Genomic DNA, 144,179 nt, shown 5'->3' on the forward strand with positions numbered 1-144,179 from the left:
GACTGAAGCTTTTGGTAAGTTCAAGGCATTCAGGGCCTTAGATGAAAAAGAGAGTGGTAAGAAGATAAAGTGTGAGATCCGATCAAGGTGATGAATTTACTTCTGAGGAATTCACTAGGCATTGTGAAGAAAATGGTATCAAACAACAGCTTTCTGCACCTAGGACACCACAACAGAATGGTATCGTAGAGAGAAACAACCGGTCAGTTGTTGAAGATGCTAGGACGATGTTGATACAAGGAGGTGTAGCGAAAAATTTCTAGAGAGAAGTTGTCAGTACAGCTGTCCACACTATGAACCAGATTTGGTAAAGAGAGGTAAGGAAAAGACTCCTTATGAATATTGGTATGGTAGATCACTTAATGTTAGTTATTTCAAAATATTTGGAAGAAAATGTTTTATGAAGAGAGGTGATTATATTAGCAAATTTGAGGCTAAAAGTGATGAAGGTATATTTCTTGGCTATTCCACCAAGAGTAAGGCCTACAAGTGTTTTAACAACCAGACACAAAGAATTATTGAGAGTGTTGATGTTCGAGTGGATGAAAATCCTAAAGTCTCAGAGGAAACCAGTTCAGAGAAAAATGATGAAGATCCTTGCATTTTGTTTTTGGAACCAAAAACTGTAAAATTTGAAACCGGCAAAGCAAATATTGATGTACCAGTTCACCTAGAACAGATAAATTCAGAAGAAGATGATGATAATGAAGAAGTTGAACCTGAAGATAATGATCATGTTATTCCAAGATATGTGAGACTGAATCACAATATTGAACAGATTATTGGGGATAAGGATGCTGGAGTACTAACCAGAAGAAGAATCAGAGAGAATTCTTGCATGATCTCCACTATTGAACCAAGAACTACTAAGGAAGCATTTGGTGATGATCATTGGGTTAAAGCTATGGAGGAGGAATTAGATCAAATTGAGAAGAAAACACATGGACCCTAGTACCCCAACCAGCAAATAAAAATGTGATAGGTACTAAGTGGGTATTCAGGAACAAGTTGACTGAAGATGGTGTTGTAGTTCGCAACAAAACTAGGTTGGTTTGCAAAGGTTATGCACAAGAGGAAGGAGAAGACTATGGTGATACTTTTGCACCAGTGGAAAGACTGGAAGGTGTCAGAACTTTACTTGCATTTGCAGCACACAAGAACTTCAAGGTATACCAGATGTATGTTAAGTGTGCATTTTTGAATGGGATACTAGAAGAAGAAGTATGCATTGAGCAGCCAAATGGTTATGTTGTGACTGATAAGAAAGACATGGTATGCAGATTGCATAAAGCTTTATATGGATTAAAGAAAGCACTAAGAGCATGGTATGAAAGGCTACATACACATCTTATGAAGATAGGCTTTCTGAGAACCAGTGATGATAGTAACTTTTATCTCAAATCTGACAGAGATAAAATACTAGTTAGCAAAGTATTTGTTGATGATATCATATTTGGAGGTAATGATGACATGAGAAACAGTTTTGCAGATGAAATTAAAACTGAGTTTGAAATGTCTTTAGTGGGAGAAATAAAAAATTTCATAGGCTTTCAAATACAGCAAATGAAGAATGGTATTTTTGTCACACAATCTAAGTATGTGAAAGAGGTCTTGAAGACATTTGGCATGAGTGACTATAAACCAATTGGGACACCTATGGTTATAGGTCGTAAGTTGTCTAAGGAAGATGAGTCCAAATCTATTGATGAGAAGGAATACAGGTCAATGATTGGGAAATTTCACTATGTTGTTCACAGCAGACCGGACATAGCTCATGCAGTTGGCATAGTTGGTAGATTCTAGAAGAATTCTAAGGAAACACATCTGATACCAACCAAAAGAATTTTTAGATATTTGAAAGGTACTGTTTATTATGGGTTATGGTATCCATATGGAGGAAATTTTGACTTGAAGGTGTACACAGATGCAAATTGGGCAAGAAATGTTGATGACTGGAAAAGCACAACTGGTGGAGCATTTTTTCTTGGAGGAAGACTTGTTTCATGGAGTAGTAAAAAGCAGAGTTGTACTTCATGATCTACTACTGAAGCTATGTTGCAGCTTACATGAATTGTACATGGGCTATATGGATAAAGCACATTTTGGAAGGTTTTAAGATGAAGATTTTAGAACTATAAATATTTTATGTGATAATACAAGTGCCATAAATATTTCCAAGAACCCTATTTTGCACACACAAACCAGGCATATTGAATTGAAGTATCATTTCTTGAGGGAAAAAATACAGAGTAAAGATGTGATCTTGGAGCATGTTTCTACCAAGGAACGGCTTGCAAATATTTTTACTAAACCTCTGCCTAAGACTACTTTTGAGTATCTTAGAAGTCAGTTAGGGGTTTTCCCTCTTCATGAAGTCAGTTAAGTATGATGTATATTACATCAGTCCCAAAGCTACTTGTAGAATTTTATATAAGGATTGGTGTAGAAGTGGATTTATTCCACAGGGGGAGCATCAAGTTGCAGATTGTCGATGATGCACAGTGAAATTTGACATTACATGTTTTACTTTCAATTTGGCATTGTTGTCAAAGGGGGAGAAGAACTATGTGATTATGGGAAGGAGAACCAGAGAAAAGTTGAAGACATGGAGAGCATGGTGAATACTTGGTTATTCCTATTCACAATCATGTAGCAATCAATGATACTGATGTTTGTACTGCCATCAATGCCAAAGGGGGAGATTATTGGCATTTGCATGAAGATTGCATTAATGATATGTTATGTTGTCATTGATGTCAATTAACCGGTAATGATATTGTTGATATTGTTGTAATATTGTTACTGAAACCGGTAGGAAGAATTTGTGGAGTGAACCGGTAACTGGTGTAAACCTTATCTATTGATTTAATCAGTAAACCCTACCTGTTGTTTTGGATAAACCCTAACCGATTAAGTTTGGTGAATTGGTTATATTGATTTGTGATCTGACGATGAGCGGTAATGATTATGACATGTATGATTATTGTATGAAGACAATTCCAAGAGATTTTGGTGAGTTGTTGTAATAGTTTTTGTCTAGGGAATGAGCAAATGTATTGTATCTAATGCAAAGCACGTGATGAGTTACTAAGTTTGATGAATCGGTGCTCAAGGAGCAATCAAGGTTTTCTTGATTGATGTGCAGAGATTGCTATGTAATCCAACGGTCATACTTGAACCAATTTGTTTGTAATCTCTATGAGAATTAGATTTTTGTTGTGTTACCGACCTAATTGATTTGTTTATAAGGTTGATGAAGTTGTTTAGTTTAATGAGTTGGCAAAGAGTGAGCACAAATCAGTTGAGTGTGTGGTTGCCAAACTAGATGATGTATCTGCAATTTGAGTAAAGGAAGATAGGAGCATGAAATGGATCTGATCAAGCAAGTGTAGTGTTATTCAGACAAACCAGCAAACTCATGTTGTTTTCTAACAATTACAACAGAATTAAAATCCCCTAACCGGGTAAGCTCTAACAAGCTTGGTGTTATTCAAATCCTCTAACAAGGTGATCCATTAGATTGGATTCTCAAATCCTCTACTGAGGTTACTCCTTACAAGGTATTTCTTCTAACAAGGCATTTGTAGTCAATCCCTTAACCAAGTGATTCCTAACAAGATTAGTTCTTAACAGGACTTTTCGTAAAGCTTTAACAGGCTAGGCTCCTAAAAGGGCGAACTTCAAAAGAGTTTAGATATTTATCTTGTGAGTCTCATCTCACCATAGTTTTTACCTATTTTGGTTTCCACGTCAAAAAATATTTGTGTCAAGTGGTGAATGTTTTTCTGGTTTTGTTTACATGGTTGATTTACTTAACTACTTAACTATTTTGATAAGTCATGATAACCGGAAGCATTGAGAAATGAAGAAGTCGTTTATTGTTAATTTGTTGTAATAGTCAACCAGTTTATCTTATGAGTTTTTATATTGACAGAGGTATTATTCTAAGTTTACTTTGAGAGATTGATTTTTGAGATTGGTGAAGTTTGTATCAGTTTTTCTATCTATTGATTCACCCCCCCCCCCTCTTCTCAATAGTTGACCAGATACTTATTCTTTCATCATACCATCACTACCATGCAATCCCGAGCTAAGAAGAAAAGGATGAAAGAACAACAGAAGGAGGCAGAGACAATAAGAAATGCAGTAGAAATTTTGTCTAGTCTCCTACAGGAGACTGATATAGGTAATTTTGTCGCTCCTATTTACAAACTTGGACAACTTATTTTTGATGCCAGAGAGAAGATGAAGTCATTAGAGGATGCAACTTATGTGAGCGTTGAGAAGAACTACAAGAAAAAGAGGACAAAGAAATTAATGACTGAGATTGATAAAGGGAAAGTTGCTCTTACTATCAATAAGGACTATTTGATGGAAGCACTTGAAACTAGAGGTAAAATCCTCTCTACTGTTTCTAAATTTTCATTATTTTGTGTTGATATGAAGAAGGAGGAAGCAGAAAAAATAACTTGAAGTTCTTAGTGAGTCATTTAAGCCCCTTAATGACTCTGCAATCAGTTTTGGACGATCTGTAGTTGAACTTTAGCATAAGCTGAAAGTATATGAGCAGGAACAGGTGACGAGAGTCAGATCATTGCAGGAATTACAAACTCAATTGATTCCCAAGTTGGAGATCTTGCAGAGAGCTTACAAGGAAACCAAGGGAACCCTTGCTACACCTAAGATGAGCACCTTAGATGCAATGGAGGATCTCGTCGGACAGATACAAACTCATGTGGGGATCACCGGAACCATTTTGGAGACATGGCATAATAATCTTAAACAATTGAAGTCTCATTTTTGTGATGCTTTTTCTAGAATTGCATTGTAAAGACATTATAATTTATATATATGCTATGCAATTTTGATGCAAATTTTGATGTAACATGTATTTATTTTTCATGTATTTACTTCTTTATTTGGCATTGTTGTCAAAGGGGGAGTAAGAGTTGGAGAGTCGGTTAAAATTTTGTATGTAAGGTTAAAGGGGAGAAATAGTATGTAATAGTATGAGTATAGTACTTGTTTGTAATAGCATGCAATTGCTAAGGGAGAGTATATGTCATGAAGTCAATTTTTGTTTTGCACATTTAGTTAACAAAAAATTTCCCAAGTGTTGCCATCAATGCCAAAGGGGGAGAATGTTGGCATTTGACTGAACCAGTAAAGATTATTGTTGATATGCAACTGGTAAATGTGATGAAGAGATTGAGATTCATGTTTGATGACTAAGTTTTGTGTTGTCATTGATGACAACAATGTTTTTGTAGTCATCTAAGTCTTGGAAGCCAACCGGTAAGGTTTAACAAGTACAGAAGACATTTTTACAGAGAACTAGTAATTAGGACTTCAGCCGGTAAACAGTGAACAGAGTTGCTTTCAAGAAACCGGTACAGGTGATTCATGAAGAGTTGGATTTTGCGGTTTTAAAGTAGTGTTGGAGACAAGTATTTGAAGCTATGTTCACAACCGCATTGGCAGATTTAATCGGATTAGCGAGATTTGATGTACAGAGCAGACAAACTGGTAGAACACGTAACCGATAGTGATAAACTCACTTAAATCGATAAACCGACACAAGATTTATTTATTTTTATCTGTGGCTGACATAAGTAAAGCTTGGAATGTAAGTTTGTCTAGATTCATTGAACCTAGGAAACTGCTCCAAGGTTGTAGCCGATTACAAGTAAATGTTTATAAAAAGTGTGATGACGTATGAAGTCGGTGTGTGTAAGCATATGAGATCATTAGCGAATAATGCAAATGTGATTATGCAGTGATTAGGGAAGCTCTGTAATGAAGTGTTGTTGAATTTTTGAGTATCAGAAGTGGATCTTATCAGACACAGACGGTGTTACATGAAGATCTTTTCACTGTTGTTTACCTAACAGTTTGCAATAACAAAATCCCCTAACTGGGTAGGTCCTAATAGGCCTTAATCTGTAAATACCCTAACAGGATAGCTCTATATCAGAGTCTCAAATCCTCTTGCGAGGTTGATCCTAACAGGTCATTGCTCCTAACAAGTCTTATCATTGAAATCCCTTAACTAGGTGACTCTTAATCGGGTCTGCTCCTAACAGGGCATAGTTGTAAAACCTTAACCGGTCAAGATTTCTATTTTGTAGATAGTGAATCTTGTGGGTACCAACTCCCACCATGGTTTTTCCCTTTTGGGTTTTCCACGTATAAATCTCTTGTGTTGTGTGGAATTTTCTTTATTGGGTGATTGCATATGTGGTGATATTTCTTATATGTTTGATAAGTTATAAGTTGTTAAAGTTGGTGATCAGATTCATATTGTTTTTGCTTGCACTGATTGACCCCTCTCAATGCCTTATAAGTTCATCAAACATATGAACCCTCGTATAAGTGGGCGACTTCTGAAGCCTCTGATTTCCCATGAGGGTATATGTAGGCAAGGTCATCATAAATGAACCGTTGAGGCTTAGGTCTAGGTCTAGGGATGACTTGACATCAAGAGCTCACCACTTTCAAATGTAAGCATATGCATGGTGATATTGAGTAATCACCACAAGAGTAGTTGATTAATTTGGGAGTTGTTGCAAATTGAAATTAAAGATTAGAAAAGAAATAGTAGCAACCAAGGGACGGTTTTTACAAACCTTTATGAGGGTATATGTAGGCAAGGTCATCATAAATGAACCATCGAGGCTTAGGTCTACGGATGACATGACATCAGGAGCTCACCACTTTCATACATGGTGATATTGAGTAATCACCACAAGAATGGTTGATTAATTTGGGATCTGTTGCAAATTGAAATTAAATATTAAAAAAGAAATAGTAGCAACTAAGGGACAATTGTTACAAAGTTTTATTTTCATATTTTAAGTTGTAGTGTTAAATTGAGTGTAGGTGTAGTGGAGAATGAAAAGAACAGGAGAGATTTTTGGTGGAGGAGGTTAGCTAATGGTGGACTAATTTCCACAATAACAGGAAGTAAGTTGGAGAGTGATGAAATGAGGAGTTGCATTTGGAGGAGGATGAAGATTGTACAAGCGAAGTGTTATTAAAGGAGAAGAAAGAAGTATTCAAATGCACTTTTTGCAATGATGGATTTCATTGAAGGTTGTTTACAATTTGTAAGGATGGTTTTATCATCCAACTCCAATTTGTGAGCTCGAGCTCACATAAATTTTCTTATCCAATGTGTCTAATGAATGAACATCTAGGTCAACGGGAAATATTGCATCACCAAAAATATTTCTTAATGCTTTATTTTATTTTTTGTTTACTTTGTTTTGTCAATAATTGGTTAACAGTAGTTCCAATGCAATTTTTACAATTATGGATTTACTTGCAATTGAATAAAAGTCATTATTGCACTAACTACTTGGAGGTGAGCCTCTCATTTCAAGATAAGATATTTTAATATATTTTATAACATGTAATATTATTGCAAAAAAATTTTCAAATCGGCAATCAATTTGCAAGATAAGACCAAAGGGAGTTACTGACTAGTTTTAGTAGATGGAATCTATGACAACCTAGTTATGTAAAATTATCAAACAAAGAGAATATTTTTAATAAAACAAGATGGAATCTTGAATGCCTAAATGGAGGTTATTATACATATATTTTCAATATTTACAAAGTTATTAAATGGTGGGAGTTACAAAGTCCAAACAAGTTTCTACATCAAGAAGATCACTCGATTTGAAGACTTTAGCTCCAAATTGCAGTAATGTTGCACAATTAAGAAGTTGTTGGACCCCAGTCTACATGAGTATTGTATAGAAGTCCTTTCTACTGTAATAAGAGGTCTTGAGACCCTTGTTTGACTAATTTCAGATTTGACTCCTTTTATGAAAATATTTTGAAAGTGTTGTTTGCATTCAACTTGTGTAGTTTGTGTGAGTATGTTTTTGAGAGGGTGCACCCTTCATGGAAGTTTTTAATTTGTTGTTATGAGAATGTGCGTTGCGGGAGTAACCTACATAACTAATCCACTTTGAGGGGGATACCACCAATAATCTTCAATGAAAAAATAATATTCAACACGATAATGACTAGCCACTAGCTCATATATAATTATGCCTTGCCTATCACCCAGACCAACTTAGATAATTAACTATAACCCCTAAGATGGTCTTAATACCTATATATGGTTATAATAATACTTTTATAACTTATTTAAGAGTTAAGATAGTCACAACCCAACTACTCTTAACACAATACAAACTATAAGGTTTGGGTTGTAGCATTTCCCCCCTCTTTACAGAAGTGTTGTTCTTAATGCTAGTCAATTGTGGATGATTCTACATAAAATTGTCTTCCCATGTACTAACTTTTACTAGTAAATGCTTTCATTTAATGAGGTACTTCATGTTGTCCTAGTTATCAACTTCATCATGAGAGTTTTAAAAAGTTAACTCAAGCTCCAAGATGGGACTTCCCTTTGCATCTAGATTAGCTAGAATTGTCTATGTTAGAATTTTTTGTTGATCCACTCAACTCTTCCTTTTTTCAAGTATCTTTTCCTTGTTCTCCTTGGGACTAGAGGGTAACTCTTTTTGGCATTGAAATTTTTTTCCATCTTTGTATCTTTTTTGTGGACCTTTGATGAAGATTTAAAGGGTTGTAGATAGTACTCAAGTGTTGATTGAATGGCCTAACCAGAATCTCCTTTAAGAGGCAATTCTTTTCAAAATTGTTCAAATAGTGATAATGCATGGCAAGATGTTTTGCTTTCTTTTTTTTTCCTCTCCTTTTTTTTGTCTTATTCTTCTTCTCAACATTGTATTCATGTCTTCCACCAATGGATTATCTTTATCATGACTCCTTCCAAGTATAAATGTATTATTTTTGCCTCTTGTTGAAGACCCCGCCATGGTGCAACAAAATAGAATTCTACTAAATGTCACAAAAAATCAAATTAATCTAAAAAATTGGTACTCATTAGGGCCTATATCTCAATTCTTAGAAAAATCCTCTAATAAATTCCCTTATTTGCCACATGGGGAGAAAATCTAGTAGAAAACCTAATTTCACAATATATCATTTATTTCTACCCCAAATGACCTCAAATTTGGACTATAGTTAAACAAATATATTTTTGATAAACCCTCTAAAAATTAAAAGAAACGCATGGCACCATTGATTTGTGCTTATCTAATTCTATTTAATTGAATATTTCTAAGAAGATTACTGTGTATGATTTTTGGAATACAATACGATGGATTTGTCAAAAAGTGTCATGAATAAGTTGTTTCTATAAAAAATTGTATTCTCTTAAGATAATGGATGGAGAGTCAATTGTAGAATATTTAAATGCCTAAAAATTGGGAGAATCTTATCCTCACAACCAATAGTTGTTTTACAAATAGTCCAAAATTGGAGGCTCTTGTTGTCACCTTGCTTATAGAGAAAATAAAAAGAAAGACTTTGCAAGTGTATAAAAATCATTGAATATCCAAGGAAGATCTAAGAGAAAAGTAAGGACAAGAAGAAAAATGATGAGGTTAATTCTTAAGAAATATTAAGTCTAAGAGAGATCTAAGATACCTAGTAAGTATAGATTAAGGTGTTGAAGTTGTGGCAAATGTCGACATTTGAAAAAGGAATGTCAAAATAAGAAAAATAATACTTATGATTCCTCTAAAAAAAGTCCTCAAATGATGAAGCTAATAATGCTTTTATTATATTTGCATGACTTTTAATGACTTTTGATTCAAGTGCATCCTACCACATGACTCCTCACAAAAAGTGGATTTTAACATATACAACTTATGATGGTGGTGTTTTCCTTAAAGCCAACAACATAGAAGATTGTGGATCGAGAAGTAAAATTGGTTTTTAGTGATGGAAAGGTGAAAAGCCTCGAGGATGTATTGCATGTCATAAGTTTAGCTGAAAATTTAACTTATGTATCTAAATGAATAATCTTAAAATGCATGTTACTTTTGAGAAAAGTTATTGCATGTTGAGGAGAGGAAATTTGGTATTGGCTAGGGGCACTTGGTGTGGTACACTATTAACGCTAGAAACGTCTACTTTTTGTAACTCTATTAATGCAACTAATAACTCTATTAATGTAACTAATAACTCTATATCTTGTAAATGGTTGCACTACATGATAGGTCATATTGGTGGAAAGGATCTCAAAACCCTAAAAAGTAAGAATATGATTGATGGTTTGTCTAGTTACTATACCGACTTTTATTTATGTGAACACTATCTATGGCAAACAACATAATGTTTTGTTTTAATCTAATAGTACTAAAGCTAGACAAATTTTGGAGGTAATCAATACTATGTTTCTTTTATCAATGATTTATCTAGATATACATGGGTTTGCTTTCTAAAGGATAAGTCTATTATGTTTTCACATTAAAAAAGTTCAAAATGTTTTTTGAGAAACAAATAAATAAGAAAGTAGATGTTTTAAGAATGATAATAGTGGTGAGTTACTTGAGAAATTGTTATGTCTATTGCAAGCATGTTGGGGTTGGATAAAAAATAACTCCATATACTCCACAACAAAATGGTGTGGTAGAAACGACAAAAGTACTTTCATGGATATAACTAGAAGCATGTTTAAGTAGTACTAATTTTGACCAACATTTCTTGGATGCTTGTTTCTAGTTAATAGGTATCTCTCTTCTACTCTTGTAAATAAAACACCTTATGAGGCATGGACAGGTAAATGACCATCTATTTCTCATTTCAATTTTTTTGGCAATGAAGCATGTGTTCATGTTACTAAGAAAAAATATTCTAAGATTGATTTCAAGATTAGAAATTGTATTTTTATGTTGTATTCTAAGAATGTTATTTTTAGAGAGCTCAAGGAATGTAAAATTTAGCATGATAAATAGGAAGACACGTGCATAGAACAACAAGATGGATTGAATGGTTAAGAAGTCTCAAATTTATTTTGAATAAAAACAACTGGAACCTCTTATTACACCTCTCAAGAAGGTCTATGAGGCAACATAATCAAGTTAAAAGGTATAGCCCTTCTTATTACAAATGCATATATTCCTTTTCACATATTGACTGCCTACACCTTTGAAGGAAGTTTTATTTTCATATGAGCACAAGTCCTAGTTAGAGACCATAAAAGATGAAATAAATGCTTTAAATAAATGTGAAATGTGGGATCTAGTTGAGCTAAATAAAGGGAGGAAAGATGTTGGATGCAAATAGGTATATAAAAAGAAATTTGGAGTAGATAGTAAGTAGTTGTGGTACAAAGCTCAATTAGTGACAAAGTATTACTCCCAAGTTGGAGTGGATTTTGGTGAGATTTTTTCTCCTATGGCTAAACTAACCTTTATTAGATTTATTTTATTTCCTATTGTTGCTTTCAATTTAGAGGTAACATGAATAAATGTAAAACCAACTTTTCTACATGGAGATTTTGATTAAGAAATATTTGTGAATCAACCTAATCATTTTGTGGTGAAGAGATATGGACGTTTGGTTTGAAATTAGAAGTGATCTTTGTATGGTTTAAAGAAATCGTTGAGAATGTGGCATTAAAAATTAGATACTTTCACATTTAATCATGACTTTATTAGAAATGAAATAAATAACCGCACTTGTTTATATTAATCAATGATTGGTTCCTAATTGTTGTCGTATACATTGATGATATGTTATTTGTTAGGATTAAGGTGCCATCTACCTTATAAATCCTATGACATGGTTCAAACATCCTTGGAAAGTGTCCTAATGCATTCATTATGTATTGGAAAAATAATTTGTAATATTTAATTCTCATCATTGTTTGTAATACATTCATAAGGGGTGATGGGTTACACTAGGAGCAATAAAAATGGGTTGTGAACACAATTATTTAATATTATTTTTCCCACTCATGAATGTCCAGAATAAGATATTTAATGACTTAAGAAAGTGGAAAAAGAGTGGCCCATGGACTTCTCCAAGTGGAAGCATGGAATAGGCAAGAAGTGTCTCTTGGTTTACAGTCATTTATTACATTTAATAGAATGTTTATCTTGCAAGTACAAGTGTCCATGTTGGTGGGAAGGTATTGGAAGCTAAATCGATCTCTTCTCTGGAATTCCAAGGGTTGTGGTCATGAGGAGTGAAGAGTATTCTTTAGAAACCTTTATTGGTGGTTTTCGAGCTCTTGCCATTCTATAAATTCAACCTTTGGGTGTAGACTTTAAGCATAACATTTGAATGTAGATTTCTCTGCAGGATTGAAGGATAGATGGGAAGTATAAGAAGGTTGTTCACATGTGCATAGGTGTTGTTATGGTAAAGAAAAGAGGAGAATGGAAGTGATTTTATTGTAAGCACATTTATTGTTGTTAATGCAAGCACGTCCTCATTTCTTGATAATAAAAAAAATTCTGCAAGGGTTTCTCCACGTAAATCCTATGTTATGTGTGGATGTTATGTTGTTGGTTTATGCCTTATTGTTGCTATCTTATGTTGATGTTAACACTTATTTATTTTTCATATAAGATCACATAAGATAGGTAGATCAAGCATGGTTAACAGGCTGGTTTTTGGCATCATAAAGAAGATGGATCTAATAATGGGTTTTCCACAATCAAGGCAACTCAATTTCAGATTTGCATATGAGTTTCAAATTTTCATGTTGTAGCTATCCAAGCCTTATATCTCATCCTTTGATTAGTTTATTGGATAAAAATTGGTTTTCACAATCTTTGGTATTTAACCTGTTTGTTTCCCAACATTTGGTATCAGAGCTAAAGATTATGGGTTTTGGGTAGTCCTCTATTTTTGGTTTATTAGCATGGAAAATTTGTGGGAATAATTTAGAAGTAATTAAAGGTTGTTGAAAGGCTTATGGCGTTGCAATGAATGTTTTGTGAGAACTTTGTTCTTCAAATTTGTGTGATTGGAAACCATGGATATTGTCAATGTGATCTATGTTGGGAATTTGAAGCTCATGCTTATGGATCTTCATTGAGTTGGTTATGTTTTGGTAACCTAGAGCTCTTGTTTGATAATATTTATGTATCATCTTGTTTGGTATTTTTTTTCCTTTACCTTGTGGTCATGAGCAGTGAGGTGTTCATGTTGGATAGGTATTGACATCTTGGTCACATTGAGGTACACCAACTATTTGGACTACGGAACAAAGTGCTTATGTTAGGTTTATGGTTTTAGCCCATGGTTACATGAAAGAACTAGAAGATCAACCACTAACATCTTTGTGAGTTATGGAGTTAATATGTTTCATATGGTTTAAGCTTCAGGACAACTTTCCTTTCCTTTCTTGAGTTGCAGTGATCTCTTGTTTTCACTTGTTGGGTTTTGTAGATGTATACGATAAAATTTCAAATGATTAAACTATTGTAAAAGCAACAAAGATCCAACCACATCAAGAATCCACCATATACTAATGAAGAACCTAAAACATGCAAATCACAACAAAACGTGAAAGATTATACCATTCACATGCTTAATAGGGTTTGATCTCCATTGTTTCCTATCTCCATTGATCTTCTTTGATATGATTGCTCTCAAATTTTATGTGTGCACAAGAGCTCAACAAAGAATAGATTGTAGTTGTGAAGTTGCTTGTTCGCATGAAGATTGATTGTTTGTTGATTAGACGCATTAGTTAGATTGTTGGATTAGGGTTGATAAGGATGAAAAAATCCTCTTATATGGAAGACACCATAGGAAATGGAGGGATAAGATTAAGAGGTGAAAGGATAAATGGTTGGCTAAGATTAAAAGGTAGGTAGGGAGGGAAAAGGATAAAATATTAGAAAGGTGGTTAGGATAAAATCAAGAGATAAATGATAAGTGTCATGGAGGGAAAAAGCTATTGAATAAATTAAATAAAAATTCATCTAATTAATAGAGGAAGTGGGACAAATTAAACAAATAAAATATTTATTTAAATAAAGAAAGGCTAGAAAAGACTTAGTGAATTAATTAAATAAATAAATAATCTATTTAATTAATAGAAGGCTTAGGATAAAATAATTTAAAAAATAAAATATTTATTTAATTAGGCTAGGACAATTTTAGATGTCTATAGTAGATATGTTACATTTTCGTTGTTCAAATGACATGTATAATGTGAATGTCTAGATGTTTGAGTGGATTTCAGATTTACAGAGATGGTTTTGCAAGTTTTACATATTAACTAAAATGTGTAGTATGTAGATCTATGGTAAGACTCGATTTAGGGTGTTCTAGATGGAGACAGATAGAGGTTTGCATGTCTACCTAGAAGTTTCTTACTGGTCTATGGTTACTCCTATGTGGGTTTGTTTCACAAATTAGATCTAGTATTGATTCTAGTAATTGAGTCATGGAAATCTACACATTATGGTTGATTATCTCTATTATGCATAATACTAATGTGAGGTCGAATTTTTTAGTTTTTTTAGATCAAAGCACGGATTATGTATTTCTTTCTTGAGATGTTGCATATGTGTTGATCTTGTAAATTGTCTAATGACAATTCAGTTTGGTAGGCCTTGTTGTTGGTCAATATTATTGCATCAGTATGGTTATTGCAGTGAGAAAAGGGCTATTTGGAGTACCTAATATAGTTGTTCATTTGAATCTTAGCAGTAGATTATGGTGCACAAGAAGCTCTATTCACTTTTAATGGAGCTTTTCTAGTGATGTTATTCATGACGCCATGTATAACTCAGTATCACTTTCAATGGGGCTTTATGTAGTCAAATAATGTGTTCTATCTTCTTTGTTTCAATATTTTGGTTTTAAGTTGTTGTTGATGCAGTGTATTGCGAGCCATGGGTAATATTTGATTAGAAGATGGATGATCTTTTGCAATGGGTGTTGGTGTCATGTGGATCTCTTGGATTTTGCCTTCAGATTGTAGTGAGAGTTTGATGACATCTTTGGTTCTATTGACAAAGGATGTGTAGTTGTATCTTCTCGGTTTGACTCTTCCTTTTGGGAGCTCTTAGTTAAGTTCTTTGATCGTGTGGCATGATTATCATGATGCTTGGAGAGCTTGGTTACATAGTTTAGTGGGAGTTTTGACAGTGATCTGGATTCATCATTTGATAATGGATGGTTATGGTGACATCTTGGTGCCATGGATGACTCTTGAGTCTTTGGTGTGGTGGTGTTGTTTCTCTTTGGTTTTGAGTATTAATCGTTTGCTTGGAGCTTCACGAGTTTGCAAGATCACATTTGAAGTTAGCATGGATTGATTGGTATATTCTCATGGAGACTAAAGAGACTTGGGTGAGGCTATGAGATCTCATTTTTTGGGGATTGTGTGTTAATATGGTTACTCTTTGATGAGGATTTCAATAGAAATGCTAAGGAGCCTACACTTCGTTATGGATGTGAATCCATTATGGACCTGAAGAGAGTATTGTCATTTATTATAAACTTTATTGCTTGGTGTAGTGGGCACATGACAATCTTGTTTCCCACTCTTGGTCTACTCGGCAAGTGAATGATCTGGGAGGTATTTCTCACCTGGTTATCAAATGCATTCTTTATTTTGTATCTTATATTTCTAATGTGAATAAGTTTTGAATCTATAAATTTTAAGGACTTATTGAGAAGAAGATGCATGATTTTAGGGATTTTCATTGTTCTTGTTGATGATCTTAAGCTATAGATATAGTTTTGAGGACTTATTTGGAGAGGTTCAAGAAATGGTTTGTGGATTTGGGCATTATTCCCTCTGTTGTGGGAATGGATGGTTTGTTTGATCTACCTTCAAAATGAGAGGTTTGCATTTGTTGATGCCATGCTTCATTTGATTGGAATGTTCGATGTTGATATCCTTTCAATTTGAAATGGGGAAGGAGATCTTACATTACACAGCTTGGTACATGTTAGTGTGAGACAAGGATATGGTTTGATTTGTAGGTTCTCTCTTTGTTCTTTTTTTTCTTCTTGGATGTTTGTATGCACATGGTTGAATGTGAAGAACTTGGGAGAGCTATGGATACTGGTGGTGAGAGAGGTATTGCAACATTTTTGGTTGCAGGATTTGCAGATCAGTGTATGTTTCCTTGACACTATGTGATAGAAGTGTTAGCAACATCTTCTATGTGAAGTACTATAGATAGACTTCGAATGCTTTGATCTATTTTCAGATTTGGCACTACTCGTGCAGTGGGAGTTTCTGGATATTTGCCTAGTTATCCTTGGTAATATCTTGGTTTGTTGATTAGTGATGTGATGATGAGTTTGTGTGTTTCATTGGATTTGAATCTACGAGTTATGTAGGTTATAGATTGGTTACCCATTTTCTTGCAGTGGGATGGCTCGAATGTGGACTATCTATATCTACGAAATTGTTTTAGTGGTGATGCAGAGTTTGTTAGTTGGCCTTGTCTGTGATTATTTGTGCATTGGTATGTTGCTTTGGGATAGGAGGATGGATATACAATGACTTGATTGCAAATTTAGAGTTGATATATTGATGGCATTAAGTTGTATCTATGTTGGTATACCTTGTTTTAAGTTATGGTTAACTTGGGTGAATTGCAATTTGTTGTGGTTGTCATTCCAAGTGGTATGAGTAAGGTAGTCACACAAAGCCTTTGTCATCATTTAAATTTGATGCTTATGTTCATGTAGAGATTAGTGCAAGTTTTGGTGACAATTAACATAGTTCACCTTGGTATGTTCATTTTCTTCCATATGTGGCATGTTGGAGGATGTAAGGAGTTTTTCGCTTGATGGTGGTTGTCATGGTTGCTTTTGCAGGTGTCTTGTTGGAGCATGAGAGCGTGGTGAAGATTTAGATGGTACATGGATGGCTAAGGGATGGTTTTCCGTTGTTTGTGATTCTTATGGATGTATTTCCATCGTATAATGTCAAGTAGAGGACTGTTAGGATTAAGGTGTCATCTACATTGTAAATCCTATGGCATGGTTCCAACATCCTTGGAAAGTGTCCTAAGACATTCTATATGTATTGGGAAAATAATGTGCAATATTTAATTCTCACCATTGTTTGTAATACATTCATAAGGGGTGATAAGTTACACTAGCAGAGGTGAAAGTGGTTTGTGAATACAATTATTTAATATTGTTTTCTCCACTTATGGATGTCTACAATAATATATTTAATGACTTAAAAAGGTGGAAAAAGAGTGACCTATGGAATTCTCTAAGTGGGAGCATGGAAGAGGCAACAAGTGTCCCTTGATTTCCAGTCACTTATTACATTTAATGTAATGTTTATATTACAAGTATAGGTGTCCATGTTGGTGGGAAGGTATTGGAAGCTAAATCGATGTCTTCTCGAGTTCCATGAAGGCATTTCAAGGGTTGTAGTCATGAGGAATGAAGGGTATTATCTGGGAACCTTTATTGGTGGTTTTGGAGCTCTTGTCATTCTATACATTCAATGTTTGGGTGTAGACTTTAAGCAAAACAGTTGAATTTAATTTTTTCTGCAGGAATGAAGGTCGGATGGGATGCATAATGAAGTTGTTCACATGTGCACAGGTGCTACTATGATGTAGAAAATAGGAGAATGCAAGTGATTGTATTGAAAGCACATTTATTGTTGTTAATACAAGTTTGTCCTCTCTTAGTGGAGTTTTCTACTGCAAGGGTTGCTCCACATAAATCTTGTGTTGTGTGGATGTTATGTTGTTAATTTATGCCTTATTGTTGTTATCTTATTATAATCATTATTTATTGTTGTTATAAGTTCACATAAGTTAGGTAGATTAAGCATGGTTAACAAGCTAGTTTTTGGCATCATTAAGACGAAGGATCTAATCATGAGTTTTCCACAATTAAGGCAACTCAGTTTTCAAATTTGCATATGAGTTTCAAATTTTCATGTTGCAGCCATCCAAGCCTTGAATCTCATCCTTTGATTCATTTATTGGATAGAAATTTATTTTCACAATTTTTGGTATTGAACCTATTTATTTCCCAACATTATTTACATGAATCAGTGAATTTACAAGTTGATTATCTAGTATATTTGATATGAAAGATTTAATGGCTACAAAATATATCATGATTATGAACAATATAAGTATATTAACACTATTTTGCAACATTTTGTTATGCAGAATTGCAAACCGATTAGCAAAATCTTTATTATTTGTTAGATCGTGAGAAGATACATATCATGTATGCAATAGTCTATATAAGACCTAATATTACCCAAGTAGTAGGACTTCTAAGTAGGTTTATGTTGAACCCTAATAAAAAACATGGAACTTGTATTAAAAAGATTTTTAGATAATTACATGAAACACTAAGCTTTGCATTATCTATCATGGTACTGATTGCATAGGCAAGTTGGTTGATTTATAATGCTTTGTTGATTATGATTGGGTTGGTGATCTAGATTGCAAACTTCCATGAATGGCTATTTCTTTACTTTGTTTGAGAAGCAAATAGTTGGATGAACTAAGGACAACTTATAAATGCATTGCAACTATAGAAACACAATACATGGTTGTGACAAGGGTGTAAAGAAACAATTTGTTTAGAGAGATTGTGTTCAACTATTGACTTTCCATGTGAAAAAATAAGAATTAGATTTGAAAGTTACTCATTTGTTTGGCTAAGAGCCCAATTTATTATGCCCACACAAGGCATATTGATGTTCAGTATCACTTTGTTCAAAAAATAATTGAGGGTGGTAGAGTCGTGTAACAAAAATATGACACCTCAAAAAATGTTACATATTATCTGATTATGTCATGTGAAGAAGTTCAACTGGTGCAAAAAAGCCATGAGCCTTGTATCTTCAAGAAATCGTTTAATATTATCATCAAATTCTAATAGTGAAAGTTCCCTTTTCATCTTGCATGACATTCAAGTTGGGATTAAGTGTCTCAACCTTGCAGACATAATTTTTATGTCTATATATTTGGCATCTTTTGTTATTTCATCTTTATTACATTTTGCCTCCATTTCATAAAGTTTGAATCTCATTTGTAGATGACATGTATTTCAATTGTTCACTTTTTTTTCATAAGAGTGTGTTGGCATCCCACTTTTGTTTTGGGTTTGTTTGGCTATATGTTGGCATCATGAAAGGTGTCTAAGAGTATACCTTTGAATTGGAAAGCCATCAATTGCTAGGATTGAACCTTGACTCGTTAAAGCATATCCAATTTTCACAGAGTTTACATGTGACAAGTTCTTATGATGTGTATGATCATATAAGAAGAAAGTTACATTAAAATCTTGACCAGACTTATGATAGAGTTGACACTTGCCATGAAGCATCTAATGCATTGGAAAATGAGGGCAAATCGGACAACCAAGTTTAGGTAGTCAAACATGCTTAGTGATGAGACTATGACATGTAAGGAATATGTTAATAATAGCAAGATGCGTCTTAGACTAATGAGGGCATTAAGTTTTGAGTCCAACAAAATTATATACCATATGTACTCTGGTCTTGTAAATGGTCTACAAAAGCATCCATTGGTTTCTCTTTGTAATTACTTTATAAATTGAATTTTGGACTAAGAGGTTGGATAAGTTGTTTTTGTAGCTTGTGGTAGTAATGGAGGGCTGCCAAAATTTAGAGGGGTGAAGTGCATTGATGTAATTCTCTATTGAAAGATTAATCTATCTTGGATCTCTTTGGGTGAAGACTTTTTTCCATGAAAATTTCTCCACATATATCTCAAGTTTTCATCTCTTTTGTGGTTATTTCTATTTCCATTTGATTTATCACAATTAGAAAACTTGGATGCATTAAGTTCTTGAGATACTTTCATTATTTAGAAACCCAAGAGATAACACATCAGTTGAGAAACCTAGTGTATTATACACAGCAATTAAATGTGTAATCATTTTAACTAGGAGCTTATACAAATGACAAACCTTGTTCTTCTCTTTCGATTACATATTTCAAATCCAACTATCATATATATATAAACAAACTAAAAACTTACTATAAAATAATAAATCAATGTTAAATATGACTTAATTAATCCAAACTGGGTTGTAGCATAAGTAGTGTCCAACAATTGCATCGTCAAATTCCACTCCAGAAGGCCTAAAAGACGCAAAAGTTAAAAATATTGAATTAAGATCATCAAGGTGTACTAAAATCTAAAATAATACCCGTATGATCAAGCTGACGCTTCTAATTTAAGAGTGGTACTATAAAGCAAAACTTCTGTAAAGCACGCTTCTTGGTGTGATTGGCAAAGCAAAGAAAAATTTGAAAGACGAAAAGTTAAGAATGATATGCCTCTGGAACGTCATTCTATATTGGATGGAGAGAATTTATCACATCCATATTCACAAAGACCATTCATCCAATCTATAGTGTCCTCGATTGTAGAGAAAATAGAGTGGGCTTGAGAATACCCACTAGTTAATCCCTGCTCATGTCATGGCCATGTCTAAGCAAAGGCTGGACCATCATTGGCAACGTGGAATCTATAGCTCAGAGAAACAAGTGAAATTTCGAAGTACCATCCATGGCAAATAATGTTTAGCAAGGATAGACGCATTCGATAACATAGATGTACCACCCATGGCAAATAATGTTTAGCAAGGATAGAGGCATCGATAACATAGATATGAAATGTTTTAACTGACACTGATTGAGGGAAGTGACGTACCCCTTTAACGCGAATTCTAATTACACATTGGCCAAGTGTAAGTTACTACAATGAGGTATGTGTACAAATTTCTAGACCGACAAGAGACAACAAAGATACCTAAGCTCTAGATGTTACATTTTGATGGAGCCTCAACAGGCAACCTAGGTAAAGCAAGATGAAGATGTTTTTTAATAGGGAGCAAGATTCTTTCAAAACGGATATTAAGTACCTCCACTAAAATGTATCATGTAATTAAAAGTTCCCTAATGTTCTACCCTACATCTTTTATTAGAAGTACCTTTGACATGAGCAGGGACTGTACAGTAGTGAGTGGAGCGTAAATGCACTAAGATTGATTTGAGGTCAATGTCAGTGCAGCTTATGGATATTAGGATCAAAAATTGAAATTAGTTGAAATGGAATGTTAGGGAATGACTAGTATACTGAGTTACTGTCCTTACTCAGTATACTAGTCATTCCCTAACATTCCATTTCAACTAATTTCAATTTTTTGATCCTAATATCCATAAGCTGCACTGACATTGGCCTCAAATCAATCTTACTGCATTAACACTCTACTGACTACTGTACAGTCCCTGCTCAGCTCAAAGCCACTTCTAAGAAAAAACTTTTAGGCCAAACCTATGGCTAAGGGGGCCACCACATGTGTGGTTTGAAGATTGTAGCTCAAATAATTTGGTAGAAATTTCATAAAAGTGCCCTCCAAGACAGAAGTGTGCAGCAAGGATAGAGGCATCAATAACAGAGTTGTGGACTGTTGTATCTGAAACCCATTACAGACCATTTAACTGAAAACAGTTCTAATGAGACACTAGATAAACGTCAGCTGTTAACAAGGCATAAGTGACAAATATAAACTACAGAGAAAGAGATGTGTACATCCACCTGCAAATCAAATATTTCATAGACATTTTTTAATAGTTCCTCAACAGGTAACCCGGATAAAAAGGAGGCAAGATGTTCGTAAGGTATCCCCACTAAAACGTATATAAAAAAGTCTTCCTTTTGTTTTACAATTGATTGTGTTATGCTTCCTTTCCTTATTTCTTAAAAAAAAACTAGTACCAATGTCTATACATGTAATCATAATTGTAGATGGAGCAGAAGCTGCAATACCTCAACTTATCATTTGTTTCTCGTGAATCTCTTTTCCCATCCCAAATTTACATTTACTGATCCTGTAATGAATAAGCTACATTAACATTGGTCTGGAATCTATCTAATGCATTCATGCACAACTCTCAGCTTTTCATGTCCCAACCAAAAATCTTATGGAATTATTAATTTATTTCAAGGCACTAAAAGAATTAATGTAGGAAATTAATCTAACATGAAGCAACAAAATAAGTAATCAGTTGCCAGAAATTAAAGAAACAGAAAATTGTGTATGGCCAGTCATCCGCAAATTAGTTTAGCTCCCATCTAATTTTTCTCACACAAAATTGTTTTGGATTTGGCTGTAAAATAGAGGGCCTAAAATCAGCGTGTAACATCAAATACATTTCAGCAAACATATTTTGCATCGAAGCAAGACAGTGAGCTATCATGGAGACACATACTGAAAATTATTGTGTCATTCCATGATTGCATATGCCATTAACTAACACTAGAAAAGAATACAAATGTTGCCTACGACTAGAATTAACAAGATAAACTTGCATCATGATAATAATGCATCTGAATGCAATATCAGAAAACATTAAAACAATGAACAAATATTAATTGAATATCTGCATTTCCTTTCTAAACTTTCGCAACTTAACAACATATTGGATATTGACCCGCGCAAAACTGTGCACATTAGCTGTTGGATTCCTCATTAGGTAAACTCTCATTTTTTTCTCAAGTTTGATCAGCTTCCGTGTGATAAATTTACAAACAGGCTACGACAAAGATCTTAATTAAATCATATGTGCTTGAAGGAATGGAATTGGTTTGGATGCTTACGCTTCTTTTGCTGCATTCGCCAGAAACATGCGACTGCTCCAAATCCACAGCTTGCAATGGCAATTGCAACAGCAGCACCAATAGGTACCGTTACAGCATTACTAGGGGTTATGTCCTCAACAAGAGCTGATTCCAGCTTAATATTTTCAGTTTGATCATTATCTCGTAAAGGAAATTTAATGTTCCGCCCATAAAAATCAAGAAGAAACTGGTATACTGCTGTATTATTCCAATTAACATCAACATGTGTGCTATTATATTTCTTGCTAGAGATCCAACATGATGCACAGAGCTGCTTTGGCGGCCATATCATTTTTGGAAATTTTGGATCACCAGTTTGTAGAGAAGCTTCTTCAACCATTAACCTCTCATTAACCTGAAAAACATAAGTAGGTGCATATTAACCTTAAATCATGCAATCAAGACAGAAATAAAGTACATGGCACACAGGACAGTAAGGTCATGCAATGAATTAACCAAGCTGCCACTTATCAATACTATACATATGCCAAACAATCACCTCATTGTGTGCACGCCAAAGCCAAAGAGAAAACTCATAGCGAGATTTCATAGGTTCTCGAACCCTGATATTTCATTACCATCCAGTACCAGAACAGTTGATATTAGCAATTGTTCTTGATATATGCAGAATAAAGACAACGAAATGATGCAACAGTGATTTCATCAAACCTGGAACACATCTCAAAGAAATGTTGGCGACACTCCTCACAGATGAAAAAATTATGAACAAAGTCACATATCGCAGTAAAAGTAGTCATACTCTCACCATCTTCAATCCTTACTGACAAAGAATGGAAAAGAAGCCAGAGGCCACAACTGCACAGTCCAATAATGTATTATAAGTGTACAACAATAAAACTATTCTTCTACTACCATAGAACCATTACCGCTTTAAAAATTGACCGACTTAAATATGATACAAATTGGATCCTACAAAATAATCATGATTCAGTTAAATGAGGTGATTGAATGTACTTGTTAGTTTGTAACCAAAGAATAGCTGAAGACTCTTCTGGACTTTTCCCACCTTGGGTTTCTCTATGGTAAGCAATCTCTCTTTTCTTGTGTTTTTGTGTTATTTACTTGCTTTATCTCATTCTTAGCAACTACTTTTCCTAGGAGTCAAGACAGTATGTGAAATGATCAGAACCTTAAAACAAACAAACCGTGAATTTTTTTGAAGATTCTGAATCTAAACAAATGTTCCCCTACACTAGTACCAATGCATTTGCCCTGAGTCGGTAAACCAGCATCCTACTTTGGGACCACCACATTCGCTTCTACAAATATATCAATCCTACAACTTCCAAATTCCTCAGTGAGTTTTCTAACATGTACACAAGCTCATTTTACTTCATCAGTTTTTTATTAGATCTAGGGTTGTAATTCCCTGATTTTCTCTCTTCCACTTGCATGCAATTTCCTCCATTAATTTACATTAGGTTTTCATACTATATCACAATTTCTCTATTTTTGTCCTTTGCATACACCTAAACTCAGTGGATCTGGTATCAATGACACAACACATGTCAAATCTGAAGATTTGAGCAAGATTGGGGCAAGACATAGAACTAGCGCCCTACACTAGCAATGACACATAAATTCATAATTTATATCAGAATTCTAAGTGTTTCTCAAAACTGTATAAACTATCCCCACGTTCATTTGTACCCAGTACCTTTCAATTTATATACCTAGGCTTGGTCTGAAGTTGTTTGTTACTTCTTATTTACAAAAATATTTTGCCAAGCCCAACTCCTGTGTCATCAAATTGGATCAGATTTAGGCCCCTTGGCACACATTTAATTTTCTTATACATTATATAATTTATCACACGATTTAAGAAAGAAAAAAAATGTACCTTTTACCTTCTTTCCTCATCTTAAGGCATTTTGCTTTTAGGAATTTGATCTTTATTGGAGGGGATTGTGTAGATCATAAAGACACAAATAGCCCTCCAAAACTATAAATCGGGAATGATTTCCATCCAAAGTGTCAGAGAACACCTCAAAATTATAGCCCACTGAGAAGGGAGATGTTATGCTTTCTTGTGCAAGGGTTGGCTTTGATTCTGCACGCTAAGCTTAGGAACCTTCTCTCTTTGTTCAAATAGGATAAGATTTTCCTCGTAATCATAATGCTAGACTAACATAAATCATTTGTTCCCTGAATTAATATAACATGCACTTCTACAAATAAATTTATGTGACTTACTCTTTAGAAATTGAGATAAGTTAATTTGCCAAATCCCTGAACGTTAGAATTTAGAAAAAAAAAAAAAACCTTTAAAATATCAGGTTCGTTGACATGCTTGACTTGTTTTCTCACTGGAATCAGTTGACTCCGTTGCCCCTTTCTAATACCAAGATATCCCCTTTTACAGCCTCCTTTCGGAAAATATGATATAGTTCTATATGTCTTCCAACAAAAATTTAATTTGTAAACAAATTCCTCCTAGACCCCCTACAAAGGTAAACAATGAGATTTCACCATCAGAAGAGTATTTTGAGACTCACTAAATACCTTAATTAGGTTAGATCCTTCAGCAATTCATCTACTAGATGCGAGATCCCTTCTTAGATTTCTTCCCTTCATGTGCATCTTTTAAGCCTTATAGCTTCTCTGGTCTCTGAATATTTCCATACATGCTCTTCTTAAGATGATGTTTACTTGCTTCACAAATCAATTTTTGTCACTTCTCAATTTGAGATGATTTTATGAATTTCTTATTTCATTGAGATGGCATAGTTGGATAATTAAAGGACCCTTTTTATTCCTTATTACCGCACAAATGTCGTAATGTCCCCTTCATATTTTTTTTATGGTTTTATACCTTTTTATTTTCTTTTAAAACAAGAAACAAAGTGAAAATTTAGAACAATCAACCCTCAAACACTTTGTAAGCCAAATCCGAAACAAATTTTGATAAATTCAATGGCTAATACAAACACAAGATCACTTCAAATGCTCAGATCAGATTCAAACATAAATTTGGAAACCCTCAAAGTCTAATTTTATTGATTTTTGTGATGATTACGAGCTGGAAATTGCTCTAAAACGGAATCAGATCTGAAATTACAATTTTTAACTCGCATTGACCTTATTGGAGTGGCCAATCCAGCTTGGTTAAAGGCTGTACAGACTGGTACAGCAGCTGTACAGCCATGGTAGGACCTTAAGATGACCAAACAAACTATTTTTAACCCTCCTTGCTGCCAATGTAATGCAGATCAGACGCTGGAAACACAAATAAGACCTTAAATGTGCCAAATAAACATGTATGGACTGTTCTCACAGCTGGCGCCTGCCAAATCATCAATAAGTATCTCAAAACATTGTTTGACACCCTTGAAAATTTCTAAATTTTTGTGCAGCTGGGTACCTCCAAATACAGCACCAAAACCCAACCAGCAGCTGGTATGACTATAACTTAGATCCAGCCCTCCAGGATGCCCATGAATTTGCCAAAAATATAAAACTCAATATGAAAATCTCAAATATGCGTCTCCATAGTTACAAAACTCACCAGAGACTTGCAAGCCAGTAAGCCTCATGAGTTACTTGCCATCGAATTTGTTAATAACTCATGGCAAATTCACCTAAAAATCTCACAATTAGCCTGTAAAAGTTGCGGTTTTATGAAGAAAAAAAACTTGTCCAAATTGCTGTAAATTCTTTTTTTTTTTCTATAATTATAAATATTAATTGTTTCAAGAGTTTCTGGCACACAATTGGTGATTTAAGGCATGCTATTTGGGACGCGAATCTACAAGTCTTGGCTTTCATTTCTGCTGTTCCCTTTTTTAAAACATTAAACTAAAATCTGTCAAATATCTAAATTCGCCCTTAAGCGATAAAATTGTGAAAATGGTGTGTGATGAAGGTTTGTGTGGTTTCAAAGATTTTATTTAATTTGGGCTTGGTGGTGTTGGAAATATTGTCATTGATGTCAAGAAGGTAAGAAGACAATGTTAAAGACAAAATCATCATCGGTGCCAAAGCCATTGAGGAAGGAATTGGATTTCAAACAAGATCTATGTCAAAGAAATCGTAAAAGGCCATAGGCCACTAATCGATGGACAGGTTGATAGCATACAAGACCAAACAAAATCATGAAAGGTCATTATACCATAGTAATGCAGTGATACAAGACAGAGATCAAAAAGCAGCAGTTTGTAACTTTGTATATTCTATAAAAGACTGTGATCCATTATAGAACAGCGATAAAGTAGGATTGGAAAAATATTAAAGATGTTGGCCAACTCATCAAGAAAATCTAATAACATAAGCAGGTTATTTCAAAATGGTGAGTTTCCTTTAATAGGAACGGTGACTTCATAACAGCGAAGAATAACATTTTATATGGCAGCGACTATTTTTGTCAAGGCAGTGACTTCACTTGAGCAACAAATCATACAAGACAAAGACGATGACTTATTAAGATGGCTAGCAATAACAAAGACAAGCAATTCACAAAGTAGAGATTACTTATTAATGGACAGTTACAGCCAATTTGACAAATAATGATCATCTCAGAAGCTACAAGTTTGATATGACCAATCTAGTCTGACATTACTCATTCAATCAAATGTGACAAAGGAAAGGTTTATTATTTTGTTATCCAATTCATAGTGAGTAGCAATGGATATGAAAAAGAAGCAGAAAAATTACGACTTGTTTTGTGATGTTATCACTGAATCATTAAAGATATATGCGATTGTAATATACAGTGAATTAGTCTAATAATGACTATATCATTAAGATATAAATTGGCAGTTACCAAAGATTAGAAGAATTACATCAAGCGACTTCATTAATGATAAGTCACTAAAGTTTATTTGAAGTCAGCGATTCAAATTGAATAGACAAGTTAAAAAACAGCCATATTAATTAGGAAGTCAAACTAAGTCAAAAAGGAGACAAGTCAGCAAGGACAATTACCATGTAACTTATGAAAAGAAAAGTTTGTTGTCGACTTTATGCAATAGTCGACTTTATGAGACAGTCGCAGGTTATAGTCAGTTTGTCAGCAAATTAGAAGGGTGATGTATTACACAGCATTTTGTAAGAACAAATAAGTCGGTGACTTTTGATGGCAGTGATTCACAGTCAGCAACTATTGATGGCAGAGATATTCTAAATAAGAAACAAAACATTAATAAAGTTGAAGTAAAAGGGTGTACTTCGAGAGGTGTGATCTCTTAAAGTGTCTAATAATTATTTATGGTGGGCCTTAAGAAGAGGTGTGATTATTAAAAGGCATATTAGATTCATTAAAAGGTTTATTTGTGTTAAGGAAAGAGATAAATATAAAGAAGTGTGATTAGTCTCAAAAGTTGTGTCTATTTGAAAGGCTATCTCTTAGAAAAGAGATACCACCCCTCATGAAGGGGTATATGGAAAGTATATAAGAAGATAGATTTGGAGAATAAAGGTATTGAGTGTGTGGGAGAGTAGATATTCCTCAATGTAATATCATATAAAACGATAGTTTTTGTACAGTCATTAAAACAGAAATATATTTAGGATCGATGAGCAGATATATGAAAAAGACTTTAGCAGATCTATGAATACTTTGTCAAGCAAATTATGAAGGATTCGTGAACAGATTTGATGGTTAAGATTGGAACATACATGTGAAGAGTTATAGGAGACTTGTAGCAGACCAAATAGCAGATTATAAGTACAACAATGATTGATAAAAAAAAAAAAGATTGAAAGAGATTGACAGAAGAATATTATTAGAAGATTATGATCACATTGTGGAAATTTAATGATCAGTTTATAGCAGATTTATTGTCAAATTATAGCAGGTTGAAGAAGGGAACTTGTGAAGAATAGGATCATCCATCATCCTTTAAAAGATGGAGATTTGAATGAGGGATTGGTGCCTCTAGTGAGTTGGTGCTCACGAATTAGAATGAGGGGTTGGTGCCTCTAGTGAGTTGGTGCTCACGAATTAGAATGAGGGGTTGGTGCCTCTAGTGGAAAAGATTCTCACGAATAGAATGAGGGGTTGGTGCCTCTAGTGGGTTGATACCTACAAATTTGTAAAAGAGTTTCTTGTATATAAGGAAGCTATTTTGCCATGATTTTCTCTCGTAAGGGTTTACACATATATATCTTGTGTTCCATTTGTGTTCATAATAGTTAGATCTCATGTGAGTGTTACTATGCAATGAATATGTTTTGAGATAAAGTTATTTGCTTATAATATTAGGCTGAAAGAGTAAAAGTGTGTTATACTGATCCACCCCTCCCCCCCCTCTCAGTATAATCATGTTCTCAAAAGGTGGCAAGGGCTCTACCCCTCAACTCCAATGGGGGCATTGTTCACAGACCCCATGAGGGGTACTGCCCCTCAACCCCATCAAGGTCTCCACTTTCAAACCCATAACAGAACTAGCAATTTAGCTTTCAACATAGAAGTTCATATGTATTCAGAGGTTGAACTTGTTTTTTGGTGGTTGATATGTATTAAACTCAATTTTTCATTTATAAATGATGGAAAACAGCAATATGTTCTACAAATTCAGTATATGTGTTTTTTAAGAATATTTTTAAAAAATTATCTATGTTTCAATGTTTGATAAATTTGCCAAGTTTTTGCCAAGTCCCAAGTTTTTTTAAAAACTTGGGCCTACTAAGTTATTGCCAAGTCCAACTTTTTCAACTATGTCCGTCGATGATGACATAGATTTTTGCTCGCCAAAAACACTGTAGCAACACTATAGCAAAATCTGAATCTACCACAAATCAGCACAATCATGATTCCCAGATGGGATGACCCAAGATTGGAAACAATGATTTTCCTCGTTAATCCCAAATGTGAAATTCAACAGGGTTTTCATCCTCTCAAACCCCAAACAAACCAAAGGTTTTCATCCTTGGATGCCCTAGATTGAACAAATAACTAATTTGAAAAATTGGATGCAAAGAGGATAACTTGATTGATTGATAGACACCTTTTATAGTGCTTAAAAAATGAGCCTTGGAGACTTTCCTTTACTTTATTTAGCATTCAAAAAAACTTTTTTTACTTTTAATATTAGTATTTAAAAAAACTTTTTTTATTATTAAAAGACCATTATTAAGTTGGCTTTTAAATTTGAAATTATTGGACCCACTTAAAATATTATTTATTATTTCCCTCCTTTGTCCTCTTCAGCCTACAGGAAATAAGGATAGACTAAAAGTCTTCTCCTTGGCTCAATTTCAAATAATTATTTATTATTTCCCTCCTTTGTCCTCTTTAGCCTACAGGAAATAAGGATAGACTAAAACTCTTCTCCTTGGCTCAATTTCAAAAAAGAGGACATGAGAAGTGTTCACCTACATCAATAAAAATAGTGTATACATTTTATACTTGCTATTTGAAAGTTCAAATTTTACATCATTGCCCATTTCACGCTACTTATGGAAGGCCAAAATATTAAACTCATCAGATTTCCACAGTCCATGTTGGTTGTGAATGATTTCTGGATTCAACTCACAACAAGGCCAAAATAAATCTGTGAATATCGACTAGAAAATCACTAAAGAAAATAGTTATTGGAGTCTTTTACAGTAAACCTAGTGGGGAATTTCTTTAGGGAACAATATAAGAATTGGTCTCAAGTGTCTGTTAATAAAATAAGGATTGTGAATATTCAATTTTAAAAGCTGATTAAAACTCATTTGTTAATAATACTTGTAAACCTTAAAAAATACTGACCACATATGTCATTTAAATTGTTTTGAACTTTTAACTTCTTAAGTAGTTGGAAAATTCAATAAAGAATTACCTAAGTTATTGGTTCCAGTTCGGATTCAGGTTCGGATTCACAGATTCGGCAAAAAAAAAAAATTCTTGGGTACGGGTACGGGTACGGGTTCATCCGTACATATATAATTATATATATATTTTTTAATTTTTTTTAATATATATATGTTCAAACATCAAAATTATATATGTTCACAGTTCCCAGTCCATCAACAATCTAGCCAAATTTAGACTAGTTGTTTTGAATGAGAGAAACCAGTTTCATAAGGTTGGCCTATCAAATCTATCCAGCACCACACCCAAAGAAAAATCATGACCCTCATACCTGAGGCAAGCACATTCAATAACCCCTTGTTTACACTCAGCTAGGCAACTGAGGACAGTAGAAAATATTTCAGATCAGGGAATCCATACAAGGTATCATCCAGCTCAGCTAAGAGACTGTTCATACATCTCATTACAATTTTTTAGAGTACTGTAAAGGTTTCCATACTTGGTCTAACTTTGGATCTGCAAAGCAACAGATAGTTGTCATTCTGTTATTCCAGAGATAATAATAAAACAGTTAAGTTGTCCTCATTTATTTTTCTATTCCTTTATAATTAATTTAAGTTGCAATCCATCTATGTGAATCCAGGGGGAATAATATCTGTCGGTTGTAGTTTGTTGTGTTGAAAGGTCAGTGAAGTTTGGATAGTGTCACAATAGCCCTAGGACGTTACACCCGGTCCTCCTTGGTTCGACATGGGTCCCACCCGGGTCTTGCTCAAGCGGCTGGGTTGCAAGACCCACAGGGAACCCAGCCGCCTGGACAGGACCCAGGTGGGACCCAGGTCGAACCAGGCTCGAACTAGGACCGGGCATGAACCAGGACCAGGACCTGGGCATTTTAGGGAAGAATCGGTAACTGAGAGAATTACCTTTAACTTTTAACCAAAGATGAAAAACTCTTAATCGGCAATAAATCTTTTGGCCCAAATTTTTTTTTAAATCAGGACGGCAAAAAATCGGCAATAAATCTTTTGGCCCAAAATTTTAAAAAAATCGGGACAGCAAAAAATCAGCAAATTTATCGAACATTTGAAAATATATAATTTCTTAAAATATTCTTAAAAAAACACACATATACACTAAATTTATAGAACATTCAATATAATAACATATTTTTGATTTCCATTAAATATAAATCATAGTTGGAAAATGATTGAAAATTGCTTAATGTTGTTTCTATGGTAGCTCTTTTTTTAACTGCTATTTTTTTGTTTATTTGTAATCAAAAATTATTTAATAAAAAAAATTAAGAAACATCATATAGGCAAATATATATGAATCAATTCATAAAAATAAAAATAGAAACTTTGCAAAACAATCTCTAAATCCAAATAAATGAAGATTGAAAACTCATAAATATCTAAATCCGATGATTCTGTTTGAACTCTTAAGAGTTTTTCATCTTTGCTTGATCGTAAATAATCAAGATAATTTTTTAAATTCCAACCCACAAGGGTGGTAACTTGGTGTAAATGAGTACCATGAAATCTTGTGTTTTTCAGCATTCCCACAATCTATTTTTTATGTTCGTGCGATATTACTTTGGAACCAAAAATGTTCCCAGCTAGGAATTTCTAGAAGACAATACACTAGGATGGGGATTTTTTTCGAAGAGAGGGTGCAATGTCACAAAATAAGCATATGACTTTAATGTGTTCTTTGACTATCAAAAAAAAAATGAGTCTCCTTCTGAATGCTGTCAACCATCAGAGGAGTCACGTGTTTAGGAAAACCGAAAAAATGAAGCAACCGAAATCGTATTTTATTTTTCCTATGCATTCTACTTTTAGGGTCGTCAAAAAAACGATTCGCTTTTTTAAAACGCGATTTTTAAAATTTTATGAGCGATTTTTTCCCTGCGAAAATCACGATTTTTTACCCTAAATCCTTCGCGATTTTTCAGCAGATTAAATCGGTGAGACAAATGGCTCCCGATAAATCGCGATTTGACCGATTTTTTCATCGATGGTTTTAACTAGTGTTTAGATCTCCAATTGGTAAGTATAAGTGTATTAAAGATTTCCCTAGTCCTACCATTAAACACGTCCAATTTTAATATTCCTACTAATGTTTGACAAATTACTAAGTTTGGAGAGGAAATCGATCTGGATCCCAGCTGATTTTGAAGAGCTCAAAATTTCTTCAAAATTGCAAAAAAGACGAATGAATTTCATGAGTTTTACATACCAGAAATTATTCAAGTAAAATTTTATTGAAAAATATAAGCACAAATTTCATGCTTGTCAAAAAAGGATACATTTCTTCGCAATATTTCCAGTGTGGCTATAAGAATATACTCTTCTCCTAAGGTAATGAACACCGAAGTATGATAAGCTATCTTAGATTTATATGTTCAAAGTAGAAGTTCTAAATACTATTAAAAGATAGGCAGCTCTACAAGGTTTGGATGACAATGTCTTACAGCCCTCAAGTGATGAACCCCAACTTTGCATTGTAATCTTAGGTTTTTTCCTTTGTATATTCTGCTAACATTTTTTAATTTTCCTAACCCTGTGAGAATTCGTTAAGTAATGGGCCCTTTCTTGTCAAAGAGAGTAGTTGTTCCTATAGCCTTAGATGAGTTCACAAACACATGATGTTTTTCTGCTCTAAGTTCACACCATCAAACTGCAATTAAAACCTAGTACCTTCCCTGTACATTCAGCACACACACTATAGGCTCAAGTAACACCCACCGGTTCAGCCCTACCCACTTAAGACAAACCATGACATGGCAAATTCGATGCCCAACACAAGCCCACTAAAGTGCAAACACACCAATGTAGAAAAATTTAAAAAGGATGGCCACCAATAGTCTCCATGCATTGAATTCAAGGAAGCCTGCAAGTGTGTCCCCAATGTTTTTTGGGGTGTCCCATTTCTGGAACGTTTCAAGGATGTTGATATGCCTAGAGGACACCCCTGGGCCATCCTCAAATTGGGAAAAAATGCAAGGGCATCCTAGAAACTTGGGGACGTCCAAGTGAAGGGCAGAACACCTGTGACGTCCACCAACCATCTCAGGAACAGTTGGCTATCACCATAAAAAAGTAACAATTCTAAAAAATAGCAAATGTGAGTCATTAATCCCTCCTACAACTCCTTGGCCTTCAAGCCTTTAGCCCAAACTAATAGACCTTCGGCCACGCCCAACGCATACAATTCACTACTGTGGTGTTGTGATGTTTTCACACATCGCCTCATTGCAAATGGGGATCCCCTACTTTTTAGGTCCTCTTGGTCTTTTGGCTTTTGTTTGTTGGGTCTCTTCGTGGCAATTTCATCAGTCTCTTCATTTTGCAAGTGTTTGGGGGTTAGTTTGATCAAGTATGCAACTCATTCAAGTAAAATTGACTAAGTCTAGAGTCTGTTTTGTCTATTTTAGGGTTTCATCCTTCAGACTTGGATTTGAGGCCTTTCCTTTAGGGTTTTGGAAAAAATGAGCACTGCATTGGAATCAGGACCCTCTAAGAAACCTACCAGTGAAATTTGAGCGAATTCTAAGCAACATTCTATTTTTAGAAAGTTCCTATTTTTTAGGGATTTCACTGCCTCCCTAATTGGTCTAATTTTGCCAAAAATTAAGCTTACTATTTTTAGTAAGTGTCATCTTGTCTTGTTTTGCCCTAATCCGAACATTTTGAAGTACTTGCTATTTATAGTAAGTCTATTCCTCGTAGGTTCATCAATAGGCAAGGCTCCCGACACTGATGATTGAGCATTCCTGAACATTTCTAAATCCGAAAAGTCGAAAAGGCAAGCTAATTGATCAAAAAATGGCTAAGTAAGATGCCCATTCCAAAAGTGGAAAGCATTGAAAAATCTCCTAAGTCTGGCATTGAAAAATCTCCTAAGTCTGGCATAGAAAAATCACTTCAATTCCAAAATGGTATCCTGACCCGGAAATGTTGAAAAATGACTGTGTGGATGAGAAACCAAGCAAGAATTCCTAAGACAGAGAAATGCATCCAAATACAAGTGGGTGCCAAAATGAGGCCATGTAAAGTTAGCCCGAGCTACCAAATTTATACTAAGTTTGATTGTGGATAGTCGTTTGGATTGTGCCGTTTTGGGTATTCCAATGCACTTTCTCAATGTAAAAATCCTACAACATCCTCAGAAGATTGCACCGGTTCTTGTGGAGTTGTAGTTGATCTTGGCAAAGCAAAACTTGGTTTATTTGGAATTCGTCCACTAGAGCATCATCTATTGATATCACTAGATCCTTCTAACCTTTTTCCCTTTAATTTCAGTTCATTCCAATTCAGTTTGTTTGAAACAGAAGCATCATAGAATTGCTATAACCAATGATGAAGTTCCAACCACAGCGAAGAAGTGAAAGAATGATTCAAACACGAGTCCCCTTGGATTACCAACATTTCACATCAAACCAACTGAGTCACGTCCATTGCATAACTGGAACCTTGGAGTCAATTGTTTGAACTTACTGCAATCTCAGCATACGATATAACTTTGATCAAGAGAGTAAAGTGACCGTTGGAAAACTTTATTCTGTGTTAGACGCTATCATAAAAAATACGTTAACATGTGGTACTTGTCATAAACTGTTCAATCAATGCTAGAGAAAGAAAAATAACTTCATCTGCCAATAGCCCCCACACCCCAACTTGCCCTAAATTAGGAGGAAATAAAAAGAAACTTTCTTTGTTTTTGTATTTTCATATTGTATTTGAAAGTGAAACTTGCAGTCTTTGGCCATTTTGTTTTAAGTTCTATACTAGTTTTTAATATCACATGCATATAGACAATGAATTATGAAAGCAATTAAGTTTTGACAACTCTCATGTGGACTCTCAATTCAACACAAATGTTATGTATTAAGCAAGGTTACCAGGAGACGTGTCTGCGGACCCCTGGGACGTATCCTCGGGACAAGGATGCGTCTCCGGTTCGCGAGACGTTTTTGAAGATTGTAAGGGTGTGCGGGTACTCAAACTCTAGCATCTCCCAGGAAAAAAATAATCTCCACTAGAATGAAAAACTCAAATCCATGAAAACTATATTATCGGGCAACGATATTCATTCTAGTAGATTTGGTTTTGAATTTGTGAACTCGTGAAAACTAAACATGCAAACGTTTATATAATCTAAATTTATTTAGTGAATGCTTTTATTAGAAAAAAATTATGTTTTTTAATTTTAGGTATCGTATATGTAAGTTTCTTTTTTAATTAATTGTATTTGTACACAATTTTGTTGGATGTTTGGATATTAAAGTTGTTCTCAAAAATATATACGATATTACTAATATTATTTTATTTATAATATGTAAAGATTTTAACATAAAATTGATTATATATATGTAAAATATTACATTTTATTTGTAATATGTAATAATCTAAAGATTCTCGTTTTATGTCATGATATTTTCTAGAAATTATTAAATTATATTGAAAAACAATTGGCGTCTCCAAGTAACCCCATCTACCAGTAACCTTGGTATCAAGATTCTATAATATATATGATGAATTCTTTATCAATATTATCATATGACAATTTGAAATTTTCCTATAAATTTTAGAAAAAATCTATTTCTTATATAGCTGCCCCCTTTGTCATTCCCATCCTGAAAACTTGGGGTAACATAGGTTGAAATTAACAGAGACAACCATCGAAACATAAATTATAGCCTTCAATCTCTTTCACTTCTTGTAAGTAGATCTACCACACTTGCACCTATGCAAGTATTAATGTAAATGGAGTCATGGATGCAAAGGTTGCAATGCAAAATTATTTTCAGTTGAGAAGTTGGCCATCAGTGGCTTACAACAAGTTTTTTGTCTCGGTGCTTAATCCATTTGCTTATAATGCCCAAGGAATTAGCTCTTCATAAAACCAGTATCACAGTTATCATAGGGTCAAATGGCAAGATATGTTTGTCATTCTGCCATATAAAAACTCTTATGTATATTTAACTATGAGGAGCCCATTTGTTGCAGACTATATGCAACACGTGCCTAGTTCTACCGCTTTGATAAACTGGAAAGAGGTGGGAGAATGGAATCAGGAAAACTGGAAGAAATTGGAGGAATTGCTTTGTAGTAAGAAAAAGATTCACTACAATTGTGAAGAGGACAGTTTGATGTGGTGTGCGGCCAAATCAGGAATGTACAAAGTGCAACTGGGTTACGAATTACAAAGACATAGAGAGAAAGACATTGAGTGGCCCGGGGCATTGTGTTGGCATAAAAGTGTTCTACCTAAGGCGGGTGCTTTTTTGTGGATCGTGTTGCATGGACGTATTCTTACAGGGGAGAGACTAAAGTTGATTGGCATCTCGGGACCCAGTGTATGCACGTTATGTAAGGAGGATGGAGAGACGATCGAGCATTTACTTTTTTGGTGCCCTTACGCAAAGCGGTGTTGGGACTGGCTCCTTGATTGTTTGCAGTGTCATCTGGTCAGGAATCAATCGCTAAAAGACTTCCTCTGTTCTTGGCCAAATTCGGCAAAGTCTTCCAAATGGGGTATTCTTTGGGTTGTGAGTCCATCTATGTTGACATGGAATCTTTGGAAGGAGAGAAACCGCCGTATTTTTAATGACGAGGCTTTGGAAGTTGATGTCCTCATTCCAAAGATCAAACATGCCATTGAAGAAGTGGTTAATGTCAAGACCCTTGGTAGAACTTATAAAACATATACAAAATGGGACATGGCGATGGAAAACATTTGGATATTGTCGAAGAACAATGACTACAAATTCTTTGACTCGAAATCCTGTAAAAAAAATATTAAGTGAATTCCTCCTCCCTCTGGGTTTTTGAAAATGAACTTCAATGGGGCTTGCAGAGGGAATCCGGGTGAGTCTGGATATGGGGCAATTATCCGTGATGAGTTTGGCGATATGTTGGGGGCTAAATATGGCCCGATGGGAGTATCGACCAACAACATTGCCGAAGTAACAGCACTCGAGGCAGGCCTTGAATGGTGTGTGGAGAAAGGGGTTCACAAGGTTATGATTGAAGGTGATTCGCAGGTTATCCTCAATGGCATATCCAATCAGCGATTCATGGACTGGAAGCTAGAATGTTGGATCTCTGGGATCCAACACCTTACAGGGCACATCTCTAAATGTACTTTTACACACTCATACCGAGAAGGCAATTCAGCGATAGATTGCCTGGCCAATATGGGAATATGTAGTCCATGCTCCAGACAGTTATCTTCGACGGATGACATTCCGGACGCTCTGCTGCAGATCTTGATCCGGGAGAAATCATCAATCCCTAGGGCAGGGATTGGGTAGACCTAATTCCTTGGCTTTGCGTGTTCAGGAGATAAGTTGAGTTTGAGGGCCTCATCATGTGGTGTGGGTGATGACACGCACATATTATGATGCTCTCCTTTCTTTTCTTAGACAGCAAAGGCAGATTTGCTTGGATTTCTTTCGGGCAGAAACCTCGAAATTGTTTCCCGACCGGCTATTTTAGGAAGTATGGAGGATTCATAGGGCAGTTTTCGGATTAGTAATTTGCAAAGATTGGTTTTGTGTTTGAGGAAGCTTCTTCTCAATTGCCACAAAATCATGGTTCATCACTTTGGGTTGAGTTGTATGTGTCGTGAGGAGTCTTTGGCAAAGCAATGTGACCGCCTATTTGACATTGATGTCGAAGGGTGGGCAGCAATCGTTGCGATTGTTGAGGCGGCGCTCAACGGAGAAAGGCATTGGTGCGATGGATTCATCTACGAGACCATTCTATGCCTGTTAGTGGACACTCTTCCTTCCAAGGAGGCATGCATTGAGAAAATGGATGGGTTTATCAGGGATGTAGATGCCAACGCAGTAGGCAACGTTGTCATGGAACTGGAAGAGTGGGCAAGCATATTGGGCCCTTTCTTCAACCCTGCGTGCTTCCTCTCCAACGTGGATGTTTTAGACTCAGATGAAGAGACTCAAGTTGCTGCGAGAGAATTGCGGTCGATGAAGGAAAATTTTATGGGTAATGTTTGGGATGTATTTCATGCAGGGGTCTCCTCTGGCGAATTGGGCCCATTTCGAAGGATGATGAATGAGGATCTGGGCTGGTTGTCAGACAACAATATTGAAAAGGTGGCAACTTTGGGAGACCGCATTGCAACTATTCTGAGGCTTGTGTAGTGGCATTGGTTGTGCCTAGATGTTGATTGTTTTTTGTTTTTATAGTTTGGGCCATATCCTTTTTGGGGGTCCGATGCATATGTAATACTGTTTATTATCGATATAGGGTGCTATCCCCATAATAGATAGCACTTATCAAAAAAAAAAAAAACTATGAGGCACCAAACAACAAAACATGCAGATTATAAATATATACATGTGTATGTAAATGATGGCTTGAGCATATATTTACAATGTTTCACATCCCCTGTCAGTGACGCCCTTGCTGAACAGTGCAGGTGTGAAAAATAATTAAAAATAAAATATTGAAAATATGCAATGGGGAGAGACGAGACATGATGCCAATATGGGCACCACATGAAGGTATGGTCACCTATTAATTGGGTGATACTGGCGACAGGAGTCAGCATGGTCGTCCTTATTCATTAAAGGCTTTAGAAACTTCCAAGTGAAGGTAGGGTGTAGATAAAAAAAAGAGAATAGATTCCTCATTCTTGAACCACATCCTTCTAGTCTACACACCACAATGAGAGCTTCTAAACAGATCATCGACAACGATCAAGCATAAGAGGATAGATGGATTTACTGTTTTTGAAGAGGGTATACAGATTAAGTCGTGAGGAAGAAGAAAAAGGCGGAGGGAGAGAGATAAATTGCAGAGGAAGGGCGCATAGGGGAGAGAGGTAAAATGGAGAGGATGGGAGAAGAAAGATGATTATAGAGAAAAAAATGTGGGAAGAAAGGAGGGATGGAAGGAGAGACAGCATGAGGAAGGGAATTGAGCGAAAACTAGGGAGAGAAGGAAGGGAGAAACTGTGCAAGAGAGAGTATAAATGGAGATGAAATTCCTAAAGAAAATAGGTTTCGTGGATTGCAATGGCACATGATATTCATGGGATGAATTTATTTTAAGGGCTTTAGAAAATGCATTCGGCATATGCAAATCAAGTCCACAATTTTGATGCCATCCTGCTATCTCTACTAAAATAAGAACATTGGAAGAGATGTGAGAATTCAGTGCCTACAATGGAATATTTTCAACACCGTTTCCAAAGATAAGTACTACCCTCCACCATATTTCCTTTCTAATAACCTTTAATTTTGGATCATTCACTTCTATGAATGGAAAGGGTTTATGAGGTAAATAGTACAAAAATCACAATGTTCCACGGAGTTTCTTGATAGGGGGATAGGGGGACGTGGGGATGGGTTTCGAGGACTGGGGAGCTATTGTGACCTATTTCACACATCACCCCACTGCAAATGGGGACCCCCTATTTTTTTCTTTTTAGGGTTCTACTTTGGCGTTGCATCTGCTAATCACCAGTCTTTTTACAATGAGTTAGAGTTTTTGAGAATTCATCCCAAGCCAAGTTGAGAATTTATGCTCAGAATTGAATTTGAACGCTGCCAAAGTGTTCAGAAGGTCTAAAGGATGAAAATCACAATTGCTTTGAGTCATTTCTGACAACCTGCTATTTTTAGAAATTTTTGTTTTTTTTGCTTTTATGAAACTGGCATCTGGGTTTTGTTCTTTGAGCTATTTTATTACTACTCATTTTGTCAGAATTTGAAAATATCGCCTCTAGATATAAAAAGCAGGGCTTCGAAATTTTTGTTTTTTCTGAGATTAGGGTTTTATTCTTTAGGTCTTTCTGATCCTACCCATGTCTTCAGATTCGAAAAAAAATTGTTTTTAAGTGTAAAAAGCAAGGGTTTGAAAATTTTGCTTTTTTCTGAGATTAGGGTTTTGATCCCCATGCCGAATTATTCCTACCCATGTTCTCAGATTTCAAAAATGAGGTCTCCAAGTGCAAAAAGCAAAATGGAAATCCAAATTAGGGTTTTTGTCCAGATGAACCAGCAAGGTATGAACATGGCATGAACATTGTTGACCAAGTCAAAAGAAGGCAAGTGGAATGGCACATCGAAAATTTCGTCCAGGTTGAAGAAATAAAAATGGCAAAAAAAGTTCAACAAGGTTCAAGGGTAGAATGGCAAACGATCAGTTAAAATGTGGAAGAAGTTTGAGCAGGATCAATTTGAAAATTGTCCGACGAGTGTTAAACTCCTACCAAGGGTTAACTAACTCATGGCAAGGGTTACTTAACTCCTGCCTAAGGTTAAGCTTATTCATGCACCAAAAATGTCTGACAATTTTCAAAGTGCACCTCATGTCCAAGCTAGAAATTATTTCCAAGTCCATTTTAAAAACATGGCACAAGCAAGAAATTCTTTCCAAGTCCACTTTAAAAACATGGCATAAGGAAGATGTGCAAAATTCGCCCAAGCTTGAGAAAGAATGTAGGGCCCACTTAGGCGAAATTGATGATGGCATAGAATAAAAATGATATAAATCTCCTAGTTGGCAATAAAAGATGACTTGGCAATAAAAGATGACATGGCATTCCAAGAGAATTAAAGGTGGCAAGTATGATGACTTGGCATTTAAAGTAAAAAATAAAAAAATTGTGACATGCCTTCCTCAAATTCGAATTTCTAGAAGAGATTTAAAACAAATAAAACTTTCTAAAACATGATGGAAGCTTCTAAGGATAAAATTCCAACTTTTTAGAGGTAGGATAAAACAATAAAACTTTCTAATTTTTGAGAATCTTCCAAGCTTCCTTCTAGAAGAAGGCAAAGGGTTTCAATTTTCTAAAGATTGAATAAAATACAGAGCTTCTAGAAATTGCTAAGAAGCTATAAAGACATGATGCCCATTCATTAATACTTTGTTTGCCAAGAAGTTTGTATAGCAAAGAAGGAAGCATCAAAACTCTGTCAAAATTCGCCAAAGTTGAGAGAAGCTAGTAGCTTCAATGCATGATCAGATTATCCAACTTCAAAATCTGCCATGTCTACAGGTTTGAAGATCAAAGTTAACAGTTCTTAGGCATTAAGATTATTAGATTCATGCCAAAATTTGATCATATTATCAGATTACCTTTGCGGAAGTAGAATAAATTCAAGGGTTTGAAGAAAAAAAAATTGAATTCTTCAAAGGAAGCACCTCCAAAATCCAACTAGATTATCAAATTTTCAGAAGAATTTGGATGAGAAATAAAGCAAAATCAAGGGTTTGGAGAAAATAAGTTTGATATTCTCCTTAAATTCGCCATTGATAACAGTTTAAAGGTGAAATTTCTGCTTTAATCATTTCCAAAAGGAATAACAAAGCAGGTCCAAGGGTTTGAAAAGACATTCAAAAGATTCAAGTTCGCCATCACCAAGGTTTGCTGATAACATTCTGAGTTCACAATTGATCATCCTTGACTCTACCTTGGGAAAAGAATTCAAATCTGCACAAAGATTTCTCAGAAATCTTTCAAATCTGCCAAAAAAAAATTCATCCAAGATTGTCCAAGACAGCGAATTGAAAGTGGACTTGCCTAAGGAAGAATAAATTCTGCCCTGTCAAAAAGAAAGTAATCTAAATTCACATTGTCCAACTGCTGCTATCATGGTCAGCAAGGAAGTTTTAATCATCTCCAAACCCTCCTTGGAAGAGGAAGATTGTTTATATCTGATATACATGTGATAACCTTCCAAGTTTGAAATGAAGCATGAACCAAAATCTGTCCAAAGATGTGGAAAAACCACCCTTTCATATCCAAGGAAGAAAGTCATCCAAAATTTGTTGAGGAATAAGACATGTCCAAAGATTTTGTCCAAAGAAACTAAGCACAAAATTTGTCCAATTAAATCAAGAGCAAATAAAAAATTGTCCAAGGATATGTGAACTTCGCCCTGCCAAGAGGAAAGCCTTTGAGCATGCCAAACAATCCAAAGCATAAATTTTTCTTTCCAAGAAAAAGGTGGCCTGACAAATTGCAAGACAATTTTTCTGATCATAATTCCGAAGCCTGCCAAGATGACATGACAAAGAGCAAGACAAATTGTCTGATTATATTTCCGAAATGTGCCAAAGACGAGGACATGTGACTGTCCGAACTTTTCCAATCCATCAAACATGAAGGATGATTGTCCAAGAATATTCCAAGTCCGAGGACAAGCCAATTGACATGAAGCATGCCAAGACATAAAGACTGACACAAATTTGTTCCAAGACACAAACCTTAATATGTCAGACACATTCAAGTTCCTAGTTTAAGACAGCCTAAGAGGAAGAAAACATAAATTGGCACATTCACAGTCAAGACATAAGATAGGACTGAAAATTGTCCAAACCTTTGTCCAAGCAAGTTGATCAAACTCAGACAGGATTTTGTCCAAGGCATAAATGAAATATGTGAAGATGTCGGATTAGGGACCTCAAATTTGATCCATTAGACAAGAAGACAATCAAGGTGGCATGCTATAAGGAAAGACAAGTTTTGACAAATTCACATGATATCAGACCAACAATCAAGCAGGAAAATAAATTTGACAAGCACATGAAATCAAAGGTCAATCAAACGAACGGGTTGATAAAAGTTTGATACATGAAAAATGGCCAAGTGTGGAATTTTCCACAACCAAAAGAATCAAATTTTGACTAAATGTTGGAGAGGAAACAAGAACAAAGAAGAAAATAAAGAGGAGATGAATCAAATTCTTCTCCAAATTCAAGGCACTTGAAAGAGTCTCCAGGCATCAAGAAAGAAAAGTCTTCAGACTCGGCGAAAGTATGGAAAGAAATTCCAAATTTCTTTAAGGATTTCATTTCTGAAGAGTCAAAGACAAGCTCCCACGTGCAACATAAATTGGCGGCAAGACGAGTATTCCAAACAAATTTCCACACTTATGCAAATTCTTCGACACAAATTGGGGAATTCAAGTCAACATGTCCAAGTTCATTGAACACACTACCTCTCAACAGAGAAGGGGGTGCAATCCTAAAAGATAGCATCTTGTGCCACTTGTCTCTCATCCGATGAATATCTGATCTATTTTGGGAAACCCTAATTAGGGTTAGGTTGTTTTAATCTCAATCGTTGATTAGAAATCAATCTTGGCCATTGAATTGTAATTGGGGAGCCTATAAATTGAGCTCACCCCTCATTTGTAAATCATGGGAGCGTGCTGCAAAACATGTTGAGATAAGCAATTGTTGCATACAATTGCCAAAGTAATAAGTAATGCATTATTCGAATTGATGGTGATTACCTCTTTTATTTTGGAGTTGGCATGGTTCTTATCCCTCATCATAGTTTAGATTTTATTTCATGTATGTTAGATGAATGAAGGATTTGATGGTTTAGATTGGTGAAACTTTATGCTCATACTTTTGTTGGATGGATGATTTTCATTCGATATGTAAAGTTAGCCTAAGCTTTTGATGTGGATGCTTAACTTCTACTTTGAGTAATATTGTTCAATTGTTGGTGTTATTCATAAGTGTGAAAATCTTGAGCACAACCTTAGAAAATTGCACATGCTTTGCGTAGCTGTCCTAAGTGTGGTGAAACAAAGTGTTGTTATTAGTTTCACCCAGTCTTTACCGTCTCCTGAATTATTAGGAATAGATTAGAATTTCTAAACCTTATCTTCTTTTTAATTTTATTGAAGTCCATGATCCAGAACCCAAACGATGAATCTCCATTGTGAATTGAACGGGCCAAGCGTAAGTCCCTTTGTGTATTACCAGCATATCACAACACCCATTGAGCTTATCCACACATCAAGACCTGACCAAAGAAACCTTGGAATCGCCATATAGTCTTCTTGCAACCTTAGCATAAGTGGTGGTTTTTCAAGAGAGGATAGAGTATCCTTGGGTATTTTATTCTAATGTTCGCTATATGATAAAATGTACACCAATAGGGACCAAGGGCCTAAATTTGGGGACAGTGAGGTGACGGCAAGGGGACAAGAGCAAAATGGTGGTGGGGGGGCAGTGCTGATATAAAATAGAGGTGAATTGAAATCTTCAAGTCAAAATCTGCAATATAACATCTTTGTAAGTGCCCCATGAAAGGCCAACTAGTTTTCACAAAGTTAAAGGTTGCAATCAATGTGTAATGGCATGTGCCATATAGCAAGCAACCCAGCGGCATCCCCAACAAAGATGACAAAAGTGGCAATGTTGTGGGGTGGGCGTTTCCCCCAAGTCTCTAAAACGTCCCTCTATGTGGACGTGTGAAAATCATGTCAGTTAGCACAACATTAACTAGGCAAAGATGTTGGGATAACTCTATTAATGTACTATTTAACTTTACATTGTAATGTTTTATGAGGCATGTTCTCAGATATTTTAGGATGTTATTTTCTTTCCATCAATATGTTGGTGTGATTTATGGAATTATCTCCCTATGTTGCAAGCTGATATAGAATCAGTATGTGCATTCTATTCATATAAGGAACATTTAAAGTTTAAGTGAAATATTAATTATTTTGACATTGTAGCTCTTCATAGAAACATGATAATAGTTATGTTGATCAACACAATTGTCGAGAAACCATATTGTTTCAGGGTTCACCTATTAAAGTGAACGATTATTATGGCATCTAGGTTATATTCTCATGTAATATTATTAGTAAAGTAAATTGAGAGTTGCAATGTGGCGCACAGCAACACTTTATCGGGCAATTATAGTAATTATCAAGGTTGTAGGTAGACACGTCACTCACCCCCTAGGATGCATCTCGACAACTGAGATGCATCTCTCGTCTCGGAGATGCAAGCAGAGGCGTCTTTGCTTCTTGGAGACGTCCCATTATTGTCTCCCCACGTTTTTGCCAAAAAAAAGTGATAAAAACCTAAAACGTGAATTTTGTAATAGGAAAAAAAGTGTCAAGAAGCCAAAAAATGCAATAGGAGAGGAAGACAACACCGCACGAGGGTTTTTTTGCCGAGTTTTTGAAGATGTGATGTACAAGAGAAAGGCATGATTGAGAAGGAGATGGTATAACCCTTAGGCAACTCGTCACTAGTCACATGGCGGACTTGTGCAAACTTATGACATTAAAAGAAAAAATAATAGGCCAATATATCGTAAATTAATGACAATCTACGTTTGTATTTTTCAAAATAATATTAGTATATAGTTTTACTTAAGATGAGATTTCAAAAAAACCACAAAATTAACCATAAAAAATACAATTAAATTATTATTATATTATATTATCTATAAAGTATTAAATTATATTAAAAAATTGGTATCTCCAAGTACCCCCCCGTCTCCTATTTTTCAAAAATAGACGTATTGGTACCGATACCAATCTCTTGTACGAAGTTCGAACAGTACTATTGATGTGTTTTTTATGCACTTCATACAGAGAATAAAACACCAAGGTATCTTATCCTCTCTTGAACAAAATCTCCTCTTATGCTAAACTTCGTGATCATCTGAGGTGACTCCAAGGTTCCAATTTTAAGGTCTTGATGTGTGGATAAGCTCAATGGTTTGATGTGATATCGTTGGAATCACAAGGACAACTTACATTAGTACTTGAACTCTTGCTTGAATGCGATTGGAATGTGGAAATTTACTTATTTAAAAAAGATAAAAACGATGAGGGTTTAAGAAGACTACACTACTCCTAAGATCAATGATAGCACTGGATAATGCTAGGATGGACGCATTCCTTAACCAAGCTTTGCTTCACCATGTTACCAACAACTAAACAAATCCGATGTGATCTTCCAAGGAAATGAAAAGTTTTCATGTCATGGATCATTCACCCAAATACCCAATACACTGGCGTCACTTGAATAAACATATCCAAGATTGAACGTAGCACATTTTAATGTTTAGGCTAACTATGCACTGTAATTGAAAATCATCCAACCACAAATAGTATGAACGAAGGAATTATCAACATCCACACATTACTGCATCACAATCAATGAACTTCATCTAACATGAGGATACAAAGAGAAACCATGCAATATGTAAAAGAAACATCACTATCCACCATGAATTCAATGAAAAGGATGTCTATTACAAGCTTGGAAAGAATTTTTGCATTCTCCTCCTACTCTATTCTACTTCTAATTGCTTCTACTACTACCTATTATATATTGATATACTATTAAACTTTACAAATGAGGAGAGTAAGCCTTATATAGTGCTCTCAATACAGTTGAATGGCCTAGATCAAATCTAAATCAATGGCCAAGATTGAAAGATAGAAACACTAATTAGGGTTTGTTACACCCATTAGATAACATTTAATGCTTGACCAATGAGAAAATTACATTGAATGGCCTAGATCAAATCTAAATCAATGGCCAAGATTGAAAGATAGAAACACTAATTAGGGTTTGTTACACCCATTAGATAACATTTAATGCTTGACCAATGAGAAAATTACATTTCTAGAACACATGTCCTTCCTTGAATGTCAACCAATGAATGATGAGGTTAGGTACATTGAACTTTGTGCCTCCACATGTGGCAGTTATCCTCCTCGTTGGATGAGTCAAGTACAATGAATCTGGACACCTTGACTTGGAATAATGTGATTGGGTTGGTGGTGACTAAGCGCCACCTCAACTAGTCACACCTTGTAACCCATCACAAATGTGTGGTTGACTGCTCTTGACCTTGATCATTGTATTGATGATTGATCTTCATGCTTGCTGATGCAATTTCCTCTTTCATGCCTTCTAGCCTTGTTGAAGTGTTGTGGAGAGCTTTCCTTGTTTGTTGCAATGCTTCATTGAAATGCTTGCAGCCTGCTCCTTCACCCTCCTCCTTAGTTATACCTACAAAACAAACAAGGATAGCATCAAACACATATGATATAGACAGATTTGACCAACCTCCAATCCAATATGCATCCTAAATGATGGTAAAATGGTGACTTGATTTCTCATTTCATGCCTGATTTTGCAATGTCTTAAGGTCTGATCTAATTTTGCATGTTTTAGGTCTGATCTGCCAAAGTAGTGGATTTTTGTTGGTCCTAGATTCTTGCAAGCCATGGATTCTTGCTGGTCGTGGATTCTTGCTAGTCATGGCTTTTAGTCATCATAGTTGTTCAAGCTTGCTGAATTCAATCACTTACTTGATCAATTCACTTAACCTTCAATATGATGTTGATCTTCCATCCAATTCACTCCAAGTCAAGGATTGAATTAGCTCATTGTTTCTCCTTCACTTAAAGGTTCAATCTTGTCATCTCCATGCTTGCGGCGTGGATTTTAGCAAGTCATGGATGTGCTCAAGTGATGGGTTGATCTTCATCACTCACCTCTATCATGTTGATTTATCCATCCAATTCACTTCAAGGCATATTCGTTATTGCTCATCAAGACATTGGGGCCTTGCAACTTACCTTCATCACTACTTCCCATGACCCCAAAGTCATGGATTTATACAAGTCATGGATTTCCATGGGTAGTGGATTTTGGTGAGCCAAGCATAAACTCATCAACCTCCTCACCAAGTTGACTGCTTCATCATTTGACCAAGTTGATCACTTCACTGCCTTTGCTTTCAAACTTGAAGGATTCAAAGGGGTAAACTTAACCATTATCACTTCCATTTAGCATCTTCACTAAGTCCCAATGAATCATCCAAGTCGTGGATTCTAGCATGTCAAGGATAGAAGTCACTACCTCACTTCATAGTCATGGATTCCACCAAATGAAGGATAGCACTGCTGCAAGGGTGACTTAATGTTAACTTTCCTTGTAAGTCATGGATTTCTCCACTTCATGGAATTTTAGTTTCATCCACACTTATCCTTCTCTTGAAATCCACCTTTAGGAATACTTAATATTTCTCGATTTATTGTTCCACTTAAGCTCTATATGATCATGACTTCATTGAGTTCATTCCTGACATCCTTGGAATTATGAAGGATGTGACCCATGTGTAATTGTGTATATTTGTACATTGCTTGATGGCAATTAGTTATTGGTCCAAGTTTAATAAACAGTCTTGGTTTAAAGAAATATCAAAGATCTCATACGAGGGGAGAAAATGAATTCTCTCTAACCTTCAAGGGCGAACTATGAAGCCTCTTATTTCCCACAAGGGGATGCGTAGGCAGGTTCATCAAGAATGAACCCTAGAGGCATAGGTCTAGGTCTAGGAAGAAACGAGACCTCGGGAGCTTACTAACTTCGATTGTAATTGCTAGTGGTGGCCTAGAGTTGTCACCACCATGATGATTGAAGAAATTATGAAATAGACACTTCTAATCTAGAACAAAGATGCTTGATCGATTAACTTGGTACATGTGAAAAAATTAGCAGCAACCGAGGGACGATTGTTACACAATGTTTCTCCCGGTTTCAAAGATAGGGGGTTCACAACGGCATGGGAATGGTGATTCGTTAAAAGATAAAAAAAACCATAATTTGCAAAAAATGTGCAAAACACAGCCGACAATTGATTATTCAATGTCAATCATCAAATCAAAACTCTTCATGATAAATCAAAATCAATTGTATATAATAGTAGCGTTACTCTAAATTAGATTCACTTGGCAAACCAAAAGTATAAAAAGTATAAACGTAATTCAATTACTTAGTATTTAACTACGAAAAACTCGAGAATAAAAATTTATTTTCCATCTAGTACAGAAAATAAATTTATTTTTGGGTTTTTTAAAACCAAAGTGGGGATCTGGGGCAGCAACCCCCAATGAGGTTGGAAACAACACACCTAGTGCATTCTCATGATATTTGGCAGGGTCAAGAAGTAGAGCCCCTTCCATCAAGCCCAAATCAATGCCTTAAAGGCCACAAGGACCTTCATGGCACATGCTGCTTTGAGAAGTAGAATAACAAATTGATTTTTGTTCATTAGTCATCATCTTCATTCTTCCTCTCCCTTCTTCCTCATATCTTTTTAGTTTTCCTATTCTTCTTCCTTTCTTTTAAGTTTTGATTCTTACTTGCAAAAACAAATTGTACAAATACAAATAACAAATGGGGGAGCCATAAAAACGAAAGTGGGCTAGGCATTTTGGAGTGAAATAATATGTTTTTATATTGAGGTATCTTGTGGGGGCCCCCATTAACAGTTAGGGTTTTGTATTTTTTCTTTATGAGGTATTTGTTGGTCAACAGTGGAGTTTGATCAGTAGGATACATCCTGACATCATTGAAAGTCACACAACAAATCCTGAAGGGGAGGGGTGAATCAGTATTTGAAACTTTTTAAATCAACAAATAACTCTTCAAACAACTTGAAACAAAGATGTAGAAATGCAAGTTAAGCACAGAAAGAATAACACAAAATTTTCTCATGGAAAACCCTTTCAGGTGAAAAACCATGGCATCAAAAGACTTCCATTAAATTCATATGGGCACCAACCTAGATTACACAGCCAAAATCAAAGAGAGAAACAACTCTCAATCAGTACCAACTGAGACCAGTAGAGGCTCCCCCCAAACAAAAGAGAGCACCAACTCCCTTCTAAACACCTAATGTGAACTTAGAATCACAAAAACCAGAACTTTCAAACTTCTCCAGAACGCTGTACAGAATCAAGACATCAGAAAAATCAACTTCACGAACTTGTTACTGTTATATAGAGCTTTATCACATCAACACAAGATGAACGCAATGATCATAGTCTTCAAAAGGAACAGCTCAGTTAAGCACAATAACTCCCTTCTTTTCAAACACACGCCACCAGACTTCACAAAGGCCAGAGACATGTTCAGACATAACCACCACCACTATACGTGAAGTCACAAGAAGAATTTAGCGCTAATAGTAGAAAAGTCCATAAGCACCTTTACGCGCACACTTAAGTTTTTTAAACATCCAGCACACACCCTTAATCTCCACACAGCATTCACCATGAGAACTCAGAACCCAAGATCATTACACACCAATAATGATGCACCCACACCAACTAAAACATCTTCCACGATTTTTTAAAAAGAAATGATTCCTCATAATCATCACAATATCTTCCATCTATATGATCCTGCGGAAGAATAAATTCACCAATGCCAAGAGACTCAAAATAGTGCAATGTTCTGTCCCCATTCCCCAAACATCTCCAAACATGAAACATGGGTAAAACCATAGGGTCATGTCCATAAGGTACATTGCACATTTACACGAAAACCAACTAAGAACCATATTTATACAGATTATGCATGACAATCTACTTTTGTTATTGGCCAACTTGACTCATATAGTCATTCAACTTGTCCTTGTCCCCCAAACATCTCTGAACAAAAATCACAGGTGAAACCATATAAGTAGGAAAAATAGCAAAAAAATCATGATCAATCCCAAATTGCTACATTTTCTGATTTGCCCGCCCCAAATAATTGCAATTTTTTAAATAAATCATAGCCAACATTATTTTGCTGATTTTTTCCCACATAATCATGTAAAAATCATGATACAATTGCCAAAATCAAATGTAATCACGGGTTTTAAATGACTTTTGAACCTTTCTTTTTTACTTCGACCTGCAATTTTTTTTGTTTGCTTAGGGTTTTCATTGTTTCAATTTCAATAACAGCAGCAGCAATTAGGTAAAAGAATCCATTCAATCCTAGAGAGTGAATGATTTTCCAAGTTGGTGTTGCTCATATGCAAATATAGTTGATGTTGCCCATGTGATCAATGGTTTGGAAATGTTGCACATTATTTTAGGTCACATATCTTTAATTGCAGCTGCTGCCACGGATAAGGTAGTTTTATTTTATTTAGTTTGGATGTTCTCTCTTTTTAGTTAAATTTAAAATAATTAATTTTATTATATTAATATGATCATTTTAATTTTAATATATTTATTAATTTATTTAATAAATTTGTTATTTATTAAATTTGATCTCAATTATTATTAATAAAATTAAAATGTGTAAAATAATAAATTATATTTTAATATAATGACATAATTTTTAGTTTGTATTTATTATGTTTTAGCATTTTATTTTGTATATAAATCTAGCCATATTCAAATTCCGAGCCCTTGAAGAAAGCTATATTCATAGTGGATACATATCTATCTCCATATCCATGCAAATTTATTTATACAATAATTCATAGTTACAAGACTTACAGGACTTACCCGAACTTGGTGAGTCTTGAAGCGAGAAGAGTAAACCAATGTTACAAGACCTAGCAAGACTCGCCTAGAATCAACAAGTCCCAAGACGAGTAGATCGAAAAGAGGCCCAAGGTCTAGTAACCTAGGTACCTAGCAAGTATAGTTAGACTCATAGAGTGTGCAAGATTTGTTTAGTTGCAACAGGTAGAGTCAGACAAATCTGAAAACTAAGAAAAAAAGCATAAAATTTTGAAAATGCTTAAACATAAAAGCATGAAAGTAACATTTTTTGAAGGGCTTAGAGGACTTTTGGAGGGTGGCTACTTTTAAAATAAGGTACTATTAAGGATGACCAGCCAATTGACCTTGATGAGAGTTGTCCAAAGTCTGAGTGGATTGCAAATGATATCTTTCTCAATCCTAGAAATTTTGATATCCAAACAGAGGCCAACATTGGTAGTGATGTGATTGAATGATTGAGGAGAGGCTCTAACCCAAGAGCTTCACCATCAAGGCCTGCAACCCTCTAGTGTAGCTCTCTTAGTAGTAGCAAGAGTCATAGGCTATGTATGATTTGTAGAACTTTGTACTTAAATTATGGGTTGCCTTTGTACAAACTAGGTTCTAAATAAAATTTTGAAAATTGTTAGCATCTATTTTTTCTTTATGCACTATGAGGTATGCAATGCGCTTATTCCACAATTCATGGGTTGAACTATTAATTTTATTGTTTCTATATATCCCTATACTATTGAAATGCCTTTAAATTTCACAAACAAGAAGTTTTTGTCCCTTTTTCTATAATTTTTTACTTCTTTTTTTAAATCCCATTTTTTTCTGTTTAAATCCTGATTTTCTTTTAATCTTAAACTTTTGATTTGCAATTTTTTTCCCCAAAAGATTGTTTCTGCTATGGATAAAACCGCAAGGTCATTCCCCAATGTACATTGCATAATTACACTACCCCAACTAAGAATTGTATTTATACACATTATGCATGACAATCAGCTTTTGATATTAGCCAGCTTGGTTTGTATAGCATTCAAATTGGCAATTCACCTAAACTAATTTTATACTCAACAAATGATGTGTAGGGCCTTCTCCAAGCATGCCAACCCCCACCAAATCATATTTTACATACAAAAATTCCACGCATATCCTTGTCTGCATGCATGAAGTTTGAAGATAGGGATTCCATACATATCTCTTGGCACCTGGAGCATTCAGCTCTTTACTAGAGCTGTCATATTATATACTCCCCGAACTTATAAAGATTATATTAATACAGATAGTTCACATTTTTATTATCTGCTCTCTCTTCTGGCACACTTTTTTCTAACATTCTGTTCTATTTACTTCAAATTCAATTCTGCAAATATCTTTACCCCACAATTGATGTTATGCTTTCATTCTTCCAGTAACACATTTAACAATTTATAAAGTTGAATTCCAAATCACTTCTAGGATCCAGATCAGAATTTCTGAGATCAAAGACCTCATTTCTATTGAAATTCCTACAGAACACATGCAGAAGAGTTATGCTAGCTTCTAAGGTTATGTCAACTCTAAAAGTGTAGAGATTTGATGTGCCAAGAAAATGGAAAAGGCAAGTTGAGTGGAAAGTGCACACCAAAACCCTCAACTAAAAATTTAAAGAATAGCATACATTGTTTCCTACATCTTCTCTCAGTATGTGCTTATAGACTCAGCACAAATGCAATCTACTATCAAGGTCCATTAAGATTAAAACTTCCAAACCTTAACATATCCCCTCAACCTTAAGAAATTTGGAAGTACAAACTGTTTTCTGTTGCAAATATTACTAATTAACTAAATTTATTTAATTCAATATTATATAGGTCCATAAGTAAGATTATACATATGCCAATTAAAAAACAATAAGCATACCTCAATCCTCGAGTTTCATTTTTGCTGCCACGGCAAAAGATCTGTAAGAAAAAAGTGGAAAGATGAAAGTACACAGTAAGAATATGACCAATAATAATCATTGTTTCAAGCTCAACTAATGCTGAAGATTAACAAACAAGTAAACAAAATAGCAAAACATTAGATGACCTAAGAAAACCAAAATAGCCATAAAAACATTTAAATTCTATGCAGATTCCATGTCTAACAGATATTTCTAATATGAAGTGCTATTTGTGGCTGACCAGAGGCCTTAATGGGCACAGATTGATAGAGCATGCAGAAAAGATGTTAGTGAGAAAGAACACAATCCTCTATTGTCAAACATCTAAAAAGAGAAGTTTGGGTCAACATTTTTTGTTTGGAGCAAAAACAAAATGTCAGGGCTATGAAGCAGCAAATAATGGAAATGAATGGGAAAAATTCCATCAGAGTCAATCAAGAAAGACTCCAATGCATGTATATTGGCTTGCTTTTTATTTCTGCGCAAACAAAGGAAGGGGTAACATCATATTCATTTTTTTGCCAAAATGTCTTGCCCCGTGAAATTATTGATCTTCTGCACATAGAACACTGTTGTGTATCACAAACTCTCCCAAAGTTACAGTATTATTTTGCCAAGTTTCTTAGTGAGAGTTGTCTCTCACCCATAGGTTTCTCTACCTCCAACTATTTGGTTACAGGTACAGGTACCTCTTTGTTGAAGGTTGTACAAGCTTTTCATGGGAGTTTTTGGTTACAGATATAGGTACCTGTTTGTTGAAGGTTGTACAAGCTTTTCCAATGCATCTTGAAACAGGCATAACACTGTAGTTATAAGCAGGAAACAAATGTAATTTAAAGAGTCTCAAATATTGTTTTTCTACAGCTCTTTGTTCCATTTAATTGGCATTCCTTACATAACTATTTGTGCTTGTATTTAGAGCATTTGGCCTGGGATTTAATCAGTGTTCCCATTATCTACCAAAGTTGCACCCTCACCAAGTTGCAAAACTTGGTACTTTGAAGAAACATGGGATCTTTCCAGGTTTGTGGTTCACCTATCTTAGCAAGAACCTCCCGAGAAGGCCGGCTTCCTAACTGGGTATCACCTAAACTTAACTATTCTAATGGTTTTGTTGAGATAAGAGAAGAAGGAAAAACATAAACTGAAATTACTATCTAACAGGTGATACACCAAAATGAATATCTGAAAATTTGGACAAACTGATTAACACACAAAATAACCAATAATAAAAGGAACTCTTGCACAACTCAGAAACTCATAACCTCTGCATTAACACTTCATAGGAAGGCTGAAAAATAAGAATCTCAGCAGGAGAAAAGATATTTTCTCACAACCTGAGGTTACTCTGTCATGACCCCTCCTTGATCATTATATATATATAGATAGAAAGAAACAACACTATATACTATGATTATACAAGGACAGTGAAGACGTTGCAGACCAAGACGTCTGTCATAGCTTATTGGTTGAAGACAATACAGCACAATTCCTCTTTATTGCCATTGTGAAGATGTTATGATGAGATCGGAAAACTAAATGATAATATGTAACAAGTATCGAAGAAACTAGGTAGCACGTATCAAAGAAACTTAAAACCATAATGGACCGATACTTATAAAACAATTCATCGCATCCAATAGTCATTAACTAATCGGTGGTATTAAGTTGTTATTTCACATATCTGTATTTCGTCTAGGTAATAGTCATTAGCAATCAGCAGTATTAAATCGCTTTATAATTGACACAGCGATATTTAGTCTAACCAATAGTTATTAACTAATCGGTAGTATTCAATGATTGGGTTTGAATCGGTTGATCAATGCCAATTGATAATTACAATATGAAGCACATGACCATTCACGTAGGGGTGTGATACTTGAACAATGCAAAAAGATGTGGCCCTTCCACGTAAGGGTAGGAAATAATATATATGTCATTTAAGATAGAAATACGGGGAGGGGTGCGTTAAAAAAAGTAATAAGTCTGATAATGTTTTATGCAGAATTTAATACTAATATTAATATAGATTGCAATAACTATGTCAGTCATTCCTAATTTCCTATGCAGTGGCAGACCATATCTGACGTATGTCAGATCTGTCTGGCCTCACAACCTTTAAATATAACAAATGCTTTTAGGCAATGGGGTATTAATAATCTATATAATAGGAAGAAAATTATGTGAAGACAGAGAAATAAATCAGAATGTATATATATATATCAGACTGAAGACTAATCAGATTATACGTGACGACAAATTGTAACATTAAGGCATATACGTCAGGCATACAAATTGGAGGAAGTTATCCAGATAAGTTTTGTCTTCCAAACTAGTTTTAGAATCTTAACTTAAATATTATAATGAATAGTATTCAGTTATGATAAAATTATATTTATTAATAAGTATGCTTAATATATGAAGCCCAATAATGTTCTTATGTAGGATTAATAGTAATACTAATATGGACTGCAATATGTATGATAGTCATACTTAATTTCATATATATATTCATAATACATAAGAAATATATATACTTATAGTCTGAATCATGTTATTGCTTTCGGTATTTAAGAAGATGGAATTGAGATGTTCCAAAGAAGGGCAGTCTAAATCCAAGCAATAGGTTAAGTCCCAATATAGGGTGGGGATCAGTGACCCATAAGCCTTGAGGTTATAGAACCAAGATAGGTAAGGGCTTGGATCTGTAAACTTTGAGGGAACCTATTGTAGTTGGTCTCTAAGCGCTTTGGTAACATATGTAAACTTTCTCCCTTAAAATTGAAATAGTAGCAAGGTTTGATATCTATATTAAGAACTATGAATAATGAAATTAATCAGCTAGTGAGGAAAATAGACAAGCACTTGATAATAACTTATTGAAGAAAATCTATCAATTTTAGTATATTTAATTAGATCAGGTAGGGGACATTACATACTCTTATAACTGGCACAACCTATGACCTGCAAATAATTAGAAATTCCTACATAAAGGTGTTGACAGCAACACAATCACGAGGATAAAAGACATCACCTGAAACTGCATCAACACTAAGCACACAAAAACAAGAAATCTGAGAAGGCAAAATATTGTATTACTTTCAAAAGGTGTTACAAAGCTGTCAAACTCTGAAACTGAGTTACAAAGGTTGCACTTTCTGCAGAAAGAACTCTGAAAATTACAGTCTGACAGAAATGAACAAGTCAGAACCCCTCAAAAGAAGACTAAAGGAGGTACATATGCTTTTCCAAAAGCAAACAATGAATATCAAACTCCACCTCTTGGGCGAGCAAAACCAAAAACCCACCTTTTGAAGACCTAAAACAGGTCTAAAAGGGAAAAACTTTGACCAAAAGTCAAGCCCCTCCACTATCCTGTCATAAAAGCTCTTAAATGCACCATAAATGACCCTAAAATATCTCCTGACAGGCCTGCAAGCCTTCATAAATGCAAAAATATCCCTTTGACCTCTCAATAAATGAAAGAAAAAAGATTTAATAAAGTGATTTATAAAACACCACTTTAATAAATACCTTTCTTTCATTTTTACATTTTAAGTCAAGACCTAATCTAACTTTAATAAACATTTTTCTTACACCTCCTTTACATTTAAAAATAAATATAAATAAGAAAAATAAGTACTAAAGTGCTTATATAAAATGACACTTTAATAAATATTTTTATTATTTATATTTATTTTTAAACCTCATGCCTAAAATCATAGTTTTATTTATTAAGTGCTTATATGCTATCACTTAATAAAGATTTACAAGACACTATTAAGTGATAATACATAATCACTTAATAAAATACCTTTCAGGCACCATTATATAAGAGATGTAAAAACTTGATTTTCCAAAGGCTTTCACGAGGGCATGAAGTTTGAGGAGAAAAAATAGAATAAAATCAAAGGCAAAAATGCCTTAAGCCATTGATGCATATTTTAGGGAAGAAGGAAACCCTAAAATGTATTTCATTCTTCATCTTTCGACATTTTCCCTCTCTGCTGGAAGCTTCTGCCTGGGCGCCGCCATAGGTTTTCTCTGGTTCAAGGGTTTTTTGGAGGAAAAAATACAGAATCGAAGGGCATATTTTGATTTTCTAAGTGTGCTGGGCGTGATTTGTGCCGCCATGGAAAACCTTTAGGGTTTGAGCTGTTTGATCTGCAGATTTTAGAAAAGTTGAAGGCGCTGAGCATGGGTGAATGGCGTATATTACTGATTCTGTGTTTGTTGTTGGATGCCGCCGTGGGAAAATTCTGCAGGGTTCGAATGAATTTCACTCCATACATAGATAGCTTCAGGTAAGCTATTCACCTTTACGCATAGCAATTTGACTTTGAACAATTATAATAACTGAAAAAGTGAAAAAAGCTGTAAATTCTTCCTTTTTGTTTCCTACACTCATCCAGTGAACTTTTCAAATGTTCAACATCTGATTGAAGGGTTTTGTTCTGAAAATCAACCATATCGACTTTGTCTTTCCAATTTGCCAGGTCTATTTCTGCCTTCTCTATTGACCTGCATAATGATTGGCCCTCCTCCTTTCTGGTTATGTTGCAATAACTATACTCTACGCTGCTATAGACTGGGTCTGCACTTTGTGTAGATGCTGCTGTCTTTTATGGTATGGGCTCCAGAAAGTACCAAAATGCACGGTATACCATCTGTTTATGCCATGAACTCTGCAAATATTATCATGAAGGCCCCTATGCTCTGAGATGATACTTTTGTTCTGTTATGACAGCACCTTTAGCTGTTATGAAAGTGAGAACTTTTTGCTTTAAAACCCATATCCTCTGCTTTGATTTTGAAACGACATCATCATTCAGGGGTATGACTTTTACTCCACAGGGATAACTGTGACTATGACTGTGGCAAATTGGATTTGTTCTTCGTAAACTGAAGCTTGTCTTAAGGCTACTTTTAAATCATGCATGCACTGTTCCTACTTTGATCGCTCTTTTAGGCTTGAGATTACTGCTGTAGTATTCTTGATGTCATGCATTCTTTATTCACTGTCATCTGCTCTCTTTGTTTTGATGGATTTGGCATTGTCCCATGCTTCCTAAATCGTGACTGTCCTCTAAAAGATCTGAGATTTTGTTGCTTGTGCATCATTGGATGCGTTTTCATTGTGGCTGTAGCTGCTTAATGAATCTTGTATGATGGCAAATCTGCATGTTTCTGCTAAAACCTAGACTAAACTGGAACAGCCACCCATCATTTCCTCTTCATGCTGTTAAAAGACCCTCTGTGACTGCTGTGGTTACTTTAATAGGGGTCACTGTCATGCTCCATGTGACCTGCAAACTTCCTTATATCTTTGCAATAAATCACTATTATTAACTGCTGCTATGATGCTGCTCTATTTTGCTTCTGTGACATGAGGGTTTTTTATTTCTGGGCTGTTACTTGACTGTTATAACAGTCCTATATGACTGCAGTTAGACATCTCCTCTTTGGTTGCACTCTGCCTCCCTGTGATTGTTATTATGACTGCTTTCCTTGGGACAGATCTCTTTGTTGAGCATGGCACCATTAATAAGATACATCTTACTGTTCTGTGTCCTTGACTAACATCAAACATTTTCTCGTTGACTCCTCAATGAGGATGGTCTTTGAGATGACACAATGGGCTGCTAATATTGTCTTTCTTCAAAGGGGACTGTATTCTTTATCTCTGTCTTTTCATAATATATCAGTCACAAGACTTGTGACTGACCCTTGAAGGCTGCTTATGCCTTTGATCAAAACCCTACAGTGCCCTCATGTGTGCACATTCATGATCACATACAGGGCTGCTAATATTATCACTGTTATTGCTCCATTTGACTGCTACAAATCTGCAAACTGATCACTGTGATTGTATCTTTGATTTTATGTATCTCTTCCATAACTGTGTTCAATGGTAACATGCATTGTGTTAGAAAGTTGTCTTCCTATTTGCTGCCCACTATGTTCTATTACTCTTGATGCAAGTGCACTCATTATGCCTTAAGCAAATGGTCGCTTTTTGCAATCCTTTTTGGTGTCACATACAGCAATTTGAAATTACAGCAGCTTGAACTGAGCTCATTAAATATTTGTTGCTGTTCTTGCCACTCCATGTTTGCACTAAGATATGTTGCAGCCTTCCTCTTAAATCTGAATATTTTTTCCTCTTGGATGCAAACTATTCTTTATCATCTTTAGTACGTTTTTTTTATTTTATTTGCAATCCTTCATGATGAGGGCACTGCCTTAGTCTTTGAAAATGTGTTTGAAGAGTCTTGACTGTGACTGTGTTCTTCTTGCTTCAGGGTGACCCCATTGGGTAATGATTCATTATTTACATCGGTGAACTCGTTAATTCACCATTGTGAATAACAAGCCATTTCTTGATTGAGTTATATTGAAGTAATAAGAAGCCAATCACCTTCAAACACTTTTATAGCATGCTGAGCTCAACCCTAATGGGAGCCCATTTTACCCCACATGCTGTAAATGGACATGATTACAATTACGCCTGCATCTGCACATAACAAACACATTAGATAAAAATGGGCATATGATAAGTGTGTTTGATAATCTTGCTTTCTTGGACACCCGTGACAAGCTAACTCTTATCATGCATGTGAAGGCCATATTGTATGTTTATAGATGCATGTATAAGTAGTGTTTAATGACCCGGCATTGCTCTAACAACATTTTCACTTCGAGATGCAGGCATGCCGAGCAGAAAGGGAGCAATAGCTGGATGCAAGGCAAGCAGGAAGACTAAAGATGATGCAGGGTAGCTCAAGCCGGACTCGTCATTCAGGCAATGACGAGTCACCCTTCATTACTTGTGCATTTTCTTTTCATAGCACCTATAAATGTATGATGTGTTCTTCATGTGCATTATAATGGTTAGTCTCACGGCTTGTGTGAGACATTATTCATTTATATTGTCAATAAAGATTACTTTTTCTTCTCAAAAACATTTGCACTCTCTTGTATCATATGCATCTGTATAATGCAATGTAATAGTGCAATTTTCTGTTCTTTTCTTTATGCACATGAATATGATATAGCAGAAGTAATATGTACCTTTGTTTCATTTTGTAAAACAAACATAACTTAACCTATTTTTAAGCTAGAAGCGAAAAATAGGTAACAGTTCCATGGGGACACGTCTCCCCCAAAAAACCAAGCGTTTCCAAGATGGGGACATTTCTTGGATGGGGAGACGCATTCAAAACATCTCTCCACCGCCAACACGTCTCTAAGCCACGGAAGAGACGTTTCTTCGTCTCAATGCACGGGAGAGACCTCTCTCTCGGAAAAGACACCACGAAGAGACATCTGGATGTCTCTTGGACGCTTAGACGTCCCTCAACAGGGAAAGAGACGCCCAGGCATCTCCCATGGTGGCAAGCAGTAATAAGTGTTTTTAAAATAAAAATAACATATTTTTGCCTTGGTAAATGTAACCCTAAAATGATACTAAGCTCATAGAAGAGACATTTAGTCTCATTTCAGTCATTTGCAACCACAAAAATGCTTAAAACATCTGATTTGCTCTAGCTTGGAAACCAAGGAGGTGGAGTGCAAGTTGAAACAGAAAGCTTGGAAGAGGATTAGAGGAAGCTTCTTCATTCTTGCTTCAAGATTCAAGGTAGAAATTTGCCATTCTTAATTCCTTAAAAGAAAATTTGTTAATGGGTTAAATGTTTTGATTCAAGAACCAAATTGCAGCCGTTAGAAACAAGGAATTTTAGAAAAAAAACTTAGAAACTGAAATTTTTTTGTTTGCTTGAAGTTGAATATTAATAATCAGCATCATTATTATTAATATTCAACTTCAAGCAAACAAAAAATTTAAATCTAGTTTTACATACATTTCTAAGTTCTTTGGAAAAAAAATTAAAAATAGTTTGCTTGAAAATTTTCTGGAGTTTTTTTTTAACATTGTTTGTTTTGTGCATGCCATGAATAATGCACTCAAGGACATGGGTAAAATCTAGTGGATCAAATCAGCTGTTAGTGATGCTAGAGATGTGCAGATGTTTATCTACAGCCATCATACTTCACATGCACTCTTTAGGACCTTCTCCAAGAAGGAATTCCTAAAGCTTGTAGAGACTCGGCATGCATCATACTTTATTCTCTTGGAGAGGATGCAACTAATGGTTATGACAGCAGAATGGAATAGGCGGCCTGAGCCGAAGACACAACAAGGGTTGAGGGTGAAGGAGGTGGTGAAGAATGACCTCTTTTGGACGGATGCCAAATATATTGTCTCCATCATTGCTTCATTGCTCCAGTCTTCACAGTTATTAGATTTGGGGATTCTAATGCAACTTCCCTAGGAGAGGTGTATGAGTGCATTGATTCTATGCTTGGTCAAATGAAGGTTGTTGTGCGAGAGAAGGAGCCTACATTGAAATTCTACAATGAGCGTATTCAACCTATCATTCATCGTAGATGGGAGAAGCTAAACACTCCCTTACACATGGCTACCTATGCATTGAACCCAAAGTGGTACGTGCCAAGGCCAAGCAAAGTTACACCTATAGAGGATCCTGAGGTGAAAGACGATTTCATTAGTCCAATTGACAAAATGTATGTTCCTAAAGAGGCTAGCCAGATTCATACTGAGTGGACAAAATTTGCCACTCTATGGGAATATTCAAAGGCAGCAAAGATAGATCTTGAGATTATGTCACAAGAGGACCCCAAGTTGTGGTGGACTATGCATGGACCTAAATCTTTGATAACTACTCTAGCCATTTGTTTGATGTCCCAGGTTTCTAGTTCTTCTGCTGCTGAGAGAAATTGGTCTACTAACAGCTTCATCCACTCCGTTAAGAGGAACAGGCTTACTTCTAGGAGGGCAAAGAAGCTTGTGGCGGTACATAGTGCGTTGCGTCTCATTGACCACAACACATCTACGTACAAGGAGAGTCCAGCTGGTTGGTATTGGTATAGATGAGCTTGAGAATTTGGGGTCCAGCAATTCGAGTGATGAGGACATTGATGAGTTTGGCAAGGAGCTTGGGGATGATTGGAGTCATTAGACTCTACTTCTAGTGCTATAATGCTATTTACTATTTAGTATTTTGTTTTTGATGTTTGAACTTTGAACATTGTTGAATCTTGATAACTTGATCAATTTGTTGTAATTTTGATGAACATTGGATCATGATTAAGATGATTATGAAATGAAAAAAAATTGAAAATTCTTGTTCCAATGCCTATATTTGATATTTTGACATTTGTCATTTGAATACTAAACTCTAGTTATTATGTTATACATCTTTATCTTTTTAAAACTAATTTTTCAAGTACTATATGTATTATGTCAGCACCGCTCCACCCCCCTCCCCCCTCGTGTTGTCCCCCGATGTTCCCAAAATTAGGCCCCAAGTACCTCCATCCCCGAGACTCATCCCCAAACCCCGTGGAACTTTGGATTTAATCGTATTTCAATGATGGGATCTCCCTCAAGTAATTAGTTTTGCTTGTATTTAGATCATATAAATAAAGTTTAACCAAAGTTGCATGACACGGATATGGATACATATATTGATATTAAATTTAGGAAGATTTATGTCAGATTTTAAAAAAATCAAATCACACAATATCCGACACGGTTGGAAAATCAAGGTTTTTTCGGCATGCGTGGGTATGGTATCCAATGTGTTTTTGTCATTTTGTATCTGTATTTGTATTGGATATGAGGATAAGCACACCCAGGGAGGGGCATAGGTGTATCTGGCTACTCTATTAGAATATTTAATTATATTTTAGTCACCTATATTTAGTTCCTTGTTTAATTGTCATTTAGCTTTTTAGTTAATTAGCTTTTAAGCTTTATTTAGCATTTAGCTTTTTCTTTTTAGTTAATTAGCTTTTACACTTAATTTAGCGTTTAGCTCTTTAGTCTTTTACTTAAACGTTTTGTTCTATTTATAGAACATCGTCTTGTGGACTCTTTATATACATATGTATATTGTTCAATGTAATTATCTGATTATTGAACCATTCATTCAATTATTTTTTCATGGATTTTTTGCTGCAAATCGTGTCACATGTCTTTGCCCTCGATTCGCGTCTATTCTCCACATGTTTATGCTCGATCTGGTTCATTCATGGCCGCCTAGGATTTCTGCAATTTTCGACTAGGGTTTTGGCCCTTCAGTTCAAGTTGAAATTTTATTCTGGTTACAAATTCTTGGTGGGTTTTTTGAGACTACAACTGGGTCGTCGTCAGAATTTTTCTGGGTGCATCATTTTCCATGCCTCGATTTTTGAGCTGTCGGATCTACATTCTGATTTCAGATTCTTGGTGGGTTTTTCGAGAGTTTTTTTGTGTTGGTCTCATATTTTCCGAGTGCCTCGAATTTTGTGCCTCGAATTTTGTGCCAACGAATTTGCCTTGGAATTTAAAAACAGTCTGCGATTTCTACTAATTCTGTGGATGTCAGGAATTTTGGTGTCTTCTGGGCACCGTTTATGTTGTACATCCGACCTAAGGTTTCTGCCCCTTATTTTATTTTTTTTGCGTTTTTTTTTTTTGATCGCTAATAGGCCGAAGCCGCAGTATTTTTAATTATTATTATTATTATGTTTGATTAGATTGACCCTAGACCTTCCCCATTTTTATGGAAGGCCAAGAGTCACAGCTTAGAATTCATTTCGGATGTCCCTATTGCTATTGGGAGTTGAACTTGGGTCTTGTTGATGTGTTTTTTATGCACATAACAATATAGAATAAATTACCAAAGTAATTTACCCTCTCTTGAATAAAATCACCTCAGATGCTAAGAATGAGATCAACTAAAATGATTCCAAGGTTTCTACATGTCAGGTCTTGACAAGTGGGTAAGTTCAGTGGTTGATGTGAATTGTTGTGTTTCACTTGGGGACTTACGCAAATGTTTGGATTATCATGAATGATACGGAATAGGTGTGCTGACAACTTAAGATTTATCAATATGGCTCTAGATTTACTTCTTACTAAAAAGGGGAAAAAAGAATAGGGTTCAGGAAATCTATTCTAATCCTAGGAATGTAGGAAATGATGAATGGATCTAGTGGAATCAAACCAGGCAAGGTCTCACAATCAGGTATTGACACAAGCTTAGTGCAATCATCTAAGGTATACTTAAAGATTTTCAGACTATTACCATCAAACGTAGACACCATCCAAGTCGATGCTTGTCAACAGACGAGTAATAGTTGAAGTTATGCTTACTCAAATTCCAGTTGACCACACAAGGCGCACTTACCAGCGGCAAGAGGCTAGTGGTATGGATTAAGGATTCCACACAAATAAATTCAACAAATCTTCCACTCAATCTAACATACATGAAAATAAATTCTAATCTAAATTCTAATCTAACTTGGAGGAATTGAGAACCATGAATGCAAATACAACATTTGAAGAGCAAAATCACCAACAATTGAACAATGATTAGGATTCAAATAGCTGTAGCATATACCAACAATTCTACAAAAACTCTCTCTTACAAATGAGAGACAAGGGGGCATATATAGAGTCTCTTACAAAATGGATGGCCCAGATTGATCTAAGATCAACGGTCGAGATCATGCCAACAAAACCCTAGAATTGCCCTAATTAGGGTTACATAAAAAATGGCGCCACCAACATATGGCCCAATGAAAAGATACCTAGTCATCATATAGGGAATCTTCTAGAAGATTCCTCCCTGCATCTCTCTCTCTCCTAGCATACTCCAAGAATCTAGCCAATACTGAATCTAACTCCTCCATGGAAATGCTGGGCAAGGTATCCTGCTGTAAATCAATCACGTCCAATGAATCCGAGCAAGCATTCAAAGTGTTCTCCCATTCTGGCATGAGCTTCTGCGAACTATGAACATGAATCAACAAAGAGACCAAGTCATCTAACTGACTCTTCTTCAAAGAGTCCAACTGGCAAAAATACATAAATTTCATCTTGTCTCTTAATTCGGCTAAGTGTAAACCACTAGTATCACTAACATCAATACCCAATAATTTCTCAATCGAGGCAAGGATCTTCATTTGAATGTCCTGAATTAATCCTTCCATCTCCATACAACTTGATTGGGTGTTCTCATGAGCTGATTTCTTCAAGGCTAATGCACAATACCAGCCATGGAAATCGTATTTGTCTCCACTGTGCACAATGTTCTCGCTGACCAAGGTGGAATTAGGAACCTTCTTCAATGCCAGGAGGCATGGAATAGTCTTGTCTTGAATAGGCCGGAATTCTTCCCAAACTCCCTCCAAATACTGGATTTTGAATACGAGTGATGTTGTCTTATCAAATGCATGGACAAACTGAGTAAGGAAATCATCAACCTGCTTTCTTGTGCTTTCAATCCACATTTCCACCTCTGAGTGTGTACCTCTCGCTACCTCGCAATGTGAACGTATTCCATGGTCAACTGCAATAGGGGAAATAAGGGTGGGATCTCCACGCCTTTTCCCTGCAATATACTCTCTGAGTCTAATATTTTCTTCTCTGTACCTTTCATTCTCCGCAACCGCTCTGTCTAACCTTGCATTGATTGCCTGGAGGTTGTCACCAATCTCCTGGAATTCCTGCTCTGTGGATGTACGACCAAGGGCGACTGAAGTGATCTGGAAATCCATAGGAGTAGCAATGTCCGCTGTCACGCCTGCAATAGGAACAGCAATCTACGCAATCTGCATTCCTGTCTCATCTCTAGCTATGTGCGACAAAATCTCCGCTCTCTTGGTCTCCTTCTTAGCACTCCTAGCTAGGTAGTCATCGATATCATCAATAGTCTGTACCTCTATCATTTGTTTTCTTTTCTCCATACTTCTCCTCAGCCATTCAGGAATAGCGGCCATTTCCATACCATCATCGAGAAATATTTCTCGATCAAGTCCTTTCAATGCCGAGATAACATCATCATTATCATCAGGATTACTCTTGGTCCAATCATATACCTCATTTCCCAAGCTAACTTCCAAAAGGATAGTAGGGGATTCCGGCTGATCATTATTCTCATCAGGAGGTGCAGATGTCGCTGTGGCATGGAATTCCTGAATATTCTCTGGTAGTATCACTGTGTTGGAACACTGCTAAGTCTCCTTATTTTGTTATGTTACTTCAATCACTTCGATTGATGAGACACTGGGAGGGGGTGAAGGAATGATGAGTGGAATGATAGTCTTCTGTTTCTTCTTCACATCCTCAATCTTCTTCCCTTTGGCCTTGACTTCTCCTAGCGTGTTCTTCCTTCTCTTGGGAGCTTGACTCTCTTCGTCTGCATGAATCCTGACATCACTGACAGTCCTCTGATCATCCTCGGAAGTAGACTCTTCTGGCTTCATCCTTTCATAAGTGAAGGGAACACCCATGTCAACTAACTTATTCATTTGTATATCCACCCATAGGCGGGAGAAATTCAAGACCTCTCTCATTAATATATTCAGGTCAATCTCTTCTGACTCTGACCAATTAGGCAATAGGATTGCCTTCTTCATTTCACTCTCATACTGTGGATGTGTATGATCTCTATCATCTAATACCTGATCAGGCATGAGGAAAAGTCCACACTTCCTCATGAAATCCACTAGCATTCTGGACCACATTCTTCTCTTCACTGCTTGCTCGTCCATCAGGTTAGCCCAATAATCTTCTATGTCAATCTTATGAGTGAACTTCTCTCCCCTGATCCTTCCGACCTTCTTGTCTGGATCAAATCTTTCTCTCTTCTTATATGTAGCAACGATAGAATGCAAGCTCCTCACCTGCAGTGTTGGTGGCTATGGCGGACTGGCAAACCTCTAACGTCTTCCCAACTGAAATAGGGAATGTCATTCCTGTCCTGTGCTTCTCTCTCTGGATAACATCGAACTCTAGAAGCTGTCTCACCACTTCCAACAATATCATTCTATCGGTTGGATACCTAGGAAGTGTGTAGTGTTCAGATTGAAACCCATGAATCCTGAGGTATGTGAAAGTGGGGAATTGTATATACCACGATCCATATTTTTCTATTAACTTTGTTGCCTCCTTGGACAATCTTCTGTGGATTCCACCTTGCAGCATCCGTGTGATGTACATAGTGAATGCATCATTCACTCTCTTATAGTCTTCAATTCTATGCATGATCAGCTAGGGGTAGCATTCATAACTCTTGAATCGTCCTTGCCCATTCCCGACTTCACCTTTGCATATTAATCCTTTGTAATATTCGTAATAAAATTCCTGACTTTCTAAAGATTTAGCTAATTTGGAGCATGGAGTCAGGAACAATAATCCATACACTTGGTAAATTTTAGCAATTAAGTTCAAAGTGTGACAACACTAAGGCATGGAAGCCTTCCATAAAATTCATTTAATACCCCCTTACGCTTAGAAAATATGCAAGCTAGAATGCAAAGGAGTATACCGGATAAATGATGACTACGGAAAAGTGTGAAAGGTTTGTGTTTTCACACAATGAATGTCTGAAGACACCTTCCGTAGTCAACAATGGAGGTCAAAATTCTGAAGACAACCTGAAAATCAGACTTTAAAAACATATTGTAATCTTCAGAAATGTGCATAAAATTGATAAAAATCAGTTCTAATGACCAAAACAATCATTTTCTGGAATATAAGTATGGCTGGTAAAATTTAGTTTTCTGAGGACAAGTCTGAAAAATCGGATACTTCAGACTTACCAGCACCTTGCAAAATGGTTTAAATCCCTGAAACTGATGAAAAATTGCTAAGGAAACAGCCCCAAGCAAATTCGCCAAAATTGGTTAGGTGGCTGGAAATGAAAATGTATGAGGACAACCGCCTAACAATGGAGTTTCAAACCTACAACAGTGATAAAATGGTCTAAAAAATGCACAGAAAACTCCATAAAACACCTCCAAATGCTAAATGCCGAAGTTGGAATTGGCTAGGCAATAAAAACTTAAGTCTGAAAATTAATGGCAGCCATTAATGGAGGTCAAAATCTGAAGCAAACCTCGGATCTGAAGTGAATCAACAGGCTGGAAATGATGGCAGCCACCAAGAATGCACAAAAATTATCAAAATATGGCACCAAATCACCTCCCTAGCAAAAATCGAATTTTCCCAACTACGGCGCCAAACTGAAATCTGAAGATTGATGTCAATGGCAGCCTTGATCTGCAGTAGCAAGGATGGCAGCAATCTGAAAAATCGCCCAAGTTGGGGTTGGATACCCCAAACACAAAAAATCACCTTCCTTAGCAAAAATCGAAATTTTCAAAATTCTGAAAAAAATGTTGTTAATGGCAGCAATCTGTAGTAATGAAGGTCTGAACAGCAAGCAAAAATGGTGGAGGAAAAATCGCCCAAGTCTCCAATCATGAAATTGCCAATTTTCACCAAAAAATGCTAAATTTGGAAAAAATCGCCAAACTTAGCAAAATCGAAATTCTGAAACTGGTCTTTAATGGAAGCCAAGAGGAATAGATCAGCAAGCTGGAAAAAATGAAGGAAAATAAACCCTCAATGCCACACTTCACAAAAACGCCTTGCTAAAAAATTCACCCAACTTGGAGAAAAATCGCTTTCATGGAGACACCTGGCAGAAATAATAATAAAATAATGCTAAGTCTCCTCTCATATACTTGCTTTCACCTCTCTCTTTCACCACACAAGCAATGTGGGATAAAACACTTGTATAAATACTTGCTTGGTGAAAATCTAACTTGCTTCTAGAAGGTTCAAACATTAAATGATTTTGCAAGTTATTAAATTTGCTTTTAAATTTTAAATAATCATTAATAATTATTTAAAAGCAATTAAATGGGGCTTATTTATTAAAATATTGCAAATTAAATCCAAAATAAGCCTCCAGGGGAAAATCGATATAGGTTGGGATTGAAAAATCCCTTCAAAAATCATTAAAATCGTCAAAAATTTCCATAAGGGAAATTCGACCCATGCTTGGATAAAAATCCATGCATAACTTCATCAAAATGCACACAAAAACCCTCCCAGGGGAAATTCGATGTGAGTTTGGACAAAAATCCAGACAAAAATGCATTCAAAACTCACTTAACTTGGAAAAACCCTCCCTGGTGGAATTTCGACCTCAGTCTGGATGAAAATCCGGACTCAAAACTCTTTAAAAATATTCCCAGTGGAAAATCGATCTTTGTCTAGATGAAAATCCGGACAAAAATCCTTACAAATGCTCTCAGGGGAAATTCGATCCCTGTCTGGATAAAAATCCGGACAAAAATCCTCACTTAGTTGTCACAAAAATCTTGGTGGAAAATTGACCAAGGCATGGAATTCGCACTCCAGTCCGCACTCCTGGTGGAAAATTGATGGCAGTCTGGATAAATCCTGACACTTAGCCAAATTTTAACACTTCCAAGGGAAATTCGACCCAGGTATGGATAAACAGTGGGGGAAATTAGTGGCCAATATGGATTCTAGGAGAAACCCATGTGTAGTATGGATTTTGAGAGGGGGAATGGGTTGGGTAGTCTAGAATGTGAGGGGAAAAACACCTCTAGCATGGATTTTGACCCTTTAACCCTTGGAATAAGGATTTCCCTTGGGATTTTATCATTTTAACCACTCAAGATCACTTAGAAACATTAAATTTAACTGGACTTAGGCTAATTTTCCAAAAATATGAGTGAAATGCTAGAAAAATATTGGAATAAAGTGCAAAACCAACTTAAATAATACCGTAGGAGCGAGAAAACAACTCCAAAAGGTCTGCAAATACCTTGGCACTTTAAAATCACTGATGTGCGTGTTTAAAAACATGTTAACACTCAAATAGGTCTACACTTAGACAAAACTTGGGATCATTAAACATATCATCTTTTGCAACTTGATCCTAACACTTCAAAAACCCTAGACGGCACTAGGCATGATCAAAACTCCGAGACTCGGGCACGGGAAACGCAAAATTGCCCACTAAGCAGCCAAAACCCTAACCTAACAACGCAGAAAGCTGGCAAAGAGGGGGTCCCCATTAGCAATGGGGCGATGTGTGAAAAGGTCACAACAGGTCTCCACAGTGAGAACCCAGTGCTATAATTCAGATGCCCTTTTTTATTTTCTGCAAATTATTTTATTTTTTTCTGATTATTTTTAGGAAAAATTTTCAGGTTTTAAGTTTGCAGAAACTCAAACCTCGAAATTTGTGACTTGGAATTTGTGCCAAAATTCTCCTCCAAGGTTTCAATTTTTTCAGCTGCTGCTTCTATTCTAATTTTTAATCATATTTTTTTGTCTCGTGCCTTCACTAGGTTGACCTTGTTCAACCTCGGTTTTCGTGATGGCATCTTTGACCAACATCATGTTGAAACACAGTCAGAAGTTCAACAGCTGCCACAACACCTCGAAATAGTGCATGTTCACGATATCTAAATATCGTTGCCTTAATCAGACTCCCTCAGGTGCCTACAGGTAAAACAGCTTGAAGGATCTTCATGAAACGTCCGACAAGAGCCGAGCTTTCTTTCTGAAGAATATGTTGTTTTCTATCATTAGGGATGACAAGTCATCTATCCAGGCACATCTTACGAAGATCGAGGAGATCTATGACCAGTTGGAAGCTATTGGTCGAACCATGGTGGAAGAGGATATGGTAGTGATCACGCTAAAAAGCCTTCCTCACTCCTACGAGCATTTCATTGACACGCTCAATATCTCATATACTAGTGTTGATCTAAAGTTTCCTAATCTTTGCACCAACTTCTACAACAAGACAGATGGAAGCAACAATTTGGTAGTAACAGTGTCAGTGTGGAACAAGCTTTTACTGCCAAGGACAAGGGCAAAGGTGAGTACACACAGCAGAAAGGGCAGCACAACTCTAAGGAGGGGTTCACACAAAGATTCACATGTCACTATTACTCTGGGTTTAATTGCTTTAAACTTAATCCCTCAGTTGTGTTTAAGCATAAGCACCCCACCATCTGAGGCTCCCAGCTTGCTTACTATTCAGCTCCTTGTTCTAATTCATTCAAGGCTCGTTCCCTTTAATAACTATTTGTTCTTGTATTTAAATCATATAGTTTGTGGTTCAACTAAATTCCATTTAAGGGATCTCTCTCCAATGATTGTTTGTGCTTGTCTTGAGGTCATATAAATAGGATTAAATTGCTTTAAACTTATCCCCTCAGTCATTGTTCAATAAGAAAGACTTTGGTTAGATTTTCATGTATTTTATTAAATGGGGACTTTAATAAGCCATGCATAAAGCTTTAGTAAGCTTTAGGATTAACTTTTTCTCAGATTAGTTAATCATCTTAATCTGAGAGCCACCCTTATGCTATTATTATCCTACTTGATTATAAATGGATAAGAATCTATTTAATCAAAGTTGTACAAGCTAGAAGAATGCTTTGGCAAAATCTGCTTTATAGGTAGACAATAGACTATTGATGACAAATTTTCTTTGCCAAATACGACACTTTGACTGCCTCTGATATTTATCAGACTTGATATTCAAACATTCCCACAAACTATTCTTCTCTTATGTAAATTTCTATATATTTTCAGTTCTTTTAAGTTTTTTTCTCTTACCTCTTTAGAAAAAAGAATAATAAGGTTAATTTTCTTCAGCAGGTACAGATTTCCGCTTCTTAGCAGTTTCAGATTTCATTCTTCAAAAGATCTGTTTTAGATCTTTGAAGTGTTCTAAATTATTGAGTCTATAGTTAATATGCACAGAACAACAAAAATTAAACCCAAGTAAGCATGGTATGGAGTAATATGGTTGTGACCTAAGTCACAAAGTTCGACCTCGAATTCGAGATAGGCAATAATAAAATTGGGATGAAATTTATTTTTTTAATATATAAATAATAAATCTAAAAAATACATAATATTATATTAAATTTGAATCATTATAATAAATAGACCCGTTCATGGGTCTCAAAGGGTTAATCCTGTTGGTATGTTTTTTGGAGATAAGGAGGTGATTTGGTCAAAACCTAAAAGAGGATGGGTTAAGATCAACTTTGACGAGGCCTCAAGGGGTAATCCGGGCACTTCTGGAGCAGGATGTGTGGCCTGCGATGATGAAAGGAAGATTCTTTTTAAAGGAGCAAAAAGGTTGCAAGATGGAACTAATAATGAGGCAGAGGTGCAAGCAACTTTGTTAGCAACTGATTTGGCAGCAAATATGAAGATTTCATAAGTCCATTTAGAGGGAGATTCTCAAGTTGTGGTTAATGCAATCATGAAAGGAGTAACCCCGAGTTGGAGATTAAATAAGTTTATCACATTAATCTATGCAAAATTAAAATCTTTTCAAGATTTTTGCATCTCTCATATTAAGGAGAAGTGGAAATGTCAATGCTGATGAATTGTCTAATGTGGCATGTGATCTTGCTAAGGGAGAAGTGAGGTGGTGGGATGGTAATGACAATACCATTCAATGCAATGGAGTTAAGATATTCTGCCAGTACAGTACCTTGTCATACTTGAAATGCGCGAAATGCATTTCTTTTCTCTATGTTCGTGCCTAGGCTAGCTTGAGCATAATGGGCAATTAATGCCGAATTACTCTGCATTGGCGGCGGGAGTTGGGAGAGCTCCATTTATTGCGAGAATGGGAATTTTTGCTTATTCATTGAGGCAGTCAAGCGATTTTGGTGGTGGTTATTGTGGTCTTTGTACAGAGTTAGGTGGTTTTTGTGGGGGTGCGATATGGAAGCCAACTTCACACTTAAAACAACTAAACTCATGCCTTTTTTGGGGGGGTCGGTTCCTACAAAACGACTGCAAAACATGTTCATTCCGAAGGCCCCCCTATTCTTGAGGGTTGTTCAATTGGTCCTTGGTGAGGAGGTAGTTGTTATTGGACATAGATACAAAACAAGGGTGGACATTTACGCGTTAATCATGGCGTGGGGGCTTGAATTTGGCTATCCCTGTGAGGAGGTGAGAAAAGTGATGACGGCGATAGTGCCAAGAGATTACTTGCTCCATATGGAATCTTTGCTGGAGTGGGCAGTCTCGGGATGGGGATTTCACATTTCGAAGGGCATCCTGGAGGAGCATGCTAAGCTTAGAGGCAAACATTTGCGAATTCCCTTTCTAAGACGTCGTGAAGAGGTTAAAGCTAGATTTCGAAACAATGCGAGGAGAGGTTGGGAGAGCCTAACAATGTATATAAATATTCAAATCATGGAGTTGGAGGAGACTATCAGGCAAGCGAAGGAGGACGCTGGGGTGGTGGAGGAGGTGCAAAGGAGGTGACCGATAACCAGACGCCTTTTTGTGGAAATGGCCAAGCAGAGTTTGTCGCAAGCTAACGGAGCGAATGACGATGTGAACAAGACTGGGGGTGCTGCAAGCTCATTGGACACAGAGGCGGGGAAAAGGCGATAAAGATGTTGCAGGCCAGGGTACCTCTTGGTGCCATTTCTTTTTTCTGTTTATTTGCTTTGAAAATCTGAAGTTACAGTTAAAACAGTTTGAATAGCTTATGCCAATTTTTGTTTGGCAATATGTATATGTTATTCTCGTACTTGTTTTGTGGGGTAGGGTTTGTGCAGACTACTGGCTTAATGGATGTATTTTTTTGTTGGGTGGTTTGGAGGTTTTTGTGGGGACTTTTTGGGTGGTTTGAGAGATATATCTTGGATGATGATGTATTGTTTAATTTTACTCAATAAAACAAAAATATTACCGATCAAAAACAAATAATTATAATAAATATAAAATATTATAATATGAAAATGTTTGAAATTTTAATGTAAATAATATTAATAGGTAAATAAAAAATATATTATAATTAAAAACCTAATTTAAATATTCTAAATATTATAATCAAATATATTATAAAAAATAAAATAAAATAAAGAAATGACATGGTTTAAAATCATATAATACAAAATTACTAAATTTTATTTTTAAAAACAAAAAGTTAAAATAAAAACAAAACAAAACTTAAAAATAAAAGGCACGTTCACACAAAATCTCTAACAAGGTCAGCCAAATAGAGGTAGGAGCACACGAATTTTGTGGACCATTGTAGGAGCAAAGACGGAAAGAACAGTAATGGATAGAATGGAAAGAACCGTGGCACGAAGGAATAGAATGCATTGATGTTCCGTAAAAATGAAATTGCATTTCTTATGCAAGTAGCCACACTTATAGGCATGAACAAGTAAATTTGGAACAGTAGCAGCAACATGAGAGGCCACAACAATTGAAAGTTGTTTTAATTTGTAACAAACAGCCTGCCACCTAGCTCACAACAAACAGCTGACTCAGCCACCCACACAGTCAGCCAGACATAACCAGGTATTCTATTTAATAATTTATAACCTGTAGACTATATTTGAGATTTATAAATTATAAACCAAAGCAATAGCCAGGCAGTCAACTGTTTAAAAAATTAAAACCTATAATTTTGAGATCCATTGACTAATGTAATTTGTATATTAATCATAATGTAATTTAAAAAATTAATATTAATCAGATGATTTTAAAACTTTAATAATATCATAGTCGCCAAATTTTTGTGTAATTTGTGTTGATGTTCAATTCTGTCATACCCCCACCAATCTATGAGATCCCAACCTCTATATATGAGATCACATCCTTGCTAAAAATCAGATCGCAGCACTTAAAAGTTAAACCTGGGTGGATGAAAGAAGAGGGCAGTGATTCAATTAAGGAGGTAAATTAAGTTTAAAACTAAGAATATCATTTAATAGCAATTCTTTAAGAAGTCAATTAAAGAAGTGTTAAAGAATATATAGGGCAGTGTTTTCCTAGAATAAAAGGATATTTAAATAAAATTAAATTAAGATTCCAGGCCAGCAACTAAGAGGAACTGTTGTGACTCTTTCGAAAAGCAGAAATGATGAAGAGGTGTGTCTCCCTCAAATGTAAACTATAAAAGGGAAGATCAAATCATTTGGGAAGGCATCAATTCAGATCATAACAATTCAGAACAGAAATTCAGAATCAGCATAACAAACTTTTACTTTTTCAACTTAATATTATAAGTATATAACTTTATCTCAGAACAGTTCCATTGCATACTAACATTCACATGAGATCTAACTATTATGAACACAAATAGAACACAAGATATATGCATAGAAACCCTTACGGGAGAAAACCACAACAAATAGCTTCCTTATGTACAAGAAACACTTTTACAAATTTGTAGGAATCAAGCCACTAGAAGCACCAACCCCTCATTCTATTTGTGAGAACCTTTCCCACTAGAGGCACCAACCCCTCATTCTATTCGTGAGCACTTGCCCACTAGAGGCACCAACCCCTCATTCAAATTTCCACCTTTTAACGGATAATTGATGCTCCTATTCTTCTCTACGTATGCTATGATTCTTCTTCTCAACTTGTTCTCCAAATCTGCTATGAAATGAACATAAGACTGCCACAAGAACTCTCTTCTTAATCTGCAACAGTTCCTTCTTAAATCTGCTATAATCACTTTCTCAATTTGTGCTATAATGTTGCTCTTATATTACCTTTAAATCTGCCACAAATCAGATTACAATCTTCTCATAAATCTGTCATAAAATTATTCTCATTCTCCTCATATAATCTTTCATAAAACTCTTCACAATCTCTTCATAGTCTCCTTCCTATAATCTCAAATCTGAAATGATCTTCATGTAACTCTCATCCTATAAATCTTCTATACTCTCTTCATAAAATTGCAATCTATCTTCTTATTAATGATTCTTGGTACATATATTTTTTATTAAAACATAAACCCCACACAACTTTATTTCCATTTACAAACTCTATATATATCTACGAAGATGTGCATTTCCTTTCTAAAGTGATGCCTTTCCAAAATGAATGTATCCATCTCAACCGGTCACACTCTTCCAAAACAAATTACTTGTTTGCAAGCAATCACACCTTTTGAATAAACAAAATGCATCTTATGATCGCACCCTTCCATGTTAATAGACTGCTGTTTAATCACATTAATCTTTAATCATTTTGTGCTTAGTCGATTTGTCTCAAAAGTGCCACATTTTCCTTGTAATTGCTGACTTTTGGTATATATGCAAATTAATATTAATTATTCTTTGTTCTTACCAGAGTGTTGCTCTTATTAACACCATCACACTAATAAAACAAACTATCACCTTTGATATATCGACCATTCTTGATAGAGTCATTGTCTTTGTGCATAATGTAAATTGTTGTCTAATCAAGTCGCCGCCCATCATAATAATGAATTATGAAGTCGACTGTCAAACACATTGATTATTATTTGCCCATTATCATATGATGAAGTCAGCCGTCCCATTTACTTCAACAGAGTAACTTCTCGTATTGCACACATTAATACTTATTTGCCTTCTCATATAAATCACTGCACATGTAAGTTGTATGTCTTGTACAATCGCTTGTTAATTTGAAGAGACAAACTCGCTCCATTAATAAAATCGTTGTGTAGTTTATCACTTATTTTCTATTGCTATGCATACATCATGAACGCAATCTCTCTCAGGAACTCCTTAAGTTGTTCTTCATACAGATCTTGATCTATAAGAATCTTCACAGCAATATCTGACCATCATCAATCAGCACGATACACTGTACCAATAATTAATCCCTCCCTTGATACTTATTTGCAGGTGTACCTAACAAAGTCATCATTCTTAGAAATAGATTCTTTGTTCTTCATAACAATAGCTGCTTGCACAAACATTATAAATCTTTGCTCTTTGAAGCATGTCTTATCCTGCTTTTGCTGACTTTTTCTTTTTATTGCTGCTATTAAACTTGTTTATGTTTATCACTGCTGCAGTATGATATTGCTGTCCATTAATCAATACATTTTTTAATCAACCAAATCTGCTTTACAAATTAATTGATGTTCTATAACTATTAATGGTTGTTTTAAAACTTTAAATCTTCTATTGTCGCATTGTAAAGCAATGATTGTCTCTGCTGTTATTGGCCAACAATTACAATGGTTTCCATCCATTTTCTCAATCTGCTCTTTGCATCTATTAACTTCATTTATTAAATCATCATTGCATAAATGACAACAATACTTTGACATCAATGACAAACAATTCCAACACTCAAAAACATCCCCATCTTCCCCAACCTTGCTAGGAGGATGTAGTTCCGAGCGAGTTTATTAATTTTGTAACCTCCACTAGTCGAAGTGTCTCCACTCTTGTCGATAACCAGATTTACCAATACACTAATATGTTGAACAATTTCCTTTGCATTTGAGGGGCAATGTATGATAGGGTTATTTGAGGATTTTGATACTTTTAACCCAAATGCATAAAGAGTTTGGTGTCTTAGAAGCCCTAGGCAAGCCTATACAAGACTTTGTTTTAGATTTCTACAAACTAAAATAAGGAATAGAAAGCAAAGAGGAATATATTAAAAGCATAAAGTAAGAAAAGACACTAAACTCTTTAGCTTGTACGACACATCTATCAATTTGGATTATGTAAAGATTAGAATAATTGAAGCAAGAAAGCTAGATAACCCTAAAATTACAAATAACGGTTATTGCATGAATTGTTTAGAATTTGGTACACTTCACATCCACAACATACAAATAAGAATCAAAGAATAATTGCAATTTAGACATACGAATAACATTGCAATTGATAAATTGGGATGACCCTGCAACGTAACGATTGTTGCGAGCCTTGTCTCAAGCAGGGTCATGGGTTCGAATCTCAGCATGATGTGCTGTTTTGAACCCCCTTTGGCTTAGTCTCTGCTCAGGTTGAAATTGACAAATTTATAAGGTGATGGATGCAGGTGCACTGACTGCGATTGACGCCATGGCAGGTGAGGTAGATCAGAGTGAAGGAGAGGTGGCAGGAGGAACGACAAAGGAGGAAAGAGCATGCTCCCCACATGCCACGGAGGATGACTGTTGGGCCTCGTTAGCTGCCTCAGCTGAGGGTTGCATCCATGCCTCTACTTGTTTTGTATCCGTTGAATGGTGGTGATTATGTAGAGCCCGCAGCTGCACTGCCCCTTGAGCCCGTGCGAGCAGAGATGTCAGGTGTTTGGAGTGATAAGGTGAGTGTCCACGTGCCTAGTGCAGCAGATTGCCAGCTTCGGTGGCAGCGCACCAGTGGAGAGATAAGGAGTGCATGCCAATGGAGTGATAAGGAACCATGGAGAGATAAGGAGTCTTAGCTGGCAGTCCCAAATATTGGAGAGATAAGGTATTGCCTGGGTGTGGACGTCAGAATTAGACAGCACAAGGAGATAAGGGTGTAAAATTGTCGATCATATCCAAGGATGAGGCCCCTCAAAAATGTGGTCTCACTGGTATGCTCCAGTCAAAAGCAAGTATACCGCTTCGGCTGTGACTAAGCAAAAAAAAAAACATTGCAATTAATAAAGAATAGTATGGACACAATGTTCACCAATATTCTTTACTTCTTCGATTTTTTAGAAGGTCAAAGTCTATAATTCTTTTATAGTAATCATTGAAAACAACTTGTACTTATAATCTTCTCTCTAACAAGGTTCGAATTCGACAGCCATGAAATTCGGATAAAATTCGACAAGGGAAAAATTCGGATAAAATTCGCCTTCATAATTTTGTTTATTTTAAAATTTATATATACTTCTAATAAATTATCAGAATAGCGACCCTTGTTGGAGAAAATCCGAGGGCGACCCAACAGTTGCAGACACCCATGACCCAACAGATACAAAGCATATACAAAGAATACCCACGAACAGCTGAGTTGTGTTTAGAAGCGGATAGCAGTGCTTTATAGAGGAATTTCGATTAAATTCGATTTTTTTTATAGAAGTTTGAAATTCGATTAAATTCGATTTTTTTTATAGAAGTTTGAAATTCGATTAAATTTGAACCTCATCCATGAAAATCGCCGTATCCTGTGACTTAGCTTATAACCACTTTCTAATTGAGCTTTTCAATATTAATTTCTCAAATAGAGTTCACTTTTAAGACATAATAATTGACTTGCAATATAATAAAGAGTAATTAAATAATTAAAATAAGTTCACAAAAAGAAAGTTAAGAACTTCGTCTAGAAAGAGAAAGTCCATTAGAACATTGACTCTTTGGCATGCCTTGTGAAAGTTGTCATTGTTGTTGTGAAGAAGGCTTTGACTTGTACATTCTGAATTGGCAGACAGCCTATGCCATTATCTTCCTGCTGAAAACCATGTTATTTGTTAAACAAATCTTCCAAGTGTTTAGTCGGTCATTCTCCTCTACACTGTACTTGGGGAAATTGTGGAGGTCTTTATGACACCCAACAAGTGAAGAGGAGGTGATGGCATTCAGTTTTCGCATGGCTTTGAGATCAAAAGTTTGCTTTGCTGGTTAATTCTTTCATGACCATCTTCTGAAAATACTTCTTAATATCAGTTGAATATAAAGGTCCAGTTTCATACTTCTCCAAGAATTCAAAGTCAAACATCATGAAATCAGCATGGATTTTAGGCTTGACCTCATCACATAGTTTGTCGAGCTTCTAATATTCTTCAAGAGCTCCTTTTGAAGCTAACAACTTCCATTCCATGCTCATGTACCAAAACTATATGAGATTTTCTTTTATTTTGGAGAAGACTTGTTCAGCAATAAGTAGATTTATGTCTGTGGATGTCATATCTTGAAGATCCTTTATTACACTATGCCATAATGACTCTTCTTTCCTGACCGATTGTATCTCATCGTCAACCTTTTTCTTATCAGCCTCATTCTTTAAGTAAATAATCATTGTCTCAATAAATTTGGGGCCATCCAAAACTATTTGCTCAAAACTTTAATCCATGTCTAAATGAATTTTCTGAAATTTTGATACTACATAATTTTTGCAATATTGTCTTTTGATAATATTGTTAATAGCAGCTATTGTTCAAAACTTTAATCCATGTCTCAATGACTTCTGAAATTCTGATACTTTATATTTTTTGCAATATTGTCTTCTGATAATATTGTTACCAAGCATAGCAGCTACAATTGATGTCATAGGAGTCACACTAACAGATTGCGCATCGATGCCCTCAATTGATTTGATGTACGTTATTAGGACTTTAACCAATTCTTCTAGTTGTTCTCTCATTTGCTTCTCTTCTTCTGTTGTTCAAACTAGCTTGGTAGCAGATACTCAAAAAATGTGTATCTCCTTTGTGAGTGGATGGACTAAGGTCAGCCCAAATAATTCTAGAATCATTTGTATACATGTCTTCTTCAATTGTTTCTACAATAGGCTTGGCAATCTCAACATATTGTGTATCAGAAGCAGTATATATCATTAACCTTGAAGTAACTTTAGCCTTCTTAGGGATTGGGACAGTTTGAAGTAAACTAATTACAACATCAAAACTGGGTGAACTCACCTTTGTATCTTTCTTTTCCTAGCTGTCAGTTGTTGTACCCAAGGCAAAAGTGGATTGGCAGTAACCGTTTGAGAATATGTGGTAGAGGTAGTACCTACAAGGTAAAGGGCTTGCTAAAAAACTGTAGCAAAATCTCCAATTGAGGATTAAACTAGGCCTATGATGTCAGTAAATAAATATTAGTGCACCCAGCACCTTGAATTCATTAATAAAATAAATATTAGTATTTAATGTAAGAAACGATTTGATTACAATATAATACTTAATAAGGTTGTTAATGCCCTAATCTGATTAAATATCTAACCATGTGTAATGCTGATCTTAATAACTAATGACAAAATAGTGGGACCTTAACTAATATGATTCATTAAGAATCAGATAATACGAGGTCACACCCTTTTGCAGGAACGCCCTCTTGGAAGTAACAGAACTCTTCTAATCTGCCCTTGGATCCAAGGTATATAGGATATGGCTGCCAGACTTGAAAGGAGTTTTTAGGAGGATATGGATGATTGCACAGGCGGAAGGAATACAGATAAGGAAGACGTGTGAAAAGAGGGGCACACAGACAAACTTAAAGGACAGACTACAGAGTATCTGGTATGCGAACTTGCACAAATATGTGTAAATTCTGTAATTCTATTACACCTTGTTCTGCACAATAAGATACACATAACATCACTGCATTTGAAATATACACACCCTTGCATATCCAGTTTGTGAATATACTTGGAGCCTGGAAATCCCATGCAGGTTGACATATTCAATTCTGGTGAACAGCTCATAAATAAGTATGACCCAAGGTAGTGAGTTGCAGTGAGAATGGTGTTGGGGTCACCTTTAAAGGCACGTCACTTTATGATTTAGGACCAGGGAGTCCCATGAAGCCAAAGGGGCATAAGGGATGCTTCCTTTGGGCCTGTAAAGGCGGGACTTCCTGGGCACCTTGTACATCTTTTGTCATACTGACTGAATCTGTAACCCTGGATTGTGGGATAGACATGGTAAGTGGAGGAGACGATGATAGGGAGCCACACTGGGTAGGCCACCTCATTGATGGCATGTTGCACTTGAGGTCAAGGGGGTTAAGCCACCCTTGAGCCTAGGGTAGAGGGCTTCTTGTGCACCACACTTGGCCATCCTGCTCCACAATCTGTTCCTATGTTTAGTTTCTTGAGAATAGGCTCATGTTGTACAAATAATAGGATTTTAGAATCTGTCATAATCACATATCTTATAAATCTATATATCCTAACTTGTGTGCAGGATTCCACCTCAGCATATCAGGTATTTCTTTATCTCCTCTACTTTGCTTAAGTTATATTTTAGTAAATTCTTCGAGTTTATATGCCCTTAAATTGCAATTTCCATAATAATACGACATGTCAATTTTCAGCTAATTTAGGTACAAGATTATGAGACATAGATATACAATACGACTTGAATCTGTTATTACTGTTACTTTTTCAGTCATATGTAAAATAAACTTGACTTATTAATTAAAAAACTATTGAACTAAATTAACAGCACAGTGGGCTTAATTGGGAAATCCCAGTAAGGGACATTACATATGAGGTAGGAGCAGTAAGTGAAGATGGGATGAGATAAACACTGAAAGAATCTAATGGTTGTTGTGGGATTGGCAAACAAGGGAAAAGCAAGCATGAATCAAGCATAGAAAATTGCAGAGAGGCATTATTGACTTGTATAATAGGTTTGATATTAGGAGGAGAAGCCACGTCTATTGGATTTTGAAGCTTCTTGATCTCCAACATTTTGGAAACACTATCCCAACCACAAGGAGCCATAGGAACTTGCCTCCTATTTGGATCATCATCATCTTCGCCACTTGCTAAGCTATTCTTTGCACAAGTAGTATATCTATATACAAAAATAAATTAAGGAACTAAGGTAGTCTCTGCTTATTTTGAGATTTGTGATGGCCCTTCCCTACTTGTATCCTTATCGATGGTAAATTCAACAATCTTTTTATCAAGCCATGCCTTTGACCTTTGTAATACATAATCAGTTATTTCTTTGATATTAGTCATTTCCTTGTTGGCCCATTTAATGGGTGGCAATGGCAGCATTTGAATCAATTTTTCATTGATAAAATCAATTAGAACACTCTCATCATAAGGCATTCCTTGAGTTATACATTCTAAGTTGAATGCTCTCAACTAGTCCAAAGTCATCCTCATCCAATCTCTTTTTCTAATCTCAAAATCATTCTTGCAATCTTCCCAATAGTCTTCCATATGAGTGATGTGGTGATATTGTGGACCATGTTTGTGATTATTTTTTACATAGTACTTGCTATCAAATGGAAACCTTTTATTGTAAAAATGCTTTGGAAAAGTCCTCTCAATATCTTGTGCATTAGATAAAGACTTGCACAAGTTATAGCTGAGACCAATTTGAAATGGAATTGCAACCACCTTCTTTTCTTTGCATCTCTTCTACATTTCCTTAATTTGCCTACATACCTCAATGAGAACAATCTTATCATTCCCAAAGAGTGGGAGTTTATATGTCATGCCTTCGAAACATTCAATACAAATATAAGAAAGCCTCGGAAATTGAATTTAATCCCATACTTTGATATCAAAGAAGTTATTTTAGCTAATATTTTGACTCCAATATCTTCATTTAATTCTCTTACAACTAGCATGGTGAATGCATCATTCACCCTCCTAAAATTTCTGTTGCTCTCCTCTAAAACCGATGGAGGAAAATAATCATAAATTTGAGTTGTTCTATCAAATACACGAGTCTTATGACCAGGCCATATCTTAGTACTCGCTATTGCATAAAATAAATATGAAGTGATGTAAGAACATTGATTTTTTTAAAGACTAACCAACTGCTCATGAATGTTATCACTTATGGCATCTGCCCAATTGACAAATCCTTCTACTTGGCATATAAAATTGATAAACAAGCACATCCAAAAATTGAAAGTATTTGTTTCATTACAACCCATGACTCTCTTCAAAAGAGTGAATATGTTTAATAAAACTTCACAGAAGTTCAACCTACATAGGTTTTCCAGCAACATTGCAGGTCCTTTCCTCTTCCCTTTGAGCAAAGATTGGGCTATCGCTATTTTGCATTCCTCTTTATGTTCCTCGCCTTTTTCTTCAGTGATCTTGGCGTACTCTTCTTGTGGTAACCTGAAGGTGCTATTCAAGGATTGTCTATCCAGCCTAGCAACTAATTTATTCTCAATCATCTTGATTTCTTTGGTTTCTAGGTTATAATACTTTGTGTAGGAAAGAACCAAATCAACATATTACATGGCTATAGGAAAACCAACTACATGAACCAACACAATTTTAAAAACCTTATAAGCAATTGGAGTTCTCTTGTTGCTCTACATTTTGCCCCAAAATTCATTCATATTAATGTGTGTTAACACTAGATCAACTTCGAGTAGGTCAATTTGTGGCAAGGGCATTTTTGTTGTTTATAATTAGGGCCTGGCGGATGCCAATTGCCTTGGGCAACATTGGAATCCGCCTAAGGGGGCCAGCCCCTTCTCCAATTCATAGGGCCAGCCCCTATACCCTTCGGCTACTCCAAAAGGTCTCCACGCTACACCTTGATAGGGCCAACCCTATCTTCTACATCAAAAGAAATTAAATAAATTAACTTGCAAATTAAAAGGGTAAAGCCGACTTGACTAGGGGGTTTGCTCTCCTATAAATAAAGCATACACTCCTCACAATATCAATCAATGTAGCTCAAGTAAAATGCGAATTACAAATGCAAGATAGCGAACTCCTTTGTGAACAGCAGCGAACTTCATTCATGCACAGCAGATCACAGCTAACTCTATCCATACACAGCAGATTACCAGTTAGGTTGCAGCGAACTCCATTTATGTGTAGCAGATCACCAATTAGATCACAGCAGACAACAAAGCTATCATTGAACCAGTGTTCTCCATTGAAGGCTTAAGCAAAGGACAGCGAACTAGTGGGAAGGTGCAGTTAACTCTTGTTATACACAGCAAGACAAGGTAGAAGGGCTGCAAATCATGATCACTGCCAGCAAGCTAGTTGTGTAGTCTTCTGTGGCATCTTCTCTATGACTGCAACTTCTATACTCCAGATAAGTGTGTAATGATCAATTGAATTAAAACCATAATCAGATCCGAGGATCTTTTAGGCTGGGTTTTTCCTCTTAGGAGGCTTTCCCAGGGTATCTCTGTCTTGTCTTTATGCATTCATTTCTTACTATGCTTAAATCTGAAAATCAATAATTCTAATTAAACCTAGTTAGAAACAAATTCTGATTTTCTGAGTGTTATCTAATCTGAAAGTACTAAAATTAACAATTTTTTCATAATTGTAGAGACCAAAATTCGTCCACATCCTAACCACTCTTGACTAATCACACCATAGGTGAAAAACTCTGACTCGATAACTTGGCAACCCCAAAAATTTGGAATACTCCGGACTTGGCATAAACTCAAGGAAAAACTTGGCAATAACTCATCAAATTTCTCAAACATTTGAAATACATCATTTTAAAAAAATATTCTTCAAAAACACACGCATATATATATATATAGAGAGAGAGAGAGAGAGAGAATTTTTAAAACATATTACCGATTTCCATCATATATAAATCAAAATTTGAGTTTAATAAATATCATATACCAAAAGAACAAGTTCAACCTCTGAATACATATGAATTGCAAGTTTAAGTATCAAAGAAAATTCTAAATCATTTCAAGTGTAATCCTCAATTGCTTTTAGCTTTTGGCCATGTAGGAATGAGCATGACATTTTCAGATCGGGTTGTACACATTGATGGTCATTTGTGTGAAAACCTTGTACTATTTAGAGGCTGTAAATAAAAAACGATATGTATTATATATATTAAATTTAGATTTCTTATAAAATTTTATCTTATATAATTAATTTTGAAAATAGTTGAAATTATTAAAAAATAAACATATATTTATCTTTAATTATAATTTATAAGAAAAATAAAAAATAACGATAACAAAAGACATTAAAATTTGAAAAAAAAAAAGAATTGTAAAATTGCAAAATTGTAAAATTGTGGAATTGGTAGTATATATAATTCTATTTTTATTGGGAGCCATCGCATCACATTTTAGGTAAGTGGACCAAAAAAAAACCTATTTTGCGTGTCGCATCCCATTGTGCCCTAGTCGCACTTTGTGTTTGTAAATCACACCACAAAATGACCTAAAATCACTTTAAAACATTTAGCCAATTTTTTCTCAGATTTTGGAGAAAAAACATGTTTCCCGAAATAGTTTTCTACAAAGAATTGCCACAAGTTTGCATAAAAATTGATAAGTTTTTGCACGATCACAAGTTTTGGCATGCAAGTACTCATAATTTCTCCAACTAATTGGTGATTTTTTCATCTATGCATCTTAATTAAACAAAGCCAATTATTTAATTAACCTTTCCAATTGTCTTTCTAGCATTAATTAAATAAATTCCAATCAATTATTTAATTAATTACTCATTTCACCTATTTTCCTCTATAATCCACCCTTGGTTGAATAAATTCGACATTTATTTAATTAAGTTCACCCTTCATATTTGAACCTTCCAAAAACTAAATAAATACAAACTATTTATATAATTCACCATTTTCCCCATCAAACCATTAGTTGGCTAAAATCAATTAGTTAACTGATAAATCCATTTGCACATTCCCAAGCATCCTTAAGTCAAGTCAAATTTGCATATATCATGCATGTACATGCCCCCATGCTTCACAAGTCTCCATGTAGTCCTCTCATCAAATCTTGTCCATCCATTCAATCTAGAAAATCCCAGCCCTTCACATGTCTCCCAAAAAGGACTTTTTGATTCTCACCAATATATCTTCCAAGAAGATCTCCACCACCCAACTCCCTTAGATCATAGAACTCCTCTTGTGCACCAATTACAAGGTGCCTTTTGGAGGCTTCCCATGGGTCCAACTCTTTCAAGCAATCTCCTCCATTAATCTTCCACATAAATCCTAGCCCTTGATACTACATCCCTCAATCTATAAATAGCTCATCATATGAGCTATTTTAACAACACACTTCATGGATACAATGTTATGTTGTTAGTTTGAGTAACAACATCCAACCTTTCATCACAAAATCATCCTAAGAACATCCACACTTTGTGTGCAACAAGAGGCTTCTGGTGAGAGACTTCTAATAATTTTTCATTTTGTATGCTTAGTCTCTTAGCTCAATCAGAGATGGCAATTAGGCATAGAATACAGTTTTGAATTTCATAAGTCTTTTATTTGTGTTCTATGTTTGCTTGTCCACATTTTGGCATGCCTAATGGGACACCTACATCCCTATTTTACATCCTTTTGTACCATTTGTGTGAAGAGTTGCGTTGCGGGTTGCCAATTCGGCATGTGCATCTCTACTTTCAACATCTACATTACACACCTTAGCATATCAATTGACAGATCAGCACATTCGTCAACATTCTGGAAACTCAATGACCCCATGGCTTTAACACTTCCCCTTTTAAGGTTTTCAGTTTATTATCTATTTGCATGCTTTTCTTATCATTGCTTGCAGATTTAACCCACTGTTTTGTAGATTTTACCACATTTTTTGACCTCATTCATTGATTGAGTGTACCTATGCATACTTCAATATATTCGCAATCTTGTGGTGTATCTATTTTATAGATTGGCATCTCCATTCCCAACTCCAATTCTTCATCCTTTGTCATTTGGCCTTTGGGGTATGTATCCTTATGTTCTAGCTAATCTACTTGTTTACCATCATTGCTAACTGTCCATTTGTAGGTTTCTATTTTTTGGGTTTTTTTGCTATCATTTGTTTTTTTCTCATTTTTTAAATTTGTATTTTCAAATTTGAAGTTTGATTTATAATTTGATAACTCTAACTCTCTCACTTTGCCACAATTGGTTGCTAGTTCCTCTTCCTCTAAGTGGAAATGAAAAATAGAATCCATCCACACATTAAAACACAACTGGTTTGCATCAAATAAAGAAACAGAGCTAGTTTATGAGCATTCCAGCTAGCATCTTCTACTCACAAACAAAATGAATTTAAAAAAAGGGCAACAAAGTTGTGAGATATAGCAAATAGAGCCACACAATCATCACTTTTTAAGAAGTTGGATAGCCAACTACGTTTATTGCAAGTGGCGGTGGGGTTTCATCTGATTCTTCTAATCTTCCTGTATCATCTATTGTCAGCAATGATGATCTATATGGTGTTGATTACTAATTGTATTACTGAACAAGAGTGTCTACCATGACACTCAAGTTTGACAAATTGATAATAGATATAAAATTAGTATGTTGTATTTCAAATTTGTAATAAATATGGTAGTTTTGTGTAGCATATGCATGATCGCCCAGACTTGTGAACTATAAAAGGGTCCATTTCGATTTCCATGATATGTGGTACTCTGAACTTAATTCCTGTAATTATGTATATATTTTAAAAAAAATATATGTTTTTTGTATGGACAAACCTAGAACTTACCTAGCCCCAAAAAACAATTGTTGTACCAACTTACCATACCCACATGCCCATATCCAATTCCAATTCAGCAACTTAGTATGTTTATTATTTTTATATATTTTGTATATGAACCAATCCAACCCCAAAAAAACATTGCTGAATCTGCATACTGGACACCAGTACCCAAACCCAAACCCAAATTGGCAAATTAGATGTTAAACAAGTTCTTAAAACAACTTATTTTCATCCAACTATAATGCACAGTCCAACAGTAAGAATTAAAACACTAAGGATAGATGGGAGAACAGGCCAATACTCACCTCCTTGAGGTTGGAGAGAAATACTAACACAATTGTTGTTTTCAAATATTCAATATTCACCTTCTAAACATATCTCAAATTTCAGAATCAAAACAGGAAGAAAAGAAAGAGTAAATGTGAGTGAAAACTACCCAGTACCCACGAGGAATTTCTTTTCCACAGACATGCAGGTTCCTGAAAGCATCTTTTTCACGGAGCTGTACTCCCTGTTTACTATCACTTGACCATGGATGTGAAGGCCAAAGCTCATCAAAGTTCACTAATATCTCCATACTGCCTCTTCGGCACCTGAACAATAGTGTTGTGTTGTGAGTAAAAATATAACAGCAATAGCGTTAATCTTAAAACCAAACCGTGAGTACAATGCACCTTTTAGATGGATGATGAACTGCTACAAGTTGCAAAAATCTTATAAAAGACACCCGTGCATCAGAATTGATTGCCTGCAATAAAGAAGATAACTTAATAACAATCTGAAATGTAATACATAACAAACAACAATCTTGAAATGCAGAACCACCAAAAGAGAAAAACCTTATTGTCCACAAAGATTTCAAAAATATTTGCAGTGGCTTCCTCGATATCATATATAGATCGCGCAACCTTCTCTACCAGAGAAGCATTAAACAAATTAACATAACAAACAACAATCTTGAAATGTGTGAACCAAGACCATTTTTAGCTTGAATTATAAAAATCAAGTTTCAATTTTGTTGACAGTGAAAATGCATTGGTATCATTGTTTATAAATTCAACTGCAAGATATCATATAAAAATTTAAAAAATTATAGAATGTACCTCTACAGGATCAGAAGCATTTGCTGGTAATTCATTTTCAAATTTCTCATCATCCAAATTATATGACCTGTAACAAATAATTCTCATTGTTAAAGGCAATTGTCATTCATCAATAGGTTTGTTTCACAAAATATTTACTAGTGCTTGGGTTAGAGAACGTATAAAATGAAAGCATCTACCGAGGAACTTGTTTCAATATTTCAATAATAACTATCAGAAAAAAAATTATCCATTGTTTCATATTGTCTTTAAAGATAAACAGTATTTCCCCAGTTTTATGTGGCCTTTCAAAATAAACAGCATTAATGATTAATTTATGGTTTTCATTGATTTACAGAACCCTTTAAAGTTTAAACATACTTATCTGCAATTAACCAAAACACCCCTTACCACTAACATTGTTTCTGTGTCAATAAAATTACCCCCAAACAATTTTGTTTATTTCATACCAGATTGACCATAGATAATGTCTGATCCTTAGCTTTTTAGTTAAGGATCTGATATTTAAGAATTAAGAGCCATGCATTTATTAGTTATTACAGTAAATTTAGAATGCAAAATTTGAAGGAAGTCATGACTGGTACTTTCATTATTAGTGTAAATACATCATCATCAGCTTGTTGTATCTCACATATTTGTACATTATATATTATGTTAACATAGCCCTCATAAAAAAATTCCATTTTGGAATTTTCACTAATTTATATTTGGAGAAATTCAGGCTACATTATCATTAGTGAGCATACAATGAATTAAAGATTCCATATATGCCCAACAGGCCAACAGCATAGAGAGAAAGCATAAAACTACAGGTAGCCATGAAACAACAGAATATAGCTGTACCATGTTTAAAGATCCACAATTATCACACTAAAGGCACGAACCCTCTCCTGTTTTCCTCATTTTCCAGTAAAGGAGAGGAAGTGTTGCTATTAACACATCAGACTCAAATACAGTATGTTACAAGCCTAAAAATGCATATTTCCCTGTTTACCCATTTATGATGTATATGTGTATGTATATGTTTGTGGTCTAGAAATGCTTTGTTTAAAGTAGTTTTTAGATAATAAAATAAATTTGAAGCTCAAAGCAATTTGATTCAGGGGACGAATATAAGGAAATCACCATTTGATTAGGGTAGGATAAATTTGCTGAACCAAAAAAATTAATCAGAATTTCTTGGGATTTGGTAATTTCTGAGTTTTTTTCAAAAGAAACGGACAAGTGACAGCCTTTCACTTAGCAACAACAACAATTTGTACTACAAACAAAAAGACTTACAAACTTGAAGCTTCAAACACAATCAGAACTCATCCAGAAGGAATGCAAACTTAAGTAAAACATTTTAGCTCATATGCATTTTAACACAACTAATAAATAGCAGTATAAATATCTAAAGTAAAACTGCTCTATTGGGAACACAATGCAAGCAATATTTGAGAGACATCAAACACCAATGCCAGAAACATGTATTTATGATGAAGTTTCAGCAGAGCATTCAAGGGAGTTTAAGTTTTTAACCTAATGTTCAACTAGTTTGTAGAGGAAATTTCATGCATTTTTTGGGGAAAGCTTCTTATAACAATAATGCATTGACCCTGGCTAACCATCTAAATTCAAGAGCAGTACTTCCATTAATCTAAGGATGAAAATGCATGACAAAAAAATTTGGATAAATTTATATCTTAAAATAGTTTGAAACTCAAATTAAGCAAATTTGTAAAAAGTACCATAAAACAAGTATTCTAACTGAAAACTAGAAGGGAACATACTTGCTAATCTTCTTATTGATCCATTTCAGCAAACTCTCAGCTGTGCGAGCATTCTCAATTGGTTCTATCCCACTATCTGCATTAGGCTCCCAGCTACCAAAAGCAAACTTTGATGGTGGACCCCAAAGTAGCAAAGGATAATGACTAACTGAAAATCTGTCACACAACTTTGTATTTACCTGCACTGCCATACACGGAAAAATATAATTTCTCAATGTGCAACATTAACAAGTGTGTGTGTAAGTGTGTGTATATGCATAGATTCACGCACAAGTGTGTGCAAACATGTTACAGCAGAAAGTCTGCACTATTGGAGAATCTTGGTTTGCATTTTTGGTCTGATTCATGTTATCCTTCTGTTTAACAAATTAATGGTACTTTCTACAGTCTCCATTTCTTCTGTTTTGTCAATAACTGGCATGCTTCCTTGTCTTGAGGTGACTCTTAACTCTAATTTGTCATTAGAAACAGGGGTATCAGTTTGTCCCTTCACGTCCTACAACTGGCTGGCACTAACTAAAGGTTTACTTAATTGTTCTCCAATTGAAAGGATTTGATGTTTCAAAATGTACTTGTTGTGTTGCACAGTAATCACTTTTTCCTGTTTTTGGCCTTTGTAAGTAGGCTTTCTTTGTTCATCTTGATGTTTTCTTCAGTCTACAATCTCTCTGTTAAGAATGGACAAACCTTGGCTGGCAATCCATATTGATGGCAATCCCTTAAACTGACAGGAATATTGTCACTATCTGGCAGTGGTTTCTTCTTATCATCGGTAGCACAGATTTGAACATAATTTGGCACTGTTTGTTGGAGAGTGAGTTCAAAGACAGGTAGTATATTCTCTCCAATATCTGAATCTACTTTTAAATCCCACTGACCTGCTTTTGTTATTTGTGGACATTGATAATTTCCTTTTTCGTTATAGTAAATCATTAAATTGCTTGCAACTTGAAAGTGATTTCTACTCAAAAGTTTGAGAGGATGTTGCAAATGACAAATCATAACACAAGAGGTACGGCCATGTAAATTTTTAATTGCCTTCAAATGATAACAGAGTATAGTATGGTGATTGGTTTGACTAGAATCAAAGGGCTTGTGGGTGTTTTTAAGAATGCATGGCTAGTAGACAAAACCATGAAGCTTCTGAGAAGAACACAACAAGAAAAAGAAAACACTAAGAGTTAGTCCATATCAACATTTATGGTCCTATAAAAATAGAATATATCAGAATTTTTGGTTATTCCATCTATTTTAAACAAAAGAGGATAGATAACATCGTCACATCAATCTATGACCTTGTTATGAAGATACTGGTATGTTTTAAACAGAACAAGTCTGCTTTCAATGTTTCTCATACCTTTAAATAACTAGCTGGAAATCATTCTCAAAGAACTGAAAGCTAGGCAGCTAAATACATTTATATCACCAGCAAAAATGATGTGGCACAAAGTCAAAAATAGCCAACTATAGAAGTAGCTACATGTATGGAGTAAGGATAGAGCTTGTATATTCTTAGTTGGCTGAAACTGCTAGGCAGAAGTATATATAATAAATTGTAGCACAACACAAGTGAAAAATAAATTGAATGAATGATTCAATAATCGGATAATCTATTCAACAATATACAAGCATATATATAGAGATTACAAGACGACGTTCTAAATTAAGAACAAGTCGTTTAAAGTGAACTACCAAAAAGCTAAACGCTAAATAAAGCTTAAAAGCTAATTAACTAAAAAGCTAAATGACCATTAAACAAGGAACTAAATATAGGTGACTAAAATATAATTAAATATTCTAATACCCTCCCTTAATGGTCATTCTATCTACTAACTACCCTACAGAAGACACTGCAGGTCTTTTGATCACAAATGAAAAGAACAATCTGCTGCAGTGGAGACCCTCCCTGGATCTGAAAAGAGTTAATGACCAAGAATACCAAAATCCATCCAACCTAACGTTGGGTAACCAAACTGAAACCTGAAACCATGATTTTGAGGAAAAATCGGCAAACCCTCCAAAACTGAAGATACAAATCATCATTTTTGTGGAAAAAAATGGTAAAAACCCTTGAAACGATTTTTGTGGAAAAAATCGAACAAAACCCTGAAACTTTGCATGGCAAGACCCAAAACACCACATGGTAAGACACCAAACATCAGACATCATGCAGGAAAACACCAGACAACATCACATGGTAAAATACCAGACATCACTTGGCAAAATACCAGACATCATGTGGTAAAACAACACTACCTGATTTTTGAGGAAAAATCAAGCAAAACCCTCCCATGATTTTTTGTGGAGAAAAATCAGAAAACCCAAGCAATGACAAAATCAAAAAGCATAGAAGGTTGACTCCTTCTTCTCTTCAGAATGATCTGCAACATGAGCTTGTACTTGCTCCTAAGACCCTCCCTGGTTGGACTTTTGATCATCCAACCTCTTTCTGCAGAACTTCTGGATATGCCCAAATCTACCACAATAGTGACATGTGAATCTCTGTGGGAACCCCTCCTTAGAGTTGTGCTGCCCTTTCTGCTGTGAGTAATCACCTTTGCCCTTGTCCTTGGCAGTAAAAGCTTGTTCCGCAATGACACTGTTACTACCAAACTGTTGCTTCCATCTATCTTGTGGTAGAAGCTTGGTGCAAAGATCGAGAAACTTCAAATCAACACTAGTAGAAGAGATATTGAGCGTGTCAATGAAATGCTCGTAAGAGAGGGGAAGACTTTTCAGCGTGATCACTACCATATCCTCTTCCACCATGGTACGACCAATAGCTTCCAACTGGTCACGGATCTCATTGATCTTCGTAAGATGTGCCTGGATAGATGTCTTGTCATCCATCATGATAGAAAACAGCATATTCTTCAAGAAGAAAGCTCGACTCTTGTCGGACGTTTCATGAAGGTCCTTTAAGAGATCCCAAATCTCTTTAGCTGTTTTACCTGAAGGAACCTGAGGGAGTTGATCATCTGTGATGGATAACTTGATAAGCATGACAGCCTCTCGATTCTTCACATCATATTTGTCTTGATCATCACCTGCTGTTGTAGGACGAGATTCCTTGCCCAAAACAATCTGATCAAGACAACGATACTCAAAAATTGAGAGCATCCGCTACTTCCAGGTATTATAGTTCTGCCCATTGAACTTCTGACTGCTCTCCAACATGATGTTGGTTAATGATGCCATCACGGAAATCGAGGTTGATCAAGGTCAACTAAGGGAAAGCAAGAGACAAAAGAATCTGATTTTTAAAAAAAATCAGAATAGAAGCAGCTGCTGAAAAAACTGAAACCCTATAGGAGAATTCTGGCACGAATTTCGAGGTTTGGAAGAAACCCAAAAATTAAAATTTTCTGCACACTTAAAACAGCATAAATGGTGCCCAAAAAAACAGCAAAAATCCCAACGTCCACAGAAATAGCAGAAATTGTGAACTGTTTTTAAATTCCAAGACAAATTTGCTGGCACAAAATTCGAGGTGCGGAAAATGAGGCACCCAGAAAAATATGAGACCAACCCAAAAAAGCTCTCGAAAAACCCACCAAGAATCTAGAAACAGAATGCAGATCCGACGACTCAAAAATTGAGACACCGAAAACGATGCACCCAGAAAATTTTGACAATGACCCAGTTGAGGTCTCAAAAAACTCACTAAGAATCTGCAACCAGAATAAAATTTAGACTTGAACTGAAGGTTCAAAACCCTAGTCGAAAATTGCAAAAACCCTAAGAAAAATTTCAACCTGCAAAAAAAAATCTGCCAAGGAAGAGAAAAAGAATCTGCTCTTTTTAAAAAAAAAAACAGTTTTAAAAAAATCTCTTCAATAAAAACTTCGAAAAATTTTAATAACAAAAATTTTCGAAATTTTTAATTTCCATGATCTGATACCATGAAAAATAAATTGAATAAATGATTCAATAATCGGATAATCTATTCAACAATATACAAGCGTAAATATAGAGATTACAAGACAGCGTTCTAAATTAAGAACAAGTCGTTTAAAGTGAACTACGAAAAAGCTAAACGCTAAATAAAGCTTAAAAGCTAATTAACTAAAAAGAAAAAGCTAAATGACCATTAAACAAGGAACTAAATATAGGTGACTAAAATATAATTAAATATTCTAATAACAAGTTGTCAATGAAATCACAGTGGAAGAGGCCTGGAGTGAACAAAAGCCAAAGGTAACTCATTTATATTTATCTTTGGCAGTGCTGTATTTGTAAAGGTTTGTAAATAAAAGGCAAAAATTAATATACAAAACCCAATATTATTTTTTTCTAGGTTAGAGTGAACAGTCTGAAATGTATGGAGAGAAAGAGAGAAATTTTATTAATGCCCAAGGATGATTCAAATAGGTAGAGATGCATCTTGAGAGCATGAGTAAAATTAACAGAGAGGACGAAAATAAGTCCTATAGAGGCTACAACCTAAAACTGAACTAACAGAGCAACAATAGCCTAGTCCTTTCAGTTTCCATGTTAAATTTCTGCATTACAAAATTTGCTGAGAAGGTGGACACAAGATCAGCTGCAGGGCAAGTTCCACGTCCATTAATACCAGAGATGCTGCTGAATGGTTATGTTGCTTGGATCTGTTATGAAGGACTCTTGTCCTCGTCTTCGGGCATATACTTCTGCTTCTTTCTGATGCCTTTGAGCAAAGCACTGATAAGGAACAACTTTGACGATAGGTTTTTCCTTTTCCATTTTCCATCCTTGGGAAGAATTGGATGTGTTTGCTATATGTGTAGAGAGAATTATGTCACTCGACTGCTGGGGTAGGGTGGTAGCACCATTTTTGGCTTGGTTACACCATTCAGGTGCCTATAATTGGATGTGTCTGGAAACCATTGCTTCTGTGGCTGGCAATGGGACAGATTTTCTCGCTTGCCTTATGAGTTGCATCTTCTTCAACCTTGAGTTCATGCAAATTTTAAAAAATTGAGAACTGAGAAGACGCATGTTGGGAATTTGTGTAAAATTTGTGGCTAAAAAATGGGCCGTTTGAAGGGCTGGTCTAATTTAGTGTCTTGTTATGTTTTCCTTTTGTACAAGGCCTCTGAAGAGCACGATTATACTAAGAGGCGAGGTGAATCAGTAAAATAACAAACTTTTACTTTTCAAAACTTGATCAGTCACAATAGCAATACTTCAAAACTTAATCAACCACAAATGCAAGATCTAGCACGTATGAACACACGATGTCTGTGGAAACCTATGCCAGAGAAAACCACGGCAAAATATTGCTTTTGTATGAGTGAGTCAATATGTTTATTGTGGATTAGTTTTTATTCTCTTATCTGAATTCCATGAAGCCTTCTAACCCTTTACTGACTAGTTCACAATCAAGGAATGGGACTTAGAACACTTTATACTAAAAGCCCCCATCCATATCAACTTGTCACACTCTCTTGTAAGTCTCTCAGCAAACCCATCAAAATTTAGCATTGTGAAAGCAACATCTAAGGCATCCCCAGTGGATTAGAAAGTAGAAACAAAGACTGAGTAGGCATGACCCAATCTAGAGCAGACACAAAACACAAACTGAGTCAGTTTACATCATATGCCAATCCTCTAATTTAAGTTTCAATGACTTCAAAAAATGTGAGATGAAATCTTGTTTGTTTTCAAAATCTATCAGAATTAGATTAACCACCTTGCTTTCCAATTGCTGACCTCTAAGCATATTAGTCTTACAGATCAAGGTTTCCAATATTGTAAAGATTCCCTGCAATAGATCTAGACCCTCTATGCAAGACTATATCTAGGAACATTGCTAAACAGAGAAATTCAAACGCTTCATCACATTTGTCAAAAATTGTCCTTTATGCTATTTTCCAATAAGTTTCTGAGATAGGGAGGACAAAGAAGGGGGAGAGGCATTTTGGAGATGGACTTTTAGGGCACTATTTTAGGGGACAACTGGGGACAACAAAGTAAGTGGCTATTAAAAAAATTGAAATTTTTTAAAAATATAGGGAAATTTAAAAAATTTGTATGAAAACATTGATAAGGCATTCATCATATACATTATAGATCCTTAGTACATAACATTTACAATAAAATGCCCAAAGGCTACAACTTCCAACTACAAAATGACAAAAACATAGTATGCTGCTAACCCTGAGCATGCAAAGAACTAGTGCAGTCAATGAGCCTATCTCCCTTGTCTCGGGATTAGTGGTTGGCACAAGCAAAAAGTTCCTAACTGTGTATTGAGATCAAAAAGAAGGCTGCCTCAATAAGACTAAGATATTTGCTGTTATTTGATGCAAACCTGCAATATTGCTACTGCAGAAACAACTAAAAACTGTTGTTTTTTGTGATAGAAAGCCACCATCTTGGGACTGAAACACCACTTTGAGAGGGCATAAATGGAGTTTGAAATCCTAGGAATTGTTTTGCCTGATTTTATCTTGAAAACTATGCTATTTTCCCAACTGAAATGGCTAAAAACTGCTTTCAAATTTTGTAAAGTCAATCCTAACAACATGCAAATGCCATACACCATAAAGGAGCTTAAAAATTTGTTGTTTTGCAAATCAAAATTTATAATTTAGGGCTAATAATGTGTAAAGGCCAACAAAATAACAATAAAATATTTTGTAATGCTTTGGGCCTTTTTTAAAAATTGATTGTAGCTGCAAGGGGATTGCAGTGGAAGAGCTGGGGTTTGTTCCTTTTGTGCGATGGCCAAATATGGTAAACCAAAGACTTTATCTGAGTCATATCCGGGCGGAATGGAATTCGATGGTGGAAGCTATCAGAACACACCTTCGTGCGGGGGAGATTCGGAGGCCATGGTATCTGAGCTTCATTCCGAGGAGACAGCGAAGTGTGAGACAGCGACCAGCTCAGGGTTGAGGTCTGTGCGACTGAGGTTTTTTTCTCCTCCCGTTGAATAGGAGAGTATCTCTCAGCAAGTTTTTGATTCTCTGGTTTTTTCACAGATGCGGATTCTAGCCCTCTCATGGGGTAGAATTTTAACTGTTGATATGGACACATGACATTAGTAGGAAAGTTTAATCGATATGGGTGGTGAAACCAGTTTTTTGCGGTCCAAGTCTTATCAGGGGTTTAGGGTGCAGTTTCTTCTTTCAGCGTTTATGCTATGTATAGGGGTAGGCAGCTATCAATCAAGAATGCATGTATTATTCTGGGCATAAGTTAGGCCCTTTTTGTAATGTAAACTTCTTATTCACATGTTAAAACAAAAAATCTATAGTACCGACCAAAAAAAAAAAAAAAAAACTTTTTCATTTTACTTTTCCTGGTGAGAAAAAATTAAAAGGCATGAGGATTGAAGGTTGGTGTTCATCCATATTAGGAGCAAGAACTAAAATTGACAAATAGCAGATTAAAACAAGATTTCCAAATTCACAAGCACACCCCAATACAACCTCCTTAAAAAAAAGTTTGGCACTTCATATATAGTGTGTTTTACAAACTAGAGCTTAAATCACAATTTAAAAAAAAAAACTTACAAAAACCTAATTTTGGTTACAAATTTAGATTCCTAGCAAAATTTTATGCAAAATAAAAATAGAAAATCTCTTATATCTAATAAGCTCACAAGTTATGCTAGTTTGAAAAGTTTGCCTTCTTGTGATGCAAAAAAAGGCCTAGAGCATCTTGGTTACTATCTATCTTTGGATCCATCTTGTTCATTAACTTGATGGATTTTATCACTTTTCAATGAATTTTATTAAGGGACGCAATGATTTCTAGAGGGTATCTTAGATGGTATGGGACATCTCCACAAATATCTAGACAAAAGTTGTGGACCTCAAAACAACCCAAAAAATTGGTTACATTGAAATCACCTCTTTCTACAGGAGACAAACATGTGTTCTCCCCCAAGCAGAACTTGTTAACACACATTCTCCCCTTGGAAAAACCAAAGAACTTGTCATAGTTTGGAGAGTATGTGGAATACGTAAAGGTTTAAACATTCTCAAGTCCTCTTTTTGGAGTTTATCTTCCATTCTTGATGCATGGGAGGTTATTGGAAAGCCATAGACTTGCGACAAAGGTTGTGAATGCTTGTTTGAGAATTTAAGGGTTTTGAATCCTCTTTATAAGCATTCTTGAGTTCAATTTTCAAGACTACATTGTGAAAAAGCTTGTGTTTGAAGTTGTTGAGACTAGTTTCAATTGCTAGGAGCTGGGCTAGTTCATCCTAGACACCATACACACCCTATAGGCATTAAATCACTCTAAATGACCAGGAGATAGTGCTTTGGTAAGCTTTACTCATTCTTATTAGAGTTCCTATTGATTTATTATTTCTCCAACTCCAATCTAGTATTTACTATCAATGAGAACGAAAGGAAGATACAAGTGAAAACTTGATGCCTTACAGATAAGGAAACCTATCAAAAGGCGAAATTTGATTAGACTCGTCCCTCCATTCCTGTAAAAGTACAAATAAATTGAACATGGTTGCTAATATATGGGCTAGCCTAGAAAGGCATATCAGGAATTTCCACAGCCATAATTTTAAGACAGTTATGAGCTTGGAATATATTAATCCAAAATACAAATTAGAAGTCGATAAGAGTTTCTACAGATTTGTGTATTGTAGTTAAAGATATAGTATTATAGTTTATAAAGTAGTAATAAACAATGTATCAATTTAATTAGAATTAAAGTATTTATCCCACACATGGGGTAGGTGGTAGTGGTAGGTAGTTGAGTAGTATATAATAAAAGCAAGAACCGCATATGAGGAGTGAAGAATATTGTATAGATCTCATATTGAGATATGGTGTGGGGTGTCTTTCTAACAATAAGAAGAGTTGTAAGGTTTTGTCCTACCTCAAGGGTTTGATTTATATTCTAAATATATTTGAGTATTTATATTATTGTTTGTGAGATCTCTATTTTATTATTTGGAGGGTTTCTCTTATTGTTCATAACATCTAATATCAGAGCTCTTTCCAGGGCAAAGTGGGAGGATTTTTTTCTTTATTTGAAGAAGATTTGCATGTGATTGCATGCTATAATAGAAGACTTGTATGTGGTTATAAACGATTTGCATGTGATTTCATTCTAGGCACAGCGAGAATTAATGTGTGTGAATTTTTCAGCCATTTGCATATTGTGAGGTGTTCGAATTAGTGTTTCGCAAGCACATATCAATTGCTTATTTGGTTCCATGAAGATCCATTTTGGACCAGAACATTCCAAGAGTGGAGGCTTCCACCAAATATTGAGGCTCAAGAACAGGATCTGTGAACAAGGTTTTTGTCAATTTGTTCCTATGATAGTACATTATGGCTTCTAAGTAGTACAACTGAATCTAGAATGCTGGCTTGCTATGATTATAGCTCTATATAGGCTTACAGCTTTACTTTGGGTGATTTTTGTTCCTTTGTTACCGCTCGAATTATATTTGAGCAAAGTAGGTACATGGCCTTCGTATTTCTAAACTGAGTTATCAGGAAGAAATGCCAAGCTTTAAGGCTAAACGATGCTATGTGTGCAAAGAATTTTTCTATTACCCTGTTTAATGAGATGATTTAGTAATTCGCATAAATATTCTGGTTGAGAAAATGAGGCTAAAACCCCCTCAGTGGTTGCACTTTTATATTAATTTGCTTTAAATACATGGCTGTTGGAGAGGATATAACTGAAAATACATTCAAGTCACTTGGATGCCTAAACACTACAACAGCTTAGGTCAGGTTCATTTTTTTAAGTAGAGCAATTCTTACATATTGTAAATGAAACCATTATTCAGCCTGACTACCTTCAGCTTGTCTACAAGAATCTTGTTGACCCTATAATTCTACACAATGTCTACGTTTTGGAGACAAGGCATTTGAACCATGTAATTTTTGGTAGATTTGGGATCGTGCTAGAATCCCCTCTAATCTTCTGCTTCATTATCAAAAGCAAATATATAAGCCTAATATAAGTGAGCTAAATTCTACACCAGTACATGAAACTTTTCCCACAACCATACTTAAGGTTTTTGTAACTCCATTTTCTTTGGAAATAAATTTAAATCTTTCATCATATAAGATTATGCTTGGGAACCAAGACCATTTTGAGAGATCCCGTTTTTTTAAACAAAACTTACCCTGAAATCCTTTGTTTTGAAAACTGTTTTCCATTTATGCAGCAAGAAATTTTTCAACGTTTATTAAAGTTGACATGTTGCATGTGTATTCGTCTATGACACAAAATGTTAAATCACAATTTAATGCTCCACGTCCATTTATTATCGTAAACTGTCATTGTCAATTAGCAGCATGCTCTTTAACTTCTTACTAATGACACATCAAGACTATTTCATCCAAAACTTGAAACATAACAGCCTGTAGAAATAACTCACAACATACTAGATTTTGCTATATATACATGCAATTAAAATTGAATTAGAGTTCTTCTGGTAGGAAACTGTATAAGAATTTTAATATCAACATTTCAGATCACACTCCATGATCGATCATTAGGATGAGGAAAGCAAAATACAAATCGATACATCATCATCATCATATTGCTTTCTTCATCCTGATGATAGATCATGGAGTGTGATCCAAAACATTGATACAAAAATTCTTACATGGTTTTCTACCAGAAGCACTCTATTTCACTTTAATGGACTGTGGAATATCATGGCTTTAATGCAATTACATATCATACTTTGAAAACAACATGTATACAATGCTTTAGATTTGTCAATGTGAGATCTATAAAGCTGCAGGTTATGCAATTATCTCCTTCATACTTCTTTATAACAAACATATTAAACTTGTAATTTTGAGTTTTGCCAGCTGCAGAGCAATCTCATATGTGCCCCTATGAACTTCATAAGTGTCAAGATAATATACCTTCAATGCACAATCAACCTTCGTCATAAAAACGATACCAGGATGTGCAGAATTAGGTCCATTAAAAAGCCTGGCAACTTTTTCATAATGAGGCTATAACATCACAGATGTAAATTAGTTAGAAACTCATTTGAAACCTGTATTTGAATCAACAATGATAAAAGAGCCATTCATACATTTCAATCAATTTACCTTGTAGTTCCGACATGCAGGACACCTGCATTCCAATTGAAAAACACAATTTCAGATTTCTATAGAGCATATTTTATTATTAACAGAACCCTTAGAAGAAGTATAACACAGAAGACAGCATTTAGGGCAGTAAACCACAAAATTGCATAGACTTGCTCATAAAATGAGTCTGGTTTAAATTCATAGCGCTTTCAATCTTACTAAAGATGCCTCGGTTTTCACAAAAAAACAGAATAAGTATTGCTAATTTTTAAAAGCATCATCGTACAAGACTTTCATATAGAAGAAATAGAAGACAGAAAAGTAATATTAAAAACAGTAAGTAAAGGTCCAACATTGCATTTCACAACATCCCTAATAATACCAAGGTGGATATTTGATTTAGATGGATTTGATATATGTCTACTGTGAAGTAGTGAATTATGACATAAGGCTTAACTCTCCATGGCTTCTCTGTGAGTTGACTATGCTCCCAAGTTGGACAGTGAGTTGGATTTTATAATTAGTAAAAAACTGCCTTAATCCATTAGGAAATTGATTGTGCGCTCTTACAAATCAATAATGTATTCATATGATTGGCATAGAAGCTATGGATGAAAATGAATTTATCTCCGCCAAGGACAATATATTAGGTCATTCTTTTCTTTTATCATCTATAAAGATCAAGGAATACAGATGATTTGAATTTTCATCATGGTTCATCAACTTTTAAATCACCCAGCAAAGTCAACAATTAAAGCCCTCCTGATATAATGGGATGATGAAACTTAACTACCAAAATTTTGTGCTTTGATTAACAAACTATTTCATTCAGTATAAAACAGTAAGAAGCACCTAAGTACTTGAGTATGCTCAAGTCACTTCTCTTGTTCTTGAGAATTTAATTAAAAATGCACTCTAACATTATTGTAATCTAACTAGGAATTTTCAAATTTTATCTTGAAAGTTGCAAAATATCCTGAATGCTACACAGTATGATATATACACAAGTATTTTAAAATGGATCTTTGAAGAAAAACTGCTTCAGCATTTTTCCATGACGAGAATGATACCGTTTTCATTGCAAGCAGTTTTTTAATATTGAGACTAAAAGTTTATAATTGTTGACATATGCGAAAACAGGGGCAATCAGCTTATAAATGTATTGTTCATCAGAAGTACATTATGGCAACGGGAGGTAGATAGTAATATTTCACATGCAGAAACTTACGATCTATAAATGCTGGCATGACCTGTCATTTATGCAGTTCGAGTTGCATTCAACATAACCTAATATTTGGTGAACGGATCTTTTTCTCTTAAGAACAGCAGGTTAAGTAGTAGCTTCAGATCATTATAACTCACATCCATAAAAGAATGAATGAGAAACAAGAGGTTCAACAAAATGAAAAACACCTTTAAATGAAAAAACATGGTACAAGGAAACCAGATAACAAAAACAAATATTCTATTTCAAGGAAACAAGGGTTCCATATGATAAAATTGTGGTATAGTTTTTTTTAAATGTCATATTAATTTTGATTTATTTATTTTGTACAGTTTCCTTGCCTGCTTTGATTTTAGGGCAGTGACAAAACAATTACTCATTCTGATCAAGCCGAAGGAAAAAATGAAAATTTATATTTTGTCCATGTTACAGCTTTTCGATACTATACTTCTACTATTTGAATAGATGGATGGCAGATGGAAATGTTTACTTCAAGCTAGCAAAATGGAACACCAAAACCTTTAACCGTACCATATTTTACTCCTATCCATCTCAACTTTATTTAATCTTTGTGTTGCCGGTGCCACAAATAACAAGAACTTTCTTTATCAGAATAAGCATCCCATAAGTCTTCCTGCAATATTAAAATTGGGAGCTTAAACCTACATGCATTTTTTTCTTCTCAATATAAGAGGCAATAAAATCCTCTTTATTGTTTGTATATAAATATTCTAAAATATAGAAGTATAGTATAAGAAAACCATTTAGTCAGACTACAGAAGATTTTTAAGTAGCCCCAGAAAGACTTGATGTTCCCTATGCAAAACTATAGATTGACTTACATGATATGGGATGTTAAAGTTACGGTGTCATCCACCTTGTCAATTCTATATATTTAATTATTCCACGTCATTATTTGTGTATGCACTCATGTGGGTCCAAATTGTCTTGGTAATTGGATGATTTGATTAATGAAATGGCGAAGTCCATATAGCCAGTTACAGGACGATGATTCTAAAAGAAACAATAGTAAACTAAACAGAATTAGAAACTATCTAATCTAACTAGAAACTAATAAAATACATTATATGACCATTAAATAGCTTATTAAATACTTTAATACCCTCCCTTAATGGTCATCCTATCAACTACACCAAGTTGCCCCCTAAATTTTACAAACTTGTCCGGGCTCAAAGACTTGGTGAGGATGTCTGCAGTCTGATCCTCAGTGGAACATACTGCAACTGTACTGATCCATCTTCTACAAGCTTGTGGATGAAATGACAATGAAGCTAAATATTTTAATACAACTAACTGATAAAGGAAAATTATTTAACTAATGTTTAGCTGATGTTAACGTCAATGATGGTTAGCTAATGTCTGGGAGAGCTATGACAAACTAAAAGAATCTTTGCATAGTTATTATTAGTCTATGACAACTTAAGAGCACCCCTAATTTATAGGGAATCTATGACAAACTAAGCGCCTAAATTAGTGGGATTGTTTTCAGTCAGTTATGAACAAATTGTAAGCGCTGTAAAAGGCATGTTGTAATGTCCCCTATTTGAAATTAACCAATTACTTGTATGATACACAATGGTTGTATGACCTAATTCACTTATATCAGATCTCTGCTTCATCCAGGTTTATTGAATTCCTTTCTCTTTTCTTAGATATTCTTCTTGCAGATCAGAACTATCTTTATCTTCCAAATCAGACTATCATTCTTTATCCAACTCAGATCTCAGAATCTCTTATTTTATAATTTCATTTGTTGATCTGCTATTTCTGCTTTAATTCAATCAGATCTGATTACCTAGCTATTCAATCTCCACAAATAGACTTACCTATTCGATTTCTTCTTTTCTTTCGAATTTTCGGCTTTCCCCATGCATTTTCCTATGCTTCCTTCCTTCCACAATGATGTGCTTCCCCCTTTTTATATCTTCATTTTTAGTGGGGGAAAGTCACATCCTTTCACTAAAATCATACCATTCACAAGGGATACATCCCCTCACAAATGGATTGCTACTGTTGGTGTTATATATAATTTAATCTTTTATTATTCTCTTTACTTTTTTCTGATTTATTATCCAAATTTCCATACTTGATCCTCCCCCAAATGATTTGTTCTTTCCTGTTATATTCTTACATTTGAGGGAGACACAACTCTTCATGGCATGCCTCTTGACCTTTCATTAAACTTAATTAACTTGTGGTTATATTATATTATATTGTATTATTGTTTATTTTTATATTTTAATTTTATTATTATTATTTATTATTAAATCCCATTTCAGAAAAGGGGCATTACACTCCACCCCGCCCAAGATTGTTTGTCCTCAAGCAATGTCAGTTTTAATCTTATCAACTGAATTCTTTGCCAATGTGAAGCATCTTAAATCAACCTTAGAGTTTGTGGTGTAATTAGCTTCTGCTGTGCAACTCTGATGTTACCCTAGTTGCAATTTTGAGCTAAGACTCATAACAACAATATCTAGAGTTGGCAAGGTTTTTAAGTTTCCCTCATCCTTGTTTCTCATCAGTTCAATTAGGTTGTCTCAATGTTTGTGTCATATCGTAGATATCTCTTGATGTTAAAGAAAGAACTTATATATTAGGATGAGGATTAGAAGCATGACACACATTTATGACCTTAGACGCAATGTTCTTTTGCATATAAATTCATATCTCTTTGGGAATTGTTAAGCATAATGTAATCATAGACACACGTGGAGTAGACAAGTAGGAAACACATCAGGTATGAACCAAACATGAAGCATACACATAAAACACGAAGTAAACACATGAACATATGCAGACACGAAGCATACACATAATAACATGAATTGTTAGATTCCTTCTCTTTGACTAGAATGCATCCATAGATTTACCCTAGTACTCCAATACATTGGGATTTGGAGGAGGAAGCATTAGGTCCTAACCCCATCTTGTTGTTCATAAGCCATTTAGAGCCAAAAAAGTGGGCCTAACCCCATCTTGCTGCTCATAAGCCATTTAGAGCCAGAAAGTGGGCCTAACCCCATCTTGCTGCTCATAACCCATTTGAGCCAGAAAGTGGGCCCAACCCCATCTTGCTGCTCATAACCCATTTAGAGCCAGAAAGTGGGCCTAACCACATCTTTCTATTCATAAGCCATTTACAGCCAGAAAGTGGGCCTAACCCCATCTTGCTCCTCATAAGCCATTTAGAGTCAGAAAATGGGCCTAACCCCATCTTGTTGTTCATAGTCTTGGATAGCAACTAAATCCAATTCACTTGACCTTTGTAGTTAATCTCTGTAGGTGTACTTTAAAATTGGGAATTTCAAATGCTTCTACTTTTGAGCCATCATAGCTTCGAGGGAATTATATATTTGCTACTTGATAGAAGTCTTAAGTTAACATTGATGTTCTTTAGTTTGAAGAAAAGATTGATTTGATATAAGAAATTTGAATTTTTTAAGCTTTCTTCTTTTTCAACCATTTCACTATTGGGTAGAAAACTAACCATGAATTGGTGAGGCATCACCAAACGTGTGAAGATTAAAACCATTTCAAGGAAATACCTGAGAAAAATTTCGTTAAACTTTGTGATTACCGGTGTATTAAATGGCAATAGTTGCACCAATTGTCTGGCCGGCCTATCCAAGATTACATGGATGCATTTCATGCCATGGCTATTAAATTGGAAATTGCAACGCTAAGCACAAGTGCCACCTAACTTGAGGTCATATGCCCAAATACACACAAAAATTCTAACATTCAACTTTGTTGGTGATATCCATGGATGTGCTTCTCAAATAGATGTGTCAAATATCATCCTAAAGAATGTAAGAAGAAACTTGTAATGTGCCCACTTTGAAATATAATATAACAATAAATAATCAAAAAAAAAAAAAAAAAAAAAAGAATAAAAATAAAATATAAAAGAATATAATTAAATATAATTAAAATTTAATTAAGTTAATGAATGGTCAAAAAACATGAAATGAAAAGTTGCGACTCCCGCAAACATGAGATATATAAGGGAGAAGAGAACCTCATTTGAGAGGGGGAGGAGAGAGAAAGAAGAAGGAAGGGAGCATTTAAATCAAAGAAAGATTAATGAAAAAAGAAAAGGGAAGTAGATAAGGAAGTGGCTGCACTCTTTCAGAAGGGTGCTAATTGTGAAAGTTTGTGTCTCTTGCGAAAAGGCATACATGATGAAGAGGTGTGACCTCTTCCTCACATTGGGAGATATAAAGGGGACTAGGTTCATTTGAGGAAGGGATCCAAGGGAGATCAGTTTGGAGAATAATATATTATTCTTAAAGGTAGCAATGAAAAGCAGTGACTCAATTCTTATGAAAGGTGGTGCCTCAATCCCTATGAAAAGTGGTGACTCTTTCACAGTTTCACCAACAAAGTATAAAGGAAAGACCATTTGACTTAGAGCATAGGGAAGAACAAGAAAGCAGATCAAAACATGCAAGATCTATCTTGTTCCAGAACTGGTAAAAGATGCCGCTGACTCCAATTCACTACATGAAACTCTATGCACTAATACAATAGCCGCATCTATGTATTTAGCACCATGAATATTGAACAATAGTAATAATATGATTTCCAATTTTGCAACAATCAATCATAGTAGGGTAGGAGAGGGGATACAAGTAGGGGAAACAGCAATGAGGTCCTCCCCTAAGTACACCACCTCATAGTGGTGACTAAATGTTCCCATGAGGCCAAGGGGGCACAATGAGTGTTGCCCTTCGGCTTAGGAGGGAAGGATTCTTGAGACACCGTACTATAGTCGCACTGACTTCCCTATCATGATTGACCATGGGATTAAGGAATTCAGATCATAGGGTGGAAGATAAAGGTAGGATTGTGCGGGGAACGACTACGGGATTCCTCACTAGGTACACCACCTCATATGGATGGCAAGGATGACATGAGACCAAGAGGGATTGAATATTCCCTCTTGGGCCTAGGGTAGAGAAACATTCAAGCACCCTAACATACCTCTTTATCCTAGCCTCCCTATGGTTGAACTCCATCAATGAGTTATATCTGTCTTATGATCAAGTTAATGTTCCTAAGCCCTAGTAATGAGATCTATGTTTTGCTTATTATTTCTAACAAAGATTTGTTCAATTATGTTTTCAATGATTATCTAACATGTTTCCAGGGCCTCAACCAAGGCAATCTAAGTTGGTACGTGATATCACTAACCCTATTCCATTCCCTACTTCCTTGGGAATTTAATTTTCGGGCAAATTAGGGGATTTACGAAAAGGGACATTACAAAACTGGCTAATTAGGACAAATGTTCAACACCAAAACTAATCAAAGGAAGCAGTTTCACACAGTCTTTATTGCCCAACTGAACTGTCCTTGCAAAATGGTGCCACAAAACAGCAACTTGAAAATAGTCTCAAGTTAAACTTACTAATTGGCTTGACTTTCAGATGGCCACAACACACTCAAACAAAGGGAGTTGTCAGATTTACCGTAGTAGTGGAATGTAGAAGCACTCTGCCATCCCTGACAATGGTAAAATTCTAAAATTAACCCTCAACAACAAATCTTATATGCCTCTTTCTCTTACAACTCAAAACAGACCTGTAACGAATTTTTTGCTTTTTCATGGTGAAAAGATGATAATCAAAATAAATTGGTCTTTATAGATGTGGGTATATACTATATATTTCACCGTGCAAACACACTACATTCACAACCTGACACCAATAGCTGGCCAAGAGCACAAAGTAATGTGTGATGTCTTTCTCAATAAGTTGATATATGGGAAAGACATGGAATTCGTGAACTGGTAGCTCAGTGAATAATTCGCACCAGTCCCCATGGTAGGAAAAATCTTTCTCAGGGTTGATTGACTTGGTAAACCAAAAATTCTCAATTAGTCAGTGAAACCTTGAGAGTTTATAAAACACAAAAAATGAAAATAGAGAATAAAACGCCGTTTTCTAAATAAATTTCGTGGAGCAAAAAAAAGAGTGTAAGAGATGAAATATGGATTTTGTTCATTAATCTTAATCTTGCTAAAATTATAATACATGGTACATTACTATATTATCCTTTTCGTTTGTAAGTTCATAGTTTGAACCTAGAAATCAATTACAAAATACAAAATACAAATTCAACCTTCAAAGTAACAAAATACGGGGAGAATTCCAATAATGTTGCGGAGATTGAAGCCCTCCTTCATGGTCTCACCCTTGCCACTTTCATGAATATTCCTAACATTATTGTTGAAGGGGACTCAATGGTGGTTTTTAACATTGTCTCCTCAAGACAGACTTCATCTTGGAAGCTAAGGTATAGATTAGATATGGTTTTGAATAAGCTCACATCTTTTCAATCCTTCGAAATCAAACACTGTTTTCGAGAAGCAAACATGTTAGCAAGTTTTTTGGCAAATAAAGCTATTGATGACCCTGTTTTGCAGTAGGAAGTAGATGTGAGTCATCTCTTACATCTGATTTAATTTTAATTTGTTGGGGAAGGACGATTTTATTTATCAAAAGTATATAGGTATGGCTTTTATTCTCACTCTTTCCCCTCATAAGTTTTCAGTGGAGGTCTCTCCTTTTCTGGGATATGGACTTTGGTATTGCCATTTAACTTTGTCAAGTTCACGTTAGACACTGGGACTACAACAGTACAGATCGTCCTGTTTAATTTGTGTTTGGTGACATTCTTGGTTCCTCCTATACTCTTATTCAAATGCTATGGATGTTTTATTTTTTGAGGCTTCATATCACATTCATTTCTATATTGTTTGATTTTTGTGACTCTTGGGTGTGCACATCTGCTAACAATGATCTTAGTCAGAAGGTATGCAGGGATTACTGGATCGGAATTGGATAGTAGTGCGGATTCTACATTGCTTTCCACGGATGATGCTGCGGTTATGATTTCTATTTCTACAATTACGATTGGTATCAGAGACCTGGACCATCCTTCCTCCTCAGTTACAACCTATTCTGGTCCCTATTCTTTCTCCCCTTTCTCCCCTGGGTTTTATTTGGATGTATAAGGGCTTTATTGGGTGGAATATAACTTGTTTCGATGTATTTTGTCAAAAGGATTGTGGATTATCATGGGTGAGGGTGGGGTAGTTCTTTATGATAATTCACTCTTGTTACTCGGGCTACAACTGGGGGTTTTCTTCCTGGTTCTTTCCCGCCGGTATGCCCACCTGAACCAAGCTCTGTAAATCTTCATTCTTAATTAATAAATTTCGTGGCTCTGCCACTTTTATAAAAAAAAAAAAAATAAGGAGAGAACCTATAGAGCTAGTGACTACAATCCACTAGGGGATGTTGAAATTAAATAGCTAGTTCGAATTATTTGATGGCAAATATATATATTGTAATAACTTAAGTGATTACAATACTTGTAACTTGTAATAAAAAGGGCAAGCCCTATTTGGGCAATTGATTTAACTTGTGTATTGTATATGGGTCCTGACCCATATGTAACTTGTAAATTCAAAATTATATCTTGGCGCCAGAATATGCAAGGCCGACCAAGGTTTATTGTTGACATGAATTCATATATAAGTAAGATGATTTGAGGATCACAAATTATCAATTACAAGCGAATATATATCTCTCTACCTTATGTGATCTGCTTCCAGCTGCAATCATCATCATCAGCAAAAGGATATTCATCAAGGGTGGGCGAACTTCAGCGAATTGGTTTCTTGTTGAAGCGAATCTGATCTAGGAGTGCAAATCTGTCCTAGGGCATCCAAACCTCATATACTCTGCCGAATTTCTGTTCTTGTGGCTGGGCGAATTAGTATGGAATTTGAGCTGTGAATCTACCTTATATCTGGGCGAACTATTGATCATTCTGAGCTCCATTCCAGACCCGAATCTGATCACCATTGTGGAGCAGACTTGTGCCAATTATGGGCGACTATGTTGGGCGATATTGAGTTGTCTAACTCACTAATTTAAGAGCAGTGATCATCCTCTTCTGTGGTGCCGAAACCCTACTTGTGGGATCAGCGAATTAGGGCCTGCATATCAGTGATTTAGATTGGGCAAAGCTCTGCCCTAGGTTGATGACTTAATCAGATAAGTGATCTGATCTTCATTGTACTTGCAATTTGCTCATGATTAAAGGATTTTGATCTGGACTTGATGCTGGGTTTTTCCTCCAAGAGGGAGGTTTTCCCAGGGTATTCTTGGTGTCTTGTCTCTTTTGTGTGATTGCTTTGTGTTATTTCTAAGTTATATCTAAATCTGATCGCTAAAATCAACAGGGGAATCCCATTGAATGCTTAAGTTCATGGGATATATAGAATGAGTAAGCGCATTTGATATCCTATTTCAGAAAGGGGATATTACATATGTAAGAAATTATGTTTAGCATGTAAGGATCATATGAATTTTTACCATGGTATCTTGGAATTCTTTTGAACCATGGTAATGCTTTATAGTGGAATTTTGGGCCTATATTAAGGACTTGAGAAAGAGACAGAATGAGAAGTTGCATAAGTAGACAAATGCTGTCAGATAGGTTGTAGGATTGACGGAACTGAAAGTCTTGTAATCTTTTCACAAGACAATACAGACTCAACCTCTTTCCTGTGGCATTTTCTTACTGGAGAGAGTTTTTCTCCATGTAATCATTGTGTTGTGAGAATTTCCTATGTTACTGACTTAAATCTCCATTGGTATCATACAAGTTATAGATTTGCAACACATTTTCAGATTTCCATATTGAAGCAGTTTACCTTCATTTTCTAACAATGGATACATTAATAAGGGTGTCACCCAGATTTAAAATCCTTGATGCATTAATAAATTCTAGTTTAACAGGAAGTGCAAAATGGCCATGATCAAAACACAGATCCAAAACAATAGTAAACTGCCCATATGCAATTACCGTTTCAATCAATCAAATAATTTATGAGCAAAATAAAACAGGAGAAAAGACATAATAGTGAAATGAAGCCAGGAAAGACTCAATAGCACATTACAGGTGAAACGAAAAGATGCTGACCTATCTTGAGAGTTCCCCATTAAATTCAAAATAACTGATTTTAATTATAATTTCTTTTTCAATACATACTCCCAATTTCTTCTTTAGACACAAGATAGACAATTATAATTAGGATGAAATCAATTACTAAATTTATGAATTTTCTTCACAAAGGTACAAGATAAGGTAATCCAACCCTGATTTTAATTCTAGCGTGTATTAAGAAAATGAAACCTTCCCAAGTTCCAAACCAAGTGAAACATAGCAAGTCCAATAGACTCAACTTGGGAGAAACAACCATAAATAAAAAGAAATAAACCTTGTCGCTGCTAAACTTCTACTCTCCCTCATTTGAACATCTAAAATTCTTTTTGCATAACTCACAAGAGAAAAAAAATGATTAGGAGCATAGAGGACCTAATTTTTAGTGATTTTTAGTTTTGGCCCTTTTTGTGGGCAACTCCAACTATGGGCCAACTCATGAGTCTCAGTACTGGGTCAATACCGACTAACTTGGGAGACTTTGCACACAATAATTAAACAACCAAAAATAAAAAGAAATAAACCTTAAAGTTGTTCAACTGCTACCCTCCCTCATTTGAACATCTAAATTTCTGTTTGTAGCACTCACAAGACAGAAAAATACAAATGGGATTTGGGCATAGAGGACTCAATTTTTAAGGTATTTTCATCAATACTGAATCGCTTTTGAATAGGCTTTGACCCTCCATAATTCGGCAATTTCTACAAGAGGTCTTGCCCTCTCTATGGGCCAACTCGTGAGTCTCAATACCACGGTGCTGACAACATGAAACAGATCAGGAAAACCCTTTTGCCAGGAAGGCGGAGCTGACAGTATTGACTTTTACAGTTTGCAGGTACGAAAGGTATTTCTGAATGGTGAACTCTTCCGCACTTGTCTATGGTTGGAGAATTCCCAAAGCTGGTGCGACAGCATTCATCCTGGATGTGAAAATAACAATAGCATGCAATTGGAGCGGCAGACCGCAATATGATCTCACAGCTACTCTAGCAGCCGGGTTTGACCCTGGACGAATATAATAAGCGGGAAGATGTTTTTGACCTCTGAGCGTGCCATTAAATTACTATATCTGATCCTCGGCTCCAAGATCTCGCCGTTATTAAAAATGGGGTAACTTACCAAACCAAAATTAAAAGGGATGAAATCACCAAACAAAAATTAAAAGGACAATTTACAATACCAAAAAATAATAGCGTCCTGATACAGTTGCTCCATATATGTGTGAAAACTTTGGCAGAAAGACAGAAATAGCAAATTGGCTCACCAATGTGCGAAAAACTCTACAATTGTCCAGGAGGACGGAGCCACCGACAGAGTTCTATTAAAATCGTCCTTCTTCAATTCAACGGCAGCATCAACATCGCCTTGGGCGGGCTCGTCAATTTTCCGCGCCATCAAAGCTCGCCCAGCCCATTCTTGTCCCTGTGCCCCCACTGTTCCAAGGCTTACCAAAACCATAAACAAGATAAAAACCCCTGGAAATCTGGTACGCCTTTCATACAACATCGGATCCATTGTCTCTTCTCGGCCGGCTTTTTAACGGCGTTTGCTGCTACCATTCGATGTGTCAGAAGGATTTCGTGCAAATGTATTTGCACATTGAGAACCCTGAAACGGGGATTTAAATTCGCAAATACATACAAAAAGCCTTCAAAAGTCCCTACGGGAACTGCGATCTGTTTATATTTCAGCAGAATGTTCGTTAACTAAATTAATGATTAACTGTAGTTGCAGGTACGAAGAATGGTCGCATTTTACGTCTTTTCATTTTAATAAATCCTCAGATTTGCTACGAATCGAGCTCGAGACCTTCCATTTAGTTGACCGGCGATACATGCGGCCATTTGGAAGAATCTTTAGAATTTAATTCCGGTTTCCTTGTTTTTCTTCTTGTTTCTTTTTAGTTGGATTTTTTACCTAAATCAGAGACCTACGGGAGAGGCCTTTCTAAATATAGTTTAATTGTTTTTGTTTTGTCTAAATCAGAGACCCACGGGAGAGATCTTTCTAAATATAGTATACTACCATTTCTATTGGAGAGAGGTGTAATGGTTTTGTACAAGACATCATATGTAAATTAATATATTAAAGTATTAATCTTATTTAATAAAGTATATTAGAATTTTATTTTTAACACAAAATATTTTGTTTAAGTCTATTTTTATTAATCAATGAAAATAAAGACTAGGTTTTTATTGTAGATTTGTCAATCTATAATTTGTCATCAATCTGTCTCACATCTTAAAATAACCTTAGTCTATCATTAAACCATTTTCAGGAACAACTTTTAGGTGCCAAAAAATCTGTCGAATGACTTTTAGGCAAACAAGATTTTTTTCAATGTTGGGAGATAAGATTGTTATCATGTTCCATAAAAAAAAATCACTCACGGATCAGATTTTTATCATGTTCCATAAAACAAAATCACTCACAGATCAAATTGTTATCATTCCATAAAAAATCTTTTATCATTCCATAAAAAATCTTTTCACTGTTGACAGATAAGATTGTTACCACTCATAAAAAAAATTGTTTCATTGTTGGTAGATAAGATTGTTATTTGTTATCATTTCATTTGAATGCATTAATCGCTAAATCATTTGGATGGAATGCAAATTGAATACTTAGGATACCTAAAACATACAGTTGATAATATTCTTCTATGTTATTCTACTGAGCTAGAAAGTTGTAGGTTTTATTGAGAAGAGTTGATGTTGAGAATACTGCAGAATGGATTGACTATACAGCAACTAAAGGAGTTAATGTTTAGTATGGTAGCCTATTGAAATTATGCTTTCAGGTTATTCAATCAATGGAAAATATAAACAATTCATGGTTTGGTGTGCAATTGATTAATATTGCAGATTAGTAGCTTCATTCCATGGTTTTCTTTTAGACTTTTCATTATAAATTGCAAGATTGAACTAGAGTTTGGGCTTTATTGGAATTAATGGAGTGAATCATTTGTATTTGTCTACCATTTTTGTTTTAGAAATTTTCAGGCTAGATTTATGTACACACTTTCATCTACATTTAGGGAATTAATTGAATTGCCACCATCGATCATTTGATATTTAATTTATGTTTAGTCAATCATATGAATTCACTGGTGACAAAACATGAAAGTTGTTGAACAAATAGTAAAAATAGTTTTGTTGTTGAACTTACGAAAAAGTTTCTGAAAAAAATGTGATAAGGGAATGAACATGCAATTATGTGGTTTCGTTGTAGAATGAGGTTACATGCAACAAATAAAATTTAGTAATGAAATATTTTATCGATCACGGTTTAATGAAACCCAAAAAGCCAAACCTTTTGGTGCACGTTCTGCTATTTTGATAATGGAAATTGCCTTTGACAAAGTGTGCAATGAAAGTGGATCTACAAAGTAAGCTAGGAGCTACAATTTCATCCACTGAATGACTTGTGCCGCTAAAGATTTCATTAATTTTGAGTTTTCCTCAAAATCCCTATGGCTTATTAAATTTCTTGATAGCTCCATTTTAATGCTATTTTTGAAACGATTCATTTGAGAATTGGTGAACTTTTGGCGTGCATTGGGTATGTATTAGCATTTTTTGTAATAAGCGAGAATTTTGAGAGGTTTTATTATTCCTATGTTTTACAATTATCTTTCTCGAATTGACAATGAAAAGATTCATTGTTCATTATTTGTATTCTATTTCTTTGTTAAATTCATACTGATTTTGTGTGGCATAGGTTGGAATTGATGCTAGAGAGTGTGTTGAAGCTTTGCAATTGAGAATTGTTAGGTGAAGGGTTTGTATGTGGATCTATTAATTTTGCATGAGAATAAAATTTGAGGATTTAAGTTAATGTTTAGTAAAATAATTTTATATACTTAATCTAGGGTTTTTACTTCATGTATGGCCACGTGAGTATTACAATAAAATCATGCATTAGTTAGTGAAAAATGTAATTTTTTAGTTGTCCTTACAATTATTTTATGTTCATGTTGAAAAATCATTTTTTTTAATTTATTTAAATGAGATCTATAATCCTTCAACGCAACTTTGAAAAGTTCTATTGAATATTTTTTGCATGATTTTAATATCTTAAGGAACAACCTGGAGTTAAAAAATAAGAGCAGTACCTGTCAAGGATTACTAAGATTGCATCTATTATCCACTTGTAATACTTTCAGGCCTATGATATAGTTTCAAAAAGGTAATTATAATATTTTCTTTGTAAAGGAAGAAGAAGCACGTAAGCCATGGCCATGATAGTTTTGATATGTGAATTAGGTGGTACATTCTATGTGGCTAGGACGTATTTCCCTCTTTACTTTAAATTATTTTAAGCATTGACAAGATAATGATAGCATTTGTTTGAATTTCCTATCGGCATATCCCTTGCACCTTCTAAAGTTGCAAGTACTAGTAATAATAATAGTAACATAAACAAATATATCGATACATTGATGTTGGACATTTTTGTTGCTAGGATATGTTGTTGTCATTGATGTCAACATATTTCTGCTTCGGTGATTGTTGATTGGTTTATTGGGATCATGGTTTGGTGTATGGAGTATTTATAGTATCATTATACTCTTCTATATTGGTTTTAGTGATCCGGAAAGCTTAATTGATCATATCAGATGATCCGATTTTGTAGTTTGTTTATTTGATCAGTGCTTTGTAGAGTTTAGTATTTCCTCCGGCATATTCTGGTGTAATCAGAACTTGAGCTGATATTTTGGGAGATTGTTTGGGATGGTCTTGTGTATCTTCATTTCATATGGTTCGTGATTTGGTGCTCTGCAAGTTATTTTTTCTTCATGACAGTTGCTGCTATTTGAGTGTTCTTGAGTTTCAAATGTTGATCGATGAAGATTTGATAAGTGGTGTTGGTGCAGTTGTTACTGATGATTCTAACGTGCTTGTTGGTGTTTCCTAAGTATATCCTATTTGTTTTGATGATTCACATTGATCGTTGTGTGATTTCTTGGTGATTTTGTTGAACCAGTGATGTTCTTCGTGTTGTGCAGTTTTCCTGGTGGTGTAGCATGTTGTGGTTGATCTTGGCGTGATTTCCTGTGGTGATGAGCATTTGGATATTGGATTTAGGCCCATGTTATGTCATGCATATCATTATATGGTCTGGTGGTCGATCTTTGTATCGTGTGATATAATTTTGTAATTGGGTGTTGAGGGTTCAGCTGACCTTACTGTTAAGGTTGATGATTTGTATAAGTAGGTGATATAGTCATGTAATTTGGGTATCAAGGTTGTGTCTGCATTATCAAAGAGTGGTGTATGTACGAAAAAGTGATTCATCCTTCAGTATTGTGATTGAGCAAAGATTGGTGTTGCAGAGCAGACAATTATGCTTAACCGGAACTGTCATCAGGCATTAGCAAATGCTATTTTTTCAGTTCATTCCTTCTGGATTGTTGTCCGATCATTTTGTAAGTCAGTTAGACTTTGTTGTAAGGTAGTGAACCTTCCCTGAGGGTTGTAGCCTTCCAGGTTACTGTTTCTTGAGTTGTAAGCTCTAGGCAATGTGCCTGAATGCTGGTGCATTCCCCATTGTAATATTTTCACATACTAATGCAAAGTATCATCTTATTATGGGTAGGTTCCCACCGTGGTTTTTTCCTTAACCGGGTTTTCCACATTAAAATCTTGGTGTTGTGTGTTGTGCTATCAATTTGCTTATCTTTATTGTTGTTGCAGTTTACCAGATCTGTATTTATGGTTAATTTTATAGATCCGGTAGAAAACTGATTCACCCCCCCTCTCAGTTTTCTCTTCTTGTTGTTGCCAATAATTGGTATCAGAGCTAGATTCTCCAGAAGAGGCTTAGTCGCTTGAGGAGATCTGGGATGGCAACTGGAAGTGGAAGTGTTATCTTTAAGGAGAGTCTGAGATTTGATGGTAGTAACTATGCTATATGGAAGAACCAGATTGAAGTGCACTTGAGATGTCTTGGAGAAGATTACTGGAAGATTACTAAGAATACCTATTATGTTCCTCATAATGGACCGGTTACTCCTGATGAAATTAAGGAAGTTGAAAATAAGATTAGAGCAAAGGAAGCATTGTTGAGTGCCCTAACTGATTCAGAGATGACAAATGTAATGGGACTTCAGACTGCACATGAGATCTGGGAGAAGCTTGAAACCTTGTATGAAGGAGATAAACAAGTCAAGTTGCTAAGTTGCAGAGTTTGAAAGGAAAATATGAGATGTTGAGAATGGGAGAAGATGAGAACATAAATTCCTTCATGGCTAAAGTGAATGAACTTGTCCTAGGTATCAGATGTGCTGGTGGAACCCTTGAAGAAGATGAAATTATTTCCAAGGTGTTGAGATCTTTGCCTCCTTCTTACAAACATAAGGTAACTACTATTGATGAAATCTGGAGTGTGACTACTGTGACAAGAGATATGTTGGTTGGAAAGATTGTTGCATTTGAGTTGAGCGAGTTTGGTGAATCACATGGAAAGTCTGAGACAACATTTAGAGCATCCGTATTCGGAAAGCAGAAGTATGATCTTGAAGAATGCAGAATATCCAGATATGAAAGAGAAAGAAAGAGAATTGGAAGATCTTGAAGCATTGATTGCCTAGAGATTGCCTAAAGGAGTCGGTAACTATGATAGAAAATTGCCTTTGAAATGTTTCTCTTGCAATAAGGTAGGACATTTTGCTTCTAGATGCCTAGAGAGAATGTATAAATATGATAGGTATGATAAATTTGATAAGCATGATAGAAATGATAGATATGAGAAGCATGAGAAGTATGATAAGCCTTACAAGCCTAACCAGAAGTATAAGCATCAGAAGAAATGTTATTATTCTACTGATGAAGGTGTTATAGTTGAAGAATCAGAAGGAGATGAAGTTGTGTTTATTGCTATTAAAGAAGATGGACCATTACCTATTGATTCCACGAGATAAACTATTGAGGAGAAAGCTTTAACTATTAAAGTTGAGGAGAAAGATGAATGGGTGATTGACAACAGTTGTTCACATCATATGGCTGGTGATAAAAGCAAATTTGTGAATATGGGAAAGTATGATAGTGGAATAGTAAGATTTGGGGATGACAAAGCCTATGTGATATGTGGTAGAGGTTCTATTTCCTTTGATGGTAAGCATAACATTGATGATGTCTTGTATGTTGAAGGTTTAAATCATAATCTTTTAAGTGTTTGACAGATGGTTGACAAAGGTTATGATTTACAATTCAAGAATGGAAAACGCAAGATCCTAAATGTCTCTGGTATAGAGATTGCATCTGGAACTAAGACTGAAGGTAATATCTTTCATTTGAATGCTGGTGAGAAAAGTTGCTTGATTGCTCAGATTGATGAAAGTTGGTTGTGGCATAGGAGAATGTGACATGCTAATTTTGATTCAATGATTAAGATTAGTTCTACACAAGTTGTTAGAGATTTGCCTGAGATTGTTAAGCCTGCTAATCTGATATGTAAAGAATGTCAAATGGGTAAGCAAACAAAAATTTCTTTCAAGAGAAAGCAGTATACATCTGATGGATTGCTAGATCTTGTGCATATTGACCTATGTGGACCTACAAATGTTAGAAGTGTGCAGGGTGACAAATATTTTATGCTACTAATTGATGATTATTCTAGGATGATGTGGGTTGTCTTTTTGAAGGAGAAATTAGAAGCATTGGACAAATTCAAGATATTCAAAGCAAAGGTTGAGACTGAGACAGGGTTGAAGGTGAAATTTTTGAGATCTGACAGAGGAGGAGAATTTTGTTCTGGTGAGTTTGATTCATCCTGTGAGAAGCATGGGATTAGAAGACAATTATCTACTCCTAGAACCCCACAACAGAATGGAGTTGTTGAAATGAAGAATAGGATTGTTTTGGATGCTTCAAGGACTATGCTGATTGAAGGGAATGTTCTGAAGATCTGTTGGAGAGAAGTTGTTAGCATTGTTGTTTACACATTCAACTGAGTTCATATACAAAAGTGATGTCGGTAAGACTCCTTATGACCTATGGTTTGGTCATGTTCCTTTGTGAGATATTTTAGAATTTTTGGTAGCAAGTGTTATATCAAGAGAGACGAGGATATAGGAAAGTTTGATGCAAGAAGTGATGAAGGAATTTTCTTAGGATATTCAACAAAGAGAAAAGCCTATCGGTGCTACAATAAGAGATTGAGAAATATAGTAGAAAGTGTGAATGTGAATGTTGATGAGAACTATGGAAAAGAGATCAGAGCATGTGGATATGATGATGGTTAGCATGTTGTTATAACGCCTATTCAGACTGAAGAATTGAAGCAGAATGATCCGATAGAGATTGTTAATCTAGATATTGTTGTTGTCGATGGAGAGGTGCATGAACCTGAAAATTAGAACAATTAGAAGACTCTGAGGTATGTAAGATTGAATCATTCTAAAAATCAGATTATTCAAGATAAAAATAAAGGTGTGATGACTAGAAGAAGGCTAACTGCTAAAGAGGTATGTATGATTTCTAAAGTGAACCTAAAGATGTTATTGAAGCTTGCAAAGATGAAAATTGGATAAGAGCTATGGAAGAATAATAACATATGGGAGCTTGTGCCTAGACCTAAAGATAAGAATGTTATTGGTACTAAATGGGTATTCAGGAATAAATTGAATGAAGTCGGTGAAGTTGTCAAAAATAAAGCAAGACTAGTATGTAAAGGTTATTCACAGAAAGAAGGAATTGATTATGAGGAGACTTTTGCTCTGGTAGCTAGACTTAAAGTTGTTAGATTGTTGCTTGCATATGTTGCCTATAAATATTTCAAGGTATATCAGATGGATGTCAAGTTTGCTTTTTCTGAATGGTGATCTTGGGGAAGAAGTTTATATTGAGAAACCTGATGGATGATGGATTTTCATTATTAGATGATGGTGACATGGTATGCAAACTAAAGAAAGCTCTTGGATTGAAACAAGCCCCTAGAGCCTGGTATGCTAGATCAAATAAGTATTTGCTGAAATTGGGATTTAATAAAGGTATTGTTAATAGTAATTTGTACTTTAAGGTTGAGAATGATAACATCTTAATTGTTGAAGTTTTTGTTGATGATATTGTCTTTGGAGGAGATGATAATTTGAGCATGAAGTTTGTCGGTGATATGCAGAAAGAATTTGAGATGTTTTTGATAAGAGATATAAAAAAATTCTTAGGTTTGCAGATTTCATAGACTGGGAAAGGTATTTTTATATCTCAAACTAAGTATGTGAAGGAATTGTTGAAGAAGTTTGGATTAGATGACTCCAAACCGGTTCGAACTCCTATGGTGATTGGCTGCAAATTGTCTAAAAATGATGAATCTCCAAAGGATAATTAGTCTTTGTATAGATCTATGGTTGGTGGACTGCTATATCTTACTCAGACTAGACCGAACATTATGCATGCTATGTGCATGGTTGCTAGATATCAAGTTGATCTGAAAGAGAGTCATGTCACTGATGCGAAGAAGATATTCAAATACTTGAAAGGGACTGTGGATTATGGTTTGTGGTATCTGAGGAATGATGATTTCATGTTATGTTCTTACACTAATGTTGATTGGGATAGTGATGTTAATGACCGAAAAAAGCACAACTGGTGGAGCTTTCTTTTCGAGTAAGAAATTGGTTTCATGGGCTAGTAAGAAACAAGATTCAATGCCCTTATCTACTGCTGAAGTTGAGTACATTGTTGATGTTAGTAACTTCACTCAGGTAGTTTGGATGAAGAAAATGTTGAAGGATATCAGAGTTATCTATGATGAGCCTGTTGTCATATATTGTGATAATTCTAGTGTTATCAATATGTCAAAGAATCTGATACAACATTCAAAGACTAAACATGTATCAATAAAGTATCATTTCTTGAGGGAAAAAGTTAGCGAAGAGGAAGTTAAGTTGGAGTATGTATCTACAAAAGAACAAATTGTTGATATTTTTACTAAGCCTTTGCCTGTAGATACATTTGTCTATCTGAGAGACAAGTTAGGGGTATCTACCCCTCTTGATGAGAACTAGATGCATTGAGTTGCATCAATCTGCTGGACTTCATAGTCTTATCTTTTTATCCGGATTGATGAGTTTGTGTTGCTCCTTTAGTGGAGTAGTTTGTTGGATTGGCTATCTAGTTATGATGGAGAGAATCATGATTTAAGGCGGAGAGAAAGTTTGGTTTTCTATTTTGAGATCTTTGGCATTGCTATCAAAGGGGGAGAGAAGCATGTGAAAAACTGTTTTATCTGCTTGATCTTATGGGGATTTTGTTGGAGATGTTTTCTTTCTTTGCATTGATTGTTTTTCACGTTCATATGTTGTCATCAATGCCAAAGGGGGAGATTGTTGGACATTGTTGCTGCTAGGATATGTTGTTGTCATTGATGTCAACATATTCTTGATCTGGTGATTGCAAACTGGTTTATTAGGATCATGGTATGAAGTATTTCTAGTATCATTATATTCTTCTATATTATTTTTAGTGATTCAGAAATCTTAATTGATCATATCAAATGATCCGGTTTTGCAGTTTGTTTATCTGATAAGTGCTTTGTAGAGTTCAATATTTCCTCTAGCATATACTGGTGTGATCAGATCTTGAGCTGAGATTTTGAGAGATTGTTTGGGATGGTCTTGTGTATCTTCATTTCAAATAGTTCATGATTTGGTGCTTCGCAAGTTATCTTTTCTTCGTGACAGTTGTTGTTGTTTGAGTGTTCTTGAGTTTTAGATGTTGATTGATGAAGATTTGATAAGTGGTGTTGGTGCAACTATTATTGATGATTCTAACATGCTTGTTGGTGTTTCCTAAGTATGTGCTATTTGTTTTGATGATCCGCATTGATTGTTGTGTGAGTTCTTGGTGATTTTGCTGAACCGGTGATGTTCTTCGTGTTATGTGGTTTTCCTGGTGGTGTAGCTTGTTGCGGTTGATCTTTGTGTGATTTCTAGTGGTGATGAGCATTTGGATATTTGGTTTAGGCCCATGTTATGTCATGTATATCAATATATCGGTCCAGTGGTTGATCTTTGTATCATGTGATGTAATTTTGTAATTGGTGTTGAGGGTTTAGCCGACTTGTTGTCAAGGTTGATGATTTGTATAAATAGGTGATATAGTCATGTAATTTGGGTATCAAGGTTGTGTCTACATTATCAGAGAGTGGTGTATGTGTGAACAAGTGATTCATCCTTCGACATTGTGATTGAGTAGAGGTTGGTGTTGCAGAGAAGACAATTGTTCTTAACCAAAACTGTCATCAAGCATTAGTAGATGCTATTCTTTCAGTTCATTCCTTCTGGATGTTGTCTGATCATTTTGTAAGTCAACGAGACTTCCTTGTTAGGTATTGAACCTTACCCAAGGGTTGTATCCTTCTGGGTTATTGTTTCTTGAGTTGTAAGCTCTAGGCAGTGTGCCTGAATGCTGGTGCATTCCCCATTGTAATATTTTCACATACTACTGCAGAGTATCATCTTATTGTGGGTAGATTCCCACCATGGTTTTTCCCTTAACCAAGTTTTACATGTCAAAATCTTGGTGTTGTGTGTTGTCCTATCAATTTGCTTATCTTTAATGTTGCTGCAATTTATCAAATCTGTATTTATGGTTGAGTTTTCTCAGTTTTCTCTCCTTGTTGTTACCAACAATTGATATATGATTGTCAAGCATCTAACTATATATACATCATGAAGGTATGATTTTATTAGATATATTATTAAAATGGTAATGAAAAGAATACACGTCAAAAGATTTACAAAAGATTGCATTCAAATTTGCATGCTTGAAAACATTATAATGAGAGTAATTATAATTGAGTCTCTTCTTTTTTCCTAATAATTGTGTATGAATTTTTTTTATTCTTAAATATTGATCAAAGGAGGATATTGGTTATATGTGAAGTTCCTTTTTTATTTAGATTTGGGTATAGCTATAAAGTTGAGCCCTGTATTTTTTATTTTACCAATATTATTATTGTTTTATTGAGTATTTATCCTTAGGATTTATGTATAGTAACTGAGCTCATACCATAGATAGTGGCATTTTTCTATGATTACCTAGCAATATAAGTATTATAGATATAATTTTTGGATCATTTTGGTTCTATGGTGGACTATTATAGCTATCAATTTTTGCAACAATACACAAAGGTAAAAAAGGTGGCCTAGACCCTATCATGTAAACAATACCTATGACCTCTCCAAGTAACCCATTTACAAGGCTTGCTTGAATCCACAAGTTAATTGTTAACATAATTTATTAGCATCTATATAGCAAGAGATCTTAGGAAAGTTGGTCAAATCATTATCAATATTTAATTTTATGTGTGTTTTTTATTGTAACATTGAATACATTTAGAAGATTGAATAAATCATCTGTAGCAAATAGGTGGATTGAGTGGTCAAATCATTTTTGTTCATTTGTTAACAATAATTTATTTATGTGATTCATTAGTATTTTATAATCATGTTTAATTAGTTATACATTACATATGTTTCGCAATGTTCAATGAAAGTGAGTTTGAGTTGGAGTGTCACCCTATTGATGAAAAATGTCTATAATGTAACAATTGTAGTGAACTATTGCCTTAAGAATTTGCATATGCATGTAATGTATAGAGAGGTTTTTTCATAACAAGTATTAGTTTGTTCAAGTCACCTATTAGATTGATATATATGCCACTAAAGCATAGGTGTTGTTAGTGGGGAAATGGCTCAAGCAATCTACCATATGTTTTCAATAATAGTTGGCCCTATGAAGTGTATCTCATTGACGAGGATGTATTTTGTGTGCTTCATGTCTTCTTGAAATATTGTTAACGACTACCCCTTTAATGGTTATATTTATTTTATTAAAATCTTAATGGTTGAATGTATAGTTGAAGCTTGTGTGTTAGACACAACAATTCATGTAAGGACAACAACAAGGAATGGATTTTGTTTGTACAGTACTAAACTTTAGAGTCCATGCCTAATGTAAGAAATGGAACAAGATTTCCATGTACTCTCTGTAGACACTTAAAAATGTCTCATTGATCATGTACTAATTATTCCTCTAATTGATTAAATAATTCTTTAATTAATTTAATTAATCTTATTCTTCTAATTTCATATTTCCTCATCATCTTACTAATTATTCTATTTCTTATTCTTTCATCATTTAATCAGTTAACCATTTTCTAAATATTAATTAAATATTTATTATTTAATTAATTCTTTTTAATTCATCAATTTAAATAATCTTTATTATTTAAATAAATTCTATTCTCAATTTCTATCTCTAATCAATTAATCATTCAATTCTTTTCTAAATATTAATTAAATATTTATTATTTAATTAATTGTAATTTAATACTTTAATTTAAATAATCTTTATTATTTAATTAAAGTCCATTTCAAAATAGTTAAATAGTTTCTTTAAATTATTTAATTAGCTAATTAATTCTTCCATTTCCAAATCCCCAAGTTCTAATTTCATTTAATTAATTCTTCTAAATTCTTCCAAATTCAAATACATGTGCATGATTTCAAAAACCAAATTGAAAATCAAAGTCAAGTTCTAAATATATTCAAATACTAAATTGAGTTAAAATAAATTCAATTATTTGAATTACATCTCATGCAAAGATTAAATTGAAAATCTAAGTTAAAGTGCAAGCACATGCTAAATTAATTAATTCAATCAATCAATTAATTAAATCATTTATCTCTCCAGTCTCTATTTCCATCTTCTAGTTCTCTTTGTCATCTTCTTTATTTCTTCCAATCATTCTTTTTCTTCTTTCAGTTAGCTTTTTCTCAATCAGTTGACTCAATTAATCTATTCAATCTATTTTGTTTCACCTCCAAGTCAACAGTTCAACTATCAATCTTCATGTGAGCTCACCCGAGTTCCATCTCTTGATCATTTTGTTCCACCTTTCAATCAATCTTCTCCCAAAATCTATAAATTGAGCATTCAATCCTCACAATTCCTCTAAATCATGAACTTTGAATCTTTGTGTCAATTGCAAGTTGCCAGCGCAATATCTGAGAGCCATCATACGACAAAGAAGAGAAGCCATATGCGATCATGGAATAGGAAGTTTTGATTAATATATTTTACATTCCTATTTCTTAATTGTATTATTTCATTGGTTTTATGTTTGAATTGCTTAGATTGTTAAGGAATTCGTGATTGTCCTTATTTCCTATTTAGCAATGATGTATTTGAGCATAGCACACTCCCAGTTCCTTGAAGATCATATGCAAAGTTTGCTTGAAGGAATTATCATTACTAGTTTTTTGTAATAATGGTAAGTGCTAGTTGTTGTTTAAGTGATGGTGCATATGGTCGATCATTCAACTTCAACATGGATTGGTCATCTTGTTTATGCTTATAAATTATCATGTGGATCATTCAACTTCAACATGGATTTTTATCCCCTCGATTAGGATAAGGCTCTAGTCAGCAGAACTAGAGATTTGGGCACGATCACCTGTGAGTCGCCAGGACTGTAAATCTTTTACATTGAAGTGGTCTTCCAACCTTATTTTCTTAATATGATGGGTCCCACAGGATGCCTTTGGGTTTTGCCCTGACGACCTGCCATGTGTCAACATGGAGGAGATAGAAGATAATAGGATATAAGAGGGTTTTCGACTCCCCAATGACACGTCACATGTAATAGAAGTTGGGCTCCTTCCCGACAGTCCTTGAGAATGCCTCTAAACCAAAAGAAGGAGACTATGCAAAATTCAAGAAAATCATGACATGATGCAAAAAATATAATATCATCCATGTGTCTAACATGCCAATGATTTCGATAAGATTAGTAAACTCACAAGCTTTCATACACATAGCTGGACAACTGCTACCATTTGAATCGAATCTTTTTGAATAACAGTAAAATGAAAATCTTATCTCATTCACAAAAGGCTATAAAACCAGAAGTTAACGTTGATTTAAGAGAGAGCTTTTCCTAGGTTCTAGGGAAAAGATATAGGACCCAATCATACCTCCCATCTAACTCCGAAAAACTTCAATGTATCAATTTTGGACCTTTGTATTAGTGATCAAAGTTCTCTAAAAAGTCTTGTAATATTGATAAATTACACAAGGTAATTCAGTTTGGTTATGTGGACTTCTTGAATGAGTAGTCGAGGCTTAATGTTATTTTGAATAACAAAACTGTGCAACATTGCCTTTCTTGATATTCTTAATAGTGTTTTGTGCTAAGTTTAACTCACTGAATTTTACTTTGTGTATTTTCAGATCCATCTTATGAGATTGCGAATCATGTTATGCATTACTCTTTGATTTTTGTAAGACGAATAGTGGACTATACCATCTTGCAGAACTAGGTAGGAATCTTGTCATGAAGATACGAATTGCAAGATTGCCTATTTGAGCTCTACCTCTACAGATACTCTCCTTTGGTTTGACTACGATGATGTGTCTTATGTTAGAGATACTTTGAAGCATTATCCTTCTCATCCTCAAGGGACAGTAACACATTGTGCTATTTGGCTTGATATACAAAAGTTTTCTAAGAATTTCCCTGCTTTATATAGTTTAAAATATTTCTTTCCTTTCTCATTTTTCTCAAAAAGTGACAAAGAGCCAGTTTCTAAAATCTCGAAGGTCATTCCGTAGGATGCAATCGGTCCCACCTCTATGAAACTTCCCGTCTGCCCCGCTTCATGTCTTCAAACCCAATTGAGGATCAACAACTATCATGTAATTCATGCAAAACTATAGTAGTTTTAATAGGAACAAGAGTGATATCAATATATTACACAAATTTTTTTTCTATATGAAACTTAGTTTAGAGATTTTCTATTTATAAGCCTCCTTTAGTTTATTCTCAACGATCCTTGATTAAGAGAGATTCCATACACATCATAAACTCTATGAATTGTGTTAGTAATTGTATCTATTCTCTCAAAATATAATGCTCTCTCCATATTGCACAATATTTTTTCCTTATGGAACTTAGTTTAGGGATTTTCTATTTATGTGACTCCTTTATATTCTCAATGATCTCTGAATAAGAGAGATTCCATACATAGTGTCTACTCCAACTATAATAATAATAACTCTAATTGAAATCTCAATCTGAAGTTTGGACATTCATCTGGTAAAGTTACTATTTTCATGGCTAGTGTTCATTTAGTTATCAACCCAGGGACGTAAAACTTGAAATGGGTCTGCACTATATATGCACTAATCTCCTTCAATGGCTATTCTACATTGCTGCAGTAACTAACATTATGCAGAAAGGAAAGGCAAGAATGGAAATCATAGAAGACTACATGAAAGCTTATAAAAACAATGTTGGAATGATCTAATGTAAATGACAGGAATCACTCTGTTCTGGCTTGGCTGTAGGAACAGTTAGCAGATCTATTTCCAGTGGCTGCAGGAACAATCAAGGCATGAACTTCTACTGTAACTAAAGAAAAACTAATTTCAATGAACATAAACATAGGATCACTCACCAAGTGGCCCCCCTTGGATGAGTGATATCAAGCTTCCAGAAAAATAATTTTAACAGATCATAACAACATATCTTTCATTTATTGCTTCCTGAAAATGATTACATGTTCTAAATGAAAAACTCCAGAATGCTTGTCAAAATTCTCTACTCTATTCCTTTCTATTCTGTCTAACCTCAAAAAAAAAGAGGAAGAGCTTATTATAAAGCAAAGATCAACTACAATGGACAACTCAAATCACGCCCAAAAGAAGAGGCGGATGATTGACAGATGAAGAAGATAACTAGAGCTTGGCTACAGGAAACGTGGATCTAAACCGAACCATAGTCTTTGCATGTCGTAGCGATATTTTGCAAATTCAATGCCCACTAGAGTTAAATTCCCATAGTGATGTATGGCTGCTCCGGTTATGTTGTACCTTGCATTCGCTCGGGTCCTCTTCAGTTTGATCTCCAATTATCACATATATGATTCTTCATTCTTCAGGCGCGAAAGGAGAATGTCCACCATGACATCATTTATTATCTACACTACAACAAAAACAACATACAAGGACATGCATACATATTTTACTTAATTAATACATTCATTAACTCACATATGATACTATCCCAAATAATCCGCATAACAATAGGAACAAATCACTTGGTTGCAGGAATAAATTGGCATGGCTGTAGGAATAGACCGGCAAAGTTCAAACATGATTTCATAAGTTTAGGTTTAATACATGGAATACATATAGTCAATTCACAATACTTCACTACCACAATGCAACCCAAAAGATGGCAAAAACCTAAGAGTTTTGATGATAAAAACATGACAAAGTATCAACTTATCATGCCCCCCAACTTTAAGAGTTTGTTGATCCTGCAGCAAAAGGAAAATTTATGATTGTCGTTGTAACTCTTAAATCACCAACAGTGCCCTAACCTGTCCCCCCTGAAGCCAAGTTCCAATAAAATCCTTTCATTTTTTCCAGTCTGGACCATCTAGTTGTTTCTTCTGTGACTGCATCATAGTTCTGCTCTATTGGCTGGCATGCCAAAAGTGGCCACATAAGGATCGGAGGTTGAAAGATCAATGGTAGCTAGTTGTTGGCTTTCTCCCTGCCTAACTGTATGTATCTAGGGGCTCTTTGTATGGCTGCATGAAAATTTTGTAGTGAGTAAGGTTCTCCCTGTTTTAAATGTTCCGGTAGATTATTCTAGAGCTGAGTTAACCCTTCTATTGCAGTTGTCCTGTTAGTTTGAACCAATTGCTCATATGCTTGATAGACTTCCTCTCTGATTGGAAGCACTAATTTACTAACATCATCTCTTACCAGTAACTTTTGCCAATCATAATAAAGAACCCTTGGTGCTTGTGATTCTCTTCTTAATGGTAATGGACAGTCAAGCTCTAATTTTTCATACTCCCTGGCTTGTGGCCCTATGATAATCTCATTTTGGATCCATGACATTAAAGCTTTGATATGGATATCTCCAATATACAATAAAGGATTTCACTCCCTGTCTGAGGGTACAACATAGTTATGTAAGTATAATTCACATAGCAAATTCTTCACAGCAGGTGGAGAGGTTTGATAAGCATAAAAGAATTCTTCAGGTGTTTCTAAGGAAGGATTAAGGTCCCTAACAATGCAGTTTAGTTTGAAGTTCAGATACCGCTCTTTCAAATGTACTGCATAAACTCTTGGAGGTGCCCTACACTGCATCAACTTAGGAACCATACCATATATTATTTCTACCTTAGCCTCTAATTCCTCAATTCTGTTATCTCTCTTTTCAATCTCTCTTTGTTGTTTATCAATAATCCCCTGCAACCTATCCTTCTCTATTTCCCATTGTCTATAAAATGTTAAAGCAATAGGTAAACTACTTAGGGATGAAGGAGGTCTAATAGGTACTACCTTAGATCACAGGATTTCTTCAATAACCTCCTCATTCTGAGCTAACATATCTCCAATATTTTCCTCAGGCTGCTGTAGAACATCTTCAACATTTTCTTCAAATTGCAGTGCCACAGAAGCAAGATTTGCTAGTTTATCCTCAACAACATTTTCTTGAATTTCACCTCCGCAACATTTTCTTGAATTTCATCCTCCGTAGAGCTTCCTTCTTCCAAAGTTTCTATTGCAATAACCTCTGCTGGATTACCCACAGGATGAGTCTTTTGTGTCCTCCTTCGTGTTCTTCTTACATACACTTTTGGAATGGCTACAGGAGTGTTTATTTTTGTCCTACGCCTCTTGGCTGCAGGAGGAATTTGAGTTACCTGCGGCTGGGTAATAAGTTCTTCATCTATTTCACTCCTTTCTAACTCTTTTCCTTTCCTTCGCAAAACTGGTGAATCTCTTTGAAGAGAAGTAGAGGGTTGTTCTTCAATTGATTCCGCTTCAATATTTTCTTCCATAATAACTGCGGCGCCTTCAGCAACAAGCAAACCCTCATCTTCAATAAGCGGATTATCTGCAACATTCTCTTCTTCAACCGACGGGTTATCTGCAACAGGGGCATCATCAACCCTAAATTGTTGTATATCCTCAAATACATCCCATTCTATTTGTGAAACATCTCTCAGGGACCATTGTACAAGTAGCTTAACCAATCCATGATGGCTAACGGAGCGATTTCCATTTTTTCGCGTCTCCTTAGAACTTGTAGAAATGAGATGGTATAAGAAATTAGGAACATTAACTCGCCGCCCATGCCGCAGATGACTAAGTAACTTAAAATGAGGTGAATGCAAATTTGAATACCGCCCTTCACATGTAATATATTTCATAACATACAAAGCTACTTGAAGCCAATGTGCTGGTAGAGAAACCCTTCTAGTTCCTTGTCTATCCACCATTAAGGGTTCGTCAGTGGGAATTGTGAACTCTTCCCTGGCACTCCTTGCGTCTTTTGATTCCGAAAAGAGTTCTCCTTCCTGCAGCAACCCTGTTACTTCTGCTATTCATTGCTCCGTGGCAATTACCCTCAAACCTTTAACTGTAGCTTCTCCTTCATTAAAGGAATGCATAAATTCTGCAGCAATTTCTTCGTTGTAATCCCTGATTTTCAAGAAGTAATCCAACCAGCCATAGTTTCGGAAATAATGTTCACAAATACCATCCTTCAGCAACCCTTCATGGACCGTTGGCTCATGGCGAATTAGATCACCACCCATCTTTTACTCTGATATTTTTTCTCTTTGCAGCTGAACCAAAATATTTGACAGTCTTGCTAAAAATGAAATTTCCTTACATATCTTAATTCTGGCGGCAGACTGTATTATTCACTTGCGTGAAATAATAACATAATAAGTAATGATGGGGAGAAAATCAATTCGGGGTACCAAAAAGGACTGATAATTAATCATATTGGAAAACGAACCATAAAGTACCCCCCCCAACTTAACCTAGCACGTGTCCACACAAGCTGACAAGATTTCGCTTAGTGGAGCGGATTTAAACAGGATATAATCATAATGAACTAATAAATGCATAATTAAAAATAAAATAGAATATACACGTACCTGCAATTGCACGACAATGAAGGTGAAATGAAATGATAGGTAAGAATGTGGGATGGAATGTTGTGGATGGGATTTTATGTACGAAGAAGAATATTTCCATATAAAATGAAAATATTTTATTATGAAATGGCAAATATGTTCACTGCAGAGGCTGCAAGAACATTACCTTTATTACCTTGCTCAATTGCAACAAGAAGCTCATGAGATGCTGCAGAGTCATTGTCAGTTGCTTCAGCAACCTTTGTGTCATTTTGTGGAGCAAACTGCTACAGGAACTCTTCTCTAGTAGCTGGCTTATGATATAGTCATAGTCGGTGTCCATTTACTAAGAGTTTAAATCAAACATGATCAATTGTGGACAAACGGACTACTCCATTCTGGAAAACTTCTTCTATCTCATAAGGACCTAACCACCTGGTTTGAAGCTTTCCCATAGCATCTTTATATCTGGAATCATATAGTAGTGCCCAGTCACCAACTTTGAATTTCTTTTCCTTGATATATTTATCATGCCATTTTGCTCTTTGATTTTGAATCAATTATGTCTGTTGAACAACTATCTTTCTCCATTCATCTAGAGCATTTAATTGTTGAATGCGTTCTTTCTGTGATTCAGACAATGTCATATTTAATTGCAAAGTTGTCCTCAAAGTTTTATGCTCAAATTCAATATGCATCATTGTTGTTTTTCCATAAACCATCTCAAAAGCTGTGAAACCAATTGGTGTTTTCCAAGTTGTTCTATATGCCCAAATTGCTTCTAAAAGCCGGTGAGACCAATCTTTCTTGTGAACAGACACTGTTTTTGTAAGAATAGCCTCAAGCTCTCTATTTGTAACTTCTACCTGTCCATTAGACTGTGGATGATATGGAGTAGATTTCCTGTGTCTTATATTGTATTCATTGACCAAAGCCTTTATCAATATTGAAGTAAATTGAGGTCCCTGGTCTGAGACAATTTCCCTTTGTACTCCATATCTTGTAAATATCTCTTCATAGAGAAACTCAACCACCTTATTATCTCTTGCATGTGTCATGGCTCGAGCTTCTACCCATTTTGTTACATAGTCTGTACATACCAAGATATAAGATTTTCCATTAGAAGGTGGATCAATTGGGCCAACAAAATCTAATCCCCACTTGTCAAATGGTGCAACTGATATTTGAGGATATAGTGGCATCTCATCAGATTTTGTAGGTTTGCCCATTCCCTGACATTTGTCACATTTCCTTGTGTACTAAGCTACATCCTTGTGTAATGTGGGCCAATAGTATCCTATATTGAGTATTTTCAGTGTTGTTCTTTTGGCAGCAAAATGACCTCCACATGGCTCATCATGACATGCATGCAGGATGTCATATGTTTCATCTTCTCTAACACATCTTCGCATGACTTGGTCAGGTCCAGTATAAAATAGACAATCAACAATCCATGAAAAGTTAAAACTTTTTTCAACTAGCAACCTTCTTTCCTTAGGAGAGAAATAAATTGGCATCTTAGTTGTAGATAAATAGTTGGCAATATCAACATACCAAGGAGTGTGAGCCTGAATGAGAAACAAATGTTCATCTGGAAAAGTGTCATCTATTATTGTAGAATCTTCCTGCAATTGAAGACATGAAAGATAATCTACAACCACATTAGACTTCCCTGGCTTATCAACAACTGTGATATCAAATTCTTGCATCAACGATAACCAGTGAGCTAATCTATCGGTGATTGATGGCTTATTCATGAGATATCTAATTGCAGTATGATCTGTATGCACAAATATGGGATACGCTGTGATATAGTGTCTAAATTTATTAAGTGCATATATGACAGCTAGCATTTCCTTTTCAGTAACTGTGTAATTCAATTCAAGTCCCTGCAAATTCTTGCTAATATAATATATTGCATTTTCCAATTTGTCAACTCTTTGTCCTGGCATTGCTCTTATTGCATAATCAGATGCATCTGTATGGATTTGCAATGGTAGAGACCAATTTGGCCCTTTAAGGACTGGTGCTTGAGTCAAAGCATGCTTAAGCTTTAAAAAAGCTTCATTACATGCTGAGGTCCATTTAAATTCTGCATCTTTAGTAAGCAGTGAATATAAGGGACTTGCAATTTTACTAAAATCTTTGATAAACCTTTTGTAGTATCCAGCATGACCAAGAAAGCTTCTCACATCTTTTTGCTTCACAGGGTCATTAATATGCTAAATGACCTCAATCTTTGTTGGATCCACCTATATGCCTTGTACAGATATATGATGACCAAGGACTATTCCTTCTTCCATCACGATGAAACACTTGTCACTGTTTAAAGACAAATTGTAGTCTTCACATCGCTGCAAAACTTTCTTCAGATTATTGAATGCTTGATCAAATTCAGAACCATAAGTTGTAAAGTCATCCATGTAAATTTCCATAATATTTTGAGAAATATCAGAAAAAATACTGATCACTGCTCTTTGAAAAGTGGTTGGAGCATTACACAACCCAAAAGGAAGAACAAAACATGCATACGTGCCCCATGGGCAAGTAAATGTTGTCTTCTCTTGATCCTCGAGGGCTATTTGTATCTGATTGTAGCCACTAAATCCATCAAGGAATGAAAAATATCTCTTACCAGCCAGAGAATCCAATACCTGATCCACAAATGGCAATGGAAAATGATCTTTTCTTGTTGCTAAGTTTAGAGCTCTATAATCAACACATACCCTCCATTTGCCTCCTTTTTTAGGTATTATCACCAGAGGTGATACCCATTGACTATCAAAGATAGGATAGATAAACCCAACTTTCAACAATTTCTGTAATTCTTCTTTAACTATCTCCTTCAAGGCAGGATTGACTCTTCTTTGAGGTTGTCTGAGTGGGCGACACTCATCCTTTATGTAAATACTATGAATACAAACTGCTGGATCAATCCCTTTCATATCCTTGTGATGCCCTGCAAAATGGGCAAGGTTAGTCTAAGAGAAACAACACAAAACACACAAGAAACCGTTAGTGTTATTTAATCAAAGACTAATATAAACATGCATATCAAGAGAGACACTAAAATCATGCTAATATCTCTAACTAATGAAACAAAGATAATGAGGCATCTCTAAATGCCTCTTAGCATGCTCTTAGCTCCTTCTCCCTTGTTCCTCTCCTCTCCAAGTTCCAAAATAGTGTAGCTTTCAGCAACTTTTTGCACTATGGATGCTTATGGAGGATTGAGATTGAAATATTGCTCTAAATGTAAAATGAAAAGCTAATATTAAGCTATTGATACTAAAATGATTGATTTTATCCAAAATGACAAGATATTAGTTAATTATGCTAAAATGCTCTCTTAAAATGCCTATAGCTTAAATGCATACAAGTTTTCAGGATCTGGATTATGAAGAAATGGGCTCTATTTATAGGAAAAATGGAGCAATGGATGGTTGAGATTGAGTAATCTCAACAAGGGTCAGGATTGACTGATTTCAAATCCATGTGATGGCTTTCAACCCAATCCCAGGATGACAAGTGTCAATATGAGATAGGTTGAGAGGGGAGGGAATAAGCATTAAATGCTTGATATGACCTTGGGAGCTAAAGTCAAGGTTGGTTGAATGAATAAACTCTTTATTCAAAGAATAAAACTTTTATCCAATGGATAAACTCTTGTGCAAATGTGAAATGGATGAATATGGTCAAAACAATAAATGTTTGGAGAGACAAGTTTGAAATAACCATAAATGGTTATGTAAGAGCCATAAATGGTCATGTAAGAGCCATTAGTGGTCTTGGAAGACTTTGGGGGTTAATTTGTTAAACACACAAAGCATTAAATGTTTTTCAAAGACTTTGGAGTCTTTGAGAAGTGACTCCATTTTGCTTAGGAATGTGACAATAATTAGGGGATGGATTAGGCTAATTAGGAAGGGTTTAGAAGAATCTAGAAGGGGTTTAGATTTTGCAAGTGGATTTGGTGGGTGAGGGAAAATAGGATTTTATTAAAATAAAAATTCATTTATTCCAATAAATGTGTGCAAGTTGCATTTGTAGGAAAATGCAAGTGGGGTTGGGATAATGATTTAAATAAATGTTTTATTTAATTTATTTAAAAGAGGAAAAGGGGATTTAATTAAATAAATAGATTTTATTTATTTAATTGATTTGTATTTGGTTTAATGAATTAATTGAAATAAATTGAATAATTTATTTAATTAATAGAAGAATGTTTGGGGATGAATTAATTAAATATTAATTTAATTAACTAGTGGCTAGTGGATTTTTAATCAAATAAATAGCGAATATTTATTTAATTAAGCTGGACAGATTTGTGTGACTACATTTGCCCCTCTTTGAGACGGTGCGGTTTATCACGTCGTTTCAAAGAAAGAAAAACTGGTGTGAAAAAAATGCCCCATAAAATGTAAATTTAATGGGTGGTATGCCCCCTCGAGAGATGGGTCGAATTTTTTTGAAAAATCGGGCGATCTCTCGAAAATGAATGAAAATTGGCAGGGTGGTAAAAGAGAAGAAGTTAGGCATACGGGTGAAAAATAGAAGAAAATGAGAGAAAAATAGAGAAATGGGGGGCTCGGGAAGTTCACGAGGACCACGGCGGTGAGCGGGGGGAAGTTACGATGATGGCGAAGGGTATAAATGGGGTGAAAGGGATGAAAATAGGATCATTTGTGACCGCGACCAGTTGGAAATCAGAGCTCTGATAGTGACCTTATGGAGGAGCAAGCAGCAGTCAGGATGCCAATACCGATTACCGAGCATAGATTTGAGTGAGTTCGACGGTTTCAGTGCCCAGACGACTATGGACCAGCGGTACGCAAATTCAAAAATTTAATTTTTATGCATTTTTGATAGGGTTTTAGCTGAGTCCAAGTCAAGTCGGAGCAAGAGCGCTGGAACTACGGTTTTGGCGCTTTTGCTCCATGAACTAGCGCTACTGCGCCGCAATGGCGCTATTGCCTCATTGTTTGAGCGCTTTTATTTTTTAGTAGTGCTATTGTATGCAAGTTTAAGCGCTGTTGATTAATAAGCGCTATTAAGGACTTAATTGAGCGCTATTGATTTCAAGTAGTGCTACTGTGTAGTTATTTTAGCGTTGTTATAGTTTGAGCGCTGTTGTATAGCTTATTGAGCGCTTGTGTTAGGGTTGTAGCGCTATTGTTGGAAAACTAGCGCTTTTAATGGTAAAATAGCGCTTTTGCCTTAGGATAAAGAGATGCCCCAGTTTGGATGAAGAAAATCTCCCGATGCCAATGATGGATGGATGGCGAGGTGAAGTGGGAGTTGTTTTGAACCATAGCAGCTTGATGAGACTTAGGTCATTTGTTAGGATAAATGCCCGTTGAAGTCTAGGTGGCCATGATTGCTTACCTATTGAGACCCGAAGATACTTGATCAAAGTATCTGTTGATAGTCTAGGTTTAAACTTAAGAAAGTTTGAAAACAAAACAACTGATGGTGATTGATGAATGTCCATGTGCAGGAGGAGCTGCGCGTGTTGCAGTTACGCGAGCGCCATCCTACGACGCAGGGGTTGCGGGATCGATTGACACAGACGAAGATTGATTGCATTGCCTCGACGGGACTATATGAGGTGATGCACATGCCCGTGATTCATATGAATCACGGTTTGATCATAGCACTAGCAAAGCGGTGGCACAACGAAACGTGCACCTTCTATTTGGCACAGGGGGAGATGACAGTGACCTTGGAGGATGTGTGGCGCATCCTACGGATTCCGATTTGAGGGAAGCCGGTCACATATGATAGATCTTGAGGGACTCTTGCAGTGCAAAGGATTTTTGATGAGGATGTTTTCATTGATGATGACTCAATTGCCTGGGAGGAGATAGCGACATTATATGAGCCTCTTCCGACAGTTTTATCAGGTATTGTGGGAGGTCTTCTGTGTCCTGACAAGCGATCACATGGTTTGGCCGTCGGATGGGGACAAGTTATCGAGATGATGATGACCGAGGGGACCCGATTTGCGTGGGGGTTGTGTGTGCTGGCGCACCTGTACCAGGAGCTCCATGAGGTGGTTTACCGGGGGAGGGGTTCCTTAGCAGTGGGCATGACGCTGCTGCATATTTGGGCTTGGGAGCACCTACTAGTGACTCGACTGGTGAGTCTGAGATTCTGGGCAGTAGACCAGCCGTACATGTTCATGTATAGCGGTATGATGAGTCAGCCCCACTTGAGGAAGTTAGAGTGGTAGCGGCAGGCGCTGGATGATCTGGATGCAGTGATATGGCGGCCATACTTGGAGTGTGAGCCATGGGATGATGACGCAGAGGCACTACCGTATGTTTTTATGACTCGATTCTTCATTGGGAGGACCGCATACCATGTGGAGAGACAGGTGCCTGGGAGAGTGCTAAGACAGTTTGGGCGGTAGTAGGGACTGCCCAGTGGATCAGGAGAGTATGCTCGAGTTATTCGGGAGAGGTACGCATGGGGGCCAGTGCTAACATATGATCAGGCACTGGCAGAGTTTCGGACATTGCAGGCAAGACTGTGGGACCTACGACCGAGGGTCGTGGATGCAGGTGTTACAGATGAGTACACGCAGTACCGGGCAACGTACCCGATCTTACGGATCTCTGATCCAGCAGAGCCGATCCCAGATTTTGAGGATGAGAGGGGACGGAGATGGAGGAGGGCAGGAGGTCGAGGACCAAGGGCAGGTGGAGGAGATGGAGGAGGAGGAGGAGGAGGAGGAGGGTTGGGGATGTGGAGTCAGCGGAGAGGGAGAGGTGGACTGCCTCTACAGATATCACAGGGACCATTGATACAGGGAGGAGTTCAGCTGAGTGGGAGGGGGATGGAGAGGGAGATCCCGATGGACAGGGGGAGGGGACTATTGGAGAGGGTGGTGCAGGTGAGGCAGCTATGAATACCGGGGAGGGAGCTATTGGAGATCTGCGAGATCATATGATAGTACGTTTGCAGACTCGGATAGAGGATTTGGAGGCGAAGGTGGCAGCTAAAGATGTGCAGCTATTTGCACGGGAGTCAAAGCTGGCGATGGTGCTGCGGGAGAGGGATAGTGCAGTGGAGAGATTGGCGGAGCTGCAGGAGAGAGTGCGGGTTGGAGTAGGAGCATAGGGGCCTACGGGGGAGGTGATGAGGGAGATGCGACAAGCACAGGCGGAGATAGAGTACTGGCGGGGTTTATATGAGTAGGTGGTGCCAGTTAGTCAGTGAGCTCTTAGCTATTCGCAGATGCGGCAGGCTAGATCAGAGTGATCGCAGAGGGTGTAGAGTAGTGGGGGTGTGATGGGTCCGCTGCGGAGGGAGAGATCAGGGGATGCAGGAGTGAGTGGTGGTTCGATGAGGCCTCCACGGAGAGATGGATCAGGTGGTGTAGGCACCAGTGGGAGAGCCGGTGGCGATGGTGGTGGTGGTACAACATCTGGCCAGAGTGGCATTTGAGAGAGCATTTTTTTTGCATATTTGTATTGTATCATTGTCTATTTTTTGGACTGTATCTTGGATGGCTCTTGGTAGCCGATTTTGTAGACTTCATTGTACTCTGATATATGAGATGATATATATGAGGAGATCCCATATTTTGATGATATGCAGTTGATTATGTATGAATGTTTATGCAGGATGATGGGTGATTGCTTAGATGGATGTGTGTATATGTATGCATTTGATGAGATGTTCTTATATGCATGTTTTCATGATGATTTATGATGTTGGATATTGACATATGAATGCAGGTTTATATATGTATGATTTGTTTGACTTTTGACGTAATGCTTTATATATGTGATGTCATGATGATGATGTATGCTTATGATGATTTATGAACAGGATGGTGTTGTTTTCTATGCAATGATAATTTATGCGATGATGTTAATGTAATGGTTGAATGAATGATGTTATGTATGAATATGCATCTAGATGTTTTTAGATGAATGTAATATGGATAAACAAAATGTAAAGTACAAATGTTTATATGATAATGCCTTTAAACGAATGCATATGTATAATGGATATATATAAAATGGTATGAACCAATGTGTTTTGGAAACAAATGGATTTATGATTCTAAATGCTTTAAATATGATTTAAGTACAAATGATAATGTGATGATATTATAACTTATGGTTTTAATAACTACACCTTAATGCAATTAAAAAAGAGGATAATGAATGCAATGTGAATGAATCCTAAAATGAGCATAAGAAGATACTTAGTAATGAATGAATGCACCTTTTAACTATAAATGAATGTATGCAATAATAAATGATAAAGGATGATAAAATGATGATAGATAATCGACACTATATGAATGCCTAGTAAATGACTTAATATAATCAAAGACAATTTAATCCCACGAATGAATCTAATTATTTATGATTGATGCAATGATGCAAATGTTTAATGAAAATTAATGTCCAAAATGAACTATATGCAATATTAAGTTAAAAATGACATGAATGTACTTAATGCAAGATGCAACTAAATGCGATGATGATATGACCATGAGGAATGCAAGGTTTTTGAGACTTTGCATGATGCATTGATGATGTATCAGAGTACTCGGTCGTGATTGTATCCAAGACCAGCTTTTAATGGTCACTTTTTGCATAAAAATCCTAGATATGAATGAGTGAATGGATGGGTGATATGCAATGAAATGCAATATATAAACAGATGAGATGAAATGACGATCCATAGTGCTCTATTTTCATCATTGAGCTTTAAAATGTTGGAAGAGAATACAAACATCTTGACATAATGATTCAAGATGACCTCAGTATTCCTTTCATGGATTTTATATAGCAAGTTAATACAAACGACTTGATATAAGGGTCAAGTCGACCAGAGTATTGCTTGCGGAATAGACAAGGATTATCTCCATTCATGTATGACTTGCATCGTCCTCCTTGATCTTAGGCTGATCATATCCCGAGACAAGTGCATACCGTACTAAGAGATAAAACCTTTATCCAATTTGGATGAGGAGGAACCAAAGAATGAGCATTGCACATGCAAACAAACAATATATACATAAAGAATAAAGAATATGGATCCTTGGTAATGGTTCATGCTCATATGGTCGAGGTATATGCTGTAGTCAGCAAGCCGTAATGATCCATGACTGCATTTGGCATAAGATCACGTAGCTTGGTGAGCTTCCCACATAGACACCATTAGTACATGCCCCAGAACTTCATCGAAAATAATGCGCAAATAATACAAAACAATGCTGAAAGATCCCGATACAAATAAACGAATGTTTGTACTCACAAATCAACCAAGTATTTGATAGCTTAACATAATTTTCTTGTCAAAGAAAACGTCACTTTTTGTCTTTGTTTTGAGAAGGAAGGATGCATCCTTGTTGAAGATAGGTTCTTGAGTGTTGATGTGGATTGTGTGGTTTGATTGATAAATGGTCATCGTGTGAGTATTATGTCAATGTTTGCTTTGGTATCTGCATGGATGAGTATGTACAATGTGTTGCCATGTTTTTGTGTGATTTTTGATGTTTTTGTCGATGTTTTGGATTTTGAATGTTTTTGTCGATGTTTTGGATTTTGAATTGTTTTGAATGTTTTTGGATTTTGAATTGTTTTGAATGTTTTTGGATTTTGTGTTGTTTTGAATGTTTTTGGTATTTTGATGATTGCTTGAATGAAGAACTTAATGAATCATAAGACAATGTAGAATCCACTTCCATCAATAGGTTAAAGGCATTGCCCCCAGTTTTAGACATGACTATGAAAAAGCGGGATGCAAGATGTATGGAGTACTATCATAATTGCAGATGAATAACAAGCCATGGTTTTGGATGGATGGATGTATGTATGAAGTAGATGTGATCGCAACAAGTCTGAAAGACAATGGAGCCATAGCCTTTACGAGTGGCGCCTGTTTGCCAGGTTTTCACCATCGTACTTACCCAAGGTGCCACCGGAGTGGTTGTTCACTGTTTGGATGCATGATTTTTCTTTACTTTTTTGAATGTTTTTGTATTTTCTTCAGGACATTTTTCTGAATGTTTTTGGTATTTTCTGGTATACAAGGGAGCCTGATGCTCTGTACAGCTTAGGTATAAAACCGTTTGAGGTGCATGCTGTTGATTGGATCTGCGAGTGGTTCTCCTTCTGATGTAGCCAACTGATATGCCCCAGACCCGAATACAGCAGTGACAATATATGGGCCCAGCCAGTTTGATTCAAACTTGCCCTGATGTTCTCTGTTTGGCTGGTTGTGAGGATTCTCTCGGAGAACAAGATCACCTACCTCAAACGTACGAGGTCTAACTCGATGATTGTAGCTTCTGCTCATGCGCTGTGGATAGGCTTTGAGATGATTGTATGCAGCTTGTCGCTTCTCATCTAGTAACTCTAAGTCCTGCAGATGGGATACTCTATAGGCTTCGTCATCAATGAGATTATGCAAGGAAACTCGTAGTGATGGTATCTCAACCTCAATAGGTAAGATAGCTTCGGCGCCATAGACCAATGAGTAGGGAGTTGCGCCTGTAGGGGTTCGAATGCTAGTTCGATATGCCCATAGTGCTGGATTTAGTTGAACATGCCAATCATGGCCAGCATCATTAACTGTCTTCTTTAGGATCCACAATATGTTTTTATTCGATGCTTCAGCCTGACCATTGCCTTGTGGGTAATAGGGAGTGGAAAAGCGGTGTTGGATATGAAATTTCTCACAAAGTTCGCGGACATCCTGATTTTTGAAAGGAAGACCGTTATCTGTGATGATGGACATGGGCACACCATACCGACAGATGATGTAGTTGAGGATGAAGGAGGCGATCTGCTTGCCGGTGACTTGGGTAAGTGGAATAGCTTCGATCCACTTTGTGAAATATTCGGTGGTGGTAATAATGAATTTATGGCCATTGGATGAAGATAGATGAATCTTACCCACAAGGTCAAGGCCCCATTGACAAAAAGGCCATGGTGTTGTGATTGGTTGTAGTTCCTGGGCTAGTGCATGTATCAAGTCGCCATGAACTTGACATTTCTTGCATTTTCTGACAAAGTAGTAGGAATATTTTTCCATAGATGGCCAATAGTATCCATTGCGCAGGAGTTTCTTGGCAAGTGATGGACCACTTGAATGAGTCCCACAAATTCCCTCATGGACTTCTTCCAAAGCCTTTGTTATTTCATCTTGTTCCAGACATCGAAGGAGAGTACCATCAAGATTGCGACTGTATAAGGTTTCAACAATAATGGTATATCGAGCAGTTTGGCGAATGAAGGTTTTACGTTGGTTATTCGATTGGTTGGGAGGAAGGGTGTGATCGTGGAGATAGGTGTAGAATTCACCATACCATGGGGATTCAGAACCGACAAGGGGACATATCATTTTGGATTCGGGGATATCATAAGCGGGGATCCAAAGCTGTTCTACCAAGAACTCGTAGCATGTTGAATTCTGTGGAAGATCTAGTAGAGATGCGATGGTAGCCATGGCGTCAGCAGCTCGATTTTGATCTCTTGGTATCTGCTCAAAAGTGATAGTAGTAAATGATGTCTTTAGAGTGTCCACCATTTGCTTATATGGCATGAGTTTATCATCTTTGGTCTGATATTCATCGGTTGCTTGTCGAATGACCAGTTGGGAGTCGTCATATACTTGTAGTTCTTGTAATTTCCATTGTACGGCTAACCTGAGTCCTGTGATCAAGGCCTCATACTCTGCAATGTTGTTGGTGCATGGAAATGTGAGCCTGTAAGACTTCGGGATGCTGTCACCTTGGGGTGTGATAAACAGAATGCCTGCCCCCGAGCCATGCCTAGTGTATGAACCATCAAAGTATAGTTTCCATGGTTGTGCTGTTGTGATCATGAATATCTCTTCGTCTAGAAAATTGGAAATGAAAGGATGATCGTCTATGAGAGGTGCATCAGCCAAC

General features: G+C 35.7%; 1 protein-coding gene across 4 annotated transcripts; it reads right to left on the minus strand.

The window, feature by feature from the left end:
• Nucleotides 1–19,779: 19,779 nt before the first annotated feature.
• LOC131046192 (sulfhydryl oxidase 1) lies at nt 19,780–114,229 on the minus strand. Of its 4 annotated transcripts, XM_057979864.2 has the most exons (14): nt 113,564–114,228; nt 102,050–102,074; nt 101,858–101,950; nt 91,005–91,183; nt 89,233–89,299; nt 88,969–89,037; nt 88,804–88,877; nt 88,566–88,722; nt 53,273–53,313; nt 23,184–23,330; nt 23,014–23,077; nt 22,494–22,869; nt 21,663–21,724; nt 19,780–19,969 (listed from the first exon to the last, which is right to left on the minus strand). In XM_057979864.2, the coding sequence occupies exons 1-13, from the start codon at nt 113,812–113,814 to the stop codon at nt 21,672–21,674; spliced, it is 1,596 nt and encodes a 531-aa protein (XP_057835847.2). In that variant the 5' UTR covers nt 113,815–114,228; the 3' UTR covers nt 19,780–19,969; nt 21,663–21,671. The 4 variants fall into 4 exon arrangements, with proteins under 4 accessions (XP_057835847.2, XP_057835846.2, XP_057835849.2 ...); XM_057979863.2 differs by lacking the exon at nt 19,780–19,969 and having other exon boundaries at nt 21,429–21,724; XM_057979866.2 differs by lacking the exons at nt 19,780–19,969; nt 88,969–89,037 and having other exon boundaries at nt 21,429–21,724; nt 113,564–114,229.
• Nucleotides 114,230–144,179: the final 29,950 nt, after the last annotated feature.

This window comes from Cryptomeria japonica, chromosome 2, assembly GCF_030272615.1.
Source record: "Cryptomeria japonica chromosome 2, Sugi_1.0, whole genome shotgun sequence".
Taxonomy (NCBI): domain Eukaryota; kingdom Viridiplantae; phylum Streptophyta; class Pinopsida; order Cupressales; family Cupressaceae; genus Cryptomeria; species Cryptomeria japonica.

Bases quoted from the DNA above. Each gene is read 5' to 3' on its own strand.
- LOC131046192 (XM_057979864.2), bottom strand. From the start codon at position 113,814: ATGGATCCGATGTTGTATGAAAGGCGTACCAGATTTCCAGGGGTTTTT. The intron at 101,951-102,049 runs GTAAATTGATTG...GTGATGTTATAG, and splicing joins CTGCATGTCGGAACTACAAG to CCTCATTATGAAAAAGTTGC. The intron at 23,331-53,272 runs GTATGCTTATTG...TGGACTGTGCAG, and splicing joins AATGAAACTCGAGGATTGAG to TTGTGGCCTCTGGCTTCTTT.